The sequence below is a fragment of the Melopsittacus undulatus genome, chromosome Z, assembly GCF_012275295.1.
Source record: "Melopsittacus undulatus isolate bMelUnd1 chromosome Z, bMelUnd1.mat.Z, whole genome shotgun sequence".
In the NCBI taxonomy this organism is placed as follows: domain Eukaryota; kingdom Metazoa; phylum Chordata; class Aves; order Psittaciformes; family Psittaculidae; genus Melopsittacus; species Melopsittacus undulatus.
In genome coordinates, this window is record NC_047557.1 from 51295939 (window position 1) to 51440117 (window position 144179).

The 144179-nt window shown below is 40.5% G+C and overlaps 1 protein-coding gene across 3 annotated transcripts; it reads right to left on the reverse strand.

Moving 5' to 3' along the window:
- Positions 1 to 14768: 14768 nt before the first annotated feature.
- SLC44A1 (solute carrier family 44 member 1) lies at positions 14769 to 85797 on the reverse strand. Of its 3 annotated transcripts, XR_004081345.2 has the most exons (17): positions 85552 to 85796; positions 66935 to 67024; positions 64365 to 64507; positions 55873 to 56009; positions 43765 to 43858; positions 39280 to 39449; positions 37323 to 37412; positions 35168 to 35295; positions 34094 to 34280; positions 31457 to 31622; positions 28286 to 28442; positions 27748 to 27831; positions 26581 to 26718; positions 25306 to 25542; positions 23614 to 23694; positions 22795 to 22988; positions 21366 to 21424 (listed from the first exon to the last, which is right to left on the reverse strand). XR_004081345.2 is itself a non-coding variant. In XM_031054130.2 (16 exons), the coding sequence occupies exons 1-16, from the start codon at positions 85576 to 85578 to the stop codon at positions 21401 to 21403; spliced, it is 1953 nt and encodes a 650-aa protein (XP_030909990.1). In that variant the 5' UTR covers positions 85579 to 85795; the 3' UTR covers positions 14769 to 21400. The 3 variants fall into 3 exon arrangements, 2 of the variants coding, with proteins under 2 accessions (XP_030909990.1, XP_030909988.1); XM_031054130.2 differs by lacking the exon at positions 22795 to 22988 and having other exon boundaries at positions 14769 to 21424; positions 85552 to 85795; XM_031054128.2 differs by lacking the exons at positions 21366 to 21424; positions 22795 to 22988 and having other exon boundaries at positions 23043 to 23694; positions 85552 to 85797.
- Between the last annotated feature and the right edge of the window lie 58382 nt (positions 85798 to 144179).

Consider the following 144179-nt stretch of genomic DNA (forward strand, 5'->3'; position numbering starts at 1 on the left):
GAGAACTTGCTATCTTGAACCTCATGAGAATTACAATATAAATATTGTTTTATTCCAGATCTAAGTATAAGATTATGCCATTTTTGTATTTTCTTCAGACAATAGTTGGGTGGCAGTACTTAGGTTTATTTGCAGTGCCAAATACATATATGTATTGTGTGAGGAGGAGGCAGCAGGTTGTTGCATTTCTGTATGGAAGAAGCCTTGGAAAGAGTTAAAACTGATACTAAAACTGCCTGAGAAACCAAGCTAGCAAAATAACAAAGAAGGAAGATGGCCGTCAATGGCCTTTATAACATAGGACATCTGCTTTGTTCTGGCTTTGAGAAGGGCCATAGCCTGTGGTGACTGCTATAAACATCAGAGTCAGAAACCACCAGCACAACCAGTAAGAGGAAGATTGGTGCAGCAGAAGAGAAGCCTGGATGCACCGGTGTATGAGATGCGGTCTGCCCAAACAATCTAAGGACAATAAAGACTTCATGGGTTTTTTTCAGCAAATTACCTGTAAATACCAGGGCTGGATAGCAGGGTTTTCATGGGCCATGCTTAGAGCTTCCTGGGAGTCACTGTGGATGGGCTGAGAGATCATGACAGTGCTGCTCATTCAGTACTTGATTATCGTTTCATTACCTGTATGAATGCCAAAGCCTCAGAAGTCAGTCCGGTGATGGCTCCTTGGACTAAATGTAATTACTGCAGGGTTTCCATCATGACTCAAGGAAATAAGATTTGTGCAATTTCCTTCTCCCCACTAACAACTTCTGAACTTTCAGTTAAAGCACTGAACTGAGAAATTTGGATTAAAACACCCCCTGGTATTCCAAATTGGTAGGGGTGTGCCTCTCTCAGAGTGTGCTGCTTCACATCAAGAACAGAGGACAGCCAGCAGCGGAACACAGGCTTTCCCACTGTTCTCTGAATCACTGCACTGAAGAAAACACAGTGAGGTTTTATTTATATGCATGCAGAGAAAACTGTGACTATCAAATCTGCTTTATTGTTTCAACAGGCACTGCATCCATAGGGTTAAACTGTACACACAAACATTGCTTAGAGATAAGACCTGTGTGTTTCAGATACAGTACTGTAAAGACAGATTTTTTTTTTATTATTAATTTTATTGGCAGTTTTCCAATTAGAGAAGGAGGAGAATAAAACATGTTCTAAGACTTGAATAACTGATTTTTCCTTACCTGGAATGAACATTAAAATCTACTGCATTGCTGGTTTTATGCACACTAAGCATTAAATAAAAACCCAACAAATCAAACAAAACCACCAAACACCACAAAATTCCCCCAGATACTAGAATAAAAACAAACAAAATCAATTGCTCCTAACTTAATAATAATTTCATGCCAGTGTAAATAAGGTGCCAAATGAGGTTTCTAAGTTTTAAAATATTATTTTCTTAATTCAAAGCACTATAAATCAGTGGTGAATCTGTCTTTCATGGTGCTGAATTGCAAGGAGGGAGTTTGGTGTGATTGGTAAAAAAAAAAAACACCATCAGCACTTGTATTCCATAAATCAGAATAAGCAGGATGAAGTCCTTCTCATCCCATATCCAACTTATCATCAGTGTTACAGAAAAAGCTTGGAGCACGAAGGACACATCCTGCACCAGGTAGCAGAGTTCCTGGTGCCTGGGCTGGCTCCCTCTCCTGTTCTCCATGCAGTCTTGGAAATCTCTGTGGGGGAGGGAAAATAACAAAAAGAAGAAGAAATGCAGCACAGAGCATCTCCTTGTTCAGCCACAGGACATGAACTCAGAGAATTTGCTGTTTTCCCGAGTAAAAACCTGACTTCTGTGAGCACAGTTAGCTGGGAAGGGGATGGACGGACAGCAGAGTCCCCAGTAGGGGGGGGTGCTGGGTTCTGAGTCCAGTAGCTCGCAATGGGAGAATTGCTGGCCTGCCACTGAACCACAACCTCTTCCAGAACACCTATACATCCTGCCCTGGGCACATTCATTCTGTGTTTTTGGCGTATCCTGGTTTCAGCTGGGGTACGGTTAATTTTCTTCCCAGTAGCAGGTGCAGTGCTGTGATTTGAATTTAGTGTGAGAACAGTGCTGGTAACACACCAATGTTTTTAGTTGTTGCTGAACAGTGCTTGCCTGATCAATGAATTTTCAGTCTCTTATTCTCTGCCAGTGAGGAGGGGCACAGGAAGCCAGGAGGAAGCAGAGACAGGGCACCTGACCCAAACTAGCCAAAGGGGTGTTCCATACCACAGCACATCATGCCCAGTGTATAAACCGAGGGCATGGATCACTGCTCAGTTTGGGCTGGGTATTGGTCGGTGGGTGCTGAGCAATGGCATTGTGCATCACTTGTGTTTATTGGGGTTTGTTTGTTTTATCTCTTTCTCTCTCTCTTTCTTATTTCCCTTTCCATTATTATTAGTAGTATTATATTATACCTTATTTTAATTATAAAAAAGTCCTTATCTGAACCCATGGATTTTACCTTTTTCTGATTCTATTCCCCACCCCACTGGGGGAAGATGGTTAACAGGTAGCTACATGGTACTCAGTTGCCATCTGGGGTTAAACAATGGCATAGTTTAACTTAGGGCTCACACATGCTCCTGGTGCTCCGCGTGTTCTTACAAAATTGATGTCCCAAAATTTGCTTAAAAAAATCTCTGAGGACACAAGAGAAAATGATACCTAAGCCAATCAGACACCTTGTGTTCTTCTCCAGAGTGTGTTTTACTGTTAAATTCCACATTTGTTTTCTCTCCCACTTCTTACTCCCGTATCTGTAACTTCCATACTCTTGATATTGCCACCGTGTGTGACCTTCCCATGTATGCCACAAACCACTGCATACCCATATTTTAAGTCAGCTCCTCTGCCCATCACTGTAAGAGTGTATTTCCCCTGGGACAGGCTGCTAAAGCCCCTAGCTCCCAGTCCATGCTGTGATGCCAGAAGTACCACAATGACACCTGCAGCTGTACCCTGGTTCACAGTCTTGTTCAAACCTGTATGGTGATAACAAACGCTGTACGTGGCTGCAGAGGACACTGAACAAAGGTGGGTTGTGCACATGTAGTACACTAAAGCCTACAGAAAATACCCCTTCAGTGCCACAGACTATCACAGACTTCATGATAACTAAGACTGAAAGAAAATAGCCATCCTCCATCTCAGGAAACCAGCCTTCCATTAAAAACATGACCTGTGGGAGTAACAAAAGGGAGCATCCAATCCTATTAAAACCAGTTCCGTTAATGTCAGGCCATTGTCTTGTTCTTGTACCAGCTGTCTGGTAGCACATCAGTGCTTCAGCAGGGCACAAAGCTTGTGCCACCTCTGGGACCCTGCCTTGCTGTGAACAGGAGATATATATATATACATATATATATAGGTAATATAGACCCATATGTACCGCTTAAATAAAGCACAGCCAAGGGAGAGCAGTTGGAAAGAAACAAAAGGCCCATTATGTGAAGGCAAAGTAAAGTACAATGCTCAGGGGTCACCCATCCATGAAGATGAAGGCTGAGTTCTTGAAATCACATCATTTTGTCAGTTTCTGAAGTTGCTCCTCTCATGCTGAAACACCTAGTGGAATAAGCTTTGACCCATGTTGAAAAGCAGTGAGTCAGTACATTTTCTTAGCCACTGCCTATGAAGACTTGGTCCCGAGTCACAAACACCAGCAATCACTTCATGTTTTAAAACCAAATTTTGAGAAGCCCTGCAGCCAGCCAGAAGCAGAAAGAAGATAAGCAGAGTGAGAAAAGAATCCAGGGACAAGCAGAGACAGCAGCAGGAGAAAGCACAGAGAAAAAGGGAGGTTTTCCACATGGCATTAAAGCACACACACCTTGGAAAAAAAAAGTTTGATGCTGCTTATTCTTCCGTAGAGTGTGAGAGAGCTGGAGGTAAGAGGAGAGGAGGAAATATGAGTTCTGATATCCAGGGAGAGATGTGCTGGCATAGCCAGTGTAGGGACCGCTTGCAGCTCGGGAGAGGGAGCATAATTCACAAGGTTTTCAAGGCTGGCTGCACTTCGCTGGGTTGCACAGTCGGCTGCACCGCCCTGGCCGCTAAAAGTTAAAAGATATCACTTCTCCAACTTGCCCCCTGATCCCTCGCTTTCCTTGTAAGAGGCTCCCAAAGCAAATGGCAGGCAAAGGTTTCTGTCTCCGTGGCAGACTGCTGCTAGGGCCAGGCTCCGCTCTGCTGCGGAGCCTTCAGACAGCGAGTCAGGGCTGGCGGAGGGGAGGGTCGCACCATGGAGGACATAAGGCTCCCTAAAGCTGCCTCACAGCGAGGATTAGCCGCTGTCCTCTTAATGGGCTCAAGACTCCTAATCCCGTCCCTGTGCTGCACACCGGTTTGCCGTCCTCACCAGGGCAGGCACAGGCTCTGGTGCAGTGCTGCCCGCTGAGGGAGGCAGGTGATGGGGTTGTCTGCAGCCTATCCCCGCGGCAGCAGAGCGGCCCGGCAGCGGCGGCAGGCCGGTGGCTGCAATTGCCCGGCTGATGGCACTGTGTGTTTGCCCGTCTGCCGGGCCGAGGGAGGGCGGTGGGATCCGTGTCTGATGCGCGTCTGGCCGGAACGGGGTAGCGCCAGCCCCGTCTCTTCTACCGCTGGTGCCCGCTGGTTTGCTGAGCCGGCTGGTGGGCTCTGAAGGCTCTGCAGAGGAGGAAGCTCCTGCGCACGCAGAGCCCGAAGCTTGGTCGCAGTGGAGCTGGAGGCTGTGGCATGGACAGCAACCCTTGGCCCTGCTCTTGGGGGCAACAGGTGGTCTGAAAGCTGGAGGAGCAGCACACGTTCCTCCTAGGGACACCCATCTCCACCCCAACACCACCAGAGAGAGATCCCTGCAGAGGAAGCAATGCACCCAGTTCCAATCTGTGGCCAAGCAGAGCTGTTTCTCTTCCCCAAGGTGCCTGCCTGCTCTCTGGGGCAGGATGAACTGTGGTGCAACCCAGCTGGAAGCACCCTGTGCCACCGTGGCCTGCTGGCTCCCTGTGCACTGTGGGATGGCCGCCCAGATCAGTGCAGCTCCAGGGTGAAGCTGCACAATGTGCTCCTTTAGAAGGGTTGCCAGAGATCTGCAGTGGAAAGCAGGCTGCTGTTGTGCTGGAGAAAACAGCCATGCATTGTACACAACTTTCTTCACAGAAACAGCTGCCTGATGCTAATGACATTTTGGTATGCATGGCTTGAAAAGCCTGCCATTTGCTGGGCAAATGGGCAGATTGGTGATCACTGACAGGCATTTGCAGTTAATAGTGATTTTTACTGGATTCTGGAGGCATGTTTCTTCTGAAGTGGCTGCAGTTCTGTGCAGGAAAATAGCTTACTGTACTGGTTGAGGACATCTGAAGAACTTCATAGAAGATTTGAAGAGCAAAGACAAGGAAGAGGGATGTGGGATAGGAATTTTCAAGCACTTCTGCTGACTTTGGAGTGGTCTGCGTTACCCAAGGCTTGTGCTGCATCCCCACAAGCACCCCAAGACCTGTGTATGGCAGCATCCATTGCTGCACTCCCTGTCCTATTCAGGCCCCCTCAGTTCTTGCTCCTGCAGCCACCTGCCAGCACACACCCAAGGGTGACAGAAGGCAGAAGAGGATACCATGAGACCGCTGCAGGTCTGCTGTCATTAGAAGAGTTTGAACGTGTGTTGGTCTGTGTGCCCAACCAGAGGGGTCTGCCAGCCACCACTGTGGTCTCTCAGAGGAGAGGTGGGCAGCAACACGTGGCACTGTGCTCTGCTAATGTTACTGACTGATGGAAGGTTGAACAAAAGATGCCAGATACCGAAAACACTAGTCACTTCAGGGCGCTCTTGGGTTGAAAAGTGCAGTGAAATGCTGTGAAAATCAGCGTGAGTCTCCCCGTGTCACCTGAACTGGAGCTGCACTGCAGTGCCTAACTTCCTCCTGTCTTCTCAAAGGTAGCACTTCAGATAAATCTTAGTGTTTAAATTATAACTGGACCTAAGGCAAAATACTTCCTAAAACAAAGCTTTAGGATTGTCTAGATCTGAGTCTAGGCTCTTCCTCTGAGTGAAATCTAAACAGGTTGCTGTTTGTATTTATGGTTGTGCTGCCATGCACAGAGTGCTGTGCTGATGAGGGACCCTGCATTTAGCATTTTCACTTAAATGCCATTTGAAGAATGAAGTTGCAGATCACCACACATAAAGCTTTTGGGGTCTTGCTCAAATAATTTTAGGGTGAGATGTTTAAAAGCATTTGAAAGTTCATTACTATTCACTCTGCTAGTAGTGCAGTTAAAGGGGGCAGAGCTAAGTGCAATTAAAATTCCATCAGTAACATTTTGTGTTGTGGGAACCCTGCTTACCAAGCACTACACAATATAACCACACTACATGGAGAGAGGAACCATAGCTTGGATGTTCAACGAGGCAGCAACACATCTGTGTTCTCTGTTGCCAGAATTTAGCAATGAAGCGAGCGCATTAAAGCTTAAAATAGCATCAGAACTGCGTCGTCATCAACTGATCCAGTGAAAGGCAAGGCAGAGATTTGAAGCTGTTGTCTATCTGCCTACCTCTTCTGGAGTCATCAGGGCAAGCCAAAGTTGCAGAATGGAAACAACTTCCATTTTCTTTCCCCAAGGGGTATTTAAACTCTGAGAGAGGCAAATTTGATTTCTAGCTTGATGAAGGGCAGAGAGAGCAAGGAAAAGATGAGCATCATTGTCCCAAATTGAAGGAGCAAGGGTCAGGGTGAGCAGTCATGGGTCTGAGCTGAAGACCAGGGAGGTGTCATGTAGGGAAGGTCTGCATGGGGATTGGTGGGGAGGGATCATACACGGTGTTCAAGGCTGGGGCCATAGGATTAATCTGGGAAATCAGAGAGGGCAGCAGGGAACCAAGAGGGAGGCACAACCAGGGCACTGCTTGGATGAGTGTGTGAGGAAAGAGGAGTATAAGGCAGACAGGGAGAGGGAAAACAGCTGAGCCTGTGGACAGTAGGAGCACAGACTGAGTTCTACCTGTGTCATTAAGGTCCCCTGCTTGTTCAAAGAAATGGAAAAACAGGACTAAAATGATTGAGATGAGGTAAAAAAGGTGATTCAGGGGATATGAGCCTCAATGACGTGAACTAAAAGGGTTGAAAGTTACGTTTCTGCACCTCTGTGAAGGCAGTGTTGCGTATGTTTGTGTGCCCCCCTAGGAGAGCAGCAGTGGATAATGGATCTAACCCCTTAACTTACCGTAGCTTGCAGGGAAGTCTGGCTGCACAGCACATGAAGATTGGCAGCAGGAGAAAAACCCAGTATTGCTGGCCATGATAAGCTGTAACTCTCCTTAAGCACAAGAAGCTGAGGAGCATTAAATGGGTGCTCTAACCCTGTCCTGCATTTACTGTAACTGAAACCCTAAGGGAGCAGATGACCTTTGCCCCCAAGGCCAGCTTTGTGCTGCCCCTTGGAGAGCAATTACCTCTGGTGCATCCATCGCCTGGGGTCACACACTGATAACCTAGCTGGAGGAGGCAAGGACAGGAGCCAGGGAGGTCAGGTGCCCTCAGTGCCAGGGCTTTGTGCACATCTCCTCACCCCCAGCTGGGCCAGTCCAGAGGGGAGCTCCTTATCTGGTCACGCTCCTCACGGCCCTCATAGGCTGGTGCATCCAGCGTGGAAATCACACCAGGTCCTTGGACCACAGCCTGTGGGGGCCAGACTCTGGCGGGAGGAGGAAGGAGGTACAAGGGACACCCATTAGCATCTGTCAGTCACTGAGATGGGCAATAGCCCTTTAGCTAAGAGGGCAGCAAAGCAATCCTGGCACAGCAAGGAGCCCACCCTGGGGGCAGGCTTGGGAGGTAACAGGTTGTTACAACAGGAAGGGTTGTTCGGAACCACGCAGCCCAGCTGCAGCACCGCAGCTCATCTCAGAGCAGGGCTGTCTGGAACTGGAGCTGGCCCAGGAGGTGCCATTGAAGACTGAGGGCTTTGTTGCACCAGGATTATCTCTGTGGTGAAATATGGTGCCACAGGCTCTCAGCAGACAAACTGCCCTTGGCTGGTTTGATAGAGGCCTAGAATGGATATTGAAGCAGTTTGACCTTATGGGAGAAACTAGGGAAAAAAACTATGATTTTCTTTCAGAGAGCTGAGCTCAGTCTCTGGTTGGGACAGTGGAAGCACCATTGCTGGGGAGCTTCCAAATGCTGGAAAGGGCATGCATCCATGCATACTGTGGGAAGCACTCCTATATTGCCAGGGTATTAAATCGGATTCCCTGATGAGCTTTGAGTTGCTAGTGAGCTCTGGCAACCCCAGCGATCTCCATTTTCTTGGAGCTTAATAAAACAGTCTGCAGTGCAACAGGCATGGCTAGTGTGGCTTCCTCATCTCCATGCACAGAGGAAAGGGCAAGCCTATTGTGCCCCAGAGGGATATATACGGCTCCAGGCACGTCCAGCTGAGCTGAATGGAGTTATTTATGGAGACGCTGTGTGCAGCTGGGTGGCCGCAGTGCCTCTCCCAGCTACAGTGCCTCTCCCAGCTGCAGTCCCTGAGGGAGAGATGTGGGCAGCCCAAACCTTCACAGCTGGAATGTGTAACCACATGCTCGTGGCTGTGCCTAGGGGAAGCAGATCTGCTCCTCATCCCAGGTCTGAGCACAGCACTCTGCAGAGATGTTCCTGCCATGGCGATTGCTTGATGGCTCCTTTGTGATGTATGTAAATTGAACACACAGCGAGGCTCAGGGAATATGCATTTCCTGTTGTGCTATTTTGGTGCCCAAATTACTCTATCAGCAGCACATTTTAAATGGGGTTATGATGAAGCAGCAGTCTTATTAGCTAATTGTGCTTGCTAGTCTGAGGTTGTGTATTTCATGACCAAATTACAATGGTTGGCTGATGGGCTCTGCAAACAGAATACTTTTTAATTCCCCCCGGATTTCATTACTGTGACTGCAAAGGGAGAAAGAGAATAGCAGATGAAGCTGTTGCTGTGATGCTCATGATGCTCATGATGCTGCTTTTGCCTTGCACTGAGATCTGCCCTTAGGCTGAGCAAGTTGGCAGGACTCATCTGCGACAGTGAAAATGCAAATTTTATATTTGTCGAGGGGTTTTTATATAAAAATTCACCCTTTGGCTCATGAGCAGACATTTTTTGGTTTTTTTTTTTGGTTTTTTTTTTTTTTTTTTAGGAAGGGTAGACAACCTCAATGTGAAGTGCTTGTCATTTGTAATAGTTTCCACTAGGTAAGCTGCGCAAGCCCACCATAGGCAGGTCTCTGTATGTACGACATGCTCAGTACCACTTGTCCACTTTGTTACTGCTATCACAGCAAGATGCTGTGTGTCCTGGTCTGCAGAGGTGCATCATTTCTTACTAGATATTCTTAACAGGCAGAAAGGACAGCTTTGCCCTCTTGTAAATGTAAGACTCTCAAGGGAGAGTCTTTCCTGAAGCTCTTTCTGCCACAAATCCAATGATCCTCAGGCTGCAGGGGCTCATCTGTCTTCACAAAGATTTCCCAGACACCTCCATGCTGTAAGTTAAAATGCTAAGTTGTAAATTAAAATCACTCTGTTAATTGTAAGCTAAGGTTGTAAACTGGAACCACTTTGTTGACAGCAAGATGGGCCAGTGTGGCCTTGGGTTATGTATAAAACAAGGGTAGCCTTTGAAGATAAGGAAGGAGTGACCAACACAGATAGGGTTCTTCAAGATAAGGAACAAATCAGAGCAAACTGACCTAAAACATGGACAGAGTTGTTAAGTAATTCACAAGAGTCTTTTGCACACATGCAACCATAGAGATCAATCAGTGGACACAGTGAGGAGTACTGGTGACCACCAGAGATCCCTCGAGACAGCCATGCAGCCCAGAAGCTCATGTGTGGTTAAAATGCAGATACTACAATTAGTTCCAGGAAATCTAGTGAATATGTAAAGCATTTCCTGGAAAGGCTGTAAATATGCATAAGTTTGTGGGATATATGGATGCTGCTCACCAGGAGTGCTCACCCTTACGCGTGTGCGCCCAGCACTGCAATAAGGAATGCCTGCTTTCTAAAACTCCAAATCGAGTCTTGGAGAGTTTCTTCAACCATTCGCTGCAGTAACAATGCAAATGCTTAATTCTAGCCAAAGAAGGCCTAATTCTGTTTAATTGCTAGCAGCAGCAGTGGTGCAGCTGTAATTGGCAGAGGCAAGCATCAACACCCACCCTGCAAAGAAACACACTGCTGCCCTACCTCCAGTGTGCGAGGAACAGCCTATGCTCCTGGATCCCCTCTGAGCTACCCTGCAGCCCACTTCCGCGGACAGTATCTGCATTCTGGCATCTCATTTCCTGCTTATTGCCTTTCCCATATTTAATGGCTTTACTATTGCCTTTTCCCTACTTACTGCTTTTCCAGCCTGATCTCTCCAGAAGGGCTAGCTGGAAAACACCTGCAAAAGCTCTGGGAGTGGGCACTGCTACAAGGTGCAAATTTAAGGCAGTCTGCAGCCTGGGCACTGAGTACGGCTTTGCCATTACTGGGACTTGCCCCAGTTGATGTTCTGGCTCTGGTTTGACAGGTCATTTCCTTCTTCCTCCCATTTTAGTCACTGCATCATGTCTGGGGCCCTGCTGGAGCCCAACCACAGTTTGTGGCCACATATCAAATGCTCAGCTTGCTTCAAACATCAGTCACTTCGCTGTCACAGCTTAAAACCATGATGGGCACTTGTGCTTGTTATGTGCTATTTTTAAAGTAAGACCAGAATGTGATTATGAAAATGTGCTGTTCTTAAACTGAGACCAGACTGTGGGGTCCCCTGCCCATGAACACATTTCTGTGAATATAAATGTCAGGTTTGTATAGAGTTCTCCCACATCCCTCACTCAAGATTTGCTTCCTTATTAATTCTTTCTGAAGTTTAATAGCTTTTCAAGCTGTGCATCTTCTGAGAAATCCAGACCTGAACACTCTTGAACTGGGTTTTTAAGGAAGCAAATTCTATTTTGATAAAGCTTTTAAGCTTCCTGTTCGTCCTAAGCAGCATGAACCTGAGTTGCTCTTCTCCTGGAAGGCCACTCTCCTGCTGTGATGCAGTACAGGTCTTTCTGAGGTTTCTTGCTCCTGTGCTGTCTCAGGATGAATGGATGCAACACTAGAGCTTTCAAAAGCAAGCTGCAGTGCTCCTTGCCTGAGGGCAGTAGGACTTCTGTGTCATAAGAAAGAGGCAGTCCTCCTACCAGGCCTTACGAAACAGGCAGCAAACTCATGCTTTGAAGTCCCTTTAATTTCACTAGCAGTGTTCCAATGTTAGGAATGAAAGTCAAGTTTTGCTGTTGTCATTAGGGGTAGAGCAATTCAGAGAGGTTTGGAAGGGTCCCAGCAGTGCCTTCCAAGTGAGTATTTCTGCTTGCAGAAAGCATGCTCCTGTTGGTGGTGTTCCTGGTCTGGGATTTGAAAGATCTTGCCCCAGAGTGACAGGACTGGACTGAATCCTGCCAGTGCATGGTTTGCTTCCAGTTTTGGAGTCTTAAACAACAAAATAAACCCCAGAGTTCTCTCCAGATACTTTCCTGAGCACTCCCTCCCTGCCTCCTTGGGATTCACATTGTTACTGTTCTTGCTGCTCCATCTTTCTGTTGATGGGAAGTCGGGACAATGAATCCCAGGACAAAAAAACATGGGATAAGCCAAGAAAGCTTTCACTGAAACCAGAAGCATCAGAAACAAATCAGTAGATTATATGGTGAAAGGAAGTCAGGATGACTTCATGTATGCATTGAGCTACTAAGGCCCACTAAGGGACTGGAGCAGGTTTGATAGCAGAGGATTGAGTTTTTAGATATTTAAGCATCAGAAGACAGATAGATGAGGCTCAGGTGTCCATGTCTATGCTATTTCCTTCTGCCCAGTTCATTGCCTCTTGCAGCTGCAGAGAGGCATTTTTATATCCTAAACTCCCAAGGAGCCTTACTAGTCCCTATTCCATTCATCTGTCCCTCCTCCTGCAGTACCTGAGTGCCTGCTGATCCTTAATGTTCTCACCTTCACAGCACCCGCAGTCAGGAGCGGTGCCCAGACATGGTCAATGAATGCTTTTCAGTCCCAAGGTTTGTGTTCCTCCAGGACTTAATAAGTTAAAACTATAATGCAGCCAAGAGCTGTCAGAAAGTAATTAAAATAAGCTTATCGCTACTGCTGGGACTGTGGCAGACTTTTTAATTTTCCTGTGGCAGGGCACGGGGTGGAGGCTTATGATTGTTTCTTCAGAGCACTGCAGTGTGAAATACCTGCTCACCTGTGTATTCGTCTCCCACTTGGTTAGTCAGCTGAGGCAGCTAGATAAAACAATACAGCAGCTTCTGTCACGGGCTTTATGTCTAGCTTTGACTGCTCTAGCAGGGGTCTCCAAAAATACACTCTAGCACTGAATTTTCTTTCACTTTATTTTTAGTGTATCTAAAGACTGAGCACTAGATAAAGATTATGGCAGTAGGTGTTAGAAAATCAGCTTTTTAAGGTGTTATGTGTGCGGGAGTGCAGGCTCCATCCATTTCACACATTCATAATTTAAATAGTAATTAGAAATTCTAAATAACCTCTCCCTGGGCAGTAGCTAATCCCCATTAAACATCTAAACACCAGCAACTAAAACTAGGTCAGCTCCTCAGTGGCCCACGGTGGGAGGAAGAAGACATGCCCAACCGCAGCAGTGTAGTATCTGGCTTCACTGGCTGTGAGAAGGAACTGGTTTGCTGCAAGCTGAGGGCTGCACACAGAGGGCCCCATGCTCCACACAGATAGGAATGCTCCTTCAGCAGCCACAGAGCTGTGCTGCCACACAAGCAAGAAAGAGATGCTTCCCTGTGAGGGTGGGGAGGCACTGGCACAGGTTGCCCAGAGAAGCTGTGTCTGCCCCATCCCTGGCAGCGCTCAAGGTCAGGTTGGATGTGGCTTGGCACAACCTGGTCTAGCAGAAGGTATCCCCCCTGCCCATGGCAGGGGCTGGAGCTGGGTGAGCTTTAAGGTCCCTTCCAACCCAAACCATTCAGTAATTCTGTGAGTCTATGATCCAGGTGTGTTAGAAGAGCAGGCCAACACAGGGTGCTGAGGAGGCATCTGCCCAGGCTGTTCTGCAACTGCTGATGCAGGGTGTGGGTCTCGAGGCTGGGATTCAGAGGTACATCTTACTGCAGGCAGTGTCTTGGCAGTGGGAACTGCTGTGTGGCTGAAGGACAAATCCTGCTTTTGCAGCTCCACTCCTCTGTCTCCAGGTCCCTGCTAATAGCTTCCTGGGTTTTCCTGCCCACTCCACCCCAGTGCCCTCAGGTTTTAAGTCCCATGTCCCATTTTGTTTTCCCTGCATGTGCTTCTCTCACTAACCCTCACCAGCCCAACTCTAGCCCCTTCTTCCCCCCCCCACTGAAAGCCATACAACTTCTGTTTCTGAGTTCAGGGAATCAGCACTGCTCTCCCCATCAGTGCTTCAGTCCCTTCACTGCTGGAGAGACTGAGGAAAGCCAAAGAGATCCTGTTATGCAGTTCTGACACAGGCAAAACCCGGTGGAAACCAGATGCGGGTTGTATGAAGAGCCAAGGGCATTTCAGAGGAACTGCAAAGTACCAAGATGTGCAGCAAAGCATTTGGATCTACAGCAAGGGACCCTGCCTGTGTGCAGAGGTCCTGCCTGGTGGGCTGGCTGCTCTTTTTCATCCTAAAAACTATTTAGTGTTGTGCCACAACAGCTTCAGCCTCAGGTTCAGAAGTGGCGGTGATTCCCAGATTAAAGTAAACCATCTTATGCAAATGCAGTGCTGAAATGGTTTGCAGTAAAGAGTATCACAAGCAAGAAAACATGCCTCATCTTGGCTGATTATTGTATTAAAAAACCTGGCTGTTAAAGGAAGCAGAAATTTGCTGTGCCTGTGGGAATGAGAGAAGGAACCTTTGTGACTACACATGCCTCCGTTAGTAGCATTATACAGGTGCTGCTACTGCTTCTACTCACCATCCATCTGCAGCTATCTAAGCTTGTTTGAGCAGCTCTGCAGAACACGATCCTGCTTTGGGAGCAGAGAGTGTGTATAGACCTTGCAGAACAATGAGATGGCTTCACAAGGGGTGCAGCGCTGGGATATGCAGTTTGCATAGCTCGTAACACGATTTCTTTCATCCCTCCCTACTCTGCCTTCCCCCTTAGCTGTGCCTCTAAGGCAAAGCATATGTTATTAGCCAGTCTGCTCCAGACAGATAGCATTAACAGACCGAAGAGCACTGCATCCCAGGTGAGAGCCACTAACTCTGTGCATGTGTGTGATGGCAACCTCCACTTCCACAGTGAAGCCTTCAGCAACCTCTTCAGTGTGGGACTGACCTTTCAGCACACCCTGCAGCCTATGCAACAGGGAGGCCAAAGAATCTGGTGATTGGTGAAACTGCTGGCATACAGTTAAAGGGGCAGTTTCCTATCCCCAGGAGAGAAGCTGAGGAACAGAAGGTTAGAGGGGAAAGTGACAACGAAAAAACCCACCTTTGCTCTCCAAAACCCGATTCAACCTTCCCACCTCAGCATAAGCATTAGCATCACAACACTTTCGGTGGCACCAGGACAATGAGAGAGCCAAGAAGGCACGCCCAGCAGCCACTGCAGCTACTCGGCTAAAGGGCAGGCACAGAGCAAAGCTAATATTGAGCAGATTTGGATGGGCTCTGCTTGCTTCCGGGGTCATGAGGTAGTATTCCTAAGAAAAGCACAACTTAGCACCCTGCAAGGAAGACAACAGATACGTCTCTCTTACTTAAAAAGAAAAGCTTTATTTTGATACATTAAAAAATCTATACATTTCTTAGACTAAAATACAGTTTTGCATCAGTATCCTGGCACAATGTCAGTTTACACAGAAAATCTAAGATTAGATCAGCACTGTTAATTTCCTTTCTCTTCCTGCATTCACAGCTTGCAGTATAAAACATTTCAAATTCTCAAGACAACAATAAACAGTGTCACATTTACTTTTCCCATTCCCAAAGGAGGTGGCATTCCACTGGAAAAAGGAGCACCTGTCAGTTGATCTTGATTCAATGTAAATCACTAAGCCAGTCCAGGGGTTTGATTGCCCTGTTCAAAGTATGAGTGGAAGAGGATGAAAAATTTATTTGCAGATGAAGCTTTGATAGACAATGCAAGTACTGTCAAGCCTTTAAAATCTGTTCAGAAGATTTTCCATTTTCTTTAGGTATCTGCTATAGTCAGCAACACCATCCACCAAATAGAAGTAACTCCTTTCTATAGGTATAGGATTCCACCTTCTTTCTTGCTCTGAAGAGCTCCAGAGCAAAATAAAAGCAGGGCACAGGGGATGTTGCTGTGAGATGTCTGTGAATCGAAATGTGATTTTTCTTAACTACTGTGAAGATCCTGTGGAACATTTTCTACCCGTGAAATCCTGCTCTCCATGGCCCCACCTAACCTCTGACAGCTGCTTTCTGGCCGACACTGAACACAAACCCACCTTTCTCTTTTCTTCTCCCTCACTCCCCGGTGAGACACTACAACACTGTCAGCAGTGTTCTTTCTCTCATGTGAGGGATTCTCCCTTTTCAGTCAGAGCAGGGCAGGACCCAACCAATGCTGAGACTGGAGCACACGTAGTATTCATTTGAGAATTAGAACTGTGCAGTGAGCGCCCAGCTTCTGCTGGGTTTCATGAGTGACAGCTTCCTGATCTCACAAAACCTGTCTGAAATACTCCCTAGCTGCTCCTATTTCACTCAAATAAGAGGGAAGTGGGTTCACTTGAGGAATGGTAGCCACCGATGCTGCCAGCGCCTTCCATCACATACACAGAGAAACCAGCTCTCTGTGTTACTGAAATTGGGTTAGTTCTTTTAAAGTCAGATGGTACTTTTGCTCTGAATTCTTGCAACTTTGGTTCTAAGGGGAGTCCCATATTTCCTCTATAGAAAAGTACCAAATGCTTAAAAGACTTAAGTCATCATACTCGTGTATGATGACTTGACCTCAGAGGAGTAGAATCTGATGGTGTTTACCAGTTTTCTGTTAGTTCTAACAGATTTCTGTCAAATGAATGCCAGATAGTTTAGCCTCCAAATGGGTATTTTTAGATGGATTCATGCTACCTATTGTCCCTAGAAATATTTTCATAATTCCAAAATCTCTGAAGAGCTTTGACTCGATTGCATTAGCTTGCAAACACTGCAAGACACATCACAGCGCCATCCCAGATCAGAAATTCTGCCTTTTATACACAACCCACATCACAAGAGACAAGTTTCATCTCATCCCTCATCTCTCCAAACACAAAAGAATAAAAATACCTTGAGAACAGTATTTGCTACAGAACACAAGAAATACAGTCTTACTAGTCTCCATTATATTTTGTTATGTGATGGAAGTAACAGCAGAGATGAAGTAGCTGAAAGAGCATTTGAAAATGAAATATTTAGAGTAAATTTCCATTATCCCAACAAGCAAGCTGAGTGCAAGAAATGCTTCAAATAAGCCTATTGGGTTTTGTTTTGGGAAACACATGGTGTTTTTTTTTCCATAATGAGGAAATAGGATTTCTGTGGTGATAATGTGTCACACAAGCTGTTCAAGAAACAATGGACTAGTGATGTTTAGATATAGTAAATAGTATCTGCACAGGCAAAGCCATGATTTAAAAACAGGAATGTTGTTAGGTATCTACTTTTAAATCTTGTTTCTAGGAATGACTGTGCCATGTTCAATACAGCATGTAAATATGCACTCAGAACCAAATGATCACTGGATGGTGATGATAAGTATATGTCTGCTACATGCATTTTATTCTGACTCTATAACATACATTCATAGAATACATCGTAACCACTCAGAGCAAACCACTAAAGTGCATGCCCCAAGGGCATATTAAATATGTTGTCTCGAACACTGGCTGCTTAATTGCCAGAACACTGATACAGAAAGGGCTCATTTTTGCTTTATATCCCCATTTTGTGCTGAAAGAGTAAGAGCTAGCATCCCCTGCTCCCTCAGTGAAAGGGAGCACTGTGGAGCAGGCCACTTGCCTGCGGCAAAAAAAGCCCTTTCAGAAAGAAGTAACCACCCTGAGAAGGTGCTATACGAAAATGCAGGGAGCAAGTCTTGGATTAACTCTTGGGTAAGTGGACCTGTGTACTGGGTTGGGCTGGGATGGAGTTAATTTTCTTCACAGCAATCTTCATGGTGCTGTGGTCTAGATTTTTGACCAAAACTGTGTTGACTAACACAACAGCATTTTACCTGTTGCTGAGCAGTGCTTGCACAGGGTCAAGGCCTTCTGTTTCTCACTCTGCCACCCCAGCAGAGCAGGCTGAGGTTGGGCAAGAGGGTGTGAGGGCACACAGCCAGGACAGCTGACCTGAACAGACTGAAGAAATATTCCATACCATATAATGTCATACTCAGCAATAAAACTGGTGTGTGTGGGTGTGTGTGTGGTTTCAAAGTAGCTGTTGCTTGGGCATTGGTCTGCTGGTGGGAGGTGGTGAGTGACTGCCTTTGCATCACTTGGGATTCTTTTCTTTGAACTATCTAGACACTTTTTATCCTTCCAATCCTCTCTCTCATCCTGCTGGGGTACTGAGCAAGCAACAGAGTAGAGGCTTATCTGCCAGCCAGGATCAACCCACTACAGTGTGTAACTGGGATTTTAAGTTCTCCCTTCTGTCTGGGACATGCTTTCCTAATGCAGAAAGTCCTTGGGTTACTATGCCAAGCTAAGGCCACATGTAAAAACCCATCCTGGTTTTGGCAGCTAGGAGTGTGAACATAAACTACAGAAAAGCTGAATAAGCAATTCTAAGGTGACCATACCATATGTTTAAATCTAGGGCAGCACTGAAACTGTAAAAGTGATGGGCTGCACTCCTAATGTCAGCAAGCACAGTGATGGAGTGATATCGTACAAAACAAAAACCCACCTCAGAACTTCAGGTCAGCACCTATTACCCCTCCCAATCAGTCCAGGAAATACCCTGAATCATTGCCTCAGGAAGGTGAGAAGACATGTGCGCTGAGATCAGTGGAACAAAGGGGAGCTGACACTCGGCCACTTGGCACTCCTTTGCTGGAAGAGCAGTACAGAAATGAGACCTAAAAGAACATAGTTCTCTAGGGCTGGAAGAGCAATAAATATGACACACTGTTGCTCAACTTCCAAATAAGAGAGTAAAATAATGTGAAAAAAATGTAAACACTTTAAAGAATGGTATGCTTTTTCCCTTTAAAACCTAGTTGATCAAATTCTACAAAGCAACCATTTGAGAAACCAAATTCTGGGAACCAGCAGTCCCATTGGCTTAATTTTTAAGCCCAAATAAGCCAAACTGAATCTCCAGTCCTCAATCACTAAGACTAAGTTCAGTGAACTTTCCAATGAGATTACTTCTCTGTCTCAGCTGTCTTACCTGCTTCTCCTGCAGTCTTATTCCTTGGGCAGAATCACTGTCTAGTCAGTCTAGACTGCTTCCCACAAAACAGGCCATATACTGGCTTTAATAACCAGCTGGCAAAAGCAGTAACCCCTCACAACTGGCAGACCCCAGCACCTCTACTGCCAACTAGTGATTTACATGTCAAGTGCTCTCCCAACTCCACTATCCCTATGAGGGAAGGAAAGCAGAGTCTAAACTTGTCCTGAAAAGTTGTCTCTTCAGATGTCAGTCTTCTGCATGCCTCCTTACACAAGACAGATCTGGAAGAGGGCCGTTTGTAGTCTGTTCGCAAATGAACCTCAAAGGATATTCAGAAAGCTTTAAAGGGCCACTGGAAAGCCTGCATGTGGATGTAATGCCTTTCTGGCATGACTGAAAAGCTCTGCATGCTGGATATACACTCAAGAATGGTGCACACGATTTTATTAAGAACTTGGTAATGATATAGATTTGCCACTTAAACATTACAACTACCCATAGAAAAGTGTTGCCTGTATCTTTTAAACACCATGTAAATAAAACAAATTTATTTTTAAAACAGGATAAACTGCTATAAAAATGGTGCACAGTCAAGTAATACAAAAATACAAAATTTGTTTCCAACTGCAGTTCTAGTTGCAATTACAGAGAAAAACCCCCACCCAGGACTTCCAGTGAGCAGAGAACATAAGCTTGTGGAACTGGTCATAGCAGAAATTTGTTGTCAAAAATGAACAAGATTCAAGGCTTCAATCAAAGCACCTTCAATAATTTCCAAACAAGATGGAAATTAATTTCTCTGGAAGCAACTGGTTATATGATAAATCTCCTGGCCTTGGAATTCAGTTTCTAAGGTTCATCTAAAGCCAGCTTTTAAATTTCTGTTGCTAACCCCCACTGATATACACAAATATCGGTGTTCAGTGCCACTGCTGTCTTATACATTGGTACAGCAAGAATGTCTCCTCTCCACAAACTTAAGGCTGCTGCAGTGCTTCTTCTAGATAGCCTGATCTCTAAGCTGAAGTGAAAGGCCAGTTTGAATTCCTAGGTTGAAGCTCTAGGCCAGTTAGCACTTACACGAATGAGTAACTTACAACTTTCTCCTGATGTCAGTGGAGCTACCAATTTGGTTTACTTAGAACTAAGTGTCTAAGAACTTGCAGGATTGGATAATTCTGTCTCCCTGCCTCCCCAGCAGCTATAATTTCTAAATGTATTTTTAATTTCATGTAGTTTGGGTTCTGTGATATGAAAAGAGTAAATCCTTTTAACTGGCTTACCGAAAGAAAACTAAACAAATTTACCAAATGGTTTATAGAAGCAGGAGTGAAATATTTCACTGTTGCCAAAAGGTAAGAGCACTGGTTAGCTACATGATACCGCATGTTTTTTAAACCTTTGGCAGCAATTTAAAAGTCTGATCCTCTGAAAGGAAGCACAGATACCTGCTTACTTATTAAACTTTTGTAAGATGAGTTGTGCATGTCTCTAACTAGACATACCACTCCACTCCATTGCAAACCTTCTGCAGAAGGGCTTTTCTCTTCCAAAAGATTTTCTTGAATGGAGTGATCAAACCATCGAGGCATTATTCATTTGTACAGAGCTCGTATTTAGTGCAATAAGTTTAAAAATTCCGCTCTGAAATATTAATTTTATATTAACAAAAATAGTTTTCTTAAAAAAATTGTAACAAAAGGAGTATATAGCATAGACAGAATCATGAATTCTTAGCAAATACACTTCTAAGCATTTACCATTACAGTATGCCGAACAATTTAACATCAGCATTTGTATCTGGTGAGCTTCCAGACTGAAAAGAAATATAAGTATCTAATAATAATAAAAAAGCATGTTCTTTTGTTATTATTTGATAACTTTAGATAACTATCCTGGCAGTTACACTTCCAAAGAAATGCTTCTCTGCCCTTTCCTGTTTTAGCCACCCGCTACAGTACATACAAATATGGATGAAATGACAGGTAAGGAACAGTTCCTTCCTCCTCCCAGAGCTCTCCAGCACTGAATGAAATGAAGCATACAGTACTTTTTTTGTACAGGTGTACAGTCCATTTCTCTTTCCATCCTCAGCATCTTTATCTCTAGTCATGAACTAATCATGAGTATGACTAAGACTGAGCTTTAACAATGTTATTTCAGTTGTTTCATGTGGAGAATTCATACCCTTCAAAGGAGCACTGCTGAAGTGTGAAGAAGGCTACTGAACTCAAGGGGAGGACAGAGGGCCATGGGTATGAGGGGTAAGTAGGATAAAACAGGAAGTTAATTGCATATAAAAATTATCTGTCCCCATTTTGTAGTTTCTATTTAATAGGAGATGCAAGGGCTCCCACACACCTGAATACCTGAGGAGTTGGTTATTGTGATATCTGATACTGATAAAAAAAAACTATGCTCAGCCAGGGCTGAAAAGTAAAGTGACTACTTGCAAACCTGTTCAAATAGAATGAACTCTCACTGAAACCACCTTCTGAAAAACTAAATTTGAGACTTTTCTTGATTTGAAGTTTTTCCTTACATATAACTGTCTTGACTTTAATGCAGATTTAAACAAACTAAGCACGTAAAACTCTCACTACATTAGCAGTGTCATGGGAAATCTGTTTCTACACCAGTCATCATTTCAGATTATCTTTACAATGATACCTCCTCCAGATTGTAAAATATCAGGCAGATAAGAATCAACATTTCCATGACCACAATGAATAATTAAAAAAATGGAACAATGATAAAGCTGCTTGTAAAAGCCACCCGTATGAAAAGAGTACATGTTTCACAAAAATAATTGTTAAAAAAAGTATTAAATCCCTGTTCCTTTTCTCTGCTTTTGGCTGTTTATTTTTATATATATATATATGTGTGTGTATATATATATATATATGCATGTATATATGTATATATATACTGTTTTGGAATGTCAATGGGTTCCAATATGGCTGGCTAGTTTCAAGATGAACTTGCTCCAGAGGCCTAGAAAACAAAGTCATACAGTACAGTCTTAGACAAATGCCAAAGGACAAGGAGAAATTGAGTCAAAGGGGTCACTGGAAATCACAAAGAAAGAAAAGTGAAAAGTTGGTTTTTTCTTGTGCCTTGATACAAGAAGAGAAGGTCCCAGCACTTAGGGCATTTCAGTTTTAGAACTAATTGTCATGTCTAAGAAATATTTGCATTTTAAGGAGACTGAAGCAAACCAGAAAAGATTATTTCTAAAAAAAGAAGGAAAAAAAAGGAAAAAAAAAAAAGAAAAATTAATCTAATTTTCAGATACCAAATTTGGGCACTATAGGCACTACTAGTACAGAATAGAATTATGAGTGACCCTATCCCGGATGTAACTGAGGCCTTTACTTGGGGAAATGTATAAGAAATTTTATGGAGGTAACTGCTGTGTCCTGTCCTTGTCAGAAAGTGAGATCCTAGTATTCCAGAAACTAAACAACTGGAGCTGAATGCCCGAAAACGGAAGACCATTTGAAAAAACATGGAGCAATCAGTTCCAAACAAGACAATCACATGAGCAGCAAAACTGGGAGTAATTCAGCAGGTGACACTCAGGGTTAGCCCCAAGGGCTCAGCATTTTTGCCAGCAGTCCTAGGAGGACTTTGGGACAGTGCTAGGCTTAAGCACCTAGAGTCATGTTCATAAAACAACAAGACCATCTTTGACTTGCAAGTACCTAGTTTGCCCTTTTACAAGCAGGGGCACAGTGAACAGGCTTTAACATCCAAGCTTTAGGCAGTCAAGTAAAAAAGGCTAAGTTGCAATCTGTGCTAGCACTGATGACAGCATAAGTGTAAAACCACTCAAGATAAATCAGTTGTTTGAATTTGAGCTTAATATAACAAAATTTTGGACTGAGATATCTTCTTTATGTGACAAGAGGGTTTGCACAACCAATTCTCAATAATTTTAATGGTGTCTTTATACCTACAGCATTTAGATCACTCTGAAACCCCAACATTAGTGTCTGTTTGAACAGCTAAAATTACTCCCAGAGTAAAATCATTAAATAAACATAGAATTAGTTTTTTAGATGTATAGACACAGCAGCAATAAGGCATAAGCAAATCTAGAAATTGGTATAATGAAATAGCAACACACGCAAAGCTACACTTTACACCAGGAACCCATTCCAACTTGGTCGAAAAGTGCTCATGCAACATGGCTTCATGTACATCATTGAAAAAAAAATCTACTGTTAGCATACACTTATTTAGATTCCCTTAGGTTAAAAAATTGTCCCATGTTAAGGAACCGAGTCAGGTCCCAAATACTCTGAGAAAGATGGAACAAAAGTTTATTTCATATAGTAACATTGCACGATGACAACTCATACCTTGCCCAGCCTGGCTCTCCATCATATGTTCTCACTTCTCCACCTTCCAAACTCATCCTCCTATCTGTTATCTGTACCATGATAGCTGTTCCTTAGTCCAGGCTACTCAGACATGCAATGCCTTCCTAACAGGCACACCATAAGTAAAACAGGCTGCAGAAGCATAAATGATGCATTGTTCACTGTCTGTGTATCTGACAGTGTGAGATGGAAAAAGCACACAAGAGACAAGCAACGTAAGTAGTTGGCAATAAAAACAAACAACTGGGAGAAATGTCATTTCAGCAGGTTGAAAGGAATCACTGTATCCAATTCCATGGCACTGTATAATACATAAAATAATTTGGTGAGAGCTTTAAATGCCTGGTCCTACTTTGCAACAATGGATGCATGCAGTAGTGTTTTTCAGGCTTTTATGGTGAACATAAGATGAACAAAAATTGTTCAGCTCATGGCTGAAAAGATGATTAAATTCAGAGTAGCCCAAGGAATTCCAGAGCCACCTTATTTTGAGAGTATTTAGCAATTGGGACTGTGTGTGCATGCCACGGAGCATGTACTACTAATCCTATTGAAATGATGCATTTGTTTCAGAAGACACAGTTCCTTTCATCTTACTTTTACAGGAGATGGTCTCAGCTGTGACAAAAACTCTGCCATCCAGGTGATAGGCAAGCTCACAAACAGAAAAAGCAGAACATCTTGAGTGATACAGAGAACAAAAACTTCTCCTGAAGAAGTGCAGTCAGTAAAGACAAAGAGGGAGAAGAAGTAAAAGTGAAACTCTTGGAGGATCGCCACCTCCTCATCTGCACCTACCATTGGTTTTAGCTCTCTGCCCTCAGCTCCACCTCCCCGACCAGCTTCTTTCATAGATTTTCTACTATTCTCCACAAACTCCTGAAAAACAGTAATGAAGTGAAAGAGCTTTCTTAGAGCAGACCCCAAACATCAAATATCAAGACAAAACTTTCAGATTTAACTGCTCAAAATGTCAACACAACTTGTTCCTCCCATTTCTCTTGTTCAGACATAGTCCACAAAATATCAAAAAAGCATGCCAAATAACCACAAAGGTCTCCCTCATTTAATTCTGGAAGCCAGAGAGTTATATGCCTTGTGTGCTGATAGAACTTTCACATTTACCACACAATGCTCTTCTTTGCGGGGCAGGAAGATAAGGGTGATTGTCGCAAAAAAAAAAAAATCCCTCCCCAAAAAAACAAAACCAAGAAAACCAAAACACCTCAAAAAGGAAAAAAATCCCACAGAAAAACCCAAAGATCACAGTTACTCCATCCCATCCTGTTAACTGTGTGTTAACATTAAAACGTCATTAACAGGGGCACTTGGAGACAATTACTTGCAAAATTTTGTTGATTTCCCCAACTTCCCTTAATTCAAACACTTAAATTTTTCACAGGATCAAAATCACCTATTCATGAAGATTAGCAAAGATTATAATTCAATTTTAAGTCTTTTTTTTTTTTTCTCTTAAAGGCAAGCATTCTGTAGCAAATTTCAGCAAACATTAGCCGCTGGTGCTCTGTGATATCAACTGCTCTCTAAAGAAACCCACAATGCTTTGATAAGTTACCTGTGTTATCTTCCAGGACAGCATGCTGCATTTTATTCTGTGCTAAAAAGCAACTCGTTAGCTACTATATACACTAGTATATATGTAGTGTTTTACCAAAAATTTAGTATTAAATTCTTGGCATGGTTTTCTAACAGGTAAATAGAAATTATATCTAGAATTCACGAGAATCTTCCTCTGGCCAACACATGAGTGTACATTTTACACTGACATATTCTACGGTTGACACAAAATACTGGTAGGAAAATTACCTACTCAACAACAAACTGAAAGGCTTAAGAGGCAGGATTTTTACATCTTGGTTTCTAGCTATAGTGAACAGAGAATAAGATGGAACAAGCAAATCAGAACTGAATTGTGCAAAAGGCCTGGATGTAGCAACTAGGCTACAGGACAGAACATAAACCCTGTTTTTATTGTGCATGATAGACAGTCAAATTCTGATTGCTGTCTACCTGAAGAAGAAAAACCCCAGTGTGGTCACTATCCATGTGTGGGGTAGAATTCTCCGATATTTTTTCTTTTTCATACCCCAAGACAGGTCCTTCTTAGGAAAGCATAAAACCCAAGCCTTTACACCTTGTTTTGCTTCTTTCCATTCTGCACTGTATTATTTAACAAGAAATGATACCCAAGAGTGAGATTCTGTAAGATGACTACTTATCTAGCAGTCAGCAAACAGAAGCCAATACCAGTGATGCCAAGGGAAGGAAGTATTATTACTTACTTACTATTATTTACTTATTATCATACTGCTTGCTGATCAAGCCATGAACAAGACAGCAACGCAACCAGATTAAAAAAAAACCCAACAAACAAAACATATTAAAGCCAGCTAGTGAGTTCACTTCCCTGTCAAAAGACCAATTTTATGGAACCATATCTGTAGATTTAGAGAACAAGGCAAAATTTACCATAAGTACTTTATCCATGTAGAATTCCCTCCCAGGGCTCCCATCATTGTATTTTGTATCGATGGCAAAACATAAGAAAAGGACATCAACAACCATTTCATAAATGGAAAGGAAGCAGTGAGCAACCAGGAACGCAAAGAGGCAGACAATGATGAGTGGCAGCACCCAGATGGTGTAATCTCGTTGGTAATTCAGCAACATGATCCCAGCCAAACCTGTACTGCAGACAATCAGGACCTGAAAAGGAAAACAGTAGACAAACTTAATGGTAGAAGGCTTTTGACATATTTAGTTTGGTCTAATACTGTTTGGGTTTTTCTTAACCTGTGTGCTTATTGTTTTGCAAAGGATTGATTTTGCTTGATTTTCTCTGTCTCATCTGCATACAGAGGAAAGCAAATCAGAACTCACATGAGGCACTTCATGTAACAGCCTCCACAGAACTATATTGTGTGTGAGACCCCAACAGCTACTTCACTGAGTACCAGCTTGGTCTTTGGGAATAATAAAAGGACTAATACAATTGTTGTAGTAACTCAACATTTTGTACATTTCAGAACCTAATATTATGAACTGTAGAACAGGTGAGCTTTCCTGTATTATGAAAATATCAAGTTGAACTGGTAGAGAAGGAAGATGATAGAGGAGGCAGGCTGTCAGCCTAGCACTGTTTTAACTGACACTAATTTTTATATGCTGAGCTGTTCATTTTAATATTCCTGTCACCTATGCATTTCTCTAATAATTTGAAAGACATCTTTTCAGGGAGATGTTTTCTAACACCTTTCAGACCTCTCAATAAAACCATGTTATGTAATTTCATTACCTCCCAAGCACCTACGCCTTCATTATGTGTTTATTACTTCTCACATCTTAATGGCTTAACTACTAGATTAAAAGATCGGACTATTGTACTCTGACTTAAAAAAAGTAGAGGAACGTAATAAGGAAGACAGCTGAGCCCAACCAGTGTCCAAATGCTTATGCATTTGAATGGATTGGTATTAATTTTTTTAGCAAATGACGACACAACATCATTCAAAGGATAGGAATAATTCATTGGATTAAGTTCCATGAAGTATACCTCCAACAGCTGGAGACTCAAAAATGTGACTGACCAGAACAATTATTCTAGTCTCCTTTTAATTCTCCAAGTAGAGTGCATACCAAGAAACAAGAATTTTAATGCATGTTGTATTTGAGGTGCAAGCCGTTGCTAAGGAAAACTTGCTAATATTTAGGTCTGTAACAACTGTATCCAGCAGACATACATACCTTTCCTAGAAACAGCATAAAATCCCCAACTGTGTTTATGGCAGCCACTCGCAAAGCATTTTCCACTAGAATAACAAAGGCATCCTTCGCTGAGGTGCAGAAGTTGGTACTGTTGATAGCTGTGGCTGTATATGCATTCTGGGGAAAAGAGATTGAAGATTTACTCATTAAGTGATCAGATATTTCAGATGAGAGGGTGGAGGGGGAAGATATGGCTTCTGAGTAAGTCACATAAGTTGTAAGAGGTTAACGAACAAAGATTCCCTTCAGAGATGTTGAACCAAACAGTATGTACCAGCTGACAGAAGACTATACAAGGTAGAGGATTACTATTCTTCTCCTCCCTTGCTCATCATTTATGCATTAACAAGTTTATTAAAAAAAATAATTAAATAGAATTTGCAATTTCTCTGCAGGAGGGTGAGCAGTGGCTTAACTACAGCAAGTAGTTAGAAAAATATTCTGGAAATACAAGAGTTTGGGAGTCATGCAAGTCCACCAAGATAATTTCTAGATACTTCACTCAACTGTATTCAAGGTTAGCCAGGACAATTTTCAAGGATTACACTGGGTTTAAATACTTTCTTCTGATTTTATTTTTTTATATTTCCACAAGCAAAAAAATGAACACTGGGAAAAGAGATATATTTTTAGATATACTTCAAAGAGGTGGAACCACAGGTCAGTAAAACCTCTTTTACAAAGGAGTCTGACCAGCCAGTGTGTTGCAGCTCGTGACTCTTTCCACTTTGTAAATTATAATGACAATTTGATGTTACATACAGGTTTTCAATTCTGTGAGCCGTAAATATTACACCTAGAAAAGCTTCCCTCCTTTTCACAGCAAACGTATTTTTTGAAACTCTTATGTAGTTTGACAGGGCTGACATGAGGGGGAGCATCTCCAAACACTAAACAAATTGTTACAAGGTTGAGATACTGTATTCACAAAGATGAATACTGCCTATTTTTCACCTTTGCAATGTAAACAAAGACTAATGGAGTGATTTGAAGTGTAATTTCAGTAATGGAGACAAGACTGAGCTACCATAAATCAAGTTCAGTTCCATTATATGGTACATTATGTTTTAGCCTCAAGACAGCATTCTGGGAATATATCTCTGTATTAGCAGCCCTTAGATAAACTTTTAATATTAAAAAGCTTACCTGATTTAAGTAGGTCAGGCACTTTTCTAGACACCAAAGGCAGCAGATGCAGGCTTTAAGCATACAGCGAGCACAAGCATTTTCCTAGGAAGCACAGAATGTGGGAAAACAAAGATAAAGAAGAAAACCAACAAATCTTAAGCAAACAATAATCTTTTGTGTTTCAGCAACTGACAGGTTGACAATTTGAACAGTCCCTCTCAGTTCCACAGTCCTTTAAAGAGCAGATATTCATGGAATCATACAATGGTTTGGGTTGGAAGGAACCGTAAAAGCTCATCTAGTTCTAACCCATTTGCCATGGGCCAGGTTGCTCCAAGCCCAGTCCTACCTGGCCTTGAACACTACCAGGGATGGGGCAGCCAAAACCTCTCTGGGCAGCCTGTTCCACTGCCTCACCACACTCATAGTGAAAAATTTCTTACTTGTTTTTAATCTACACCAAAGAGGGCTTCCATCCTCCCACACAGATTAAATAAATGTGCAAAAAACATCAGGTCTTGAGTTTCCGTAAGAAAATGTAATCTATTTCTCTTACTTTTCCTTTGAGTTGTGTATGAATATACATAAGGATCATTCGTGGTATCTTCACTAGTGTGATAATAAAAGACCCCTTTGCTACTGTTCCTAGGTGGTAACAAACAAGGCGATTAACAGATGCCAGAATAGGAGTAAATGGCAGATTCCTTTTCTCCCTGTTGAGAAAATGAATAAAGTAGGATGATCAGTATGTATGCAACATCATCTAGAAGTGCTACAAATTCTCAATAAATAACATGCAAAACGAATGTGTTATCTTTATATTAAGTTTCAGCATATATTGTTCACTCCACACTGTCAGTCTGTGTTAAGTCACAGTTTTGGCTTTAATGCAGTAACAGGAATAGGAAGGAATCAGTATGTCTTAAGGGCATGCTTTCTAGCAGCTGGCTGCACTACTGCTATCGCCAACTAGCAGCTGCTATAAAACTACATTTGATGGTGTGTAATTCAAAACCTTCCAAAACCAGTGAGAAACAACGCTAACATTTTTTCAGTGGGACTACTGATAAACTTGTCTTCCCCTTCTGTTCTGCTGGAGATCTCTGTGGGGACTTTGGAGAGGATATTACTATTTTTATTTATTAGGTAATTCCTTCTCTCTGATGTTCTGCATTTCTGATTTAGCTATTATATCCTTAAGGACCCACGTAATAAGCCTTAAAACAAGCTATTTTACTGCAATGTGGCTAGAATATTTTTAAGCTGTCAGATGAATACTCACATTCACAGGTTTCACTCCCTTTTAGAATTATTTATATTTTCTACCAAAGAAGCCACTTCCATCTCTTTCAAAGAACAGCTCTATTCAACATTTAAAGAATGGCTCTTCTTTATTAAAAATAGAAACATGATTACAAGCATATTAAAGGAACAAGTGCTAACATTTCTGTGTTTTCTTCCAGTTAACTTTCAAAGCTTAGGTGGGAGAAGCCAAATTCTACTTCCCGTTGGGCAAAATCACATAAATGATCTGAGTCTTACACCCAGGCACCCAACTACTACACCCAACTACTTCCTCCTTTTGAGGCAAATATAACTGAGGGAAGAGTCTGTAATGCAGAACATCCTGATGTTTGTTACCGTATGAGTCGAGAGGAATCATCTAGCTAAAGTGAACGAAGAGATGACATGTGTGAATTTTATATCACATTTTGTGAATTAACATCACATTTTATATGTCAATGACACACATAAAACATTTCTCCATGGATAACTTCATCTCATTTGCTGTGGAAAGGTGCTAATATGTAAAATAATGGGGAGGTCCCAATTAATGCCCTTTCTTTTCTTACTAAGTCACTTTTCAGATCAGAATTATGTCTTTAAAAGCACCAAAGGATAACAGTAGGGAGAAATGGGTATTTACTAACTTAAAATAAAATTCCTGTTATGGAATGACAAGATACAGTTAAAAAGAATTCACACTCAGGTGACAGAAAATACATAAACTTACCAAAGGAGTGTATACACCGCTAAGCAATCTATTTCAGAATGAAATTATCCTCTTTTTTCTCTATTTTCCTAGTTCTTTACTCAATCTAGTTTAATTATTCATGAAATTACATCACTGTAACATCTTGTAATAACTTTATAGATGTATTTCACTGGTATACTGGAGGACTTCATTATTAATAAAATAACAGAATTTCTGTCAGCACAAAAAATTAATTCTTTGCCTTTGATGTTGTGAAGACTAGGGCAGATAAGGAGTCAAATGTAATTCATGTAACAGCCACAATTAAAAAGACAAACCAATTAAACATTTGTGATAAGACTCATGCATTTGAAAAATATCTGTATGCATTATTTAAAACCCCATTATTTTAAATACCAGACACTTAAAAGCAAATGGCATGAATAAGAGGGTGGTTGCTGCATACCATTAGAAATTTTTGCATACAATATTTTTCATATGAAAAGCTAAAAACATACATGAAAAACCACTAGCTAAACTACATGTGTATTTGGGCTACTAATGCATTCTTCCTGGGGGTAACATCTTAGTTTTCCTTAAGTAAACCACCATTGCTAAATATTTTGTCAACATACTCTACTCATGCTGCTCTTTATCCAGAGGATTTGTATTTATACTGTTTGGAAAAGGCTTTAATAATATATATAAAAAAATACCTTATCTAGTTCCTGAACACTAAAAGGGCGGGTGAGGGTGGGGGGGAGTGGGCTTGTTTGTTGGGTTTTTTTTTTAAAGAAATGTAGTATGCACTATAAATATCTAGGCTGATATGTGGAGAAGCTTCACTGAACCATACTTTTATAAAACAGGTATTAATGTAATTGTTTCTTTTTTGCCAAAGTATTTCCACAATATTTCATATCACTGACGTACCATTTATTCTCACAAAATACTAACACAGCATCAGATATCACCTTTTTTTCCTGAAAAATTTCAGTCCTAGATGACTCAAATAAGATCTTTTAATTTCTTTTCTAGGGACTAAAACCCCAAGCTAAATTTGCTATTCTAAAAACAGTTTTTTACCTCTGTGAAGAAAAATTCTTGTGCATGAAATTTGGTAAAACCATCACTTAATAATTAGTATCGCCTTCTGAAACAGCTAGCAGATACATGCAGAGCAGATAGCATAAAGTATCTCTTGCTACACAGTTTAGTATCCAATAACAGCAGTAAAATATAGAATTTTAATGCACATTATTTTGTATCACTTTTTATTTGTACATGATCTTGTCAGAATCTACATGTAAATGATGACTATAATAAGACCTTAAGTAACCTTCTGTACGAAAGATTAATGAGGTACTGTAAATTTAAAAGGGCACTGGTTTGCAATTCAAATAATAATCAGTTGCTTTCAATGTTTTTTTAATCTTTACTGAGCTTATCAGCAATAATTATTAGCATCACAGATGACCTTCCAGGTGCATCCTGCTTTGTAAGCAACATCCATGCCCATATAATGTGCACACGTTACAAGGCAAACAAGACTTCAAGTCCTAAATATCAAGAATACCATCTATAACCAACAAACCAATTATGCAACTTGATATGATTTTAAAAAGTCAACAAAATTCAACTGCTCCCCACCTTTCGCAATGGAAACAAGTATTCTCCCCAAAAGCTTTATCCCTCATTCTTCCTGCTAAATCAATTTCTAGGCTACTCACAGTAGACTTAAGTTGTCCTTACCTTGTAAAGTAGTATGTTACAACAGCCCCTGCTACCGTCATCTGCTGACATGCTAGGATAAACTCGCTGATCCAGATGAGTCCCACTAAATGGTACCACCACATGTATTTCAAAGGACCTACCATTCTAAATTCAACAAATCCTTCTTCATTTGGGACAGGACTACCTAGAAATAAATGAGGGTAAAAAACAAAATGGTGCTTACATCAACAAAGAGGGCAGCATATGGCATTAGCAGTTCATAACTGGCTACAGCAGAACCCATTTAGCTCCTACTATTAGGTCTAAATGTCATGTTTAGGAGGACTGTTCATTAGAAAGATACAGCTTTTGAGACAATCAATATAATGGCATTTGAAAAAAGCACTACAAAAAATATTCTGAGCATACTCAAAATCCCACACTTTAATTTTTAGCCACATGGTAAAAATTTCCAAAACTAACCACCATTACGTAGCAAAAATTTTCTATAAACATAGTAATAGACTGCTTCAGTCATTCCTAATTTCAGTCTACTCCTCTGTTGGTATTATTCATACAGTAAGAATCAAAATTAAACTTCACAGCTCCCTACATCTAGATGTCAAAATTAACAACCACTTTTTGTTTCCCCTATGATCTTTGTTCATGTATTTCAACAATATTTGTAGCTTTAAAGGTATTCACAGACATGAGGAGCAGCTTTAGAGAGTCTAAACATACAATTTCATACATTGACTGAGAGCAGCCCTGAGGAGAAAGACAAAGGATGCTGGCTGGTTAGAAGTTCAACATGACCTCGTAGTGTGTGCGTGCAAGCCCATCGAACCGTATCTCAGGCTGCACCAAAAGAAGTGTGACCAGCAGGCCAAAGGAGGTGATTCTCTCCCTCTATTCCACTCTCATGAGATCCCCCTCTGCAGTACTGCATTAGTTCTGGGGACTCTGATTTAAGAAGGATGTGCACCTGTTGCAGTGAGTCCAGAGAAGGCCATGAAGATGCTTAGACAAGCACGTCTCCTATAGAGACAGGCTGAGAGAGTTGGGGTTATTCAGTCTGGACTCTTTGTTTAATCTAAATAGCAGTATGACGCACTAGACTGATAGCACGTATTAGAACCCTCCTAGGATAAGCTCTAGTTTAGTATGCTAACCCACATTGAGATGTTTCATACAACAGTTATGTGAACAGCTGATGTGGTTGAGAAAAATACTGTAAGTAACATCATGTTACATCAAGTGTAAAACACTTACCTTGAACACCATTGTTTTGACTTAACATTGATAGCACCTTCTCCACCTTCTTAGCTATGCTTTTGCATTTACATAAAATAATTAGCATTTTCTTGTGAATACACTGAACTATTGAAATAATTTTGGTTTTAATGAACAAGTTCTTCTTAAGTGTAGGTTTCTTTTTATGTTTTCCTGGTTTGGATTAAAAAGATCTGTACCTACTTGCACAAAGATTTTGTTCAACTGGTATCAGTGAAGATACTGAGTGCACATAAAGCTAAAGGCATACATTAGTCTTTGCAGAATCAAGGCGAATTAAAGAGTTCTGTCAGTAAAATATAATATCAGCCTAAATTCTGCTACAAATTTAGTCCCTGTGCAGTGGTCTTTAACTCACAGAGTGAAGCATGGAACTGAGACTTAACTCACTTTCAGAGACAAACATTTTCTGCACGTAGCACAGCATGTAATGAAAATTTAAAAAAATCAACAATAATGAGAATGAGAACAAGAACACATGAATCCTATTACCTCCATCCCTTGCTAAGTGGCTATGAAATAAAAAAATACTTACCTTGCATTACCCTGAAATAGCTCTGTGACTTGAAACACTGCTACTATCGGAATGGCAATAAACAATAAATTCAAAAATTTTTGGTTTTTAGTAATGAATGATAGTATCTGCTGCCTACAACTTATTGCAAAATAACACAGTCATCTTCCATTTTAAAAAGCAGTTGCTAGGTTTCTGTGCTGGAGTAACTAAGATTAGAACCTACAGAATCAAATAATTTTAGAACTTCTTGTCAGTCCCTAAACACAAAGCTCTCATGTTCTATGCTCTACGCAGCAGGCAGAAATGGAGAGTAGAGTGGCTGCTCTCAGAATACAAACAGCAGAAAACCTCCCTAATAATCCTGGAAAATACAGGAATAATACTGGACACATAAGTTACGAACAACTGAAAAGTACTTCTGGTATATTTACATTTTGGGAGACTAGGTGCAACAGCCCTTTCATTACTACGTCTTCATCTGTATGAGTAGTGACTACAGTACAATAGCTGATGAAATCAACTGCAAGACTAGGCTGGTTTTAACCTGCTTATGTAAAATTAGTGGGAATTATTTTAAAAAAAAATTGTAATACCCTTCTTATTAATGGAGTTTTCCGGTTTGCAACATGCCAACTTGCGTCAAATCAAAAAGCCATCCTAAGGCACAAAGTGGGAATGAAAACTTAAACACACAACTTTCTCAAAACAAGTGTTTTGAAGTCATCGAAGCAGACAAGAACAGGAGCACAGTATGTGTTTTGGGTTTTTTTTAACAAGAGGTTCACACATGCTTTTTAACCAATTCTGCCTGAAACCATACAAAAATGGAGCAGAATTTATTTAAAATAAGCCTGGTAGCTGCTTACCTGTAGTACCAAGGAAAAGCAGGACTGTGATCCAGTATGCCCAGAAGAGGATAAGCACAAAGAATGTCCAAAACGGCTGGAAGACTAGCAGCGGCAGGTGAATGAAGACCTTGCCAGCCACATGGAACAAGGCAATGGTGAGAGCTACTCGTTTACGCATAACTAGCATTATCAAGAACAAGATAACCTAGAGGGAGAAGTTTCAAAATCACATTTTAGAGAACTGAAAAATAAGTAAGCTATCATTTTGCACAGCTAGGATATTCAAATGCAAAAAATTAACACATGCTCTATCTATAGAATCACAAGATCAAAAGGCAAAATCTGTATCAGCTTCTTCTGGTGAGAAATTATTTTCCAACTTACACTTCTGCAGAACACCGATCTCATAATTATGTATTTGGAATCATCATCAGGCTCAGGCTGATTAGATTAGACCAGAGTCTATCCTCAGTTGTTTTATAAACCAGTGAACTCAGCAAGATGTAATGAAAAATACCATTTAACATTTATATTTGAGCATGGTGTGGTGGTCTCGTCATATTAAGTTAGTTAAATATTGTCAAATTTTAGTAGTAAAGTCAGTGACTCTGAAACAAAAAGCAAGGCCTAAAGAAGATAAATTGGTTCTATAACCAGTGTTAGTATTTCAGCTCACAATGATGTTTTTGTTAATGAAAAAAGTTTGGGAACAACCAATTTCAGAAGTAGGAATGGTTAAAGGACTTTAAAATAAACTGAAATGACTAAGTACCCCTGAATGGGGAACCTAAGAAAAATCTTGTAAGTGAAATTGGATTGGGGGTCCAATATCGTAGCTATTCTTGGAAGTCCCTGTGGACATTTTGTGGTAGAGGAAAGTAGCTGCAGGGTTAGGAAATCTCTCCTGACTCAAAATTAGGTATTAAAGAACAATGCCTAGAAGTAAAAAGCAAACAAACAAACAAACCCACTGCAACAGAGCTTGAAGTAGAAATAAGCTCTTAAAAAATGTGTACAACATAAACCTTTCACCTGAATAAAAAAATAAGAGACCACCAGAACAATAAAATAATAGTCAATAGCAAAGCATACCGTGAAGACTGTAGCTGCAATGGCATAGATCAGGAGAGCCTGAAGATTGTCTTTGGCTATTTGAGTCTCAACAGCACTGGCAGATATTCGTTCCCTAGCATACAGCCACCACAGGACTCCTGTACCACCTATGTTTTAGCGAAAAAAAATGACAGGGTAAATGAAAGATGCTCCTTCTGTGTGACACTGCCAAACTACCTAGCAGCAAAGGAACTAAACAGTTTCTTTTGAAGTCTAGTTTGGTAAAGAATACACAGGGGCACTGATGCTTAACCCAATAGGAACTTTGAAGGAAGAACTGCTTAGTCCTCTTCTGTTGCCTTCTTCTCAAGAGGATATACTCCTTTCCCAGTCTCATCCCACTATGACCACTTAAGAGACTTGCAGCTCTTTGCATTTCAGGGTGAAGTGCATGAAAGAACTACTTCATGGGGAGCCCTAAGAATGAAGATCACACCTTCCATCACACATGCAATAGAGAAACAAAAATAAAAACAGTTACATGGTAGGATATATGTTTATATGTGTATAATAAGATAGGGAAACAGAGAGGGACCTTTGGATTAGGGTGCAAAATAACAAAATGAACAAAAGGAGTCTACAACTCCTGAGAAGACTAATAAAGAAAAGAAGGAACAGCCCTGATGCTGAAAATGGCACCCTGGACTACTGACACATAGCTACCTCTTCTTCGGGCAGTGTCTTTTGGGCACTGGAACAAACATCAGTGAAAGGCACAGGAAGCCAGTATAAATTTCTCCTAACCCTGTTACAGAATCCTAAATCTTGTGGCCAGAATATCATTCTCCTATTCTAGCTACCTGTCCAAGGTAGAACATTTCTTAAATAGAGGACTCCAGCCCCTCAGACAGATGAGACCTCCCCTCTGAGATACATATATACATATATATATATATATATATATCAGACTTCTCTAGACATCACAAGTCATTGCTGAAGGTACTCTGCTCAGGTCTGAAATGGAGTATGCTCTTTTGGCAACTCCTAAGCAGTGAATACAAAACAAGCAGTATGTCTCACAATTGTCATGTTTTTGTTCAGCTTGTGTAATGGGTGTAACTTTTTTAGAACAGAACAACAGATGGCAATAAGTTATTCAACTCTTTCACTCAAAGTTTCTAAAGAGAATGAAAAAAAATATTATTTTTTTTTAGCTTTTCTGTGGTCACAGAGCCTAAGACCAGTGACCAGAAAAAAAACAAATGATCCTAAAAAAAACATAGATGGTCTGATTTTTTTTTCCATTCCTTGCAGTTATAATTGCAAAAATTAAATTGCTAGTGCTCCCTAATATGATTATTCTATTTTCATTCCTTCCCTACAATTGTCTCCCCATATATTTGGCATAGCTACTGAGTATCAAGAATAGAAAGCTCTAGTTTTACAAATGCAAAAGTTAATGTGATAACCTAAGGCTATTTTCATGCAAGCTGTATAATTTTGTATGAGGCAGTGTGTAGCCATTCCAAAGAGAGCACAGCTGGCTGCATTTCATACATGATCTAGATCATGCAGAACTTTCCAAGTCAAACGGAAATACAAGATTTCTATTAGAAATGCTAGAAAAGCATCTTTGCTTCCTCTCCTGAGGAACAGCTCTTAGATACACCTACAGAGCTATCCAGATGACTGAAGGGACTGATCAGTATGACATGGTTATGTGGACACATCTACATTCCAAGATCCCCTGAAGTTACATAAATAGTAAGTTGCCCTTTGATTCATGCATGCTTAAGTATGCCCAGTGGGTGGGTATACCATCAGACACATCCAGACTAGCTGCATTGCTGACATGCTCAGAAGGCAGGTTAAGATGCAGGAAATGCTTAGGTCTGTGCTACAAGTGCTGTGAGGAATATCCCATATTGCTTACATAGGCTATAATGAGCTAGGCTGACAGGAAGCTTGCCAGCCAAGCAGCGTGCGCAGCAAGCCTCTAAGAAGCAGTGCGCTCTCTGGGACAGAACTGCAATTACAAAGGTGGCTTTTTTGCAAGACATATACAAGCGACTCAATGGAAAGCTGAAGGTAAATGAATGGTCTAAGATCTTTGCAGGATTGTAGCTGGCCTGAGGACACGGAGCACAAAGATTAGAACTGGGCACTCAGAAAATGAGAGACAAACAAGACTTACCAAGTGATCCCAGGATGACAAGAATTGTTAAAATCCAGACAAGTACTCTTGAAATGTACCTGATTATAACCATCAAAATCATGGACAACACTGCAAAAGAAGAAAAATAAAATAAGCAGAGAAATTATGTCAAGTAGAAATTCCTAATTCTCCCACTGCACTAAGATAACTGCTTTAGAAGGATTTTTAGACAGATTTCTGAGCCTTACAAACTCACTGCACAGACAGTTAAGTATTTTAGGCACCTCTACAACTTCTGCTTTTATACTGTTGACTAAAACAAAGAAATCATAAATACATTTACAGAGTACATTAAATACAAGACACAATGCATACATACAAACAGAGATGTATTTAGACAATGACAAAACAGACAGCAAGACATGATAGTACTCCAAGTCTGGTAATGTAAGCACACCCCCTGAGGACCAGAGCAGAATTTGCACTCAGGTACACTTGTTAAACAAGTGCAGATAATGTGATGCTGTGTATTTCAAAATGTCATGCCAGTAAAATGTAAAAAAAATTATAACTTTATTTTCAATATTCAAAATGAGCTCATTAACAAGCTTTGTTCATATAGTCCCACTGCCATTCAGGAACTGCATGTTAAAAAGCCCTCTACAATCTCAGCCAACTAAGATTTAGTGAGTGGTGAATGTAAATGCACACATGTATTCCTGCATATACATGTTTGTGTACAGCAGTTACACTGGAACCTGGCTTTGTGAATCACACAATCTTACCCACTGTTTAAAAATAAATAAATTCTGTAACTGTGAAGGTATGAAAAATATTTTGTAAATTAACTGTATGTAAAAGTCTGTACTAGCTTCTGACTCTACCTGAACAGTAGCATTGCTAATCAGCCGCTAGCTTTCAGATGCAGAACAGTCTTTCTACCGTTACTATCAATTACTGCTGCTGTCAGAATATAAGAATAAACAACTTTCCAATCATAGTTGACATGATACTGGTCTTTTGTGTTTCTGGGGTGTTTTTGTTCTGTTTTGGTTTTGGGTGGTTGGTTGTTGTTTTTAAATGGGATCTAGCATCTATTTTTGGTGGATTTTTTTCATTTGCCTTTTTGTTACCACAAAGGCAGACTGAAAACAAAGAACTTCTTTATCTGGTACAGCTTCAAAGTGTGTCTTTCTCAACCACACACAGCTCATATACATGGCTAGTATCTGAAACTTCACATTTTAGGATTCAAATTTTATACTTATTAGGAGTATACAGTCATTAATAATTTATGTGGGTGAATAGCATTCCACCTTAATTCACAAGACTTAAAACAGCACTTTGGTGTAGTACAATGTGTCATTGTATAGGCCAGAGGCATCTTGTAGCTGTAGAAACAAGTTAGCGCCTCTGTACTGCTGAGATTTTCAAATGCCTGAAGCTTTTAATTTTGCAAGATGGGGAAGAAGGAGGTAACATACAATAAAACAAATGAGCACTTAAGTTTTTTGTTTATCCAAAAAAAGTTCTAATGTCCTTGCATAAGTATGTTAAATGAAACAAACTAAAACCCCTACATTCTAGAAAATAGTGCTATTGTGCATTTCTCACCCTGTCCTTTTTATTTGAGAACAGTTTATTTGGAGTTGGGTTGGGGGAAAATGAGTATTAGAAATGGGAAAGGGGAATACTATAATAAAAATAAGGATAATGGGAATGCTCTGTTAACTGTACCAAAACTAATGCTGGCTAACCAATAGTCACACATTGTCTATCTCATAATCAGTGCAAGCCGAGAAAAACCAGGAATGCATACACAGATTACTTCTGAGTAAGTTACACAGCTGTCAAAGTTTTTAAAAAGCATTCTGAACAATTTTTTAAAAGGGCTTAATGCTATAATTAATGTTGCTGTCTTGTATTGTGGGTAGAGGGTGTTAACAATCTCCTAATGCAGTACTAAGAAATAGCTAGTAATGAGAAAAACAATTACCTAGTGATAACAAGCAAAGTCCCATTATAATCTCTTTGCTGGTCATAACTCCACTAATCAGCCTGTGTAAGACACTACTGTCACTGACAAAGGTGATCAGGGCCTCTGCAAACTTGGCATAGCAGGAAATGTTCACAGGAGCACAGCGATGGAAGAATGGAATAGGTGCACTGGTGACACAAGAAAAAAAATCAGAAAAAAAAATTACTCCTACTTAATATAAATGCCACATCAACACACAAATGAAAGGTGAATAGATGCAACCACTCCACCCTCATAACATCATAACCAGAAACCATGTGTTGAATGCACAAGTGCTGCTGGAATGAGGATGATCATAATGAGAAGTGATGCAGTTCTTACAAGTGACCGTGAGAGGCTGGCGTGCACAGTCCAATAGGAAATTATTACCCTCCCACCCTTAAACAGCAAGGCTCAGAAAATACATGCTCCTATTTCCACTTAAACATCTCTCAATCAAGTGTCAGGTGGTGAACCAGCAGCTGAAACAATGCCTTTCACTCATGTTAGAATAGAATACTAGCCCGTATTTGCAGCAAAAGAAATCCCAGAATGACAATACTCTTCTTGCAAGCATACATTCTATACTAAAATATATCAGCACTTTCACCTGCTGCCAAGCAAAACTTACCTATGTATTCTTAGTTTTTCCCATTCTGAACTTGCTCTTGTATTGAAAATTACAATCACAGGGTTTACTTTCATTAGCTTTGTAAAATTACGCACTAAATTCTTTGCAACACATGCAAAGATGCCTATATATTGTTTCATTATTCCTGAAGTGTTTTGGAAGCATCCTCCCCAAAAATATCGATACTATGCACTAAACTTTGAAGAATGCTCAGCAGAACCCGTTATCAACTCCATCAGAGGAAGATACAAGAGAGCAAAAACTTCCCTTGAAAAGTGGGTAATTTTGTTTTCCAAATGTTTCTCATTAAGTAACTGCCTTTCTTGCTCATAAACTATGTCAGATCTCAGAGTGGCCTATTACATCTTTTGATCAATCTTCCCGATTGCACTTCATACACAGTCCATGAACTACATGTTCCTTCCTGTAATCGGATCCCGTTAAAGAAATACCTTTTCCATTAAGTCAGACTTTTTTTCTAACCTCTGCATTTGTTTCACCTTACCCAGGCATCCTAACTTTAAAGATTTCAGTGAACTATAGCAGCAATGCACATAATCTTTTGCAGTTTCCCCATTCAGCAATGACCTATAAACCAGCAATTTTCTGTACTCAATAACTATTTGTTAAGCCCATGCCTTTCCAAAATTCTGTCATTCTAAGCACATACTAAGTAAACCACCTGCCTTAGATGCACCCTTTTTATGCATTGTTTTTTGTGGGGAAGTTAAAAAAAACCAACCAACAAACAAACAAACAAAAAAAGCATGCTGAAAAGCATTAGTGTGTAATGATCTAATTTGGGAGAACTTATGATGACCTGCCACAGCTAGGTAATTAGCAGATCCTACTTTTTGTTTGAAGTGACTGATGTTTGTACATGATATGGTTTTAAACTTACTGTGCTGAGTAGGTCAGTGCATTTGGAGATGCTCATATTGACAGTACACTTTTGGGTAGTAATGAGAACAGCTGTTAAGCACAGCAAAGTAACTGCGAATTAGTCACAGTTGTTAAAAACCAAATTAAATCCATAATGATGGCTTCCCTATTTAAAAGGTGGTCCGGGTATCCTCTCAGCCTCTTACAACATAGCCTGTTTTGGAATATGCAGCATACTGCAGTTGATTATATGCCATTATACTGGAAAAGACTGAAATTTGAGAGGTTAATTTGTTAACTGCTCCAACTTTGCACAAACCCTAGACTATTTAGAAGTTGTAAACACCAGTAACAGATTTTAAGCTGGGGGTAGGCAAAGGACTGTCATTCCTACATTCAGATATGAAAATATTCATTTTAGAAAGGATGAGTAACTAATGGGTTTAAAATACTGTTTCAAAATACACTCCGAAAGAGGAAACCATGCTTTTTGCACAGTTTGTATTACTCATTTAACATCCCTTAAGTTACAGCAATTTCAGTGTACATTTTAAATTACCTATTTCCATGTGCAGTAACTAATTTCTAACAATGCTACAATTAGTTAAAAAAAATAGGTTAGTCATTCCTACAAGCTTTCCTGTATAAATGGGATTGCTGAGAATCCACCTTTTGAGATCTGCTGCTATTCCAGTGGTTCTGACTGCACAGGTGAGGTAACGTGTCTTGTCTAATAAAAAATATAATAATAGACCTGAGCTATTTTATATGGCCTTTTGATTATAACTTGGTATATTACATACTAAAATGGAATGACAAGTTTCTGAGAATAACAACATGATGCTTGATTGTGGACAAGAGTTAGTAAAGTTCAAGCCAGGAGATAATGCTGTTAAAAAATGTATTTTATGATGGTGTTACAAATTGTATTTTTAAAGCAATATTCAAGTGATGTTAAGAGACCCATCTGATTGTTTAAGTAACAGATTACAGAGCAGAGCTCTTTCCTCTCACTACTACACCTGGGCATCTACAGCAACCTGTGTGTGGGGATTGTGTTAGAATGCCACTGCTAGCTACTCTTTGTAATTAAAATAACCCTTGGCACAGTTCAGCATAGCTGGCTGACAGAAAAATGTTGCAGGTAAAAGCTGGACACATTTTCTTTTAGGGTCTTCTAAAGAGTCATGCTCTACTGAGGCTGAGATGTAGTAGGCACAGTTCCTGTAACAAACGTGTGGCTGGCTGCTTTGCTAGACTGTGCTGCTGTGTTGAAGTTGGACATGATGCTTGAAGCTGGAGGATCAGAGTCCACTGAAAGGTGGAGCCCCAAATGAAGGGTGTGAAGAAGCCTGGTCATGAAATAGAAATCATCAAGGAACAGTCCTCACGAAATACCAGACCTCCATCCCATGGCCCGAATGGGAATCAGATGGTTCGTACCTCTGACAGGTCAAATCTGAGGAGTGTTAGGCAAGTTCTTCCTGAATGCCTCAGCCTACAAAGCATTGGGTTTGTGTTTGACTCCACAAGACTCAATTTCCCTTCCAAATTACACTAATTTAGTCAAATAATTTAACTATAAAAATCTGAAAAACAGAGCGGTTTACAGATACGATGATGGCCTTTTTTGTCTGAAGGCATTAAGCTTAGAATTTTCAATCTCAAAAATATTAAAACATACTGTACATTTTATTCATACTAGATAAAAAAGGGGAAATACTCCACCTACACAGTGACTTTTAAAAAATAACTCCTGAGGTAGCTTTTATAAGGAATTTCCATAGTGTCATTAGAGCTCCAACACACTGTTCTATCCTGTTTTTTTATTAAGCTATATTCATTCAGATTGAATAACATGGGAACACACAGTAAGAAAAGTCACTATAATTCTGGAAAAAATTAAGACTGACAAGCCTTTTCAGTATGCAAGCTGGCACTGAAGTTTTCATTTGGTTTTGTATTACAGATCTAACAGCTGGTTAGCTGCATGGAATATTAATCTGCTGTGGAGAAAAGTAAAAAAAAAAAAAAGTAATATTCCAGCTGCTACTTATTGTCACTACAATATAAAAACGTTATTCACTACAGAGGATAGAATGAATACAAGAGAGACTTAAAATCACAGGTTTTAGAACTGACACAATTATAACATTTATTAAAAACATAACAGAAAACTGCATAGGAAAAGACTCTGCAGTTACAACCCACTACTGAATGTGTCTGAGAAGCTAAACTCTGAGAAAATACAATATGGTTGCTCTTGAGTGAGTGGAATTACTGTCAGAAGGATAGGCACAACAGCAAACAGATCACTCCCTTTCTCATCAATGGTCATCTCCACAGTTCAGGCAGCACAGCTAGCAGAGTTTCTGGGCCTACAAACTTTTCTATCCTACTTCACAAACACCTAATATAATATTTTAAACAATAAAATTCAAATCAATCTGTTTATAAAATACAATCCTCCTTTTTTGCACTTGGCAATCCTTGTACTAGTCATCTGGGGACTGAAGAATTAAAAATTAAGAAATTTCCTAAATTTGATTGATAAGAAATTATCACTACAGAGCGTTGCATGTCAACACATCCCTTTTCCTCCCAAAGATCCAAAGTGCACCATAATTGTCTCTGATCTGCATTGCTGACATTGCTTGCTATAGGGTGAAAGGCAGTAAAACAGCTAATACTTAGCACAGTAACTCTGTTTCATGAGATAAAAGAAAACTTGAAGATACCAGCTGAATATTCTCAGTAACAAATGAATGGCTCCTTTGGGTTCTCCTTTAAGAGCTGCCTTCATAACCTTTTAAAAACATATGGAAATAATACACTAAAATATCCATTTGCCAGACTGATTAAAACTGTGCTGCATATTTTCTGAAGAACTATCACAAACAAAACAAATCTCTGTTCCCCCCACCCCCAATCAGACAAGATGTTATTATTACCTCTCTGGAACAGGGTATTTGGGACATAATTTGGCAGCCGCTGGGTCTGTAGTGTATTCTGATGGCTGTAGTTCATAACTACACAGAGTGGATCCTGTTCAGAGGAAAAAAAAAAACCATAATAAATACACAAATATATATATATGGGGGGAAAAAAATCACATATTCCTATTTTTTGCAAATCGTATTAAAACTGATACAAATCCTGATTCTGCAGCTCCTCATGTTATTGCCACAAAGTTATGCTACAGTTCCTCCTGTAATGGAACAGTGAATCAAACCCAACACAGGCTTCACTGTAACAGGATGACACTCTCCATCTAGCTTTGGTCTTCCAACACTTGTGTTTGAGTAGAAAAGGCTAATTAACAAAGTAGTGTAAAAGAGAAGGACATAAAGCACTTAAAGGTCACTCTCCTCTGCTACTCCATCACACTTTTTTTTTTATAGTTTTTAGTGCATTAACATTGCATAAGACAATATTCATTATATAAAGAACATTCAAGGGGTTTGGGGTTTTTTGGGGGGACTGGCTTTTTTCTTTACATTTGTTTTCAAAAGACAACCGCTCTATAGATTTTGGGGAGAAGAACAAAGGAACTGAACTGCTGAAGTTAAAAAGTAGACTGAAAAATAACATAAGCTCTGCAGTAGATGTCCAGACCTTTTAATGAAGCTGAGTTTGTTCCATCAAACAAATTGGTACAGCACAATAAAGATCAAGTTGCCTACAACAAAATTCAAATATAATTTAAGGCTTCCTTAGTACCTTATACTTGCCTAATGGAAGTACATTATCTAGACAGATCTCTTTCCATTTGTCTATGATCAAGATACCGAATATCTGAGACAATGCTTCTAGCAATATAGCAACCATCGAACCAGACTGGAGCAGCAGCCTCTCAGATATTGAAGAAGGAAGAAAGCCTCCAATGGTAAAAGCTAACATACCGAAGAAAAGTGTCTTCCTAGCTTGTTTGATAACAGAGAGCTTACTCCCCAGTGCAAGGGGTCTGGATACACAGCCTTTAGTGTCCTTTTTTTTTGTTTTCCTATGCATTAAACTAAGGACATCTTGATAATCCCTATAAATATCTAATGATTTCCACTGTGAAAGTCTATTTTCTACAAATGCTTTGTAGCAGAGAATTCTACAAACTGGCTCTGGATAACACATACACACTTTTACCCAAATTAAACCAAGACTTTTGACACACAGCCTTATCGTGGCCTGTGTGTCACCAACAGAAGTACTATGTGTAGAAACTGTAGAATATTATTTGCAGAAATCTTGTTTACCATTGCCACACTGCTATCTCTATGAAGAGCTATCTCCTATTTACAGACTGAAAGAGAAGCCCCAGAGCAGCTGAGCAGGCTGTCCCATGCAAGCTATCCCATGCAGTTTCTGGATCATTACTTCAATACCACTTCTATGAGTTACTTTTCTGGGGGCAGGTCAAAACCACCAAATACTCCATTGAAGAAAATTAGATTTCCTGCAAAGAAGGTATCAGGTAAAATATGTTAACTCCAATTTCAATTATACTTTTTATAGAAGTCCTTATGCTTATGGAAAAACAGGGCATCAGAAAAACATCAGACAAAACTACCTTTCTTACAATGTAGTTGTAAATGTAGTATCTAAAAGTATTATTCTTTTTGGACTATAGGCGCTATACCGCTGCAAAAAAATTTAACCTATTTTTTTGATATGGAAACGTTCTGGATCAAGTGCATTTGCAAACAACTCCAAAACTGATGGAGGGGCAGCAGTAGAGAGAGAGTCACATGTGTATCTCTAAAACAGAAGGGAAAAGAATATTGCAGGTATTTAAATTTATTTTGCTTTGAATACAGGACAAAAGCTAAGTTACAAGGATTGTCAACAGTCAACTAACATAAGCCAGCTTGTGCCCAGGAGTGTAGTGACAGGACAAGGGGTCATGGGTTTAAACTTAAACAGAGGAAGTTCAGATTAGATAGAAGAAAGAAGTTCTTCACTGTGAAGGTGCTGAGGCACTGGAATGGGCTGCCCAAAGAACTGGTAAATGCTCCATCCCTGGCAGTATTCAAGGCCAGGTTGGACAGAACTTTGGGCGATGTGGTCTAGTGTGAGGTGTCCCGGCCCATGTTAGGAGGGCTGGAACTAGACGATCTTAAAAGGTCCTTTCCAACCCAAACTATTCCATGATTCTAAGAAAAAAAAAATAGAATTTGCTATCGCCACAGAAGAAGTTTCAGGCTCTTTGCAAGAATGTGTATCTTAAGACCTTCTGTTTGGATCTTAAATCTAATCCAAGAAAACCAAATGCCGGATCTTGATCTGTATACAGATCACAAGCTGTTCAAGTATGACTTACAAACAAGGGTAACCCAACAAGCCCCTGGCTGTGGATGAAACTAGAGACAATTTTCCAGGTTCCTCTGGAAAAAATTGCATGTTCCCTCCTGTCATGAAATGGAACATTGGATGACTCTGGCTGTTGCTATCATCTCTTGTCTGAGAACTGCTTTTGAGGCTCCTCTGGATCTTTTGCCTTCAGATGCCTATTTCACAGAGTGAGCTTCTTCAGATTCACAACCAAGCAGATAAATACTTTCATGGGGCTTGTCAGACAAGAAACATTATTTACTCTGCATCTATACAAACTATCAGCCCAGTAGCTGAAATAATGCCCATGAGATTCAATTGTCCTTCTGTTCTACATAATCAGGTAATTTTTTACTATGCTCATAAATATTTATTTCTTTATACTCTGAAAAACCTTCCAACATCTCTAATACTGTGTAGTAGAGTTTTATAAGCCAAATGAGTGCTTCAGTAATGTATCACTTTACATCACACTTAAAAGAGGCCCTGTGCATCAATAAATGTTTGAATTTTGTAAGGTGAGAGTGGGAAGAAGGGACTGCTTTGCTAAACCTTACAGCCCATACTACTTATTCTGGGTTAGTAGAGACTGTGTCAGCACAGACAGTCTTATTCTTGCTGTTTGAGTTTGCAAGGCCTCCAAAAGTTTAAAGAATTTGAATCATCTACCTTCCTTAGATAATTACTTTACCAAAGACATTACTATTATTTCCAAATTATTATAGCTCGTAAATGTTTCAAAAACATTATGGGTAGAATTCAGAGAATAAACTAAAAAATCATTGAAGTAATATATCCTTTGCTGCTTACATCAATGCACGTATTTCTTCTGGAGAAATCATTAGGCAAATGGAATCAAACTGTCATACAGGGATTAGATTTAACACCCCAACATATTGTAATCTTAAAGAAAATACTTCTAAAGTACACAAAGCAACAGTTGGCAGGCTAGTGGTGAGCACACAGAGTTTACAGTGTGTAAACAGTGCTGTATTTGGAGCTTTCACATCCAAAGCAATATCCTGGAGACATAACACAGCTTCTGTTCCATGGTCTCTTTTCTATTAATAGCGTCACTTTAGCCATTAGAATATATGACTAGAGCAAAATATCTCAAGAGATAAATTTTCCTTTCAACCTTAACTCAGTTGTAGGAAAATACGACAACCATTTTCTTTAAAAGCCTTCTTTCTGTTTTGACTAGGCTTGGATTAGTACAGAGCTGAACATACACTGTCTCTGGCATTCCTAAAATCAGTTACATATAGCACAAATCAGGTAAGATACTGTAGAAAGCCAAGACAAAGGGGGTCCAAACACTTAATTCACAGACTGTTTCCAACTGACATAGCAATTAAAATTCATGTGGGCTTAGAGGACTTTCCACAGTAGTAAATAGGAAGATACACACTGAGTTGGTTAGATAAAACTACTTTTAGAGACCACAGCTCCAGTACAGCTTTCCTTCCTATTTGCTGTGTTGTAAACAAACATACAAAACCCTTGCTACACAGCATCATTATCAATATCAAAGTTTACAGCTTGAAAAATGGTTAAGACTTCCTAAGTAATCCACTAAAAGGACCACTAAAAGGAAATCACTGACATTCATACTGTCTGAATGAATGCGGGTGGAAAGCACACCAGGGGCTTTGGATCCCATTCTGAGCTGCTCAGCAGTGCCTACCCATCTATTGGCACTCTTAGCAGAAACTAAACCAAGGACTTTCAGATCTAGAAACATGGTCTCATATTCAGAGTCAGGGATTTAAGCATGAAAATACAGAACTATGAAGAGAAACCTGGGATAGCTTCAGAACCAGCAGCATGTTCTGCTTAAATGAGGCATGGCTCCAAGCAGCTCCACATATACCTTTTCAGAGGCATGTGACAAAGGACAGCCTGAGAGACTAGAAACCACAGTTTGCTATGGAAATTGATATTATTTTCTATTTTTGGTCTCACCGTTCTGAGTCTCACTGACAAAATGTATGTACTGTACATGTATGTGACATAACTGACTTCTAGAAGAACATATGATGAAGCAGAGATTATGATTAAAAGGAAAAATAAATCAGCATTTCAATTTTAAGCATCCTCCTTCCTTCTCTATCAACACCCTATAAGTCCATCAGTAACATAAATACTGACATAGGAATCGAACTCTAGGTAATCACTGATACAGAAATGTGCAGAAATGCTAGCAGGAGTGAGCCTGTTTAAACCACAGCTACTGGCCTCTGTATTTTCACAGCCCAGTAGTGATTCGTTTTGGGTTCTAGGTGTTATAGAATTAAGTTTCACCAATTAAAACATAGCTAACATTGTGAATGCATGACTCATAGAATCATAGAATAGTTAGGGTTGGAAAGGACCTCAAGATCATCTAGTTCCAACCCCCCTGCCATGGGCAGGGGCATCTCACACTAAACCATATCACCCAAGGCTTCATCCAACCTAGTCTTGAACACTGCCAGGGATGGAGCATTCACAACCTCCCTGGGCAACCCATTCCAGTACCTCACCACCCTCACAGTAAAGAATTTCTTCCCTATATCCAGTCTAAACCTCTGCTGTTTAAGTTTCAACCCATTACCCCTTGTCCTGTCACTACAGTCCCTAATGAAGAGTCCCTCCCCAGCATCCCTGTAGGTCCCCTTCAGATACTGGAAGGCTGCTATGAGGTCTCCACGCAGCCTTCTCTTCTCCAGGATGAACAGCCCCAACTTCTCAGCCTGTCTTCATATGGGAGGTGCTCCAGTTCCCTGATCATCCTCGTGGCCCTCCTCTGGACTTGTTCCAACAGTTCCATGTCCTTTTTATGTTGAAGACACCAGAACTGCACACAATTCTCCAAGTGAGATGCTGGCAACAGAAAAAGGTACTACTACCAAATGTGCAAATGTGCAGTTGTTAGTGTTAGAGATATAATGAAGCCCGAAGGCTGACTGGATTACTGTGCTGTGCAGCAGAGAAATTAAGAGGTAATGCTTCAGGGATGAGTAGCCCTACTCCATAGCAGAGGTTTCTTCACATTTGCTAGTAACACTTAATTCTCCTAAAAGAGCAAGAATGTGTTGGTGTGGGGAACTTTAATTTCGTTTTAAAATCATAGAATAGTTAGGATTGGAAAGGACCTCAAGATCATCTAGTTCCAACCCCCCTGCCATGGGCAGGGACACCCCACACTAAACCATATAACCCAAGGCTTCATCCAACCTGGTCTTGAACACTGCCAGGGATGGAGCATTCACAACCTCCCTGGGCAACCCATTCCAGTACCTCACCACCCTAACAGTAAGAATTTCTTCCTTATATCCAGTCTAAACCTCTGCTGTTTGAGTTTCAACCCGTTACCCCTTGTCCTGTCACTACAGTCCCTAATGAAGAGTCCCTCCCCAGCATCCCTGCAGGCCCCCTTCAGATACTGGAAGGCTGCTATGAGGTCTCCATGCAGCCTTCTCTTCTCCATGCTGAACAGCTCCAACTTTCTCAAAGGTGACTGTATGCTTGACCAACCCACGCAATACAAGCCAGAGGTACTGACTGCTGAACATTGACAGAGGTGGCATTCAGGAAGCACAAGGCTCTCGGACTCTCACAAGGATGAAATTCTTTACATTTTTCTATGTTTCTCACTCCAGAGCTTGCCTCAAATCTACCTGTCAAACTTTACCAGCTCAAAAAGTTTCATACAATGAGGCAACTTGGTACGCTACTACTAATTGCATATTATATAAGCACATTATGGACTACCAAGGTGACATAGAAAGGTGGAAGCTTAACACACTGGTTCATGTATTTGCACAGAATTATGCTGCAAATTCCAAAGCCAAAACCACTGAACAGGTATGACACCAAGCACTACTTCCACAGAATGACTTTGCACCCAGGATTTCTCAGATTAATATGATAGATTTGTTGTCACTGAAGAAAATATGCTTTCTTTTCTAGATCTATCCACTGGTGCCTTCAAGAAACACGTGTATTTTAAAGGAAAGTAAGGATTGAATACATCTAAACTTAATAACTGTTGCAGAGAGACAGACCATCACTTCTTTTAAAGAGTGAGCATTATGGAGCAGGAGAAATTACAACTTACATTTATAAATAAAAATGAGACTGAAGTAAGTATTCTCCACAGCCTGAAAGAATGTTCCAAGAAAGATCCAGCACAAAACATCACTACTTAGACCTTTAATTGACTCCAGAATTGAAGACCACAAAGAGAACCACTGAGACAGCTAAGCATGCCTGCTGTTACAACTGACCATATGTAAAAAAGTCCTAGAGTCAGAATTCAGATATCTGCATTTTGAGTTGTTGACCAGACTATCCTCTCTCTACCCCCAATCTTACAAACAGTACAGAAAGCTGAAAACAAATACTAATTTACCCATAACTCCACTCATATCTCTTCCTGTGCTAAATAAAATCAGCTATTCTGGAGTCAAATTAAAACTCCATCTTGTCCAGTAGCAGATGTTTTCCCTGTTGTATCTTTACCTCCCCACCACTTATAGACAAAGGATATCCTTCAGTACTAATCTCCTACTAAACAGCCAAATACCACTATCAGTTTATCTTTTAGTATCTAAAATATCCTCACAGAAGTAAGTTTCATGAATTAAGGATAACTTGTGTGGAAAAGAAAAATCTAGCTTTTGATGCCTAGTAGTTTCATTTTTTAACTCTGGTTTCACATTACTCAGATTATGAGATCTAGGAATAGTATTTTTTAAACTTCTCTAGGCTGTTCCTGCTTTCAATGACCTTACTCTTCCTGAGAAGAAGAATCTTGTCTTGTGATCATTCTTATTTCCCTTCTCAGTGTGTGTACACATACTGGGAATATACAATGTGTGTGAATGTGTGTAAGTTTAAAAATTTTAAGAAAACACTTTGCCAAGAAAAGACAACAACACAGCCTTTGTGATGCCAACACAGCATAAGTTTACACAAAAATAAAGTCCCTATTTTTTATCTTCACAATTCATAAACATCATGCTTTCAGGCAATGCTGTGCTTCTACTCAATCCTCTCACTGTATCCTCAGTAGCGCCACAATCTGTTTCCCAAGCAGCAGTAAACACTTTAAAGTAAAATACTAAATGAGTAATAATTGTTTCCCACACCTTCATTCTAGGGGCATTCCCTGCCATTTGACATTTTACTCCACTGCAATTGATAACAGATTTTTTTCATGTAATTCTAAATATTTTAGAAGCTTGAGCAAGATTTATTACTTGACTGTTCCTCCCCTTTACAAATGGCTTATTAATGTAATCAATAATACAACACAATATTACTGGAGGACCCCACATGCAGCCAATTTAAATTGTAAAAACAACTTAATTCTGACTACAGGATCCATTTCCAACACAAGACCCTGACAGGCAATTCTGGTAACAAGGCAGCGGGTGACCCCGTATTTCCAAACCAGTTACAGTGTACTTCTACTCCAGCTATTCAAAAAATGACACTCAAAATTAACATACCCAGGTGCCCAAAGAACTAGCAGCACAAAATCTCAATAACCATAAGGAAAGTCACAAGCAAATATGTAAGTTTTAACCAGCTCACCTTCACTAAACACAAAGTACCTGGGGCGAATGAGAGCATAAGAAAAACAACAGAAGCTGGGAGCAACTGATGTAACTATTTCTAAGGCGAGTACCAACAGTAACTGCAAAGATGTACTCCGATTACTACACATGAAGAAGTCATTATCTTCAGGCAAAAGAAAAATCCTTTTTGTTTTCCCACCGTTCCTCCCCATAGGTCCCAGAAATGACCTGCTTTGACTTAACCAGACTGATTTCCTTTATTGATTTATTTCAGGTCAGACTCTGTAGCAGACTTAATGTAGCTTTACCTCTGGCTCTAAGTCCACCCAGACCTCAAATAGCCTGGCCCAGCTACAGAAATCTAACAACTGAGATGCCTGTCAACATGTTGTAAAATAGAAAATTCATTTTAGGTTCCCAAATCTGTATCCAGTCATTTACACAACAGATAGGAATATTAGTTCTCACAATGACCACTCGCTATAGTTATCACTGAATTAAACACAGCAGAAGTTATGGCCACATATTTAGTGTTTCTTTTTAATAATGACATTTCATTATTCATTTGGCACAGTCATATATAAATTATATCTTCAAGGATATTTCAAAATGCTTTTACAAGTCCTTGAAAACAGCAGCACAATATGTCATAGACACTAAATTCTGAACCATCAGTCTGATTTCTGGAAAAGCAGCTTTCAGTTCACATTACACAAATTACACATTTTTTTAAGTGCCAAGACCAACAAAAACATTGAATCCCAAGTAATTCCTGCTTTAGGTGTTCTACTGCATAAGAAAATCATGGGCAGCCCAGCCACAGCCAGTTCACAATATACAGCATTCTCAGTTGTGTCTAATCCATAGTTCTACAAACTTAAGTATCAGCATGGCTGTGTGAGAACAGCATTAGAACATCTCAGCCAACACTGCTCCTTCTGTTCCTTTCTCCAGAAGTTGCCAGACCATTTCTGTATTTTAGAACTTGCACTTTTGCACAGGCTGATGATATGAGTGGTCAACTTTTTCCTTCCCTTTTTCTTCCTTTTGTAGAAGGTTACAGCTTGGTTTCCAGCTTTCTGGGTGCCAATTATTCTGAATAGGTTAAAAGGGCACACTAAAATGCCTTCTTAAAACCAGCCAGGCTTTGTAAGGGATGGACTTCTCCTCCTCTTCAGGTAGAAAGGTACAACAAGTACAGGACCTGACTGTGGGAGCAAGAGGGGTAGGAGTGGGAGTGAAGTTACTGTCCTGAAATGTCAGCTGTGTTATTCACCAAATCAGCTCCTTTCCCCACTTTTCAGCAGAATAGCAAGTACATCAGCCAAAATGAAGCTTTGTCATGAAATGATCTTTGTGCCTCAAGCATTTTCTCTGCCCTAAATGCTTATTTATAATCTTGCTTACGGAAAAATAGAACTTTACTGCACAGTAAGTAAGAGCTCTGCCATAATTGCTCTGAACCTTAAGGGCTGGCAGTTCTGACATGTTGTGTAGAGGCAATCAAGTGCCCGTTCCACTTTGGAAAATAGACCATAAATATTAAGCTAGCTGGAAGATCGTATCAGCTATTGATAAAATCATTAATCAATATAAGGATATTGTAGTATATGTCATTATGTTACATCTTTTGATAAGTATGTTTAGATTTTAAAAAAACCAACAAAAAAGCCCAACAAAACCAAACCAACAAACACCAAAATAACATTTGAACTTACCATACCACCTCTTGACAGGATGAGGCACAGCAGATGACTTTTTTGGGATAGAAGGGTTCTTAAGGAGTTATTTAAGAAAGAATTCCAAGACGCATGGACAAGTAAGGTGATTATAGATATAACGTGAGCCAGGTGAAAATGGCTGGCTCTTCAAATGCACAAGCACAGAGCCCAGCTCCAGCATAAACGCTATTTTCAGACTGCAGGAAGGGTTAAAGCTTTCAGAAAGGCTCAGCAGAGCAAAATTAAGAGTTGACTGCATTCTCTACCCATGTATTTAAAATACTAAAGTGCCTTTCTTGTTGAGTGTTAGAAGCTGCAAGCCTGGGGAAATTCAGCATTATCACAAGAAAACAAATACGTATGTCTTGCCCTCCTCCTCCTTCAGAATTTGACAGCTGATCTCTGAATTCCAGCTAGATATCATCAAAAACATTGAAATTGCAATTAAACTCTGTGCAGTCATGTTCAAAGTCCTAAGATTTCCTCATTATCCTTTTCACAGTGGAGTGTATGGTCGCTTGAAACAGACTGCCAAACATAATCCTAGTATTAATTAATTTAAACCCATTATCATAGTTACAAAGTGGATCTCAGAAAAATGATGCTCTTTACTGAGTACTATAGATTTGGTGCTAAAGCACAGTTCTCGTTCTGTTTCAAGACAGAAACATGCTTAAACTTTTACTATACATATGCAGTATTTTAAATGATCAATACTTCAGCTGTTCATTTGCTGCAGACCATCACTTTTTTGGAACCTGCATAGCAGAAATATAGTCATGATGACAATATTTTTGTGTGATTTCAGTCTTACATACAGTTCATCTATAAAAGCAGAGTTCAATATAGTTTAGAACCTGTTTTTGATAAGCTGAACATCATATAATGAAAATTAGGAATCTAACTCATCAACAGTTGTGTTCTGCTGTAACATCTGGCTTTATACTTTTGACCAAGCTTCTGTAAACTGAAACAACTCTGATACTAATAAAAAAAAATATATATATATATATCCTTCATCTTAAAACAAAGGAAGATACAGATAGGACTGATAATCAGGGGGCATGTTTTAAGAAGCGTGGGTACGCTGTATTTTAAAAGATGGCTATAAGAAATATATTTCAGGCACAGGTAGAAAGAGACTTGACTTAAAAACACAGAAACAATGTTTGTGGCAAAACAAGGCATGACTGCATTTCATTATTTCCAGGGGTACTTAAGAAACTCCACTACAAACGACCTTGATTTCACACCAACAAATAACTGGTCTCATTAGTTAAGAAAAACACAGCATGCTCAGGTAAGGGGTAAAGAGACAAACTGTAGATACTGGCTAGTTTCACTGGGTGCTTGAATTTTACAACAGCACACAGACTACGTGAGGAAGCTCCCTTTCTCAGATCACTTGCTGCACTGTGCCAGCACAGCTGTTTGTGAAGCTCCACAATGATGTGAAGCTGTGATGCCACATGATAGTTCAGGATTCAAGCTGTCAGGCACCCAGGTGTGAGGGCACAATGCAGTGGAAGAACAAAGGGCACTAACAGTATCGTATGGCCACTTAACTCGCTCTGCTTTTAAATAAGAAGTACTCACATAACCTGTACCAGAACTGAAATAAAAATTTCTTTTCCTTCTGTGTAACCAGTTTCACTGCTTTGAACTTGGTCACCCAGACTGCCTCATCATTAGGTAAGTATCCTGCAATGAAATTTACTGCAGCATTTTAAAAGATTAAGGAGGAAAACTTAGGACAAAACACTCAAATAGCTGAAACCCCCTGAAATTTCCTCAAATTAAGTTATCTTTACTTTCATTTGGAATGTCCAAAAGTTGGTCAACTCTCATGCATTATATTCCATACAGTGTTAAAATTTAAATTGAGCTAGTAATATCAGTATTACCTGAGAGAAAAACGGTTTTAGGAAGATAAGATATAATATCTTAGTTAGTAATATTAATTTCCTTTATGCTTCTTTGAAAAAGTGTAAGAAAACAAAACAAACCCCAGAAACTGCACTGTAGCACTGAATGAAAACAGGAATATTTTCATATACACAGCCATACTCTGTGCAGCAAGTGCCATTCAATAGCAGCATTTCTCATTAACCCCATATACATGAAGGCATTTCAATAGCATTCCTGTTAAGCAACAATGTCAGAACACGTCAGTAGGTGTTGAAAACATACTGCATAGCCAGACATCTCATCAAATTCTTGTTACACATTGTACTGCTGTGTTAACAATGAGTTTTAAAAACTGTCCAAGGCTTGACAGAACAGAAGCATATTAAGACTTAAAGTTTTAGCTTAATAAAAATATCACATTATTTCCACTGATATTTCTTAATATATATTTCATTTTTAGTTCAGCTAATGCACAAGTCTTTTTTAACCCTATGATAGTATCTTGTACATAAACAAAAACAAATATGCTTTTGCATACCATTAGTTTCTGCAAATTTCTGAATATCAGCCAGAGTTTTTAGTTCTTTCCTTGGACAAGCGGACACACACAAAGCAAGAGACTTGATCTTCTGGTGTACTAGATCAATGTTGCATGGATCCAAGAAGAACACATACCTAGAAGAGAAAAAAGTAAATGACTTACATTTTAATTAACAATTACACTGAACAAAATCAATTTCATTTAAAGCTAAAGGCTTCAGCAAGACTAATCTTCAGTCTATCCAGAAACACAGGAAATTTGATGTTGTAATTGTGTGGGTCAAAAGAATTCACATACTCTGCATATGCACCTCAAATATATGAATATTTATATGCTTCTGGATCACAAAGAAGTGATGTTTAACTCTATCAGATTCAAGTCCAATCACACGGTGCTGCTCGTAAAACCAACAGCACTTCCCATAGCTCTTCACAGATACAAGTCCAAACACTCACAAACAAAGCTCCACTCCAATCTTGAACTTCAAGATTTCCAACTTTATCCAAAAAGACTCAACAAACTCCCTAAGCTTATACTCATACTGCAAAAAGAACAAAGTTCATGGCTATCTTAATGAATACACATTTCACCAGTAATTAAGAATACCTTTTTTGTTTGGATTGATTTTCCACACTACTGGACCATATGACTGAGCAAATTACTTTGACACTTTGAAAGAAAAATTGTTCAGATATTTTAAGTAAAACTATATAATGCTCATGTGCAGTATTTTAAAGAAATTCTATTTGCTAACTTTTCAGGATGTGGCACTGCCATTTAAAAACCCAGTGCATGAAATAGGTATGATAGCTTCCTAGCTAACATCTTCTTCTGGCTATACAAATTTTATCACAAATGCTAACCTTACTGTACTGTTCATTTATGGTATAAAACAGTTGCAGAATGTTCTTCTATTCTGAAATTGAACAAGTTTTTCAAATTCCTACAAACACCGTGATGTATTTATGCACTGAATTTATTTTTTTCATATTATCTAGCATCATTATAGGAAAAAACACTAAACCATCACATAAAATGCCATTTCTATTCTTGCAGTCCAGATGATGGGAATTCATTCAGTAATGAGTAAAAATCCCTTCTGTTCCCAGAATGCATTTAGGTCATGCCTGAACACTTTCAGTCTATACACTAATTGCTGTTTAACTTTCCCACACAGAAAGACTCTTCTATTACCCAGTTCCAGTATACAAGAATTATCAGTACATAGTACACTCTTACTTCTTGGAAGGCCATCAGACCCCATTTCATCTGTATCAAATACAATGTGGCAATAGACTATTTCCATTCCCAAAACATTTTTGTCCTTGTCCACACCTCTATAAAAACTATTCAGTGCTACTTCTGGGTTTTTTTACTTAATACACACTATAAACCTCAGGACTCCATAGATCATAAAAGTCTAAGAAAGCAAACGCAAACATGAAAATTTCTGTCCACAGACACGGCCAAAGTAACTGAATGTGAGCAACAAGACACTAATTCCATTTCACCTTTATATCAAGGAAAATACTCCTGAGCTAACACCAAGAAATACAATACTTAACATTAACTAGACACTCCTGTTACAGCTTCCTCTTCATGTGGGCAAGTTCCTGCAGTTGCTATTCCATACCATAAAGGTACATAGGAGAGTTATCTGCTCCTTTGAGGGTATGTGGTCAAAGGAGCTACAAATAAGAACCTACAGAATCAAACCTGACTGACATACAGTAAGGGAGGTTGTGATGGGAATAAAGTTGGTCAGTAGAACTAACTGGCAACGATATGTGGGGTGGGACAATTCTTATTTTTTGGTAAGATTATCTGGTTAAGAACCTTGCCAAACCATGCTGATAAAGAGGAGGGACACACCTCTTGAAAATATAAACTTTGACCATTTAGTGCTAATTAAAAATAGCGGGGGGTGGGGGGGAAACAAACTCAGTCCATCACAATAATTGATGGGCTATCTCCATCAAATATTTCCAAGAAACTCCAGGCAAGGACTTTGCAACTGATAAGGATGCAAACACAAGGATAAAGGAAACAAGAGGGGTCAGTGCAATTGCACCAGCTGCTGAGGGAATGTGACAACTGAACAACTGAAGTCAGACCAGCGGTTTAGGTGTTCCAGACCTGTGATGTCTGCTACCAAAGTGAATAGGGTCTCACTGCCAATGACTAGGGAAGGGAGCAGTCTTGGCCACCGCCACTGGGGAGATAGCAATGTGTATCATCAAAAAACAGCTACAGAGGAAAAGGGCTCAGCACAGGTGGCTGGAGCAGGACAACAGGTCACACCCTGTGTGGTGCTAGCTATTGGCAGGGGCTGAGCATCCACACCTTTTCCAAAGCAACGTGTTCATGTGTAACTCACCAGCCAAATTCCAGATGTACTAGCTGGTGAGCAGAAGGCTCTGGGTCCAGGCAGAGGGGCTGTACTAGTATATCAGGATGCCTGTGGGATGAGTGTGTGTGTTTACTAGTAACCACCAAGTTGGACCAGCTGCAAGTAGGCTGAACCCACTGGGGTGGGTAAGGGAGCCTGAGATTCAGGCAGGGGTGCAGAGTGAGCAGAGGAGTGGCACTGGTACTTAGGGGATCCACAGTAGGTGTGCTTGTGAACCTGGAGAGTGTCATGTGTGTGACCTTGTCTCTGCCAGCCCACAGGGAGGAGGGGACATGGCTGGCTGTGCTTGAAAGTATTGCAGGTGCTGCTGAAGGCAGTGCTTTCCCAATTGCTGTGGTTAGTAACCAGCCGTACCAGTGTCCTATATGTCTGTCCATCCACATTCCCCAAGCCCAGGGAGAAACTCTTGCTTCCAGAATGGATGAGGCTAGGCTCCAGTGGCCGTTCAGAAGGCTTCTCCAGACATCCCTTAACACATATTAACTTAAAAAAACAAGTCAGGAATGTCAGCATTAACAAGCTAGAATCCACTCCATCTCTACTACGATTCAAACTCAAGGGCCAAGGTATAACTTTATTGGCCAGAAGAACTTAAGAATATTTTGCAAAACAAACACTGCAGTTTTAAACCAAAGCTAGAAATTTAGGAATACAATGCAACTACAGTGCGATGCAGAGTTTTGTCAGAAGCATATTGTGTTGGCATACTCTTACACAAACACATGTAATTCAAACACTGAATTACATGGTTCAGAGACAGGTCTGGCAGCAGGAAGGCAGCTGCAAAGCAAATTCAAGCTACCAAATCTGCAGCTTCAATCCATGGCCTAGGAAGACAGAAGTATTTTTTTTTTAAATTTCTAGTAGATAAAACAAGAATCAAAATGCTAGGCACCAGTATTACATGGGAAACAGAACTTTGGTTTCAGTTTATAAAGCTTACTTGCTGAAAGGAAGTGATTTTACTGCAGAAAATTCTATACTGTGTCACCACCAAGCAGATTTTGTTTCTCACTAGAAGAATGCACTTCCATGCCTTGTGCTGCAATTTCAGTTATTTAGAATTAACAAGAGACAGATTTGTTGACAAGAAAGTAACCTGGATGAGCAATGCAAAGACTGAAATAAATAAAGTAATCATATTGTTAGACATGCTTCCACACTGCAAACAAAAAATTGTTTGCTATAGGAAATTCAGTATATCAGATTTACAAAATAGGAATCTTATTTATGCATGTTTATGATCCAAGGAAGATCCTTCTGCAGAGATCTTGGGGGTACTGGTGGAGGAAAAGCTGGACATTACCCAGCAGTGTGCTTTCACAGCCCATAAAGCCAACCATATGCCGGGCTGCATCACAAGAAGTGTGATCAGGAAGTTGAGGGAAGTGAATTCTCCCCCTCTACTCCGATCTAAGCCCTCAATCGATCTAAGCCCTAAATCAATCTAAACCCTCTACTCAATCTAAACCCTCCCATGGCACAACTAGAGGCCATTTCCTCTCACCCTATCATTTGTTACCTGGGAGAATAATCTGACACACACCTCACTACAACATCCTTTCAGGTAGTTGGAGCGGGAGAGATAAGGTCCCCCTGAGCCTTCTCTTCTCCAAACAAAACCATCTGAGTTCCCTTAGCTGCCTTTAACAGGACCAGTTCTCTAGGAATTTCCTGGTTTTGTTGCCTTTCTCTGGACCCACTCCCGCTACAATGTCTCTCTTGTAGTGAGGGGCTCAGAACTGAACACAGGATTCTAGGTGCAGCCTCACCAGTGCTGAGTACAGGAGGATGATCACTTTATAACAGGTACAAGGAATAGATTCTCTACTACGAGGGTGGTGAAACACTGGACCAGGCTGCCCAGGCAATCTGTGGCTGCTCAGGGAATCTGTGGATGCCCCATCCCTGGCAAGTTCAAAGCCAGGTGGGACAGGGCCTTAAGCAACATGATCTAGCTGAAGATGTTCCTGTCCATGGCAGGGTGGTTGGGCTAGATAATCATAGAATAGTTAGGATTGGAAAGGACCTCAAGATCATCTAGTTCCAACCCCCCTGCCATGGGCAGGGACACCTCACACTAAACCATACCACCCAAGGATTCATCCAACCTAGTCTTGAACACTGCCAGGGATGGAGCATTCACAACCTCCCTGGGCAACCCACTCCAGTGCCTCACCACCCTCACAGTAAAGAATTTCTTCTTTTTATCCAGTCTAAACCTCTGCTGTTTAAGTTTCAACCCGTTACCCCTTGTCCTGTCACTACAGTCCCTAATGAGGAGTCCCTCCCCAGCATCCCTGTAGGCCCCCTTCAGATACTGGAAGGCTGCTATGAGGTCTCCACGCAGCCTTCTCTTCTCCAGGCTGAACAGCCCCAACTTTCTCAGCCTGTCTTCATATGGGAGGTGCTGCAGTCCCCTGATCATCCTCATGGCCCTCCTCTGGACTTTTTCTAACAGTACCATGTCCTTTTTATGTTGAGGGCACCAGAACTGCACACAATACTCCAAGTGAGGTCTCACAAGAGCAGAGTAGAGGGGCAGGATCACCTCCTTTCACCTGCTGGTCATGCTTCTTTTGATGCAGCTCAGAATGCGGTTGGCTTTCTGGGCTGTAAGCACACACTGAAGCCAGCTCATGTTCATTTTCTCATCGACCAACACCCCCAAGTCCTTCTCTGCTGGGCTGCTCTGAATGTCTTCTCTGCCCAACCTGTAGCCGTACCTGGGATTGCTCTGACCCAGGTGTAGGACCTTGCACTTGGCATGGTTAAACTTCATGAGGTTGGCATCAGCCCACCTCACAAGTGTGTCAAGGTCCCTCTGGATGGCATTCCTTCCCTCCAGTGTATCAACTGAGCCACACAGCTTGGTGTCATTGGCAAACTTGCTGAGGGCACACTCAATCCCACTGTCCATGTCAGTGACAAAGATATTAAACAAGACCGGTCCCAACACTGATCCCTGAGGGACACCACTTGTTACTGGTCTCCAGCCAGACATTGAACCGTTGACCACAACTCTTTGCGTGCGACCATCCAGCCAGTTCTTTATCCACCAAGTGGTCCACCTATCAAATTGATAACACTCCAATTTAGAGACAAGGATGTCATGTGGGACATGAATTTGAAACATTCTACAGTTCTGTAACTCTTTGATAGTAAAAATTCACTTTTTTGAAAACCAGGGTTTGTTAAAAGAATCTCTGCAATAAAGGAACAGTAATTTTGAAATTAGCAAAGTCTGGGGGTTTTTTATAAATAAATAAATAAAATTAACAATTTTAGCTTCTGCCTGGTAGCTTACTAGACAAACATCCTATTACCTGTTCATGCTCATGAGAAATACAGCAGTCTCCTGCAAAAAACAGGAAGACAAAGCATTATAGTTTTGTACACTACCCCTTGAATGGCAAATCATGTGAACAAGCCTATCTCACCTTCAAGTACTTTGTGCACTTACATTTGCCAGTGTCACTGATTTTCTGTCAGCCTTTGAGGCACCTCTTTGTAGGCAAATGAGTATTTCACAGAATAAGCTTTGCTGTGATCTACAAGCATCTTATCACAATAACAGAGAAGTAAATTAAGTGATCACACCCACTCTAAACAAATTATAGGTAGGGCATATAGTTTCACTCAAATTCTTTGTATGCGTGCTGCAAACGCTTCCTGGATTTTGCCACTACCTAAACCCTACAAATCCTCCTGAGTCAAATGCATTTATTAAGACAGAATTCCACCTTAATGATTCCCTATAGCAGCACATACACATCTTCTCACACTTGAGTGAACAGCACAAACTGAATTCTGTCCAAGCAGAAATGTATTGGTAATCAAAAACTCAGTCTGAACTTGTGTTTCAGGGATTTATACGTGGCTGCTGCAGTCATCATCTATTTGCAAATAAAAGGTCATTTTTAACCCCTGTATTACTGCCAGAATTTGAAAAGCAAGAAGCTTATTTGAAGCAAACAGGCTTAATGAGAATTCACTGCCAGAGTTAGACTATAATCCTGCGTTTCACTCTAGAGCACAGCCTACTAAAGCTGTACTGTGTTTTCTTTGTAAAAATAAAAAGATGCCAGAGACCAGGCTGTAAAATCCTCCTTTGCAACATTTCTCCTCACTGGTTTCAATGTAACTGATGCACACAGATCAAATTAAATCCATGTGAGCGCTCTGCTCTTCACCCTTACCATCCAGATTTCCATATCCACACAGACCACATCCATTTCACTTCCTCATAATAGTGCCTATGGGTTGCTGTCGTTGACAAGGAAGAAAATGTTATTTTTACAGATGATTTAGCTTTTCTGCCGTGGAAATGAGGACAAAATTACCTTGCAAGCAGAATCAAATAAGAATAACTTCATGTTTCCAGAACATGTAGAGCTTGAAGCCCTTTCTTTCTCTACACAAACTGAAATGCAGAGGCAAGAAGAAGAGTTTGTTTTTACAGTCTGCCTCTAAAATTCTTTGACAGAATAGCATTAAATACTCCCATGAACTGGACCTCAGACACTGCAGGAACTCCATCTGCTAGACACAGATGCAAAGCAGATAGTTTTTGCTGAGAAAGCAAAAAAAACAAAACTATAGGGTGTGGGAGTGGGAAGGATCCCTTGCTTACATAAGAACTGGTCTCTTCCAAAGCGGGTATCCTGGACTGTACCAGGCACTTCGCTGTGAAGAGTTGCATAATAATCTGCCTTGGTAGAAAGTTTTCTCTCTCTCTACTAAATAGAGAGGATTAAATCCCATATGGGTGTATTTATTTATTTGCTTAGGTCATGCCTCCAGCCATGATACCTATATTAGAAAAACATAATCCTTTAGAACCTTATTAAGACTTTGATAAGCAACAGGCCCTATTAACTGTGTTTAAAATGGTCTCTATTTTTATTTGCTGTCTTTCGACCTTCTCTTTACAAGAAGAAATCACTTAGCAGTGGGAAATATTCCTCCTCATGATGGCCTGATTTCTGTCGCATGTAGGAGACACACTATAAACTGTTATATTTCAGTAAAGCACCTGAGTTTCTCCACCTTCACACCTCAGACACCGTTTCCTTCTAGGTTTAAAATTTTAGGTATTTTTATTTTCTTTCACAACACAGGAATGACAATTTTTTACTGAATCCACCTAATTTTAGGAATTGCTAAATTTTTTATATAAAAAGGTAGAAAAACTATCCTCTTGGAAGCTGAGATTAGATTAAGAACTTATTCTTTTGACAGAAGAAATCTCTAAAAATCTTCAGGTTATTTGATTGAAATCAAATTCTTCTGGTAACACATCAGTTACCTAGCCACATTATACCTTAAATCAGATATTCAGAAACCCTTATCATAGCAACTCAAAATAAGCAGATCTTAGGAAAGCATCCTTCCAAAACAACTCATGCAAATAACAGATTTTCTGTTCATTTGAAAGTGAAGTGTGAAGCAAAAGGCTATCAGCTTCAGAAATCAAAGTTATTTTAGCTCATAATCACTAATGAGATAAACATCTTGTACCTGTGCTGGTTCCAACCTGTAAGTATGTGTTTTAACATGACACTGCTTACTAAGAGCTCTGTGCTGCTTAAAGTTCTGTGCATTTTCTCCACAAGCCACTTACATATATTCTGCTTACATTAACATGAGAGTTTAAGCTGTGTCAGAGTTATCCCATCTCCCCCTAAACTTGAAGACAAAAAATGAGTACACAACATCAAAAGCAACCATTTCTACATAGGTATCAAAGGCCTGTTCCCAGATCTGAGAACACTTGTACCTTAAATAAGATTCTTCCTTGGCCTGATACAGTCTCCTATATAAAGTGGATGCCAAGAAAAGGAAATTCTCTCAATATCTTAGCTGTATTTATATCACACATCTGTCAACATATACTCTCAAAGTAGTACTGCTGGTTGTTACAAAAGACAGCTGTTCTCTAGCTGGCAAGAGTGGAGAAGGACAAGCAGTAATGAGTTAGCATATCCCTTTTCCCAGTTTGTTGAAAACCACTCTCAAAGGAAGACAGGTTTTGCCTTTCCTGGTTTACAGAATGAAGCAACTGGAATCCCATACTCACTTCTTGTGTGTGAGGTCCAGACCACTGTTGACTATTCCCTCCACCTTTACATTTTTCTGCCCACAGATATTTCCATAACTGTCATATCCCGAAAGCAGTCTTGCAGCTGCTCCTGTAGCTATTGAAAAGCCACAGATAAAACCCTGGAGGAGAAAAAAAACCCAACAACTTAGTTTAGTAATACTTGTGACATCTGGGAAAAGTCAGTTTAATCCATTTATTTCTAAGTGGAGGTTCTTTAAAAATTCTTTCAGACTGAAAAAGGAAAGACTAGGACAATCCAGAGAACTGTTGTGCAATTATAAAATTGAACGCAGCTCAAAAGAGGATTCAGACATCTAATGCTGCATATTATCAAAGCATAGTTAAGAATCCTGTAAGTGATTGAGAGTCATATTGTCAGCAAGAGGTGCATGAAGTAGAAGGGAGGAGGCCAAGGGCAGGCACTGGAGAGTTAGAAGCAGAGCTAGAGTTGTCAAGGATTAGTATGCATCTTGGAGGATTCCAGACAGCCCAGATTTTCCCGCTTTAAGTTTTTCCTATTCTTTTCCTTCAAATTATGTACTTTCAAAGACAACCTAGAATCTAGAAGTCTTTCTGACATAAGTTCCATTTAAGGAAATCCTCCAAAGCAAGTGACCAGATCAAGGACACTATGCTTCCAGCCACTATGCTAGGCTCAAATGCAGGAAAGAAACAGACCCAGAGCAGGGGAATGCAAAACAGCTCAGAGTAATGCTTCAGTATCAGGGAGGCATTGCTGTGAACTTTCAGATGTATTTCACTAGCAAAATGAAGATGAAAGCAGTGATTATGCAGAGGACTGTCCCGAAAGAATCGTTAGCTCTCCAGGAACGCTGCTGACAGGGAGAAGTAAACCATAAGTTCACTCTGCTACCATCAATGAAGTGTTTTTATAGATGAGGCAAACTAAGATTTCAGAAGGGGAAGCAGAAGAAACAGCTGAGACAAATGTGTGGAGCAACAGATGACAGCAACAGGATTAGATGACACAGTGACAACAGATAATGAAATTGGCATGGAACGGTTGAAGTATGGGTGGTTTTTAAAGGTCTGAAGATAATAGGAGAGTGGCCTTCTCTAACAGACATACTATCACTATAGAGAAATTCCAGAGAGCAAGTTGGTCATTATCTTTCTCCTGCTAATGCACTAATGCATTTAAAGACTTAATATTCAAGGTGTAAACAAGGGCAAAGTGAGAGAAAGGCTATCATAAGTAATTAAAGTTATCTCCAGCACTCACTTTCAATTTCTCAGATCCCTTCCTACTCTGTAAAGGACATATGAACATGCATTTTACATACATTAGGACTCAGGTTCTTGGCTGGTTAAAAAATTTCTTCCCTACACACAGGGCAAGGCAAATAATGCACCTACCTCCATCTAAGCTAATTTACAACAGTGCAGGGATGCCCGCCTCACCCATTATAGTACCTGACCTTTCAGATGAAGTCTCCTAGAACAGTAACTAACAGGATATTTGACCCAATAGGAAAATTGCTCTGTATTATATACATACTGCTTAGACAGGAAAATCTGGAACACTCACACACAACAGATTAACAAATAATTGGGGGAACAGGTACATACAGATTGAATAACCACAGAATATCAACAAAGGCAGGAAAAAAAACAACCACAAAAGAGCTGCTTGTTTCAGGAAGTACTGTGCTTTTTACAATCTCAAGATGTTCACACTACAGTAAGAATATAATTCATATGATTTAAATAAAACATTGTGTTTTTACATTTGAAGCACAGAAAATTGACAAACACTTTGGGAAAAGAAATTTTACAGTGGAATAATTCCAAAGACCAGAAACCAAGGCACAGCAGAAAAGAAAGCTGACAGCACAGAAGCTCCAGAATCCAAGGGCTACTGCTTGCAACACAGCAGTGTAAGTGACAAACATCTCCTCTTTAGAAAGGTCCATGAAACAAAAGAAGATTAAAAAAAATATGTATTTCTGATTTTCACTCCTCTGCAGCTTTTGAAGGTTGCTTTTTTTTAATATAAAGTTCACAGTGGTGTGAGGCTATGTTGAGAAATATAGCAGTTTCATCACACAGGATGAAACTGGGATAACTTGGAAAGAAAGATCTTGCCATTAGTAGTACAGTTATTCACAGTATAACAGCATCCAAGAAAAAACAAGTCGACATTTTAATATTCACAATTTCTGTTTCTCGGAAAAAAGTTTACTGTGATATACAGAACTGTTTACTAGACTCAGAGCTGGATACACACAGTCCCATAAGGAACATGAGTCAAGTGATACCTCACCACGTTGAAAATCACAAGTGAAACTGGAGTTTCAGGGGAAGGAAACCCAGAACAATAACTGACACAAATAATAAACTATGGATTCCTACCAAAGGCCTTTGATACATACATACTACCTGCTTCTGTTGTACATCTGATAGTTCACATGCCAGTATATCCTCAACTTACCCAGTGATTAAGTTACTGAAGGCTTTTAAAACTCGTAATAAATGCACAATCTTTAACTATATAACATTCTCAGCATCCTTTGAGTTTTACTCACCATTCCTACACAGAAGAGGATAAATAAGAGTAGCCATGGTACATCTGTGCAGCTGTGGTCCTCGAGAGGCTTCCACTCTCGCTTGGAGCTCTTGAGTGAAGAAGAGAGAGGTGAGGTTAACAACATTTTATAAATTGTCTTCTATTCATAACAGATAAATCCAGAAAACAATTATCCAGGGCATTAACATGTAGCAGGAGCTATCTTTAAACTCTGACACAGGTGAAGCAGCTTTGTCAAAAAACTTAAAAAGGCAGGCTCACAAAAGACACTTCAAAAGAAGCACCTCCATGGGAAGCTAGATCAACAAAGAATTACTTATACAGAAAACAGGTAATTTTCCCAGGAATTTACAGGTATTTATCCTCAAGCAAGGTTATTTTCCCTTATTTTTTTATTAACAAAAGCTAATGGCACGGAATCAACAATTTCTGCTCCTGCAGTCTTCCACAACTACCTTCCAATAATATGCTTTCCAAGAAGGGTAAAAGATTGAACCTCTGAAAAGCTCTTCAGTTTTAAAATACTATTTACAGGTTTAACAAGTTTTGCACCCAGTGAATGTAGAAATGAGGTAATAAATTGCTGTTAAAGGAACAGTTCTCTGCCTGCCAAGAGGCAGCTAAGCCTCTTCATTTCAGAAAAAAAATCCCTACTCAGTATAGCCCAGGTGCCAGAAAGGAAAGTTGTGTACTTTAAGGTTGAAATATTCAGTGATGGAGATTCTATTGCAGAGTTAATGAAGGCATTGTAAGCAATGCAAACAGTTTGCTGCTCCTGAGGTAAAATATCTCGCCTGTGTATACATTGCTAAGATAATTAAAGTCTGTTAAAAACAGTCATTTTGGCATCTAGGGGAAATGGATTTAAGAAAACAATGTTGTTGCTTGTTTGTTAGGTTTTGATTTTTTTTTAAAAATGAGCATTGACTGTAGTACACAACTAACCACCACGGGAGAATTTGTTTACTGTAAGAAGAATATTGATTATAGTTACTTTTAAAGATAGTTACCCATACAAGCTTTTTCTATTACTCTATTCACAGACTTCTACGAAGACCCAAAACCCACATACATTGTTTTCGCACTTGAGGAAGAACAAAAGGAGATTGATATGGGGAGAGTCCAAAATAGCTCTTTTCAGAGATGGAAGAAAAGAGGAAACCTATTCAAATTTTTTTGTTCTTTCTTCTCTTACAACTCTGAAGCACCTCCAAAACTTTGCTGACAAGGTAGCAAATGTCAGAACTGAATTAAAACAGAATGGTTAGGTAAAATGTCAACAGTTTTTATCTCCAGTATGTATTTTTTCAGATTTTTCTCTGAAAAAGCAATAGCATGTAACTCATGTGATATTAACAGGATGGGTTTTTTGTATTCATTACTTTAGGTTTTGCTAAATCACAGGCACAAAGCAACCTCTTTAAATGCTGCCATTAAAAAACTACAAACTGGGTATAATATAAACGAAATCCTGCATACACCATATTTCAAAACACAGTTTTCTAAGTAGTCTGGCTTTGCATTAGGGAATTCCATGTTACTTTTGCAATATTTTATTAAATAGCTTCCACCTGAAGATATTATGTTTGTATTTTTAACTCAAACTGTGCAAATTTACTCTAAGTTCTGAATAGCCAAACTTCTTTTGTTCAATAATCGTAGTGAGAGGTGCTAAAAGATCACACTATCAATTCTACTACATTCATTCAATAAAACTGTCTTCTGATCCTGGTAGTTCACACTTAAAACTAACACACTATTTAAACTTAACATTTACAAGAAGATTGTGACATTTATATTGTTATAATTAGCATAATCATAATTGCATAAAATACGTAAAGCTTGAGGCTTCTTATTCCTAAATCGACTCCAACTGTGGATTCTTTGGAGATTTACTTTCATGTACAAACAGCAAAGACCAATTTCAGCTACAGCTACACCTCATGAGCAAACTGCCCTTGGCAAACAGGGGAGCAGCAAGATGCACTGCACAGTGCGGTTTGTTTGTTTTGTAAGGTTTTCATCCTCTGTACCATCTGCAAATGAAATCTTTTAATAGGATTTTTAAAAGCCACTGGACACCCTCTGAAATAGCTCTTGCAAAGATTTAGGTTGTCTGACTAGTAACACCATAAGTAAATCATTTTATTTACCAAGTGGACTGCAATTTGTACATCAAAAAGAAACCTGAAATGCCACAGCGTAGGACATTATTAGAAGGTTACGCAGAAGAATTCTGCGTCCATAGCCTTTACTCTGTGCGTCCATAGCCTTTACTCTGCTCCAAAACACAATTTAAGGACGTGGGGGAAATTATTTTAAACAAAAAGCACTCTTGGAGGCAACTGATAGAGCACCCAGCATACTACCATGTTATGAAATTATTACCTCCTTAGAAAAAAAACCCTTCTCCAGTATCCTGTCCAATCTTTCTTCTCTCCAGACCTTGCTACAACCCAAGCTGGCTGCCATTATTTATCTACTGTTTTCTTCTCAGCTGCTTCCTTGTATTCTGGATTCCCATTGAATTTTCTTCCACAGCTTCATATCTTTCATTCTCATCTTTCATGCCAGTGTCTGTATCTCTCTAGTGATTATTTCCTGTCCACTTTATACCCTTAGATGTTTACTTAGACGATGATATTCATGCTTAGGCAAGACAAATCACTAATCTATGGTCAACATAAGGTCTAACAGATGTTGTTTGTTTTGCAGCCCAGAAACTATGTTTTGCCTCCATTGTAACTGAACTACCATAAAATTTTAGCAGGCATGCCTTGCCTGCAATCCTAAATCAGCACTTCTACTCATTTCAGCCTTTCCTCTAAAAGCATTCAGTATTTGCTGATGCAAGAAAGCTAAAGAACCTAGAGGAAAAGAATTTCTTTTAAATTCTTTTATTAATTTCAGGTTTTCTATTAAAACAGATTTCATAATTTATGCTATGCTCTCAATGGATATTTTTTGTCATTAATAAAGCACAGGACTATCTGTGCACTGTTAATGACAGCACAGATTAACTGAGCACTATCACTCAAGAGTGGAAGGCAGGCAAAAGAGCCCATCTCTCCACGTTTCCTGCCCATACTAGCTCTTCTGTGTTGATTTTAAGAATTATTTACTCAAGAATCCAAATTATTGTGTTCAGAAGCTTACACATGTCGATTTTACAGAAGACTCAGCAAACTCAATGCTTCTCAAAAACACATCAAAGCTGTTGGGTGTGGCATGATTTTACAGTTATGTCTTACCACCACACCTAAAAAGTTGGGTGTCTGAAGTTAGGCTTTCTCCTGCAGAAGAGAAGCGTGAAGAATGCCAGCACAGGGGCTTTTCTAGTTGAACTCACAGCTACATGGTCTTAGGACAGCAAGTGCTTGTATGGAAACACAAAATAAAAAGGGGCTATTTTCTTGGTAGTCATTGCATCCAACCACTTCAAAGCACAGAACCAGCCCCTTCCAGATTTCATTCTCCCTGCCACTTCAAAAAATATACCTCTGCAGCACCAAACAGCAGGTCTGAATTTCCATCTCTTCTGCATACTGTAGTATGCTTCTTTACAGGTATCAGCATAGCACAAAACCAATGGTTACCACTTTCACTGTTACTGATAAGATCTGTATTGCATGCTATCATATAAGCACTCACCAGCCCCACACAGAGTGCAACACACATATAAGAGCACAAAAAAGTGCAAAAATATGGTATATGAGCAGGAGACTACAGATGCAAAGCGATACAGCAAATTATTTTTTAAACACGAAATGTCTCATGCAATGTAAAATTTGGGAGTGATGTGACTGAAGAAGGAGCCAAGTAAAAAACATCTGCAGTACTATGTGTATGAATAATTGAGTTGTGGGTAAGTAACAAAGATGTGAATAAGGTCAGGCTAAGATGGAATTTGCCATCAGCAGAGGATGTTGCAACATCATGAGAAAGGCAGCATAAAGAAATCCTAAAATCTTGTGGTGATCATATGGCTTCGGAAGAAGAAAATGAAGCTGCTACTGAGACAGATGGGCTGAATTAAGGACAGCCCAGTGAACAACTGGTCTCAGTAACATCCACTGTATGAAAAGGAGAGGCAGGGAGAGGTTAGATGCTAGGCTTTACTTCATCTAGTGAGTTTAAGCCAGCAATTGGAGAGTATGTGACTATTACAATTTCCATATGAACACAGAGGTCATAAGAATACAGTCATAGCTTCATTCAGGTAGTTAAGGACAAAAAAAATAAAACCAAACCAGAACAGACAAATACAACCCTCACATTCTTTCAGCCCAAAACAAGTCTCAGAAGAGACCCAGGAAGAAGGATGTCCCATCAAAATCCTATAGGGAGTCAGAAGGAAGAGCAGTCCTGCAAACTGCTAATCTAACTCCAGGACTACCAGACATATTGTTAATAAAGCTTAGAGAAGACATTTTAAAAATGTTCACGGCCAGCAAAGCTAAACAGAGTTAAACTTCATGAGATACCAGTTACATGAGCTACACTGTTCTGGCTCAGGAGAAGGCTTCCGAGTGCAGGTGCTCCAAAATCCTTAAAGGTACACATACAGGACAAATTGTTCATTACCCCTACTTGTAAGTAACACTAGATAAAATCTTACATGCATATGAAAGAAACATAGTGACCCAATATTCTTCTACTTCAGCATTTCATTTAAATTCATGCCACTTCATAAAAAATAACAGAGTAAGGCAGGAAAGTTGAAATGCACACATTTTGACATTCCTTCTCGAAAAGCTTTTCTTTTGGTTTCGTTTTCTTTTTCTTTCAACCTGGTTCTAATGCAAGACAAAGATGATGCAAAACATCCAGTTTCCCATTTGCAGGCATTGAGAATAAGCTTTTGTACTTCCTGCCCTTAGAAATAGCCATTTTTTTGTTATTAAATACAAGACACGGCTTTGTTACTCACCCATCTAAACAATCGGGCCTAGATTTACAAAGTTTTCTCAGATCTTAGTATACTTGGGCACTTCAGCATTTGACCCATTCCCCCCTTAGCAGCTCATACCATGCTTTAAGGATGTGACTTTTCAGACCATTTACAAATTCTGAAGCTTCTGTTAGCTCAGCTGGTGTGTTACAGTACTGCCAGACACAGACCTAGTGCACAGAATCATCACCACGGCTTTTCACCATTTACATTCATTCATTATTTGACCTTTCCTTAAAGACTGGATAAATTCACAAAACAAATATAGTCAGTACTCTCCCCTCACCAAGGCACACCGAACTTTTAACCACTTCTAGCCCTCAGCCTCCCTGCTATATTACATCCACCTTCCAAGTTGATAATATCTCAAACACAACAGCAATTTGCCCTCTACAAAATCTCCCCCCTAAGATCATCTACAGAATGTTAGAGAATTGTAAACTGTATCTTCCTTTCACAGAATTATTGTGTTAGGCTGTCAGTTAAACACTGCTATGCACAAATATCTGAGCTCCCATTTATTCCTCAAAATGGTGTCTGTGACTAATGTTTTCCGTAGGATATAGGTGGTTTTTTTGTTTTTTAATCACAGAACTCAGCTAGAAAACAAATCAATATTTCTAAATGCCATGGAAATAGTTAAGATTGATTTCCTTTGGTCTTTCTGCACAGTACAATCAGATTCCTCTGATCTAACAAAGAGAAAGTTCTGATCATAGTTCTTTATGCAGCAGAAACAATTCCTGATTTTTAATTTTTTTTTTCATTTCTCATTTAGTTTTTCTGATATTTAAGAGTAACTCAGCTTTGTTACAGCCCCTTCCTCTGTGGCAACACAGTTTCGACCTCAATCTTTCATTAAGCTCACAGGAAGGCAATTGAATCTTTGAGTCAGCTGTCACTACTGAATTAGGTATCACTGCCAAGTTACCTAAGTTGGATCAATGATCTTTAAGAGTTATTGCAAGAGGGAAACAAGTAGTTTCCTGAAGGAGCAAAAAATAGACCTTTTTTTTTAATGTAAATTACCAGCAGTTTAAATTACTGCAAAAGGATTATGTAAGTTAACTTTTCAAATAGCTTTAATTAATTTAGGTGGGGTTTTTGTCTCCGCAGAGTCATGGTAGAAAAACTTGGAATATTCCTTCTTCTAATTTCTAACCAGTTTCAATAATTATAAGAAGATACCTAAAATCTGGGGTTGCAAGAATTTCAGGGTTTTATTCTTTTTAAGACAGTTTTTATTGTAGTTTTATAAATCCTCAAGGATATAATTATTGATGTGTCACTTTAAGATAATTTTTTTATAAAAAAAATCTGAAGAACCATATTCATCTAACTATATTGGCTTTCAATTTGTTTGCCTTTGTTTTATCACCTTCATGTAACATCTAGATTCAGAGTATATGTGACAGCAGCTCAATATTGCAGAGTAAACAGAAATTACTGCTGTTTGTATATGTAAATCAAGGAATTCAGAAATTACTGTGAAGCTACCTATCTACATAGGAGCTACAGTATGCACAAAGCATTAATAAACTGTCCTTAGAGACAAAAAAGGATACTCATCCTGACTGGATCTTTTGTGGGAAACTGTCACCGATTCTTGCAGAACCTAATTTTCCTAAAAGGAAGGCTGGTTCTAAAAAAGTGCCAGAGATTCAACTGACTGCATAAACAGCATTCAGTTTATTCTAATAGCATAGTGAGTACATAATGCAGTCATTTTACACCTACGACACAGGTTCAATGCCAAAAGAGAAAAAGGAAATTAATCTTGACCCCAAGCACTAATAGCTTAGGATATTTTTGGATCGCTCCAACCCAAAGCAAGACATAAAAACAAGACCTAAGTCCCCTATTCATAAGCAGCTGCAACTATACTGACATCAAATGAAGGTACTAGACATTCCTCTCCTTTCGCTATGGATGTCAGACATATGTAAGATCACTAATACATTGCATCCGAAATAAATTTTGACCAGAGTGGTTAAAACATAAGTGATACCCATTATAGGTATAGTTCAAGTGTGTCTCACTATGAACATGAATCAGTAACTTACTTCATGAAAACCAGAGCATTTATCTGCATACACTGCCAACTTAGTAGGTAATAACTGAACAGTACATAAAACATCAGAATCTACAATTAAAATCTAGGAAGTTGTTTTACATTTTCAAACAAAAGCAGTAGGGAACTTCTAACATGTTAAATGCACTGCAGAAAAGTATTCATACTGAGAGGGAGGGAAAATATATGGACATTTTATAATACCTTCCCAAATAAACAGTCTTAGAGTCCCTGACAGTGCCAATGTGAACATCTCTGTTATTACCTCTAGGGAGAATGAAGTCTGTAATTATTGTAGGATTTTCTATTACTCTGAAGATTGAATGACACTGTTGCTAAAAAAGTCCCCAAAACCTGAACATCCCTCAAAACCACACTCCCTTCCCCACAGAAGTATAGTTCTGAGAACAAAAGCTGCAATGCAAACTAGCTCTCCATATAAAATCTTCATGAGGTGAGTGCACTCTAAGGGCACAAAGCAAAGTCTTCAAGTGTTAAAACTACATTTAGTTAATTACTGCATCTGCTATATTGCAGTTCTTCATAGAAAACCCTTAGTCTGCACTGTGAAGTCTAAAAGCACTGTGCGAAGCTGCCCTAGTAAAAACGCTCATCATTACCTATAGATTTCCTGTGCATGACATACAGGTGTTCAGACACAGCACCAAGCAGTAGCTTTCTACAGTTTATCATGAATTCAGATGGTTCTCTCAGATTCACAATAAAACTGATTGTTATACAGCAAATTATTGGTAAGCCTTCATTAGTAGAGGAGAACACACACCAGCAAACTCAGATTCTTACTTCACTCACCTATTCCCCCTGAAAGGAGGAACTACACCATATCATTAAACTATCTCCACAAACACATAAAAATAATTCTTAGAGTAGACTTACTCTGGATCTACCCCTAGGGAAGAGCAATATTGCTCCTACCCCCTGCAGCTTGCCAATTATAGCATTTTCCTAGGAGGCAGAAGCGTGAATGCCCCCAGACTTACAGAACCAAAGCTCTGTCTCCCATACAATCATAGAATAGTAAGTGTTGGAAAGGACCTTAAGACCATCTAGTTCCAACCCCCCTGGCATGAGCAGGGACACCTCACACTAAACCATATAACCCAAGGCTTCATCCAGCCCGGCCTTGAACACTGCCAGGGATGGAGCATCCGCTACCTCCCTGGGCAACCCATTCCAGTGCCTCACCACCCGCACAGTAAAGAATTTCTTCCTTATATCCAATCTAAACCTCTGCTGTTTAAGTTTCAACCCATTACCCCTTGTCCTATCACTACAGTCGCTAATGAATAGTCCCTTCCCAGTATCTCTGCAGGCCCCCTTCAGATACTGGAAGGCTGCTATGCGGTCTCCACGCAGCCTTCTCTTCTCCAGGCTGAACAGCCCCAACTTTCTCAGCCTGTCTTCATATGGGAGGTGCTCCAGTCCCCTGCTCATCCTCATGGCCCTCCTCTCCACTTGTTCTAACAGCACCATGTCCTTTTTATGTTGAGGACACCAGAACTGCATGCAATACTCCAAGTGAGGTCTCATGAGAGCAGAGTAGAGGGGCAGGATCACCTCCTTCAACCTGCTGGTCACATTCCTTTTGATGCAGCCCAGGATACAGCAGGTTTCTGGGCTGTAAGCACACACTGAAGCCAGCTCATGTTCATTTTCTCATCAACCAACACCCCCAAGTCCTTCTCTGCAGGGCTGCTCTGAATCACTTATCTGCCCAACCTGTAGCTGTGCCTGGGATTGCTCCCACCCAGGTGTAGGACCTTGCACTTGTCATGGTTAAACTTCATGAGGTTGGCATCAGCCCACCTCACAAGCATGTCAAGGTCCCTCTGGATGGCATTCCTTCCCTCCAGCACATCAACCAAACCACACAGCTTGGTGTCATCGGCAAATTTACTGAGGGCGCACTCAATCCCACTGTCCATGTCACCAACAAAGATGTTGAACAAGATTGGTCCCAACACCGATCCCTGAGGGACACCAGATGAACTTGTCACTTTAATACTATTAGAGCTACAAGTGGCAGTCTCTCTAGAAAGGAAAACCACACAGTTCCCTGCAAGTACTCTCCATGATGATACTATCCTCTAGTTAACAAGCCCAAACAATGGGGCAATTCCGAGTACTACCCTACAGAACATGCAAATCACAGTGGTGTCTAACACCAATTTTTGTGGAATTTCTGCTTCAATCTCATTCAAAACCACTTTATTTCTCAATTTACTGCAAAGCAGACATTAGTCACGCTTTTGGATTTTACTGAAAGCCACATGCCAGCACTTTACATCTAGGCACCCACATGCTTATTTGCCTAATAACTCTACATCACCATTTCTCCAAACCCTTTTCCACTGAAAGGATGTAGCTATTCTTTGTAAGTATGAAATTCAGAGTTCCTGCTAAGAAAAAAGTTTTCTGATGGTGTAATGCTACTTTAAAGGTATCCACCAAAGGGTAATGGATTTGTATTTTGCTTCTCAGAGACTAAGCATACTACCAGGACATGTCCCCATCTGCAACTTCAGTAATGTCCTCATACTCCACACACCATACTTATGAGTTTTCAACATAATGTAAACAAAGTTGAAAGCACACATGACAGCACTTAAAACATTACTGATGGTGTAATATAAAGATGTTTACCCTGAAAACTCATACCTGGAGACTTCACTCATAAATATGACATATGTTGTGTTGTATATCATCTTCCACTCATGTTTTCAGTCAACTTAAATACTGCTTTTAAAACTCCTTTATTACATGCTTCCACCTCAGTCTATAACTTAAATATTTATCTTGAAACATAACACAGCTGATTAAATAATGAGCTGACATGATCAGCACACCTGCTGATGTTCTGAAGTTTAGAAATAAAGCCATCTGCACACAAAAGTCCAAGTTTTAATCCTCAAAGTATTTAGCTATTTTTTCTTTTCTCATTACCCTTTGTTAAGTACATATCTGAAAGCAGCAATAAATAAGGGCACTTCACAAATAGCACAGTAACATTATCTGGGGATTAAAATACCCATTTCAATGCATGTTTGGAACTTCCATGGTTCTTAATCATTAGTAAAAAGCAGTCATGGGGAGGGAAGGAGAAGGAAAAAAACCGGGGGGGGGGGGGGGGGGGGGGGGGGGGGGGAGAGAGAGGGACAGGGATGACAAAAACAAACTGACCAAAAAAACCCCAAACCACTTCCCTTCTAATATTTTGCACCTACCAAGTTACTTTATCAGATTGTATTTTCTAATTGTCTATCAACCTGTTTAACAGATTCTCAGATTTTATTCTTGCTAACAGACTAAGTCCCGCATTACAAAACATTTCAAAGCTCTGGACTGGTAAAATATTGTCCAACTACAATACACACTTTGCTTCCAAATGCATTAGCTTTTATCACAATATAACATTATCAGAAGAAAAAAAAATATAACCCATTGATGATCTCCCCTAAAGACATTGATGGTCCTCACAAAAAGATAAGGGACATTCCATAGGAAACACTGCCCCTGTTCTTTGTACTCTCTTCATGTGAGATGAGCAATTTTCTCCAAAAGAACTTTTCACCCTTTTAGTGTCTAAAGCCACAATGCAAGAACAAAAACATCACAGCTCTCTAAGAGCTTGTGGCCTGCACAGTACTGCTGTGAAAAATAACACTACAGATATTCATAGCACCTTGCTAAATATTCTTTCACAATGCATCCTACATTCAAATGGGTTTTTCAATTGAAAATCTTAAAATTATGTCTTTTTCTATTGCAGGTACAACCTTGCAAAAGAAGCTCCTACCTTTTAAAGGCAAAAGAAGGCTTACTTGGCGGAGGGTTCTGCAAGGTCTGAGGCTCACATTTGCACATGTCAACACAAACATGGTCTTTATGGCACTACACTGGACACTATGAACTAACTGTTGCATAGATTGGCTGTGTAAATTCTTCTGTATCACTGTGTACAAAAGCCAAAAAAGCTGGGACAGAAATTAAGAAGCCAATAGCCATATTCAGTAATGTTTAAAAGAATGTCAAGAACCCAACAAAAACTCCTCAGAACCCTTTCTCCCCAACATGCTCTAACAATGATGAGAAACCTCAGCATATATTCTGGGGGAAGGTTACATCACTTCTTACATATAAAATTCCAATTTACAGGTCAAAAATTCTGGCATAACACGAAAAGAAAACCACTCAGGATTACAAAAGGAGGGCTGTGCTTGAGGACCCTGAAAGCGTTTTAGATTAAGAGGAACTAAAGCTAAGAAGGCTTTGTCTGATTTATGAAAGAAAGGGTGGGAGGAGAATGGAAAGGGAAATTATGTGTCCAGCCCTTAGCTTATTACATAAGCATACTTTCTTACAAGTAGGCAATTGGACCTTAAGATTATCTAGCTCCACCCATGACAGGGGGGTTGGAACTAGACGATTTTAAGGTTCTTCCCAATCCTAACTGTTCTATGATTTTGTAGTTTTTCAAAGCAAGCTAGGGGGAATCTGACAAAGCATTCCCAAGAGATGCCTATCATGACCTTAAACATTATACGTTAATGGATTTCCTTTTTTGTTTCTACAGATCTGTACATGACATTCAGAGGTCTCTTCCTCAGTCAAATAATATATCTGGGGATACATTAGGCCAGTGTTTATTTCTGCTGTACACAGCTGCTTAATTACATTACATTTATTATTACACGACATTTAGGCAGAAGTCCCCATGTTCTGCTTGGCATAACCCTGCTCCATATTCTAGCATCACTGGTTCAAATAGCAACAGCTAGAAACTAGCCTGTAAAAATGCAGTATGGAATCTCAGCTTGCCTATATACTGCAATCATCCCCTATTCTTGCAGTGCATCACACACTGGATGTTGAAATCATATTAAAGCAGAACCCCAGTTTCTGTCAAGTTGGTTTGCAAATTTTGATTTTCACAAAAAAAAAAAACGCTGAAGTAAGTTCAAAGGAACAAAAATTATAGTCAGCCCAAAGGAGAAAAAGGCATACGCAACTAGCAAAAGCTTGTCTTTAGAGTAAACAGCATAAAGACAGTTGAAAACCTCACTGCATAACAACCATTGTAATTTCTTCAAAATAAAAAATAAAAGCAGTCAGTTGAATGATTCTGAATATACCCTCACAATTACTAACCTAAGAGTCTGATGGCTGACAGCATTCTTACTGCTAATAGTTACAGTACTATATAATAATATAGTAACAATAGCATAAGTTTCAGATTTAGTATTCACTATTAACAATGAAAGATAATCTTTTCCAAAACTGTCCACACTATCAAAACCAAGTCTTGTAAGGATGCAATGTCCCATGTTGGTTCTTAATCCAAACTATCACTTCTGGAAGTGCTTAAAAAAAAATTAAAAAAAAAAAAACAATCTTTGAGTTATCTGACAAAGTAAAGGAAATAACGTGCTACTTAAAACCTTTTAAGATGTGCCACAACTGAAAAACAGCCTGAACTTCAGAAGGAGCTAGTCATCAGTGGGAAAAGCTCAAAGTGCTTGAAAGAGTACTTACAAGCATCTACGTACTTGAAACATTTCTTTCTACGTTAAGATCAAAAGGAATTATTTGCACAGGTTGTGCAGTTGCTTGTGACAGCATTTGTAAAAGGACACCTCATGCTTCACAGGAAATGAATAGAGCTCACATACCAGAAATACAAAAAGTACTCAACAACTTCATGAGTTGCCTGAACCATTAGCACTGTTCTTGGATCCAGTTTATATTCTTCATCCTTCATACTCTGTCTGCTTGCCAGAGGCTAGAACGGAAGCTTCATCTACTGTCAGCGTGTTGAAAGGGAAATCAAGCTTCCTAGCTCCTGGAAGTAGAATTCACAACTCTGCCTATCAACACCATTACTCAGCTGGTCTTAATACATGATCACACCCACAATGAAACAGGCATATTTTGATACCCCCTATATTAATTTGGCTGCAGGAACCTCTGACAGCTCAAGATATGTGGCTGAAGTACAATTAATGGTCTTCATTGTCCATAGCAGTTCAGAAGCAACATTTAATCACAACCACAAATTTATTTTTAAGTTAGGAATTCTAGATTTATTTTGTGCTGCTTTGACAGCAGACACTCAAGGGAAAGTTAACGGATGATCTGTCTTCATCTCCTCTTAAAATGGGAAGTCCTTTTAGTTTTGTAAAAACCAAGGCCACCTGTACAACCACCAAGAACATGTGCTTTGTTCACCCCATTCATGCCTCCAATTTTCATCAAGATTTTAAGCTTCATCATATGTATCTTAGATTAAGCCACTAACATACAAAGCTGTAAAGATAAAACAAACCAGCACAGTATTTCCCTGTCTCAACACAAAGACGTCACAAAGTCTTGCTTCCTGTAACATCTTGATAAAGCATTGCTTTTTAACTAGAATCATCCACTTTAATTCAACTGGGTAAGAGCAGAAAGGAAGGATGGATTCTGTACAACAATTACTTCAGAAGAAAGCAATTTACAGTCCACTTCTCCCCACAGTTTGCTCCCCTTCATGAACTATGAAATTCTGTCCTCTTACATAAAGAAATGTGAAATTTATGGAGTGGTGCCATAATCAGTCAGTGGAACAAACTGAGTTACACTGAAAGGTAAGTTTGCTTGCTTAAAAAACAAACAAACAAACCAAAACCAACAAACTCCCCAAACCCTACATGAATTACTTCAATCCAACAGATTTATAGCACAGCCTGATACTTATGGTGACATGAGAGTGTTTAACTCCAACAGTTATCTCCTGCAAAACCAGTTTTATAATGGACTAACACTGTGATAGCAGAAGATATCACTGATGAGGGAGAAGAATGAAAAGAAATGGAAGAGAGTATTGCCACTCAGCTACAGATTCCATTTTTCTTCTTTAATGAAACTAAAGATTTGAAAGAAATTTGATTATTTTATCATTCTGGAGCTACACTCAAAAGATACCAACGCTTAGGAAGGGAATATCCTTTCCAAAACAGCACAACAAAAAAACCCACCTGTATCAAAACTGCATAGAAATTTCTTAAGCTTTCTTGCATAGCAGATCCATGATGAACAATTTGAACCTACACAGAAGCACCCATCTTGAGAAGCTCATGATAAAGACATGGCAAGGGAGGACAGCTGACTAAAACCACAAGAAGGTATTGATAACCAACAGCACTGCAAGACAGGAGATGCAGAGAGGTGTCTGGGGTTTGGTTTTTGGTTGGTTTTTTTTTCCTCCTGTCCTTTACAAGGTTTTAATCTCATCTAGGTCAGCACGCTTTGGTCTAACTACAGCTCAAAGAAGTTTTATGAGGATCTGGCCATGGTAATTAATGAAGAGCATATACACTGCTCTAAGATAACAACTGCAATATTAAGCCAACATTGCACACCATTTTCCCATCCAGCTCAAGATTCAAGATAGTGAGAGTGAAGAGGCACAAAAAGATATAGCCAAGTCCACCTAAGTAAGCAGAGAACAGCAAAAGCCCCTAAAGAAACAAAGAAGATGACACAGTTCTTAACATCAAAAAGTAACAACAGGTAAACAAGAATTCTAGTTGTGACAACAAAGAACAAGTGCAAATCCCAGAAGATACTACACCAGGAAAAGTGAAAGTACTTCACGTGAATATGGAATAAGCCTGAAACAGAAAAAAGAAATCTACTGAAAAGAAGTATTCCAGACTGAAACACCTCAATGAGTAAAAAAGCAGAATAACAGGATAGAATGTGCACATCTGGGAGAAGGTCTATTATGGTTTTATTAAGTTAACACCACTACTTAACCGTTCAAGATGAATAATCTGGTAATAAAAGGATTTAAGTTAACAGAAGTGGGGAAGAGTGGAAGTATAAGCACAGACAGCCGTAGAGGAAAAGAAATTATAATCTGAGAGTAGAAGGCAGTGAAAAACAAGAAGACAGTGTTACAGAAGTCCAGGAAGAATAAGACATCAAGTGGCCGACAATTACAGATAGTATTGAAAGCAGTACAGATCAAGGAGTGTAAGGAAGGAAGGGAATCTCTCTAACTTGGCCAGAAGGAGTCTGCACGGATCTTAATGAAGGCAATTTCAGCAGAACATGGAACCTGGACTGGAACAGTACAGTGAAAGAGGAGAGAATGTATGACCCCAAATGTAAATTCTGCTGTTTAGAAGTTTGGAAAAGAAGGGAAACAGACTATAGTTCACTGTCAGCTTTAAGGATGGAGGATAGTAACTCAGAATAAAATTATGAAGAGAGCAAGATGGCAGTCAAAACATAAAACCCAGAAATTTGGAATTAAAACAGAAAAATTGAATGAATGGGGCTTTGGGGTCAGACTGAACAGCTAAAGGAAATAAAAGCAGAGAGCAAACATGAGGATCCATCACTGTAAGTAGCAGGCAAGAGTGCTGAGCAAAGGTAAACATGCCAATTCTAATCGGGTTTTTCTCTGGAAACCTTTAGATTCTGCAGAGGAAGAAGAAATATAGGAAAAAGCTTAAGGGAGATTTCTAGGCAGCCTGCAAAGCAAAGGAACTGGGAAATGCATGCAGGGAGAAAGGAAAAAAAAATCAAAACTATAATTGAGTATGAAATACAAGTTAGGAAGAAGATGTCAAAGAAATCTGCCATGTTCAACAACCAGTCATAGTTACTGCATTATAATAAATGAGGAGGTGGCAGTCATGAGAAAAGGATTTGGAGATGCAGCAATCAGATAAGATGGCTGGCAAAATCAAAACAGAAGTAATAATTTCTCTCAGAAACAGAAATGGGTGTTAGCAGATGAAGCTCAGATAGAGAGCCAAAGAATAAACTTCATGAGAAATCAACATCAAAAACAGTCATAAGAAATGAGGGTGAGGTGTCCACAATAAGAGGAGACATTGTATGGCAAAGACTAAAATGAAGGTATGCGGGGAGAAGCAAGACGTGAGGCAGCATGAAGGAACATCTGATGGATCCCTGCTCAAGGAAAGCTTAAGAGGAAGTAACAGAAGGGGAGGTATAAAGACAATGGTAGATGAAGAACACAACATTTATTCTTAACGATAAAAGGAAGGATAAGACAGACATTAGACTCTAACATAATGCTATACGCTTGGTAGCAAGGTTTCTGCAATCAATATACCTGACAAAACTGTTGCTGATAAAATATTCAGCAACCAGCCTTTGATTTGAAATTCCTGAGAAGGCACACAATTGCTTATGGCTAGGGGATTAAATAAACAGCCATTCTTTATACTCCAGTTACATATACAGGATACAAAGCCCACGGTACCATATCTTGCCACACATAAGGAAAACAAATGAAAGAGGTTCACTAGCATACTATTAACATCACACACCCTGACAGGGGAACACAAAATTTCACTAAACAACAAAATCTATGAAGAAGACTAAACCTATGAACAAGCCAGATATTTAAACCATCCAATCCCCTATTTCTTCTGCTTTTGATCTAACGTTACCCACAAATGTGCCTGAATTTTCATTTAAGAAAAAGAATGTAACAGTGAACAGCAATTTAAATTCATAAAGGAGAGCTAGAAAGGACCTGCTAAACAGTTAAGAAAAGCAATGTGGATAGGAATCACAGAAAATAAGGTTGGAAAAGACTTCAAAACATCAACTTCACTCTCAGTGCTCCAAGTCTGTCTTAGCTTTCCTTAAGCCACTCCTGACAGATACCTATCTAACATTTATATATATATATTTAGCAAGCCTCAAGCAATACAGGCTCCACAATCTCCCCAAGAGTGTACTGCAGTGACCAAACAATTTTTAAATCTTCCCTTAGCATCCAGTATGTATGTCCTTCTCTAAAATTCAAACCATTTCTTCATGCACCATAAAGCTGACTGCTTTCCTCTTTGCAGCAGATTTGCTGTAAAGGATGTTCTCTATTGCAACTGGACAGCTCTGCAGTGTTTTGTATTGGAAGGACAGAGCCCTTATATAAAAAAAGAAAAAAAATAAAGATCTGCCTGAACGTATGAGGTACAAAAACTCATCTCTGTGATGAGTCATCTGGGATAGCAGAGACGGACTTTCCCACATAAGCAGTCTGCTGGAAGCTGGATACAGCCACCGCAAGTGACACAGCCAAAAGAAACTAAAATTTACAAGCAAGCAAAGCATAGCCACAGCGTTAGTCACGATCGTTCATCCTACAGCCTTCAGAAAGGAGTCAAAACAGAATAGCCCTGGTCGTGTCGTTCAAAGGGAAAGTTAAAATAGGAAGCAGAGTCGCAAACTGGAGCGCTGGGTGGAGCTCACAATTGTGCCTTGCTTGGCAGCACCGCTCTGGGGGAAAAAAGAGGAGTCAGTAAGGGCAAAGCAGTGCAGTGGGGGAGGGGGAAGACAGAAAACCCGAGCTCGGTAATAAGAGATGTGCACGGGGCAGGTCACACACAGGGAAAAGGTTGCAGGGAGGTATCCGAGCCCTTGGCCATGGAAAGAAGAAGGAGACTGGGATTAGAACTGTCTCCATTTCTAGAGACAACGTACTGGGAAGGCCCTGGATGTGCCAAGTTTCCTCCCATGAGATGGCCCCTCTCTTTAGGGGCCCCAAAGGAAAAGCTGCAAGGAACGGGGGAGGTGGGGGGAAGGGGGCGAGAGAGGATGGGGTGGGAAGAGGAGAGGAACTGCAGAGATATATAGGGGGTGCATAGAGGCCTTCGCTCCCCACTCCCTGCAGTAGGAAGGAGGGAGTAGGGAGCATAGGACAGGGTAGTAAGGCAGTATGGGGATAGCAGGGAAGAACTAGAGGTTTGTAGCTGCTGCAGCTAAGGCAGGGGGCTGGGGCAGTGTATGGCAAAGATTGCAAAGCCATAGCAGGGCTGAGGAAAGAAGGGGCAAAATGATGCAGATCCACAGGGGAAGCAGAGCACAGAGCAGTGTGCAGAGCAATGCAGAGGGTGGAAGTGCGTAGCATGGTGGGAGCAAGGCTATATGAGCTGAACCTGGGGGGTGCACAGCCATAAGAGGGAAGAGCAGAGCTTTAGAGGGGAGCAAAATGCTGCAGAGTTACATGCACTAAGGCTTGGGGGTGCAGTGTAAAGGGGCTCACATCCAACCATGAGAAGGAGACTACAGGAGAAGAGAGCAATGGGTCCACAGCCACGGGAGAGCAGAGCTGTCGCCGGGCCGTTATGGGGGAAGGGAAAGGAAAAGGATAAGAGTATGGTTACAGGAGATGCATATGAGTGCGCAGCTAAAGGAGAGCGGTGCTACAGGTGTAGTAAGGGGACGTACAGCTACAGGAGGGATACGGTAGGGGCTAAGGTAGTGGGAGAGAGCAAACTGGTGCACAGCCGTGGGAGAGCGGGGCAACGAGGGGTAAAGGGAATGCACGGCCACCAGAGAGCATGGCTATAGAGGCAGGAGCGGTTGCACAGCAATGGGACAGCAGGAGCGGCAGTTCTGGGGACAGGGGACGAGTGGATAGCCGTAGGGGACAGCAGGCCTGCGGGTGTAACAAGGCCCGGCAGCGGGGAACAGCAGAGCCAGGAGACGGAAGAGGAAAGGACAGGAGAGGGGCAGCTAGGTCCGGCGGCGGGCGCGGGCCGCTCACCTGCGCGGCGGAGCTGCAGCAGCCCATGGCGTCCGCGGGTCTCTGCCCTGGCGGTGGCCACTAGGCGCCAGGCAGCGGCGGCGGCAGGCAGGCGCTGGGCATCCACTTCAACCGACGGCCCGCCCCGGGGCGGCGGCGCGGACGGCCAAGGGGAACGGCCGGGAATGCTCAGGCGAGGAGCGCGGCTGCGGCACCAGCCCCGCCGAGGCGCCCCCTCATCCTCCCCCCGCGGCGGCGGCGGCCGCGGCTGAGGGGAAGGGGCGGGGCCGGAGGGGGGGCGGGGCCAAGATACTGCAGCACAGGGGGTACCTGCTCGGGCGGGCGGCCACGCCCCACACATCGCCCCGCCCCGGCCCTCGCGCCTTGAGGCGCTTCCGGGGGCGGAAGTACTTTTGCTTGATGGCCGGGCTTGTCATGTCCCGTCCCAACCTAGGTGTGGGGCCCTGGAAGCTCCCAGGCGTTCGTCCTTCTTGTTCCTGTGGACCCCCTGCAGGAAGAGCACTGCTAGTGTGCGGGGCAGCTGTGTTAAGGAAGCCGGCCTCCCGTATGGGTGGCTTCCAAGCGGTGACGCTTTCTGCGAGGGAGAAGAGCGCCACTTGCGTATCTGTATATACTACACCCTCTTGTAGTATCAGGTACAAAAGATGCCTCTACTTACTGGTGGGAGATGTTTGAGAAAGCCTCTGTCCGGCAGGCCTGTGTCTTATGGGTGCTCAGGCATTGGAACATGCTTCCCAAGGAGGTGATGGCATCTCTGTCCTTCAAACGTTCAAAAATCATGCAGGCGACACCCTTAGGGGTGGTCTTGGCAGTCCTGTGATTTGATATTCTTAAAGGTTAAATTCTGGTTGTATTTCATAGTCTTAAAGGTCTTTTCCAACCTAGTTGATTACATGATTCTGTTATACTGCCTTTATTGTGGTTTATCTTATTTTCTAGTCTAACTCTTACTGTTGATGCAACGTGCAGAGTATCCAGTCCTCTGAAGTGGTATTCTGGTGAAATGAACAATGAAGTTAAATCTGTCCCTTGGATTCAAGCTGATTGCCATATTTTTGCATCTGGTTTCAGCAAGCTTTGTAGAGACAAAAATGCAGGTGTCATTTTTTTGAGGTGTATGCCTCAATAACTGCTAAAACCTGGTTTCATGAACTACATCAGGATGATGCTTGCTTCATAGTTAACTGGTACAACTTCAGTCTCAGAACTGTAGGCTGGACCATGTTCCTAAGCCATACAGGTAGCAACAGATGCCTAGAGCTTCTGAACCAGTTAGGTCATTACATGGCTGCATCTTGTAGCCATTCATTGCAGCAAATGATTTTGCAACAGCTTTTCTCAGAATGAGAAAGTTCTCTTTGGAAACTGACAGTTCCTCTTAAGGTAAGTTTACTGGCCCAGCAGTTGTGTTTGAACGTGGCCTGAACATACTAGAAAATACTGTAAGTTAAAATACTGTTTTTGCTGAATCTTAACTCCGTAGGTTTAATTCTGTCAATATAGTAGAGTATCTATGATTAGATGTAACATTACAATGACTTAAGTTTAGAATGATCTTTTGAGAGGTAAAATGAGGCAAAGAGGCCTTGTGACTAGAGAAGGAGTCTTGTTAGTCTTCCAAAATAGAACAAAAACTAGCATGTGGGTGAACTGTGAATCATACCTTTTTTTTTAGCTCTTCTCAGTTTAAGGGCAAGTAACATCACTTCTCACAATTTTCATATTTTCTAACACCTCATCAAAATAACCTTTTACTGCTTACATGTACATTGCCATTATTTCTCATTGTTCCACTTTGTTCTATCCAAATATTTCTGTTATATTCAAAGGTGTGACCATCAAAGGACTGTTTTGCAGGAACACTCTCTAGGAGGCATGTTTCTTTTGTGATCGACACAAGAATAGATAACAAGAAATCCATAGTCAAGTCTTGTGTAACTTTCCACATGTCACTTTTTTCAATTTTTCTGTTTCTCAGTTTTGCTGTTTATAAAATTGACTTTTGACCCAGTGTTTGTCTTTTTCACTTGCTTGCATAACAAAAGATAATGACTGTGCCATAGGTGTGATTTGTCAGTCTGTTCAATAGACCAATTTTATTTTATTTTATTTTTAATAGTCCTTTCATTTAGGACTTTTAATAGTTTCATTTAGGACCTCAAAGTGTTGTCATGGCAATTAAATACTGCCTTCTATTTTTCACATGTAGACTAAGCACGTTCAGTATGATTATCAGAAGATAGTAATGGAATAAATGCAAGTCCTTCATTGGTTGGGAGAGCCTTTATAGAAAAGTTTGTAAAGACATACCAGCTGTAGCATAAGTAACTGGATATAAGTATGTGACAACTGTAGAAAGTATTTTGATGAATCTGAGTGTTAGAAATAATCACCAGAGTAATTACCCTTATCTCTGCTTCTGGCCTGAGGAAATTAGTCGAGTTTTTGACAGGGTTGCTGTAATAAAAGCAGAGGTAGATGTCTGGCTTTATTGGTTTAACTGTGCTTTGTTTGGTCAGTCACACAAAGGAGAGGAAAAGTTGAAAGGTTCTTGCTTATTCATGATTATACTTGCTTTTGTATTTATTCATATTAGTATTTCCTGAAGAAACTGAAAGGGATTGAAATGGTAAATGCTAAATCTTAATTCAGTAATAGAGAAGTGGAACATTAAGAGTATGCCTACGAGCATTTTTTTGAATTATGCTTTTCAGATCTCTTTCTGAAGCTGATCGTAATCTTCTCTAAGGCATGGGTACATCACAAGCTGCTCAAGTGCAAATCTGACTGCCCAGATTTAGTGTTGGGTAAGAATATAACTTTTTTTATGTGACAAATTTGAGTCTGCCCTTCTCTCATCAGCCAGGAAGGATGAGCTTTATATACATTTTCATTTCATTGCAAAGATCAGAAAGATGCGTTAGAGTTTTTGAAGTATTGTCTGAGCATAAGAAAGGGAGGTAGGAACATAAAGAAGGCCCTGAAATGACAAGAACACCTTGAGTGTTTGAGTCAACTAAATTGTAGATTGTACAGAGGCTGCTTCCAGTTAGCAAGTGTGGGGAGGGCATAAATAAATTAAAATATAAGGAAACATTCCATAAAGCGTACGTTCTGTGATAATGTCTACCTTTTCCCACTGGGTTTAGGATCCTGACACATATTTATGCATCCATATTTAAATAATGAAGGATTTTCCAACATACAAAACAATCTGTAGCTTTTGTTCAATATCTATGAGAGAAATACCTCTAAAATAGCAGTAGATAAATGCCCACCATTTGGATATGCTCTTATGTATAAGGTTTGGGATGGAATTTTCAAAGAGGCTCAGTACTGGACTAACTGTTCAATCAAGAGGCAGTCCAAACCTGGCCTTGATGTTAATGAAAGGGAAGAGTTGCATCATGCAGACTAAAAATTGAATATTGCACCAGCAAGGCATTTTCACAGTCCGTGTGTTTGCCTCCCTCTTCTAATAGACAAACTCAGCTCATTATCGTTCTGCTGACTTTTTCCACCTACCAATAAACCCACACCTATGAATGCTTGGCAGCCACTCTGCATTTTTAAAATCCTATCCTGTGTACTTAGACTCAATATTTCTTGTTTGGTTTGATTGTTTTGTTTTTGGTTGGTTTGTTTGTTTTAAATCTATTTAAATACAGAATCACACATATTCCCTCCATAATGTGCTCAATGAACAAACTGTTAGCTTTCATATGTGTGTATCAGTGCAGGATTGGGACTGATTCTGCTGATACCAGCAGAATACTGATGAAAATACAACACGAGAAGACATGCCAGAAAACGTGTCAACTAGTATGTCAGCCCATTTCTATTAGCAATGTGGGGGTAAAGCATACTGACCCACTGAGAGCACTGTGGCTCCATTATCTTGGGGGCCATATATATCTCACAAAACACTTGAAACTGATTGTCTTTCTGAGATTTTCAGCCATGCTATTGCACTTTTTTGCTGCTAGGGAACTACAGCATGGATGCTTGTATCAGGTCACAAAGGACACCAGTCACAAAGCAGAGAACTGACTCTGTATCTTACAAACTCCAGCTTGTACATCAAAGATCCTGTCAGTTATGAATTTTAGCCATGCATGACAAAAGCATCCCAGTGATCCTGCTTTGCAATTAGAATGGCAGGATTCTTGCAGACTTTCTCATCTCTGACTAAGAAAAGCTGCATATTGCTCAGTAAGTCTGAGCTCTTAGAACTTAAAGCTAAGATTTTCTTCTTGCTGCTTGTCCGACCCCACAGAACAGGTCAATTCAGTGAACTTACTAGGAAAGTCAGAAAACCTGCTGTGATTCTACCTTGTACTGCAGTCCCATAAATGGGTCACATTAGGTCTGTTTCAATTTAAGAACTGCAGACTTCAACGGAAGAGAAAGCAGCAGAGAGCTTTTTGAGTTGATCAGGAGGGTGAAATCTTCTTTGCACAATTCTGAATCAAAATTTTGGTCCATTGTACTCTTAGAGATGTAACTTTCTGATGAGGCGACATAGGTGTACAGCGGAGGGGCTGTCCATATGTCTCATAAATGTTCAAGACTTCTTGAAAGAATATGTCGTGGTTTAAACCCAACCACAGAGCTCATTCACTCACTTCCCCCCTTGCTCCCCCAACTCCTGGAGAGTTGGGGAGGAGAATCCAAAGAATGTAGCTCCCACGGGTTGAGATAAGCACAGTTTAATAACTAAGGTATAACACAAATCACTGCTGCTACTACCAATAATAATAATAATGATAAAGGAAATAACAAGTGAAGAGAATACAACACCTCACCAGCCACCGACCCATAACTCACCCCACCCTGCCTGACCAAGCACCAACCGGTACCTCCTCCAACCCTCAGAGCCCTTCCAGGTAACTCTCAGTTACATCCTGGGCATGACGTGCTGTGGTATGGAATACCTCTTTGGCTAGTTTGAGTCAGTTGTTCTGTCTCTACTTCCTCCCGGCCTCCCCTCCTCCCTGGCAGATCATGAGGCTCAGAAAGTCCTTGGCCAGAGTAAACATTTGAGCAGTAACTACAAACATAGGTGCTATCAGCACCGTTCCCTGGCCGAAAGTCAAAACACAGCACTGCACCAGCTACTGAGAAGGAGAAAACATGACTGCTACTGCTGAACCCAGGACAGAATAAGATTTTGTTGTTTTGGCAAAATGGCTTTCTAAGCCTATACTTTGTACCTATGGTAGTCTATTCATGCCATATTGAAAGTAAAACAGATATCTTTTTGTATCTTAATATGTTGCTTTGCACTATTTAATACCTGTTGGGCTTCATTCTAATATTGAGCACCTATGCATGAAGTGTAAAAATAGATCACTGTCACACATTTACACTGTTTTTAGCCTAAGTGAGAGAATCATGCCAGCAGTTTGCATCTGAAACATTCCATATCCAGTACACAAATCCCAAAAAACTCAACTCTTCAGAAAATGTTCTTTAAAATACCTGGGTCAATACCATTGTTTGTGGGAGGTGAGAGGTGTCTAACTAGTGTCACAGCAGCAACCACAAAAATGTAATTTGTTTCAGCTTTATAAGAAACTTCTGCATTGCCCCAAGGAGACATGCAAAGCCAAGTACAATCCTTCCAGTTTAATCATAATACATGATTAGCCATTATGATCCCCTGTCATTTTATTTCAGGAGAATTATGGTTCTTGCACTGAGGATATAAGACTACAGATGGAGGACTGCCTGCTACAAATCTCTTGTAAGGTTGCTGCAGTAAATCTCTTGGAGAAAAGTCATTGCCAAAAAAACACTATGCTAAAGGAACCTGACATTTGTTTTCTTAAGGAAGATGGGAGATGGGCTGTGGAGGGAGGTACTGTTCCATTCTACACTCCTTAATGTTATGCAAGGAAGCATTCATCAAGGAAGATTCAACTTTTTCTCAGAGTAGGATGAGACAATTGCAGTATTCAATATGTCGAGTTGCTCTGGCTTTCTGTAAAGGATTTTGAATGCAAGAGAGGAGGAGTAGAGACTTCACTCTCCAGAGGCTGATTTAGGCTGTTTTGTATTTCATAGCTTAGTTGCAATAATGGCCAACTAGAGATTGCTAGATTGACACAGGTCTGGGCAATTGGCTGTGGAGAACATCTACAGTGAGCTCAGAATTGGCATTCAACTCAGGTTCAGGCTTAAGACAAATAGTGCTTTATCATGAACACAACCCCTAATTCATATGCTCACTGTAGCTGAATAGTCACCAGTGGAACTCCAAATATTGATGGGTATCCTGTGCATGAGTTCTTAAAAGTACTCTTTTGAAACTTTGAGGGTGAGTTAAAATAGCAAGGTGGATAGAGAGATGTCACTGTCACCAGGCCCAGCATAACTCAGCTTCATACTGCAGCTGTCAGTACACGTACAACCAGTGCAGCCAGCAGTGAGGGCTAACAGGAGAAGATATGAGTGACTTCACATTCAATCTCACTGGATGTGGTGGGCTTCAATGTTTGTTTGTCCTTTGAGTCATTCATGTTCATCTTTAAAAGGAGGTGTTAAAAATTTGAAAAGCAATTTCATTCTATACAATGCCCACCGCTGCACTTACAAAAATAAGTGCACATATATATTTATAAACAGGCCTCAATATTTATTTGAAATTGAGGATCTCAATTTGCATGTTTCTCATATATACAGGCATGCTTAACTTTGAACTTGTAGTAAGTGCTTTGTTTAGTGAAAGCCTGTCAACGATCATAAGAATGTTTGAAAATCTGGTACTGTGATAATTTTTCTGGCTTGCAGAAATGATGGAGGCTTTCAGAAGTTCTGTGCATTCATCAGCTCCTGCTGGATGGTGCTGCAAGCAACGCATGTGGCCCAGTAGATATAGATTACATCTGCTCAGCAGTACTAGATTCCAGGATGCCTGTGACCCCTGAACCAGGCTTGTGCTGGCTAGCACTGACTTAGACTAACAGCTATGGGGTCTAAGGCCACAAAAAGCTTGGATGGAGAAAAAAGTAATCCTTGCACATCTGCAACATTCAGCATGGTATGAGCATCAAAGGAAAAACATTGGCTGACTACTCCTGAGAAGAGCAAGTCATACTGATTTCTTCAAGCATTTTTTCTTGTCGGCACTCTATCTTTGATTACCAGGTCTTTGACTACCTAGAGGCTATGGCTTACTTGCAGAATTTGCAGAGATAAAGTTGCTTCTGATTGTTCATCCAAACTCAGAAGTATTTACACTAACATGATCAGTCAGTGGGGTTTTTTTGAGTTTGTTTTGTTCTGGCTACATCTGTTTCATTTGGCAAATTACTCCTCTAAGTATTAGAATAATATTCACCTAGTGAGTTGTTTTATAATGTGTAGAAAGCCAGGATTTGTCTGTGGGAATTTTGTTTCTCTGCTTTTCCCATAACCATTAGTTTAACAGTACTGTAGAATGTTCTGGTTGCACTTTGCTCCTTCCTGTCACCATTCTAACTCCAGCCTCTAATCACTTGCATCAGTTTTTCCTCCTATTAATGCTTCTGTCAACAGTTGTTTTAAGTTCCCAGGTAGGAGAATACTTTCAAAATAAAAGCAGAAGCAGTTTGCCTGCAGATAATAGGCTGACATGCCAAGCATTTTGCTTCACTGGAAGATACCTCACTGTCAAGCAGGTGTCACTGAGGAAAAGCCCATTTGCTGTGACATCCTCACAGTTGTGGCAGACAAGCAGAAGTGTTTAACTTCTGTTGCAGGACTAATGAGTATACATGAATAATGAGCATGTGATTAATGACACAAAACTTAGATATTGGGATGAAGATATTCTGGCAGCAGACCAAGGCCAAGGGGGGAAGGTGGGATGACTAGTAATAACGGACTGAAGAGGTTTTCTTTATTCCACTGCTGTCCCTGTTACCTTGCTGATTAGATTCCAGAAATGTGACCAAGGCAGGTAGCTAGGCATTGGCCACAGATCCTCCAACAGATCCTAGGTACAAACAGTGCAGCTTTATTGTCTTCCATAGCACACTGGAAAAATGCCAGGGCAGGATGTATAGTCTGGTAGGGGTTCTCTTGTAGCAATTTCTGGTAGGAGGGATTGGGGAAGAGTGAAAAGTGTGTCACTTTGCAATTTAAATGTGTTGGTGAGACAGTTTTCAAGCTGAAAGATGGAAAAAATTTAAATAACGAAGAAGAGGTGGGAAGTTAACAGTGCTGTGGGAATGTTGTATACTTTTAAGAGGTGGAGTCTATCCACCAAGTCTGTCCAAGGTGGATGCTTGTGATAGCTCATTAACAGTAAGCCTCTTCCAAGTTTTATAAGTAGGTGAGGAAACTTCTCCCTTCTTGCTTCAGATCATTATGTAGGGCTCAGAGCACATCCACCTTCTAGGAGTCTGAGCTTCTTCACCAGTTAGAGCTGTTGTAGAGAAGAGGACCTGCCCTTTCCCTCCCTTGGGAGCTGATCTTATGTTGAGGTTTTCCTGCTGTGCCACATCAGAGCTGTGTAAGCAGATGTATCTTCACCTCAACCCAGACCCACTGATGGGGCTGCCTGGCTTGACATCAGACTGCTTTGCCTCTGGTCTGTCTGACACATATTGCTGTCTCTGTCCCTGATCCTGACCCACACTTGCCGTGCTGCATTTCAGCTCCTTGTCGCTGTGGTCGTGGCTCACAGAAGTCATAGCAGGACTCCCAGCTACAAGCTCACATCCCAGTGGAGCAGCTGCCCGCCTGCTTCCTGATGCACTGTGCATTTGAGATATTGAGAGTGTGGCAAGTCTGTGTTTGCAAAATAGGAGCAATTAATGAATGAAAGCAGTGAAAGACTGTGAGTAGATAGAGAAAACATAGGTTCTTTGACTCCTAGACAAATTACATTAGACATTGGACTTTACACAATAAAACCTCCTTATCGGTGGTAAACAGTGACCATCCCACAAAACCAGATTTCAGTAGGTGTTTGTTCCACAGTATGAAAAAAAGGATTCAACACCACATTTTTTCTTTTTTTTTTTAAAAAAGAAGCTGCTTTTTGAGTTGATGAGCTAATTGCACAGATACTGGAGATGCTGTTCTAAGTATTGTGCTCCTATTCTCTCTTTCTTTCAAATTAATGTCTCACTCCTTGAACAGTAGATTATGTTTGGGTTAATGACTAAGGGCAGACTCTTAGTGTAGATCCGACATTGTACTTCAGGTATAAAAATTGATTTCTGACAGATTTAGGGCAAGATTTATGCATTGCTACAGGATGTTTCAGTTTGAAAGAAATTGCAGTTTTCACTGATAAATGCTTAGTCAAAATATTTCTTAAAACAACAAGAGAACTAAATTTTAGTAAAAGTGATGGTAACATAAAAGTCTCAAAGATTCAAAGTTATGATCAAGAGACCTGCCCTCCATTTCCACTTTTATTTCATCATGTTTGCCAAACAAGTTAACCTCAGAGACTATCCTAGAATAAATGTCATTCTACTGCGAAACTTTTCTCTGATCAGAGCCACCAATTCTACATTATCTCCAAAGTATTCTGCTGCTTAGCGCTGGTGGCTGGGTATGGGAAGAAAGGACTTCTTCCACCCCTCTGAGTGGATCTACCTTTTTCAATGAGGGAAGCTACTCTATGAAGGAATTGGAAGAGCTGACTGCATTTGGTCCTTTAGATCAACTCTTCTGTGGTAATGGATTGCCCATGGAGTATTTTCCTGTTGAATTCCTACAACTCTTCAGGCTTGGAGAAATAAATAACCTCCACCTGAGCTACTGAGTTTGCAGGAGGGACCACATTTATTTTATAGTGCTGATTCATTCTGTTGTGAGGAGTGTTGGTTCTGTGAGTCATCATGGATGTCTCTAAGCTGTTGTCAAACTGCGCGTGTGGTAGGCAGTGAGCTACCTTAACTCTTAAGTAGTGAGGATTGTGACTTCTACTGTTCTTGTGGGCTTTTTTTTTTTACCTGGATCTCTCTGAAAGCCCCCTGCAGCAGTTGTTCCTTTCTCCAAGTTTCTAAGGGCATGAAGTCACTTGTTTGTTAGGGTGATACTTGTTTTATATTGTCATTGTTTCAGTGATATCACAGAATCCCGAGGGTTGGAAGGGACCTCAAAAGATCATCTAGTCCAACCTGCCTGCAAGAGCAGGGTAACCTAGAGTACATCACACAGGAACTTGTCCAAGCGGGCCTTGAATATCTCCAATGTAGGAGACTCCACAACCTCCCTGGGCAACCTGTTCCAGTGCTCTGTCAGTCTTACAGTAAAGAAGTTCTTCCTGATGTTAATGTGGAACCTCCTATGCTCCAGTTTACACCCATTGCCCCTTGTCCTATCACTGGATATCACTGAAAAAAGCCTAGCTCCATCATCCTGACACTCACCCTTTACATATTTGTAAACACTGATGAGGTCACCCCTCAGTCTCCTCCAAGCTAAAGAGACCCAGCTCCCTCAGCCTCTCCCCATAAGGGAGGTGTTCCACTCCTTTAATCATCTTTGTGGCTCTGCGCTGGACTCTTTCAAGCAATTCCCTGTCCTTCTTGAACTGAGGGGCCCAGAACTGGACGCAATATTCCAGATGCAGCCTCACCAAGGCAGAGTAGAGGGGGAGGAGAACCTCTCTTGCCCTACTAACCATACTAACCACACCCTTTCTAATGCACGCTAAGATGCCATTTGCCTTCTTGGCCACAAGGGCACATTGCTGGCTCATGGTCATTCTCCTGTCCACCAGGACCCCCAGGTCCCTTTCCCCTTCACTCCTTTCCAGCAGGTCAACCCCCAACCTGTACTGGTACATGGGGTTGTTCTTCCCCAGATGCAAGACTCTACACTTGCTCTTGTTGAATTTCATCAAGTTTCTCCCCGCCCAACTCTCCAGCCTGTCCAGGTCTCACTGAATGGCAACACAGCTTTCTGGTGTGTCAGCCACTCCTCCCAATTTAGTGTCATCAGCGAACTTGCTGAGGGTACACTCAGTTCCCTCATCCAGGTCGTTGACGAAAATATTAAACAGCACTGGTCCCAGCACTGACCCCTGAGGGACTCCACTAGTCACAGACCTCCAGCTAGATTCTGCCCCATTGACCACAACTCTCTGCCTTCTTCCTTTCAACCAGTTCTTGATCCACCTCACTACCTGATCATCAAGCCCACACTTTCTTAGCTTATCTATGAGAATGCTGTGGGAGACAGTATCAAATGCCTTACTGAAATCAAGGAAAACCACATCTACCACTCTACCATCATCCCTCCACCTAGTCACTTCCTCATAGAAGGCTGTAAGGTTGGTCAAACATGACTTCCCCCTGGTAAAACCATGTTGGCTGTTCTTAATAACCCCGTCATCCTTGATATGCCTAGAGATGGAGTCAAGAATAAGTTGTTCCATCACCTTTCCAGGGACAGAGGTAAGGCTGACCGGTCTATAATTACCTGGGTCCTCCTTCTTGCCTTTCTTATAGACTGGTGTGACATTTGCCATCTTCCAATCCTCAGGCACCTCTCCCGTTTCCCACGATTTACCAAAGATTATGGAGAGTGGCCTAGCAATGACCTCCGCCAGCTCCCTCAGCACCCGTGGGTGCATTCCATCTGAACCCATTGATTTATAGATGTCCAGATTGCATAGCTGATCCCTAACCCAATCCTCATCTACCAAAGCAAATTCCTCCTTTGTCCTGACTCCTTCTGGGGCTACAGGAATCTGGGACCCCTGGGGGGAGTCTGCAGGAGTAAAGACAGAGGCAAAGAAAGCATTCAGCACTTCTGCCTTCTTTGTATCCTCTGTCTCCAGAGCACCCACCTCATTCAACAGTGGGTCTTATTTCCTCTTGTGTTAGTTTTATTTGCTATGTATTTGAAGAAGCCCTTTCTATTGTCCTTAATCCGACTTGCAAGATTAAGTTCCAAGGAGGCCTTAGCTGTCCTAATTGCCTCCCTACATCCTCTAACAACTGTCCTATATTACTCCCAGGTGGCCAGCCCCTCTTTCCATAATCCATAGATTCTTCTTTTCCACTTGAGTTTGCCCAGCAGCTCCTTGTTTAACCACGCTGGTCTCCTAGATCCCTTACTTGATTTCCTACTCACTGGGATGCTCTGATCCTGAGCTTGGAAGAAGTGGTTCTTGAATGCTGACCAACTATCATGAGCCCCTTTACCACCTAGTACCCTTTCCCATGGGACTTCCCTTAGCAGTCGATTGAACAGGCCAAAGTTGGCTCTTCGGAAATCCAGAACTGTGGCCTTGCTAGGTATTCTATATGTAATGCAAAGCCCTATGACACTTGCAAAGGAGTATTTTGGCCCCTTTCTGTATGCCGGAAAACAAAGAGAATTCTGGGAGGAAATAATTTTTTTGCTCCATGTCTGTCAGTCTGTGCTAGCATGCCTCACTGCTATGGAGTAAGAAAGTTGTACCCAGTCCTGAGCTCTGGCCCAGTGATTCTTCTGACATGCGAAGAACTACAGAAGCTTTAACTGTGGTATTGATGCACTGTGAGTATCCAGCTGACCATCTGTGTACAAGACTTTTCACTGCATTCTTTCTAGAGGTGCCTGTGCTTTGGGTCATGTCTATTTAAAATGATCAATCACCACCACCACCACCATGCACACATGCAAGATCTAGTTTCAGCTCTGAAAATCAGATCTCTTAATGCACCTCAGGATGGAGAATCAAAATCATGAGTCATTTAGGGGTCAACTGCAGTATAGATGTAGAAATATTCATCCAGTCTAACTGTAGAATTTTTGATCCTTCAATTGGACATGTAGGGCAGTATGGTTGTAAAAACCAAAGCTGTGTACACATTCATATCAGGAAACAGTAGAGACTTAATAGTAGGACATCTTACCTGAGTTGAACCTTTTAAATAGACCACTTAAGAGATCTCTGTGTGCACCATTCAGTTCTTTAGAAGGTAAAGCAATTTCTGGATCTCCCTTGTATTCCAGTAATTTTCCACTTTTCCACCATTATTTTCTGAATCCAATTTGTTATTGAAACAAACACTGCCTTAATGATTCTGCTTTCAAATAGTAGCTAGAATTTCCTATTCCCTGAACAAAACAGAACAGGCAGAGAAACCAGATGGAGCTGGAGGGTAAAATACGTATACAGTGGAACAAGAATCTGGCATCCTACTCTCTCCTACCAGAATCTCACTGTATTTAGTTGTTCTAATGCATGGTTTAATCACAAAGAATGTAGCATTTTTATTTTGTCTAACAATATGGAGAAGGAAAAAAATGAAGTGGCTGTTGATTTACATATATATTTTACAGTATCACTGTGATAATCCCAGGTGCCTTTGATTCCATGTAGTAAATACACGCTGTACAAAAGGAAGGAAAGCCTTCCAAAGATTTTAGGAATAACTATATGACACAAAGTCTGTCACTCCTCAGAGAGTGTAAATACTTACTGTTTTACTTCTTTTTGCAGCTCACAGTTGGAAAAGCTCTGCTTAAATGCTGTAGCTTCAACCAGGAAACTAGCCAACACTAAATGTATAATGAGGTGCAATAGAAATGCCTTCCTGAATAGCTACCTTTATTTTCCTGGACAAGACTGGATAGCTGTATGAAATATGGGATTATGAAGATACTGGACTGGACTCTCACCTTCTTTAGTTCCATGGATTCTAATTAAATATTCTGAGTTACGAATGTGTAAGAAGGAACAAACCAGCAGATTGAAACCCAAGCCCTGTAGCTAGCTTTACTTCCAGTAGCCAGTTTTTATAGCAGCATTACTAAGGATATAAAACAGATGCACAACTACCTATGGACAAAGGATTTTCAAATCATCACAGCAAGGAAGCTGGAGATGGCAAGCTTGGATTCTATTTGCAGCTCTGGCCTTGCCAGGTTTTTAATCATTTATTGCAGACTTTATTAATTAGTAATACAGGCCTGTAAGCAGCTCATCTTTTTGCATCTTTAGGCTTTCAACTATTTTCTATGCCTTTGCCATCCCCTTTGCAAAAGCTTGAAGAATGTTTTGCTATAGGTAACCACTGAGAAATGCAGCAGGTAGCAGTAAGTTTAGACCTGTATAGCCTAGGAATGCTTCCAAGCAGATGTGTAGAAGGCAGTTGTTTTAACGCACATGATTTTGCTCTGAAAACACATTTCTGAACATCATGTTATTTGTTTCCCTCCAAAACAGCAGGCATAGCAGCCTTTTCACCTAAATGCTTTTTCTCCTCTTAGAACCTGTGCAAATGGCGCAAGAGAATGAAAACAAAGTCATAGGTTCTTGGGCAGAAAAGAACACATACATTTCCACTGAATGCAAGTGATGTCTTTTTCATGCATAGCTCAGGTTAGAGGGCTCCATCTGTCATTTAGGAAATAGCTTTGAATCACTCATTGAATCCTGGATATTTGGGGTTCAAATCAGGCTCACTGTCCAGTAAGCCTAAGGCCTGAGAAAGAACTTCAGTGTCTGCTGCCTTCCCCTCTACCAGAGTTGTGCTTCTGCACAGACAATAGCTGAACCTACTTACTAATGACAAGTTCTAGCGTTGTCAGCAGTTCCAGTGTGTGCTGATGAACTTGGAGATGGGAGTTCTGCACAATGGCTTGGTCATCCTTTTCATGCACTGCTAAGCAGCAGACACTTACTGCCTTTTACACTGTGAGCATGGAATCAGACTGCCTGGGTGAACTATGGGCACCCATAGTGTTACGGCAGCGCCCATCCGCTAGCTTGTGGCACAGTTACAGCTATCAGTGCCGATCCGCCCTTGCCCCGTTCATAAACTGTAGGTTAATTTTTCTTGGTCGCTAGGTGGCAGAATTGCCGTTATTAAACAGTGCAAGATTTTTTTTCTTCAGTGCTTGCAAACTACTTCAGCTCTGTCCCTGTAATTGAATTGCTAAATCCTAGTAGAGGGAGCTGTGTGAAAGAATAACCAGGACTCTGTCTCAAGGGTATGATCTGTCCTGCAGCTGATGGGCCTCTTCCATTGTGCTAGATTCAAGACATGGGCAAATATATCAGATTCTACTGTTAATACAACCTTTCAGGCTTTGATTTGATGGTCTGGTGTCAACAGAGGTTCAACCCTGATTCTGGGAGGACTTTTCTATTTGCTAAACAATATTTGCACTTCTCATCAAGAGGAATCTGTCTCTGAGACACATCCTGTAGTGCTTTTGGCTAACAGTAGTGGAAATCTAAGCTCACATTACACCACAAGGGATCCCAGGGGATATATTTTTTGTGCTAAGTTAAAGCACTTGGAAAATTCAGGTTTGGAAAGCTCTTTTATTTTAACCTCTTTCTGCCAAAGTGTTCTAGGTTGGTATGAATCTTTGGGCCACACAAAATTAAAAGGACATTTAAATAATGTTTTTAATTCCAAGCACCTTTCTTATAATTGGAGAATGTCGAGTAAACACGTATAATGGGAATGTGATTTTATAGAAAGATCTTAAACTTACAAAATCTAGATAATGCTGCAGAAAAATGTAAACATAATGATACATGAAAGAGCTCCAAATCAAATCAGTTTCTAGTTTGATAAATCTTGAAGTTTCTATATCTTCTGTGCTTGGCCATAACAAGTCTTTGTTCAAAAGCAGCAGCAAATGGGGAGAACAAGATCTTCCACTAGTAAGACTGTTGTTTCCTATCCTGGTAGATTTGGCAATACCTAGGTGGCTGAAGAATGGCATAGAGAATTGCTCTGTGCTGGGGCTATCATGCAGCATAAAGAAACACTCTTGCCATCTTCCTTAATCCTGTAATTAGCATATTTTGTTGTCCATACTTTGGAGAGAATGACTCTTCAATAACTCATCCAGAAAAATGGAGGAAGGAGTGCAACTTGCCCATTAAATTAAGTTTCTGGCTGTCCACAAGGAAGCATGATATTTCAGTGTATGAACTGATGAAGGAATATCTGTCTCTCCTTGCATTTCATTCCAAATATGCAGTTGTCAAACTAGTAGCAGCATTTGAGGAGAGCTTGCTAGTATGAAAAGTCCTTTCAAATGTTCACAACAGTTGAGTAAGATTTCAAGATTTTGAACCAAAATCTGTGGACCTTGGGGGAAATGCAATTGCAATAAAAAGTTATGGCCTTACCTAGCTCCAGTTTTACATTTCACAGGCTTCATAATCTTCTGAACTGTGTTCCCAGATCTCAGTGTCTTCAGACATGAAACCCGATTTCAACTCTATGCCTTGAGCCCACTGGGAATTATTCTGCATGCACAATTCAATACTCTTAATCTTCACCAGCAGTATTCCCCCTGGTTGGAAGTATTGAAGGCTCTGAAGGAAATTGTTTTGCTGTGGCGATTCAATTAATTATATGTTTTCTTTTTGCTTCCTTTGGGTTTTGATACTCAAATGTGTTGTTGCTGTTCTTCTCTAGTGAGTTTTTTTTTCTCATTTTTCTTAGGAAAAAGGAAAGGGATTAACTATACGTGAAAGTATAATACGTAGGTACTTAATGCCTTTGCTATCTCAGACATTAACAGGAAGACCAGTTGTTGTTAGGGTACCCAGCCTTCTGAGCTGAAAGACAGAAATGGGGAGCAGAATGAAGCCTCTGCAGTCCAAGGGGAAATGATCAATGACCTGCTATTCTACTTAGACATTCACGTGTCTATGGGCTGTATGGGATCCGCCCAAGGGTACTGAGGGAGCTGGTGGAATTGCCTACCAAGCCACTTCCCACCATTTATCAGCAGTCCTGGCTACCACGAAGGTCACGGTGACTGGAGGTTAGCAAATGTGACATCTGTCTGCAAGAAGGGCCATAAGGAGGATCAGAGGAACTGCAGGCCTGTCAGTGTGACCTCAGTGCTAAGGAAGGTTATGGAGCACATCATCTTGAGTGCATCACACAGCATGTACAGGACAACCAGGTGATCAGCCCAGTCAGCATGGATTTTTGAAACGCAAGTTCTGCTTGACCAACCTGATCTACTTCTATGACAGGGTGACTTGTTTAGTGGATGAACGAAAGGCTGTGGATATTATTTACCTAGTCTTTCGTAAAGCCTCTGACACCATTTCCTACAGCGTTCTCATGGCTTGAAAGGATGTACCATTCACTGGATAAAAACCAGCTCCATGGCCAGTCCCAAAGAGTGGCGGTGAATGGGGTTAAATCCAGTTGGCAGATGGGCAGAAGTGGTGTTACCCAGGACTCACTACTGGGGCCAGTTCTATTTGGTGTCTTTATCAGTGATCTGAACAAGATGATTGAGTGCACCCTTGGTCAGTCTGCAGACAACACCAAGCTGGGTGGGAGCACTGATCTGCTGGAGGGTAGGAAGGCCCTGCAGAGGGATCTGGACAGGCTGGATCCATGGGCTCAGGCCAGTGGCATGAGGTTCAACAAGGCAAAGTCCTGGGTCCTGCACTTGGGCCACAACAACCCCATGCAACACTCCAGGCTTGGCAAAGAGTGGCTGGAAAGCTGCTTGGTGAAAAAGGACATGGGGGTGCTGATGGACAGCTGAACATGAGCAGCTTGAGCCCAGACAGCCAAGAAGGCCAATGGCATCCTGTTCCCTATATATAGTGTGGCCATGAGGGCCAAGGCAGTGATCATCCCCCTGTATACAGCACTGGTGAGGCTGCACCTCAAATTCTGTGTTCAGTTTTGGGGTCTTTACTACAGAAAGGACACTGAGGTGCTCGAGAGGATCCAGAGAAGGGCAACAAAGCTGGTGAGGCTCTAGAGAACACATCTTGTGAGGAGCAGCTGATGGAACTGGGGTTGTTTAGCCTGGAGAAAAGAAGGTTTGGGGGACCTTATTAATCTCTACAACTGCCTGGAAGGAGGTTGTAGAGAGGCAGGTGCCAGTCTCTTCTCCCAGTTGTCAAGTGATAAGAAGAACTGGCTCTAAGTTGTGCCAGGGGAGGGTTTATATTGGATATCTGGAAAAATTTCTTCAGTGAAAGGATTGTCAAGCATTGGAACAGGCTGCCCAGAGCAGTGGTGGGGTCACCACCCCTGGAGATATTTAAGAGATGTGTTGGTGTGGCATTTAGACATGGTTTAGTGATTTACTTAGCAGCGTTACCTTTATGGTTGGACTTTATGATCTTCAGAGTCATTTCCAACCTAAACGATTCTATGATTCTACAAAAGTGGCATCTTTAGTGGCATCTTTAACGTATGTCACATTTGAAATGGGAGCAAAGTTTATTTTTGATTCTGACATATATGGAAGCTGCTAAAGACAAGATGTTTGGCTGAAACTGGAGGATCCAATTGTTCCATTTGTGTTGTCTATGGAAATAAGTGCATTTCATAAGTATTGTTGCTTTACACAATACAATATTCTAAGTCTCATTTCACTATTCAAATGTTACAATACTTTATTTGCAAGCAGATGGAAGGGTCCCTTACAATACTGTGGTCAAGGTTTGGAAGGCAGACGCAGGCAATGTGAGAATGAAGATGTTGGGCCCACTGTTGGAGAGGATTTGTTTCAAGACCATCTTAAGAACTTGAATATATACAAGTCCATGGGACCTGATGAAATCCATCCATGGATCCTGAAGGAGCTGGCAAATGAAGTTGCTAAAACAATGTCTATAACATTTGAAAAATCATGGTAGTCAGGTGAAGTTCCTGACAACTGAAAAAAGGGAAATATAACCCCCATTTTCAAGAAGAGGCAAATGGATGACCCAGGGAATTACAGACCACTAAGTCCCACCTCTGTGCCTGGCAAAATCTTGGAGCAGATTCTCCTGGAAGGCATGCTAGGGCACATGGAAAACAACAAGGTGCTTGGTGACAGCCAGCATGGCTTCACTAAGGGGAAATGCTGCCTGACCAATTTGGTGGCCTTCTATGATGGGGCTAAAGAACTGATGGACAGGGGTGGAGCTGTTAATGTCTTCTACCTGGACTTGTGCAAAGCGTTCGACACTGTCCCACACAACATCCTTGTCTCTAAATTGGAGAGACATCAATTTGATAGGTGAACCACTCAGTGGATAAAGAACTGGCTGGATGGTCGCACGCAAAGAGTTGTGGTCAACGGTTCAATGTCCGGCTGGAGATCAGTAACAAGTGGTGTCCCTCTGGGATCGGTGCTGGGACCAATCTTGTTCAACATCTTTGTCGCTGACATGGACAGTGGGATTGAGTGCACCCTCAACAAGTTTGCCAATGACACCAAGCTGTGTGGTTTGGTTGATATGCTGAAGGGAAGGAATGCCATCCAGAGGGACCTTGACACGCTTGTGAGGTGGGCTGATGCCAACCTCATGAAGTTTAATCATGCCAAGTGCAAGGTCCTACACCTGAGTTGGAGCAATCCCAGGCACAGCTACAGGTTGGGCAGAGAAGAGATTCAGAGCAGCCCTGCAGAGAAGGACTTGGGGGTGTTGGTTGATGAGAAAATGAACATGAGCTGGCTTCAGTGTGCACTTACAGCCCAGAAACCTGCTGTATCCTGGGCCACATCAAAAGGAGCATGACCAGCAGGTTGAAGGAGGTGATCCTGCCCCTCTGCTCTCGTGAGACCTCACCTGGAGTATTGTGTGCAGTTCTGGTGTCCTCAACATAAAAAAGACATGGAACTGTTGGAACAAGTCCAGAGGAGGGCCCCAAGGATGATCAGGGGACTGGAGCACCTTCCATATGAAGACAGGCTGAGAAAGTTGGGGCTGTTCAGCCTTCCAATATTTGAAGGGGGCCTATAAGGACACTGGGGATGGACTCTTCTTAGGGATTGTATTGACAGGACAAGGGGCAACGCGTTAAAACTTAAAACAGGGGAGGTTTAGATTGGATATAAGGAAGAAATTCTTTACTGTAAGGGTGGTGAGGCACTGGAATGGGTTGCCCAGGGAAGCTGTGAATGCTTCATCCCTGGCTGTGTTCCAGGCCAGGCTGGATGAAGTCTTGGGTGATGTGGTTTAGTGTGAGGTGTCCCTGCCCATGGCAGGGGGATTGGAACTAGATGATCTTAAGGTCCTTTCCAACCCTAACTACTCTATGATTCTAGGATTCTATAACGTATTTGTATTTTTAAAAATACTACATATCTTCATGCAAAATTCACAGTGAGATGGCCATCTTGCCATTTTATGTGTTCAAAGACCTGATTTTCCACATAGCTGCAGTAACTCCATATTTAATTGATAATAAAAGAGTAAACTCACAGCCCTAGGATTCTGCTTTTCAGTGTTTACCCTTAGAATTCATCCTGTTGAATGCTCAAGGAAGACAGCAGCTATTTCTTTATGCATACCAAATTTCTGCACTAAAATGAAGACTGAAAGTATTTTTAGCATCTATCTTTTTGATGTCAGCAAAAGTGTTGTTACCTACTGTATTAAAAATAGTTTTACAATGACAAAGTTTTCATATCCCAGTAATTTTCTCTTCTTTCAGGGGATGGAGTTTTCCAGTTTAGGATTTAGTAATACAAGACTTGGGTTTTTTTTCATTGCTGGGCTTCTGAAAAAATAGGATACTTCAGAACTTCTGATAACAACTTTCCAGGGATGATCACTGCCAAAAAATCAATGCCCACAGGCTTCTGTTGTGTTTTTTGGTTTGATTCTTCATTGTTTTGGGTTTTTATATGTGTTTTGTTTTTTTTTTTGTGTGTGTGTATGGTTTTTTGTTTGGTTTGGTTTGTTGTTTGTTCTTTTTCATTTTTTTCTTTCCACAGGTGGTGGAAAGACTTTAATATGGAATAAATAACTTCAGGAGAAAGGCTTCCCAATATACCTTCCTGCCAGCCTGCCTGGCATCTTAGTAGGAGAACTCAATGTCATATTGTGATGGATGCAAGGATCTGGTCTACCAAAGCACTTTACACAGTAGTTGATTTTAATCATATGCTTAAATGTTTGTCTGAATGATGTTGAACTTCAAGCATACGTGTAATGCTGTGTGCTTAGTATACAGCAATCAGGAAGGCTGACCTGGTGCTTCAAGGACTTCAGCTCTCAGCTCAGGCTTTTGGGCCCAATGTTATTCTTTTTGAGTTGGAGCAGCTTGTCAAATGGATAATCTCAGAATGCATGAGCAGACTTGGTATCACTCTGGAAAAATGGCATTAACCTTGTAATAACAGTTGAAAGAGACAACTCAAGTCTGCCTTCCTTGAGAAGGGAATTCGTGTTTATTTGTGCTTGGAAGGACCCTATGGCAGATGGCCACACTGAACTCTTTGTCAGGACTCCTGCTTCCTGCTGGTGGCCATTATTTTATCTGAAGATAATGCTGATTGATTAACATAACAGGAGCGGAAGATGGGCAGTTCAGTAAGAGCAGTTTTACTGCATTGTAAGGATCCAGTTGCCACAAGTGTTAGCTTTACACATGTAACTTGTCACAGACAGGACTGATGGCTTTCCTTCTCTGTCCAGTCAGCAAAATAATATTGTCTTTCCCCTCCTTCCTGCATTTTGCAATGCTTCTCATCTCAGCACACAGAAACCATTGCATGTGTTTGGTTAAGTGGAGCAGTGCTGGAAGGGCAAGGAGCTGGCATGCTGTTAGCAGTGAAGAGACTTTTCTTTCCAAAGCAGTCTCTTTATCTGCAGTGGTGGCATTGCTACTGACCAAGCCACATAAATAGATCATGGTATCCTAAAGGAAGCAGACATGTCTCCAAGGCATTATGAAAGAAGATACCCCTGTATGAATACACAACTATGTGCAAGTGGGCCCAAAATTGTGTATTATAAACCAGTGACTTGTCTGCCATTTCACAAAGATGGACCGCAGCACTTCTTCCTTCCTGCTTTACTATATAAGACTGTAAGAAGAGACATATTTTGTCAGAATCTAGGTTTATGTTTCCAACATAAACCAAAACATAGAGTTTAGGGAGAAGTTTTAGAATAGAGCAAGGATGCAGTAATATTTTTAAATACTCTCCAAATTCTACTGAGGACTCAGCAGAGAGAAGAAAAAGCACGAGTTTCAAGGAAACTTCTTGCTTTCCTGAAACCTGTGTTTCCAGGAAAGCAAGGAGGCTGCTGCTGTTGTGACTCAAAAAACCTCTCTGAATTGAGATGTGGTCCCCATAAGTGTTGAGAAAATTACTTTTTGGAGTGAATACCTTTGTTAAGAATTGTCATGGTTTGAGCGTGTTTTGAGGGTGTTTTTGTTCAAGGTTTTTTCCAGCCAGGTGGAGGAGGGGAGGCCGGGAGGAAGGAGAGACAGGACACCTGACCCAGGCTAGCCAATGAGGTATTCCATAACATAGCACGTGATGCCCAGGATGCATACTGGGAAGGAGAGAGCTGGAGGGGTGGAGCTCTGGAGAAAAATGGAGGAGGGAGCACACGGTGCTCGGCCGGGCAGGGTGGAGTGAGTTATGGGTCGGTGGCTGGTGGGGTGGTGTATTCTTTTCGCTTGTTATTGGCTGTATCATTATTACTGTGTTATGCCTTAGTTATTAAACCGTTCTTATCTCAATCCGTGAGGGCTACATTCTTTGGATTCTCCTTCCAAACTCAGGGAGTTGGGGGACTTGGTTTAAACCACGACAAGAATGTAAAAATACTTCTGACCTTAATGTGAGAAAAAGAAAATACCTACAAACTTAAAACCACAAAGGAGATGAATAAAACCAGCATTTTAGAAGTGTCATGATATTTGAGTCAAGTTCATTTTTGTGTATTTAGAATTGGAAATACTGAATATTTATGAAGTCTTGTATTATAAATACCATAAATACACCTATGCAGAGCATAATGGAGAAACAGTAACCTCCTTGCCTTTAAACTTGCAACCCACTTCCATTAGTAAGTTCTTTGTTTTCGTCTTGAAGTATAATTTGGCATGGAAATTGTTACATTTGAAAGCAAATGTGAATATGTTCAAAAAGTCTGAAGAATATTCAAGAAGTAAAAGCTGGGGAGATTTAAAAGAAAGGTCATATTTCAAAGGCAAATCAATCTTTCATGTTACGTTTGCTGAATTTTGCTGTTTTTACAGCCATACTTTTGAATTATTTTAGGATACCAGATTATATACTACCCATGAAAAATGGGCCAAATTACTGGCTATATACAACACACTGTGACAAAGCAGGTTGTCTGTGCACAACAGACTCTCATTGTCTTTGTTTTTGAAGTGGTTAGAGTCACTCTGGAAGTGACCTGGCCCTATTGATGTCAGTAGCTAATTGTGTGGAGAACTTGCAGACATTTTTTAGGCCCAATTCTCCTGTTTCACAGTAGATGTAGCATTTACATTGTCCAGAAATGGTGAGAGGTATTGAGTGCAGACTGTGTGAAAAAGAGAAACACCGAAGACACCTTGGCTTTCCATTATTTCCTTCTATGGGGGATGCTGTGGGCAGCATGTACTCTTCTGAAAGTGTCAGTGCTTCTCTGCGGAGCAGAAGTGTGGTCTTGTGGTGCTCCTGTAGGCTATGACCACAGTTCACTGAGACAGAAGCTGGGGGGGGGGAATTCCTCTCCTCACTCCTTTCACTTAGCCACCAGTTGATCAGATCTTTTCTAGTGTGTTCAGCTGATACAGCCCCTATGCCTGTGACAGTGCTTGTGATAACTCCTACCTCTGAATTATTATTGAAAGGATTCCAGAAGAGGGAAAAGGTTCCCCATCTCTTTGGTTAGCCACTGGCTGTGAGCCCGAGTGTTGCAACTTCTCAGAGAGCCACTTACAATCCATCAGTATGTGACTGGTCTTTCTCAGTACTGAGGAAATTAGCCAGCAAAACACTGCATTTAGATTCTGATCTGGGGAGTTTGTTTTGTGGATCAGGACACGGGGATCATTTGCTTAGAATGATCAAACTGAAATTGTCTAAGCTGAACCAATTATAACAGCTTTCATTGTGTTTTCACTCAGTTTATTAGATGCCATTATTTCTGGCAGGCTGTGTCAGAGATTATTTCATCAGAGAAAGCTGAGGACTGGGGATGTGATTCTTCTTTCAGGCAACACTGTGGCTTTTCTTGTAGTGTTATTTTGGACTGAAGATGATCTGTTAGCAGATTTTTCATCTTCTGATAAATCTGATTGTAATCACACAACAATCCACAAAGGAGACAGTACTGTCTAGTGGCTGTGAAAAAGATTGGGAGCTCAGAAATGTACTTCTCCTCTCTTCATTCCCAATCTTTTCCATGATTTTGACTGTTAACTCTACAGTAAAAGAAATGTTTCTACATAATGGTTGGCACTGAGGGGCTCAGACAGGGTCTCCAGAGGGAGTTGCAGCAGAAAGATATGTATTTCAGCAGCTCTGACTTTGAGATTTTTTGCACACTTTAATCTCTTGTTTCCACTGTTGACAGCTAAAGTTAAACTCAGTGGGTCAGGTTTGACTTTGTTATTGCTACACTGATTTCAAAAACTTGTAATTCAGTTTGACTCACTAAAGAAGTGACTCTGTGGAGCTAGGAGAGAGCTTCACACTTAGTTGTTTTCTTACCAGTAATGTGGTATTTCAGCTCATTATAGATGTTTTCTCTTTCTCTGAACAACTTTCCTTGAGAGCTTTGCTTAATATTTTATGCTGCTTGTTTCAGATGAATAAGCATTAATTATTATTAAATAATCCAGCTTTATTTCCCATGTTTTTGTAGCCCCTTCTTATTCTACTGTCCACATGCACCCAAAGTCATTTGTACAGTGAGGATAAAGATCTTATCAGCTTGCCTTCCTGTCACTGAAATGCTGCTTACATAATATTCACCTGAGATTAAATCTGTTATTCCATAAAGATTTGCTCAGTACCAACCAGTGGCTTTAGCTGTAAAATATATCTCTGATCAAATCAAAGACTTGCCTTACAGATTGCTCGATATACAGTCTTCATTGCTCACTGGTGAACTAAGAAGCCAACAAAATACTAAGAAGGAGACGCAATTTTGCAATAGATAGTGGAGAGCTCCAGTGAGAACAAAATAGCAATGTCTCAGATTGCCATACTTACTGTTCTGTGATTCACTCTTTTATTTTTTTTTTACAGTGGTATTTTTATAGCTAGGCTATTCTAACTAGCTGTCAGCATATTATTAAAACAATTGAAAAGTTATCTATCAGCCACAACAGTTGACTGATGAGGATTCAGTGGGCTCATTGAATATCTTGAAGTCTTATGAGAAAGCCTTTTAAATTGTGGATAACTTCTGCAACTCATTAACATGTTGTCAATACTTCTCCTGACCTTTTGCAAAGTGTTTTGCAGGCCCTGGGTGAACTAGATCCCAGAAGTGTCAATAGTACTTTCTTATTAGTGTGAGCATGAGAAAAAGTGAAGCAGAATCTTGAGTGCCAGATGACAGTGCCACTCAGGACCTCAACAGACCAGTATGTGAGCTTTGTCCCTGTTGGCAGGCCTCTGTAATCTGAACACCACAAGTAACTACTCCTCTTGCTCTGAAGCAGTATGAAACTTCAAAGAACATCAAAGCTCTAAGGATCCAGTGCCAAGCATCATAATATTTACTTTCCCGCATTTGAATGACTTAATGCATCAGTGCCATGAAAATGCTAGAAACATCCCCTCCCTGCTTAAGATTTAAGTTCTTGAAGAGAAGACTGCAACAAAGGATCTGAATGCAACAGCCTACTTTACTGTCTGTGGGTGTTTGGCTTATTGTTTATTTCCCTAGTTCACTTTGCTGGCACTTAGACCAAGACCAAATGTTCACTTTATTGAAAAGGAAGCATAACCTGCTGACTGCATACTTTCAAAAACAATGAGACAAGGCTGCCAGTAAAGTCTTTTACTGAAAAGTCTGACATGCAGACCTGAAGGAGGAAAAAAAAGGGAAGATATAAAGAGTTGGTCATAACACTGTGAAGAAAGAACTGCAAACCATTCCCAAAGAGACAGTAGAGAGGCATTTGCCTTGTCTTGGGATTGCTATGCTAAAACTATAATCAGCCTTGCTTTTGAGTGTATAGTTCCGGCTTTTTATCTGCAACAGGTAAGTAGCAAATTAATTACTTATGCACCCTGAAGTCAAGGAATGAGTTTGAGCAACAGCTAGGTTTGACTGGCCAATATCAAATGAACAGACTGAAGAAAATATGAATTGCTACAGAGCTGTTTTCAGCTCTGCAGGTTCAGACAGCAGAAAGAGAAATACCACAAAAAGGAAAAAAAAGGATATTTCCCTGCCCCTCCTTCAGTCATGCTTGGTTACTTTGCTCTCCTCAATCATAACTCTCTGCATAGGTAAGTGGCATAACACACCTAAAGGCTTTCTGCTTCATGCCCAGTGCCTTCATGATAGTGAATAAACAAGGCATACAAAAGTTTCCATTAGACATTGAGGTCTGGGAACAGAGTGCAGCCACTAACACCTGTATGGGAGATGGATTAGAGCATCCGTCTAGGGATTTAATTTTTGGAAGCATTCCCCTCCTCTGATGGAGGTTAGATAGATAGTGGGAGAGCAAGATTTTTGTCAGATGGCCAAAGGGGACACATCCATGCCTGTGATGGCTGTTTCCACGTTTCCTTTTTCTATCTACTTCTACTTATTTCTGCATGGTTCTTCTGTTGACGCAGGAGTCATGGACAACGCGGAGACGATCAATGTGATCAAGCGGTTGCCAAAGTTTATTCAGATACAGTGCTCCTTTTATACCCTTACACCCTTAGGTTTCTTATGTAACAGCCTTGGATACTGAGCTCTAATTGGTTAGTCTAGAGATTACTACCGTTTACAAAGCTAATGTTTATAACTTGTTATAATTGCAATTAAATACCTTACTCTAAAAATACAGTGGGAAACTACAACCTTGGCAGAGATCATTCTCTGCACGTTTTCAGTGGAAAATTACAGAGGCCTAACAAGACAATTGACCTTGCTTATGCCTGCCAGGAATCTTCTTACTTTACAGTAACAAGGCTCAGGGTATCGGGATCGCTCACTACGTGGCCTTGGCTCTTTAAGAATTCCCACAGTTCTTCCACAGTCTTTGTATTGTTGTTATGAATTTAGTAGTTGTATCTAGAAGGCATATCCTTAAAAACAGTGAATTTCATTCTACCTTACGAAGCTCAAACATCGGGATTTGAATGTAAGAGCACCTTGCTGTAACCTCTTCTATAACCTGAAAATGCCAGTTCTTACATATTTTCATTTGTTCCCAGTCTTGGCTGTAGACATAAAACACTACTTCAGAATTAACTTTGATGAGCACTTATGAGCTTCTGCTACTGCCAAATATGTCCATGTGCCCACTCAGTCAACAAGCTCTTGCAACACACAGCTTCTCTTTTGTAGTCTTCAGAGGAGCAATCCAGCCATTGAAGTGTTGGCTGCTCTGAATCCCAGTTTCTCTGTGCTGCTTGATGGTAGCATTGTTCAGAAAGAAAGCTTTGGATTTCCAACTGTAGACTCAAATGGAAAGCAAGCACAGCAGGTGGTCATTCTCAGGAGGTAGCCCTGTTCAAATGAACCTAACGACATGTTTTTTTAGCAGCACTTGACAGTTTATCATGCAAATATGTGTCTGCCTCACAATTTGTCCAGTATTGTTTGACAGTCCCAGTTCAGGCAGTATGAATGCTCACTTGACTTACGTATCTGCACTCCCATGTACATGTCCATGGGATTCTGTCAACCCAACTTGTCAGTAGTTAGTCAAATGTTACTGTATGTATAATATCTGTTAGGGTTTTTTTCGCATTCCATCACATTAGAGATGAATGTGAACTTGTATTCTTTATGTCCTAAACTTTGAGATTTCATTAAATTTTTGCATGAAGCAAGCAGTTCAGTACATGAAGTACTCTGACTTTTGGAAGAAAGAGTCACAGAATCACAGAATATTTAGGGTTGGAAAGGATGCTAATGTCCTCTAGTTCCAACACCCCTGCAATGGGCAGGGACATCTTGCACTAAACCATATCACCCAAGGCTCTGTCCAACACTGCCAGGGATGGAGCTTGCACACCTTCCCTGGGCAACTCATTCCAGTGCCTCACCACCCTCACAGTAAAGCACTTCCTCTTTATATCCAATTTAAACTTCCCCTGTTCAAGTTTGAACCCATTATCCCTTGTCCTGTCACTACAGTCCCTAATGAGGAGTCCCTCCCCAGCATCCTTATAGGCCCCCTTCAGATACTGGAAGGCTGCTATGAGGTCTCCACGCAGCCTTCTCTTCTCCAGGCTGAACAGCCCCAACTTTCTCAGCCTGTCTTCATACGGGAGGTGCTCCAGTCCCCTGATCATCCTTGGGGCCCTCCTCTGGACTTGTTCCAACAGTTCCATGTCTTTTTTATGTTGAGGACACCAGAACTGCACACAATACTCCAGGTGAGGTCTCACGAGAGCAGAGTAGAGGGGCAGGATCACCTCCTTCAACCTGCTGGTCACACTCCTTTTGGTGCAGCCCAGGATATGGTTGGCTTTCTGGGCTGTAAGCACACACTGAAGCCAGCTCATGTTCATTTTCTCATCGACCAACACCCCCAGGTCCTTCTCTGTAGGGCTGTTCTGAATCTCTTCTCTGCCCAACCTGTAGCTGTGCCTGGGATTGCTCCAACTCAGGTGTAGGACCTTGCACTTGGCATGGTTAAACTTCATGAGGCTGGCATTAGCTCACCTCACAAGCGTGTCAAGGTCCCTCTGGATGGTGTTCCTTCCCTCCAGCGTATTAACCAAACCACACAGCTTGGTGTCATCGGCAAACTTGCTGAGGTTGTCATGTCACTGACAAAGATGTTTAAGAGGATTGGTCCCAACACTGATCTCTGAGGGACACCACTCAACACCACCAGTCTTTTAGACACATCCTAACAGAGTACGAATTAGCTCTGTGTTCAGGACCAGCGCACTAATTTATAACAGAGCACAACAGCAGCAACAACTGTTACCTTTTGCTATAGCAAACATAGAGAAGGAAGAATGGGGACTGTCTCCTCTGTGAAGAACAGAATTGAAAGGCACCAGGGTGTTACATCTCACTGCTTTTGTTTAGGTCACTGATCTGAGGTATACCAGATGTTTTGTCTCAAGTTGAGACTCAGTTGATAGTCTTGTCCCTGCATTTCTCATATGAATATAGTATTTCCTAAGAGTACCATGTTAAGAGTCTCCACTTATTTCCCTAAAAAAATTCTATTCAAAACAATTTGCAGTAACTCAAGGAGACAGCAGAGGAAACCTTTTTGAGACCCTACTTATATATAAAAAAATCGTCTTAAACCTACTTTCATTTGTATCCTTAAGGAACAGCAAATTTGTGAATCTGCGTGGGAAGTCTCTATAAAATCAATTCTTAGACTACAGTGAGTTATACCATTGAAAACCAGCAGTTTTATCTGTACAGGGGCCTTTGTGCACTGAGCAACATTTACCTAACAAAATTGATACACATAACACTGGCTGGCAGGTGCAGCACCAACTTCACAGTTTTATCAGTTCTTGCCTTTGAGCAAGTATAAGCAGATGCAGTCAAAGGCCCAAACCAAAAGGACTTGCAGCTGGAGAACAGCTGGTTTTGGGGAGCTGCAAGCTATGGAGCAAACCACAATGAGTAGAAATGCCATGAATCCAGGTCACCCAGAGAATGATCAATATCCAGCAGCAGAGAGCTGCAACTAAACTAACAACTAGCAATCAACTTTTTGTTATGTTATTATCACACTGGGGAACTGTTAATCTCATTCATCCTTCTCCTTGCTCCCAGGACACCGTTATAATGACAATTTCATTAGATATTTTCACAGGAGAGAGTTTCACGGAACACACAGGTCTGTCAAGTTGAATCTAGATCTACAGTTGTGTATAGGCAACAACAAAATAAACAGTGTTACTTGAAAGTTAGGCTAAAATTAATATTTTATTTTATTATTTTATTTTTTAATTTTATTTTTTTTCACTGTGCTATTTCTTTTTCTAGTCTCTGTTGGATTTGTCTAGACACCCCCCTCAACTATATGGGGCAAATCCAGACTGGATCCATGGCAAAACAATAAGCACCTTTGTTCTTCAGTCTGTCTGTGTTTTGACTCTTAATTTTGCTGTCTTTTCCTGTTCCACGTTCCATCCATTTTTCTAAGAAAGTTTAGATGCAGAATAAGTTGACACTGATAAGAATGCTATGTGTGATAAGTGCAGAATGAGTAATAAGGTCTTTGTTGACCATTAGAGAGGGAGATTACTCAACTAGTCCATTACACTGTTCCTGAGTTGTGTGACCTTCTGCTCTGATCCTGTGAGTATGGCTTGAGAGTGGAGTGACTTAGGCCAGTTTCTCAGAAACAGCCGAGGAAGTGTGAGAAAGGATTATCCAAAGCATTAAAGTGCTGCAAGTGATTTTAAAGCTTCAGAATGCCTATGTACCAGGAAAATTCTGTTTCCACAACCCATGCTCACCTCCTAAGCAGTGGCATGGACACTTGCTGTGGTAACAAAAAGAAGGAGATGCCTTCTAGACTGCCTGATTGAAGATTTTTTTTCCAGCCTTTCTCAAGGAGCTTCTTGTCTTGGCTGAGATGGGAAGTGCCATTTCGTGCTTTTGCAGTTGGCTCCTCTAGCTCTACAAAAAGTTCATGGACAGAATGGAGTTCTCTTTGTGTATGCTCTGCAGAACCATTCCTACTCATTTCAGTCACATGCAGTGCTGCTTTGGCTTTGAATCCAGTCTGTTTGGTTTACTACAGCTGAGGTCAAAAGTTGACAGGTGTCTGTGGAAAATTCAAGTTCATTGAGAGTAAGCTGAGGGACACTTGAGAGACACTTGAGGGACACAGGATATGCAGAACATGGAGAGTGCTGAGAATAAACAATCTGTACCCCTGATTCACTAGAATGGAACAAGAAACATTCTCTTGAAGAGTACTGGCGAACTCTCAGTCTGCAGCCTCATGACTCTGCCTCAGGCTGAGGTTTAGGAAATCAGTGTCAGAGAATGAATTCCAAGTTTACTCTGTGGATAAGCATAAGATGAAGTAATTAATTTCTGGTAAGTTATGTTGCTTTACCCATTTGAATGAAATGACATTTGAACACACTAAACTTGTTATTATAGGAAATTGGGTTGTAAGTGAAAATGAGTAATAATCTCAGAGTTGCTAGCCATTTACAACAGAAACTGGGAGCATGGTTCTTTGCTCTTCCTGTTCCCTTAGAATTCCCATCCATGCAGTTTTATCCCAGTTCATCTAGAGCTCTGGGGAACTACTTACAACTAAGGCCTAAGTCAAACATCTTTTTTTTTCTTTTTTAGCACAACTCATTTTCTCCTGACTCTACTTGAATTTTTGGTCTTTATATTATTTCAGTAGGCTTCATACATTAATAGGAGGAATTTCAGTGAAATGTACACATTCAGATTTGTCTCTGATTATCTCACAGCAACAGTGAGGCTATTTCAAATGAGAACCTTTTTGGCACATATGTCACTGTTTTCTCTAGCTACTGAACAGCTATCTTGCATCTATCCATTTTCTATATCACTGTCCATTTCTGTCTTTTAGAAAGCTGGAAGTAAAATTCACATGTTGCTGGGTGCTTCAGGAACACTAAGCATTTGTATCAGTGGGAAATCTTTCACCAGTAGAAATTGTCTTGATTACTTTAATCTCTATTCAGCAAGGCAGTTATGCATGTGCTTCACTTTAGGCACGTAAGTAATCTGTTTTATTTCAGCTGGATTATGTGTATACTTGAAACTGGATGTCAAATTTGCTCAAACTCTCTAGTTTTCTGAATAGGAGCCTCAGAATATAAAACAGTGCAACACAGTCAGCTAAATACATTCCAGATGAGTTAGAGGAGAGGGATGGGACTTTAAAGCCGTAAGTTCTAGCTTTAGGCCTAGTCTGTACTCTCCTTCAAGCCGTATTTGTTTTATTATTTCCACAGCTTGCTTCTTTAAAAATATCTCTTTCTCCTCTTAGACCCTGCTGAGTGTTTCATAGTTTTGTAAAGTGTGGCCATGAAAAGACTTCTTTCTCTTTACATCCGAGGGTATGAGGATCCCCAGACACTCTGTTTCTGTATCTGTGCATGTGGTTAGAAGAATGATGTGCTGTGTGGACATCTTGATCTCCTCTGAGAGAACATTCCAGGTAGCTGGAGCAGCCCCCTGGAGAGCTCTGCAGCTGCTCTGCCTGTTCTCCATGCTGACCGTCACACTGTCCTATGTGTTGCAGAAACCTTCCTCAGTCAGAAAGAGGTCAAATCTCTGACAATACGAAGATCAAAACTGTCATCTTATTTTGACCTGGAGCCAGGGAAAAGAGCAAAGCCCAGAGCTGTTCTGTTCTTAGCCATCTGTGTTGCATGAGCAGATGGCCTGCTGTGTAGTAAACCAGCTGTGACTGTTTCAAGGGGCATCTGTTCTGTACTTAGGCATAACAGTTGATGCTATTTAGACTCGGCAGTCAAAATTGCCTGGTCAGTGTAGCTCATCCTGACTGACAGGATGGGTGGGGCCTCTTGGTAGTCATCAAGGAATGGCCGTTTGGGTAAGGAAATGAGAAAAACAGTACAACTGTCAGCCTTTCAGCAAAAGGGGAGAGCACCTCAGAGGAGCACTTTGCAATAGCTGGCAAGAGGAAGAATTCAACAAGTTAAGTACCTGCTTTACTGTGTGACTTTGGCAAATCACTTGTTTCTTGATATTTGGTAGATAAAGTGATACATTGAGCACAGTCTCAGGCCACTGCTTCACCGGAACAGGCAGACTGTGTGGATAAGACAGAGCATATAACCCCCTAGGAAGGAGATGGTGAATGGTGAGTTATTCAAAGTGCTTCCTTATGCAAGCTCCCTTAGTCTTCCCCAACATGAGCCATCTACTCTTTCAAGACAGCTGAATGTTCAGAGATATGAGTGGTACATTTATTTGCACGGGGTGCAGAATTGATGAAAGAAGGCTGTTGGCAGCATATTAACTGACCAACACTTTCATAATCTGCCACTGGAACTTCATGAACAGGATGAGTGCAGCTCAACAACCAGATCCTCCTTTTGGAACTGCCCCCACTACTAGTGAAATATCCATTGTGGTATTTTTGACTTCTTGTTTGTTGCCTTTTTGTTTTGTTTTTGTCTTTAAAGGCCTCAATATTTCTGTTAGTGAGAATTTGTTGAGTGAGTCATTTGCTTCTGAAAGAAAGACAGCTGCTTGAAGATGTAGATGGCTGTTAGTTAATCTTTGATGATATGATGGCTGCTGTGAGGGATTAAGTGAGGAATTTCCTCTAAGTCTCTACAGCCTGCTCTACATAGCCTGTCTCCACAATACAAGGCTGTGAAAGACTCACATCCCTACCTGGTCAGGAAGTTTCAAGAGGGAAATTTACTCCTTTAGCCCACCTGAGTAGCTGCTAAGTTGATTTACACAACTGTCCTCAGCAGAATTGATAGTCTGGTAAGTCAACAGTCCCAGTCTTGTCTGTATTAATTTCCAGTGTGTGTAAGTATGGTTCCAGGCAAAGAACTGTTAACAGTAAAGCATAGGATACACTATACACTCACTCCCTTGCATACCTCAGGTCTTTTGTTTATGCTTAATGTTTTTCAGAAATTAAAAGCCTCACTAGGAAATTTGGTGAAGCCACCTTCTGACTGTGCTCACAGCTTTGGATATATGCTTTCTGACCCCAGTGTGATCCATCCTTGTGTAGTAGAAACTACTTGAGATGAGCCACACACGAACAGTATTACTGGCTATTCCTGATTATTCCCAATGTTTGTCATACAGTCATTCCTGAAGATCTAGATAAGTGTTCTGTTGTGTTTGGCATTGTAGAGACTAATTATAAAAAATTATTGCCATCTCAAAGATCCTGCAGTGGACAGGCATGAAATATTAATTACCATTACAAAGGCATCGAGAGGTTTGGTGACTTCCCAAGATAACAGAGAAAACTGGTGTCAGAGTTTGGGACTGAAATATTTCAGTGTGTGGGAACATCCAAATCCTTGTCAGCACTGCTTCCAGTCTCTGAAACCTAGCTTCTGGTACAGCAAGTACCTTGCTGTACTTACCTGTAGTAAGTAGAGAAATTGGGATAGCATTTCTCTCTCCTGATCCTGTGCTGTGACCTGATGTTGTTGTGGGTCTCTTGGAGCCAGAGACATTAAAATTCATTGCCTCCAGCAAACAGAAGAGTGATAAAAATGAGGTTGCTTGATTTGTGTGTGTATTCATTACAGTCACCGTAGAAACAGATATTGCAAGATAAGGTAGAAGTATGTAGGCCATTCAAAATTGCTCTTCCCTGGTATGAAGGAAGTTGGGTTTCTTTTTTCCTGCAGCTAAAAGATAGGGTAAAGACTGACACTGAGAGAGAGTGGAAGTGACAAGTGATGAAAGAGAAAGAGAATTAAAGTGACTATTGTAACAAAGCTTTTGAATTAACAGCAGATGAAAAGAAATTTGAACTAATTCAAGGCTAAAATATGGAGATATTTGTCTGTGATAAGGCAAAAGATACAGCACTGAGCAATTAAAGCTGAACACCAATTCTGAAGGCTGGACTACTAATTTATTTTGGAAAACAGCATGATAATGAAAGGTGCACAGAAAGTATCCCAGATCAAGGTTTTTGCATAAGTAGTTTGACTTCTGTAGCATTACAAACTTCATCTATGACAAAATTAATTAACTTCTTTTCATGAGTCCAGTCCACAGTGCTGACAATGCTTCTTGTAGAACTAGGCCCATGTGTCCTTAGCTATGAAAGGCTAACAGGTATTAATACCAGCTAAGAGCTGAGAACTGCTTGGGATGTGCCTATTCTGTTTCTTACTTGCCACAAGAGACTGGTCAGATTCAGAGTAATGTGAATTCTACACCTGTCTTAAAAATGTGAGTACAACCTACCCAGATACAAGAAAAACACTGAACTTGTATTAAATGGATCTTGGAAACAGAGAGTCAAAAAACAATACATGAGCATGTTTCTAATTTGCTTTTTCTACCACTATGCCATTTCAAATTTCAGCAGACTGATAGCTGCTTCAGTGGACGCATGTTGCAAAAGTGTACTGCTTCCTGGCCCCTTCTAACAATAGGGTGTCCAGGCTTTCTCCCTTGTGCTGTCCTTCACACCTGGCTGAACAGGGCATAAAATGATTCCATTCTAGTTTCAGAGCATATAAAACCTATTTGTCACCTCTTTATGCATTTGAGAATGATTAGGAAAAGTAGAAGGCACAGCAGCATAAAAATTTCTTCAGAGAATTTTTAATGTCCATTTTGTCTCAGTTGAGCAAAGTCAGAAACATTTAACCAATGTTATCAGCAGAAAGATACAAAATTTTGGGGGAGGGGTGGTGGTGGATGATTTAAGACGCTTTCATTTAATATTTTGACATTTCAAACATTGTTTAACAGCAATGCTGCAATGTATATTATGTCAGATGCCAGAGATTAAACAGAGGATATCAACCTAGTCAGATATGGGTAATTCCAGAAAGGATTCTTTTCAGATTTTCTTTAAGAAAATAGTCTAGCAATCCTGTTGCTATTTGGGAAGAAAATTATTCTGAAATACCAGAATTTTCTATGCATGGCAATATATTTCTGCATTTTGATGGCTTTTTATGGTGTAGAGTTTGATATAATGCATCTTAGGCTAGTATAGCACAAACACTATGAGACTGGTGTCAGCAAAATACCTCATAAGCAGTTCAACTTCTGTGATACTGCAAGCTTCCTTCCCTTTCCCAGGCCCCAGTTCTGGTATTCTCCCTCCTCTCTCTGTTTTCTGTTTCCTGCCTGACCCTCTCTTGTGCTGGCATAAATGCTTAAATAGAGATCTGCGCTGGGTAAAAGTTAAGGAAAAAAAGGCATTAAAATCACATATACAGACACGTATTTCAAGAGGTCATTAACCTTTTGCATGCTGAATTAAAAACATATAAAAGAGAGTCTGGGTTATCTCTCTTAGTTTTCCAAATGAACTCAGATTTCCAGAGAGTATAAAACTCAATTGAGGCCATCTAAGCTACATCAACCATCTGGTGTACAGCAGAAGGAAAAGTAACATGAAGTAAAAGCTGATTAACTGTATCAATATAGCATTTTCTGGCTGAAATTTGATAGCTCTGCCAATAGTCCTTGCTCTGTAGGGCATAATGTGGGTCTTATAGCACAAAGAGAGTAGCAAAACTGTAATTTTTCATTTAATTTACTTTTGCACGTTTTGGCATTACATAGTGTTTTGTGAGAACCAACTATTACTACCGTTACTAGTTGCCTTAGCAGCTTAGGGGCCACATGTATGCCAGAGTACCACAGTGTATGGAGTCGCACGAATAGAGGACAAAGTGATCATCACTGCCCTAACACCTTTATGGGCATTTGCCAAAACATGATTATTCCTTTTATATAAAGTTGCACCAATACTCTGGAGTTGCTGACACCGTGCAGATTTACACCACTTGAGGGTTTACCTTCTATTTTTATAGATGCAGCAGGATGTTGTAGCCCCCCAAAGCAGCTGAAGACAGCCTGGTTCTCCTGCTAAGCTGCAGCTACTCTGTTTGTAGCTCCACCTATCATCTGGAAGCTTGGTGAGCATCTCTTTCACCGGGAGCTGCTGCTTCCCAATGTCCTGGTCTTTACACACTGAGGTGAAGCAGTAAGACAGCCATTTTCATTTCTGAAGACAGGAAAGTTTAACTCTTTGCTCTCATCACCCTGCAGATAAATCCAGGTAAAACCGGCATTGCACTGGTAAAACTTTTCAGCTGCTGCTCCTTAGGTTGTTGCTGTGCTCTCTATCAGGCAAGTGGCATTGCTTGGCTACTGAAGTTAAAATGGGGTATCCAAGTGTGTGCAAGTAGGAGGGTGGGAACTGCTTGGGATGTGCCGGTTCTGTTTCCTGCCTGCTAAGAGAGACAGTCTTCAGACAGACACATTTTCATTCAAGCTTTAATACCTGGACACTGCCACCTTTATGCTCTTGGAAGGTGAAGTCATCCATGTACGACAGTGAGTCCTGCAATGATGCTCAGCCTCCCCCACTGGATTTGTCATGTTTTAGGTTCTGTCCATACCGTGTCTGTGGGCTGAACTTCAGGTTTCCTTCAAGCTCAGATTTAGTTCATAATGCAAAGTTGTTAGCTTGACTCTAGGTGGCTGGGTAGCCCTTCTGCAGGCTTTGCTTAACACTATCTGAGGTTAACCCTGTCCCTTTGCCTCCTCCCCTCACCTGTTTGCTTATCAAGTTTGGAACTGCTCTGATCTGGAATCAAGAAAAGAAAGTCTCCCATGTGCTATCCCAGGTCTTCAGTGATGTTCCTCTTTTGTGTTCATCATCTAGAGCCAAGCTGCATAGAGGGGCTGGTATCTTGTGAGATTAAGAAACCCAACACAGAATGTTGCATGGTTAAAGTTAGGTGGGGAAGAAAGGGACTTTCAGGTCTTACAGCTTAGGCAGGGGAAAGGAAATCTGTGCCAAAGAGGTGATTCCAAAGGCTGACAACTTTTTTTTCTTGGTGCCATTTAGAACTAAAGTAAAGGACAGGTTCCACCCTGTCCTTTCACTGTGCAGGAAGAATAGCAGCCCTGAGTTAGGCCTGGGAACTTTTAAATTTTGCCTAATTGTGAAGGAAGATACAAGAGCAGATTATGGCTTTAGTCAGTGAGTATTATGACAAGCTTTGTTAGTACCCCAAAACTCAATTTTAAAGTGTCAAATATTTTAAAACTACCACAAACCTTGAATTAACAATGATGCAGAAAATGCCTCCCTAAAGAGCATTTTAATTATGTTTTTATCTACTTTCACAGAAAGTATTTTTAGCAGATGATCATGCTGGAGGATCATGTGCTTTTTAGTTTAGCTTTGCTAGCTTAGCAAGTTATTTAACAAAATCAGGTTAGAGAGAAGATAACTGGCGATGCCAGAAATGATTGCCAAATGCAAAGAGGACAGTACTGTGCTAGCCTGCAAGCTCCATACACCTGATTGTCTCATGGCATTGGGGTGAGTGGTCTCTGGAGCAGGTCAGATGGGGAATAGCTTGTATAAACACAAAACTAGGGAAGAAAAATAAAAGATTTAATAAAGAACAATGTTCTATTGTACTCCATCAGTATCATCTGAGGCAATAAAATCCTCTGCTTCTTTAGATACCACATGTCAGGAAAATAATCTGAGAGGCTTGAATTATTGGTAAATCTTGATAAACCAGTTGGCAACAGGAGGAGCAAGTTAAATATCTATTTACCCCTGAAACATTGTTATTTTCATATAAGTTGTGTGGAATTCTTGCTAGGCCTGTAAACAGTGAAGGGCACAACAGCATCACAAGCAAGAGATAGACTGGCTGAGCAGAGGAGGTATGTCAAGGCTGCATTGCTGCAGATACTGAGTTATCAGGTCCAGAAGGGTACATCTGCTCAAAGTTCTGTTCTCTGCAAATGCTCCTCTGCCATATCAGTTCCCTTCATGGAGCAATTATATGTGTACTAAATTTATATAGACTTTAATACTTTCTTAGAGAGTTCATGTACATAGAAAGCTGAACTCTGTTGCTTTGCATTCTTACCTATAGCTGTAGAAATAAACTGCTTCTGTCTCATCTGAATCTGCAAAGAAGACCGTGTGTTTATTAACAATTCCTACACCAGCAGTGGAAAGGAGGAGAAAACTGGGCTATTATTTTTCACCTTTGTTAGAGACAAGGGGCATGCCTTTTTTATTTGTGTTTACATATATTTATGTTTCCTAAAAATAACTATTCCATACAATTAGGCCTTCTATTTGGTGTTAAAACTATGGCGATTCTGTGTGCATGTGGGAAGAGGAACACCATGTAACAGCAGGCAGATTAAGCAGGAGGAATGTTAAAATGGTTTAACTTCTTTAAGGTGACTCAGGACTCTTTGCTGCCTCTCTGGGGCAACTCCTCTTTTGAATCGTCAGTGAAGAAAATGCATATAGAGGCCCCCACACACAAGAGTTAACAGGAGATTACCTCCTTCTCAGAGCCTAACTCCTGTTGGTTATAGTGTGTAATTTAAAGTATTTCTGACTCTGCCAGTTTGTCCAGGTATGGTCTTTCAGGAGATTTTCTTAAGCCCTCGTTTTTATGAATGTTTCATGAATGTAAGCACCAAGCATCAGCTATACTAAAAATGCATTTTTATCTTTTCCTGCTTTTGTGCTCCTTTACAGTCAGTGATGACTCCTGTTTACAACAATTGCAGTGTGGTTTACAACAAAAGGGCAGGGTGATTAAAGCCTATTGTCTGTATATCATGTAACTTTAGCATGAGGTTCACTTTTCCCTTTTTATTCATGATATAAACTGATATATTTTTTGTGTCATTCATCAGATAAGTTTCACATACATCCCAAGGCTCTATAACTGGTTTATACTTTTTTAGTGTTGGAGAGACAGTTCATAAAAGAACTATCAGGTTTGTCACTTACAGAGACATTCTAATATCTTTTCCTTAGCATTTTCTCTAAGCATTTTTATTTACTGGCTTCCTAAAAAAAAAAAAAATCACATCACAAATATGATCACAGTGGAATTGTAATACTTGAGATAAAGCCAGTAGTGTAAACATGGAATTAATTTATTACTTACTTTTATTGATTATACAGTAATTATGCATTCTTTTGATTAATTGTAAAATTACGAAAAAACAGTTGATAATGTTATATCAAATGGTTTATAATGCTGATGATGTGCTTTAATATTTACAGTGTTATAAATGGTTATGGCTGAAACCTAAAGTGAGTTGGAATTAAAGCTAATTGTTTCTGATCTAAAGATCTTAAAAAAAAATATGACTGCTTAATTTTTTTAAGAAAGCTGAGTTTTTCTGAACCTGGCTTCTGAAAGAGAACTATTTTAGGAAATTTGAGCAGAAACAGCTTGGTGCAATCAATAGGTTTTCTTCCTAGCTTTTATATTTATAAAAAAAGGTATGTTTTCTTCACTAGTAGGCTAAATCATCTCAAAAGAAGACGCTGGAAATCCAAAATCTGGAATGGGCAGAATCCATGAGACTCCATGGAAAAAAAAATACAGTGTGGTTTAGCCAGATCATACAGATGTAAATTGCATGTCTTGACTCTGTATTAGCTAAGACATCACTAGGTACTTGGATCCCATTTGTTGTCCATCAGATTGATCGGGATATTAAACTGATGAATGAGGAACGGCTACACCGGGAGCACTAGCACAACAGGAAATGTAGTTCATATTTGTCATTTGTTATGCAGAGAATTTGTGAATAGTCACTGAAGTATTGAAGATTGTATTGCAATTGCACCGCATTGGCATGAGGAGTCAGAAGTAAGAGTTGGTATACAGCCTTGGGATACTGGACCTCTGTGCTCCTCACTTTGCCATCCTAGTGTTCTGCTGTAAATCTGAGCAATTGCATATCAGCATTTTATTGTCTGTTTTGATGGTGTTATGCTGATATAAATCAATGAATGATCTATCTAACAGCCTCATTAAAAATCAATATGATGTGAATCACATTGTGTCGTGCTTTTATTTAACCCTTGTGCTTTATCTGCCCTGGGATGGGATATTGCACCTAAATTCCTTTTAATCTGTGTCAATCTTTAGTTGGTTTGACTTAGAAACTAATCAAGCTCTGCTATGATTAAGCAAGACACACAGTCAAACATCTGTCTTAATTCGGAAGCATGTCAGTGATCCTGTTGAAGTGAGAGTTTAGCATGTACTTAAGTACCTGCCTAGACAGGGGACACAATTAAATATCTAGACCAATATTATGGAATGATTTTTCATTCTGTGGCTGTTACCAGAATTGCATCAGATTGAAAATTCAGTTTGACTTACTTAGAATGTAATTACACACCACCATATCCCTGGGATCGGTCTTATTTTAAACCTGAATGTCATCCTTCCACTTTTTAACTTCCGTTCTGCAAACAAGAGCTGTTTAATGTAGCATTCAGTCTCACTATACAGTGGAACAAATAGACTGCAGGTACTTCTTCTAACATCCTACAAACTTTTTGTCAGAACAGTTTGTCTTTATAATAATTTTTCCGCCTTTGACTTGTGCTAAAGAAGGAAAAATGAATGATATTTTTCTTCATACATCAGGATTGTGGCAAAAGTTTCAACAATGCTATGAGGATGTTGTATTTGCCACTTGATCTAAATGAATGCTGAATGCAAAAAAATTTAATATTCAGAGTTCACCCTGTTTCAGAGCAACAGAGATACATCATTAAAAAAAAATTCTGATGTGTCAATGAGCAATGAATTACCATGCAGTGCAACACTGTAAAGACATAACAAGCAACTCTCTGCTGCTGTATAATGTGGCAGCACATGGAAGATGGTACACAGAATGAGACAAGGAATAACTCCTTAGGGAATAAGAGACTTCAGGCCTAATGCTGAGGTGGAGTGAGAGGCATGTATCTCCACTGAATGAACTGGAGGTCAGCTGATTTACAGCAGCCTGGGTGCCAGCTCTTTCTCATTAGTGAATAGAGATGATGTTCCCTCTATTATACCTTTTTTCTCTCCACCTGAATAAAATTACTGCATCTGCAATGTTAAGGTTTCTCCATTGCTAGACATCTGCTGCCAGATCTCATCTTTCCACTTAGACTGGTTCACTACCATTCTGCTGTGAATGTATCTTGACTGCTTTCCACCTGGTGGCCCTCAACAACTTGTCAGGAGACTGTAGAAAATCACTACCTGTTCAGAAGTCTTAAATTTACCATACAGAGATCTGTAATTTAAATGGAAAAAGAGTCTGCAAATTGATAATGGTTTAATGTCAGAATCCTAGTGGTTGATTATGGAGACAGTGTTCTCACAGGAGAATGGATGTTTGGTACATGAACTCTGAATAACTCTGAAAAATACAGCAAGGCTGTGAGAGGCCCAAGGAAGCTTAAGCAAGCAAGATAAGAAGAAGCTGGAATTCACTGAGTTATGAGAACTGTGGACTGTTGGCAAGCGTTCGAGGTCAAGTTCTCACACCTGTGCTTAACCAATTATATGTTAGTCACTAAGGGTCTTCAAGACAAGTATCCAATCATGATATGCCAAATTGCTGTAGGTGTGTGTAAACAATAGTATATAAGGAGTTAATGCTTTACAATAAATGGCTTTTTGTCTGATCATATTGATCTCTGACTGAGTCCGTTCCGCAGCAGTTGATTTTTGCAGTTTGAATGAGATGACAGCAGTACATGGCAGAAGGGCAGGAAACAAGCATAAGTGGAAAGGAAACAAGCATAAGTGGAAACAGGAGGAGTCTAGATTGATATAAGGAGAAACTATACCACCATGAGCACAGCCAAGTTAATGGAGCAAGCTACTCAGTGAGACTTTGCCATCTCCATCCTTGGGGGATTTCAGAATGTGACTGGACAAAGTACTGAGCACTCTCTCTGATCTCTGATGCTGACCCTTCTTTGAGCAGGAGGTTGGGCTGGTCACTTCCAACCTAGATTATGCCATGATCCTCTGAGTTACATGGGAATTCCTTTTAGGCTGTCTTTATCACATTTTGGTGATATTTCTGTGTTCAAAAGCACAGTTACATATGCAGAAATATACCTATACATATTCATACATATAATATCACACATTTTTAACAAAGGTCACACTAGTACAAGTCTTTCAGCTGCTTGGTGTATTGGCTGCTCTAACCTCAACAGCAGACCTGGCTGAACCATTTCTTGCTGTAATTGTGCTGAGTGAATTTTTTCTAACTGCTAGAAGCATTGGAGTTGAATCTGAGTTACACTGCTACTGCCTCTTGCCTCTTACTGTGCCCAATTTGCATACTTGACCAAAAAAAAAAAACCCAAAAAAAGATAGTATTTCATTTAGATAGTATTTGAGTAATGGCAATTAAAAAAAAATAACAATCAAACACAAACAGAAATCACTGATTTAACATGTCCCAACAACCCCTGCAAGTAATTGACTGCAAGCAAGCACTTTCAGTAGATGTTCTTTCTTTAACAGGACTCCCACATTGCCTGTGCTTGCTTAGCTGATGTGTTTACTACCAATGCACGTTTGCAAAATCATAATTAAATGCAAAACATATGCTATTGTTGTGTATGTGGCCTCTCTGGGAAGGCATTTATCAATGGGTGTTTTTGTCCTGGTCCTGGGGTTATTCTAGTGCAATGGAAGACACCCAGATCAACAACTGTTTGCAAAATTGTGCCTCTGAGCAGTGCCAGCCCACAAGGGTATTTTTGAACCTGCCTGTATGGTCTGTGAGAAGTGAGTAAAGGCAGGCAGAAGGGTTACTAGAGTTCAGCAAAGGCCTGCAGAAAGCACGGATTACTCAATTCTCACAGAGCTTTTGCTGCCAAATGAATAGGAGAACATTGTAGGATAAATAGCTGTTATCTGCATTTAGAGGATGCCTTCCAAGTGAGATGGAAGGTGTTCTGCGTTACAGGATTATCTGGCTGTTCATCCTGTCACGTGAAACAGACATCTTCTGGTTGTTATAAAACACAGGCTGTCAATATAGGGGACAGAGGATGGTTTTGTAAAGTCACAGGCACCATTTCTATAGAAGGAGGCAGAAGCCTTACCCAAAATTTTTACTTAGGTTCACATATCATTAGGTTCACTGATACAGGAGTTGTTTTGAGAGAAATTAAAGGCTTCTGAGTCCAACCAAGTCCAGTTAGCAAAGTTGTACACGATTTCTGTTGCACTCTGAGACTTTCTTTTCTAGTAATGGTAAGAATAATCACAGAGACTGAAATTCTGACATGGTTTCTCTCCTCTTCTTGAGCCTATTCTATGATGAGTGTTCCTGGTTATAAACAACACTAAATCCAACCTCATAGAAAGTAACAGTTTACCGAAGTTGACATCAAATATTTGACTTTTGGATCAGACATTCATTTGGTATATTCTTGGATAGCTTCTTTCATTGTTTCATTACTAATTCTTGTGGGGGTGGAATATGACAGATACGGCAGAAAAGATAATGATGAAACTGTGGCATCCACAAAAGTGCTAGGTTGACTCACCCGCCTGAGTTTATCTGTAGTTCTACTCGTTTGTTTCTCTAGAACAACTTGGCCTTTACTTTAATTGTCCATGTCACCCTGTCTTATACCAACCTTGCTAAATTTTTATAAATCTATCTTTGGGAAGAGATCAGGAGAAAAACAAGAATTTAGATGTTGTCTTGAATTTAACTTCTCAGTTGGATGAAAAATACATATCCCACAGGTGAGGTTTTGGGATAACTCATCACAGCATGACTTTCTTCAATGAATTTTTTTGACTGACTTAGTCTGAGGCAAGAATGGCACAAAATTTCTTTGCCCCTTTTCTGTAAGTTACTACCTTGGTAACCAAAACTCAGCAAATTTCACTGCTTCCCGTTTTATTGGGCCAACACATGCCCTTTCACAGGCCATACCATGCAAACCAGCAAACTCTCTTGCTTTCCATCAAGCTAAGGAGAATACTTCCTTATTCTTCCACTTCCCATTCCTAATGCCTTCTACGTGCAACTGCTGCTACAAGACTGGTACAACTCTTTCTACATACTTCTGTTACAGCTGAAGAAAGCCCTCTTCCTCATTATCAGATATCACTCCAGCTTAATGTATTGCTGTGTTGACTTTAAAAGGCAGATTAACCCAAGAGTGATTTGGGCCAGTTTCCCCATCTGTTGTCATATATTCTGGTTTGCATTCTTGGTTAAGCCTGTTCTGAATAGGAGGTTGGACTTAAGAGCTCCTAAGGACCCTTCCAAGGATGTCATCACACTTCAACAGATAATCTTCTTATTGTGCTCACTGTATAGTGGAATATAATCACTAATGTAAGTAAAAGAGTGAGATGGCAAGCTTGGAGTTCACTTTACATTGTGCTGAACAACAGTGTGCTAGGTTGTTTTGGTTGGTTTGTTTGTTTTTTAATGTGGGGTATTCTGTGTTTTCAATGGTATTATGTCTACTGAGGAAAAACATTTATTGGGGAAGTATTTAATGCTTCCTGACAGTTCTAATTCTGGTACCACTTGAGATTAGCAGGTTGACAGGCTCTTACTGCCTTTGAAGCTTTGCATCTACCTAGGAGCAATGTCTTTTTTCCCCCACCCTTTGCCAGTGGTGTAATCAGGGGGAGCTGAAGTGTGTATTATGTCATGACACATCTAGCTGTTATTCTTAGACATTAAATCATTTCTTTGGAGTTATATTCCCCTTTAATCATAAACATTAATGATACAGCTAGCATTTTTTATAAGACAAAGTAAGATCCTGAGATTATTCAAGGGTGCTGGTGAGGCTTTTATATGAAATCCCTGATGTCCTCTACAGGTGCCTATTGTGCCTTGACTCATACTGGTTACATTAAAAAAGGCCCAATTTTGTGCAAATCATTGATAAACAATTATAAAATCAAGAAAACATTTCTTCCAGGCTATACTCGTTTTGATAATACTTACTCAAGATTAAAGCTGTAGAACTACCAAATCAAACTCATGTCAGCAGGTTAACACCAGCACTGTCTTCAGATAAAAATTCTCTCCAGTGTTAAGCTATTCTGTGAACACAGCATCTCAATCTATAAAAATTCCAAGAAGGAATTCAAGGAAGAACCCAGTGACTCCCAGTTCCTGATTACAGTATATTACCAAAGCCAGTCTTACAATCATAAAATCATAGAATGGTTTGGGTTGGAAAGGATCTTCAGATCACCTGCTTCCAACCCTCTTGCCATGGGCAGGGACGGCACACACTAGAATTCAGTCAATTTAAACGGTCAATTTAGTAAATTTAAACAGTCAATTTAAAGGGTCAAGTAAGGAAACTGAGATAACTTTTGTGTCTGAACTGCAGCATTATAGTGAGTACAAAATCTCCTTGTGTCTTAGTTCCATACACAGGTTAATGTTTCCTCATTAATTCTCTCTGTTGTTCAGGCCATCACTGATGCTCTGACAAATGACGTTTGATAGCCCTTGGCTGGCAGATTTTACTTTTTCAGGTTGCTCAAACAGAGACTAGAGAACATGCTTTATTGAGTACTTTTATGGGGCTGATTAGGACTGTAGAGCTTCCTTCGTAAAGCTTCTTCACTTTGTGGATTTTTTTATACTACTTAGATGTGCACAGGACAAGTTATATTTTTATACCTCTTATGCCTCCATTGGGAAATTAAAAACCTGAAGAGGCCATGGACGAGATCATGCTCAAGAACTTTCATGACAGTGTCAGCATCACTGCACAGAATAAAGCCTCCACTCCCTGCTCAGGCTGAATCTAAAAAGTGCAAGTCAGCTTTTTGTAAAAGTTCTCTCCCTCTCCTCCAGCTTCCTCATGACCACATCCTGCCTGACATGTGGAAAGCTCACCCACAAACTGGTAAAAGACTGGAAAGTTTCAGCTGCTTGGCACTCAACTTTTGAAATGCAAAAGCATTGTAGACATGTTATAGTCAGATAACACAACTCTCTTACAGAAGAGGAGCTAGCTCTGCACTTGAGGGAGTCAGAAGTATTGCTCAATGTGACTTCTTGTTTGCACCTCCCTTTTGGCTTGCTTCAGGTGTAACAAGAGGTAGGCAAATGTATTTGCTGATGCTGCAGTTTCCTGTGTCTGAGGTTGTAAGTCTGAAGGTCCAGAAATGACAGTCACTCAAGCCCTCACCCTTGATCTTCACTGCCTCTGCCTTGCATACTTGTTCCATAACCCTCAGTGATGCTCCAGATCTCTAGTGGAGCTTGCTGGCCCATCACAAGCTATATTCAACTCGGTAGAGTTAGCATGTGCATGACAAATGAATACACACACTCCTCTCCTTCCTCACTGCAGATGTGTGAGTGTTAAATAAGTGTGCTCTTTGAGAAAACAGCGTGAACATTTTATGGGCGGACTGCAGTATTCTTCTTGCCACTTAGGCCATCCTCTGCACTTTATACTTAGGGTCTTACTTAAACCACAAGTCTACCAGCTCATCTTTAGAGTTTCATTGGAGTAGAAATAAGCAGATGGATAGCCAGCGATTTAGTATTAGCTAGATTTTCTTAGGAACTCAAACTTAAAATATGGAAAGCTTATTTAATTATCCTGCATATTTTTTTCTCTCACATCATACTGCAGAGCTGTTGGATGGCAAAAGCATCACAGATATAGATGGATTAAAACGTCAAACATGTACTGACTCACAAATTCCGACTACTTTTTCTCATTAATTGTCTCATTATAATCAGAAGAAATAATCTTTTGAAAAGCTCATCAGAGACTCTGGAGTCACATTACGGTGTTTGGATAACATTTTATTTTAGGCCTTTGATTTCCAAGGCTCCATGCAAGGAACACAACACAAGCCTTTTTATGTTCGTGTAAGTCTCAAACACTTTTAAAAATGTCTTTAGGTGTACTCAGGAAACCAAAGATTGAAAAGTGATGAAATTCAGGGCATTCCAGTAACTTTTGTTCCTAAGATGCTTAGGTCTTTTTAAAGCTTTTATTCTTAAGAATATAAAGATTATCAAGGGTGGGTTAACTGCTGGTGCTTGTATACATTGAATTACGGTGGTTTTCTGAATAGGTATAACAATGTGAACATTTGATGCTGCCCCCTTTAGATTTTGTTTCTTGAATCAAAATAAATTAGTTCCAGAAGCATCAGAATTCATAAATCCTGGTTCTTTGGATGTGCATCTTATAGTTGCTTGATTTATATTTTTTTTACAGTTAGACTAAAGCTGATTTGCCAACTCACTCCCTATTAAATACCACTAAACAGACTGCAGAGTCAGTTTTTCTGGTCTGTTAAGTATAGCTCTGACTAGAGCTTTCCAGTGGTTGGGGGACCAGTAGTATCTGTGTCCCATGTGTGTCCTGTGCTGTTAATCAATGTTTAGTGCAGCCTTTCCCTTAGTGAGTGTGCTGATAAAAGTTACTCTGCCACCCATTCACCTGTTTTCCTAAAATGTGAAGGAATTCTATACCTTTGTAATTTCTTTCTTTGTCAAATTTGACTGTAATTGGACTGTGCATTCAGAAGTTATTAAAGAAAACACACACTTCTGCAGCATGTGACTTCTTGTTTTCCCATAGGACACCACAAGGATACATAGACCAACAGATGGGCTAACAGGCTTTTCTACTGTAAAGTAACATGCTTTGCATTTGGGCACTCACCCAGCTTCAGTCCAGGATTTTGCTGTCTTTCCAAGGCCCCAGATCCATGCCTTTGATCTGTCTTGGTAAATTCAGTGGTGTGCTCTTGACATGGGTGCTTTTAAAACTCACCCACCCTTTCCCCACCACTTTGCACACCTGCCTCTCTTTGGTCACAACTCTGCTGCTGCTTCTAGAAGGAAAACTCTTGGGAGTGCCTTATATCTGCAGGTATGTATCTCCAAGCAGAACAGGCACACCAGAATCAGTCCACAGGCAACCTCCTTATAAAGTTATCATTATTCCCATGTGGCAGGTATGCTGTCACATATATCGGGCAAGAACATAGGGAAAGGGAAGGGCATCTTGAATGCATTTGGTTGCAATGAGATTCCAGATAATCTGTAGGTGGAAGGTCTCTCTTTAGTGCACATGTGAATGAATATTTACCCCCTCAAAATGTGATTACATCCTTCATTCATTTCACAGTTCAGGTGGAATAGGTGATGCAGCTGGGAGAAAGCATAAGTTGAGAGAAGATCTAATGGCCTCTTTTACAGGTAGATGCCAGAAACTTCTCATTTGTGTTTATACAACTCACCATTCCTGTCTCCTGCTCCTCATAAACATGGATAATAATAGGTATAGCACATATCTCATTGGGATTCCTACAGAGAGCAATTAAAAATTTGAAGATATAAATGTTTAACATTGTTTATAGTCCAGCTGGAAACAGGAAATTCCAGAAATTACATAAGCTCTCTAGGTATGAATAGGCTCTGTGTAAGCATCTGCTTCTCTTGGTTAATTGTTTGGCAGTAGCTTGCATAATAAGCCTTTGATTCTGAGTGGGAATACATGGGGGCTGCCTGATCATAAATTACATCAGATGATAACCTGAACTGTTGGCATTTGTTATATACCCATAGCCAGGGCTGTAGTTCTCTCTCTCCCTGGCACTGTCCTCACAGGATGGAAACAGAGAGATGGACTCTTTCTCTGGAGATTATGTTTGTTGTTTCCTTATTCTGTCCTCTAAGGAAAAATAAATATAATCCAAAGTACACATTTTCAGTCAAAGGAAGAACATCAAAAGGCAGTGGCAAAATGAGCATATTGCTGTGGCCTTCACAACAAGGGAAAAGATATGCTGATGTATGCTGATGGACCATTGTCATACGGAAAGGCATTAAGAACAAATGTGGTACAAAACCTGTAGGAATTGGTGAGTGTTTGCCAGGACTGGATGAGGTTTGGCTGGGAGTTCCTAAGGAACCAAGAAATAAAATAACCATGCTGGGGACAAAAAAAATTATGTTCTTTATCATTCAGAACAGCTGCTTGTCTAGAGAGTTGCCCATGTTGTAGTACTCTGCTAGGAAAAACTGTTAGAAGAAAATATTGTGGGGCAAATCATTGGAGGTGGAATAACACAGCATTGTGATGTAAACAGTATCATAGGGGGTGAAATGGTCCTGCCTTTACAAATCATGCTTCTGAAGTAAACTTCTTAGCAAGACTAGTGAAGCAGATTCTTGGCTGCTAGGCTCCCAGCTGATATAAAACAGCAGAGTCTGACTTTAGTGGTGTAAGGCTGAGCAGCATAGGCTAAGGAGGGATGAAATAAACCATTCAGGATAAAGAAGTGAAATTTTCTAAGCAGTGTTTTTTTAACTGACTCATTAGAAGCTATTAAGAAAGGGCTGAAATCCACAGGCTGGGAAAGCATTGAGAAGGTTACTAGTTAGAAAATAAAATTCTCTTTCTCATTAAAGCAACAAAACTGTCTGGGTTAAACAGAATTATTTAAGGTAGCCAAGACTAGGGGAGAGTAGAAAGTTCTAGAAAAGCTAGGTAATAATACAGTACAGTATTACTTCTCTTTCCCATATTTCCTCTTCCTACTGCTGACTGCACACTCCTGCAGTTTCCCCTTGTGCCAGCACTGGCAGCCATGCAGCTTTTAGAAACCAACCTGGCTCATTAGAAAAAGAGAAAACTACTCCAGCAGCAAAACCCAATTACAAATGGAGTGGACAAGCTCTGACTAAGGCTAGAAGGAAAGTGACCACAAACAGCAGTAAAAGCAACCTATACATTACCTCTGTCTGCAAGGAGAAATTGGATGCTTTTCAGAAGAAACATCCTGTGAGGACATTGTCTGTTGGTGCTAGGCAAGAGCAGAGTGATGTGGAGAATCTTCTTCAAGAGGCATGTCTGCCGATAAAAATTACTCTACAGGTACCTGGCTGAGATGTGCCAAATTGTAATACATAGATTAAGCTGTACTTGAATACCAGAGGTTCCAAAGGGCCTCCTTTCCTCTCTTTTGCTTTTAAAAAAGTCAGGATTTCCCTCTTGGTTTATTGTTCAAACTGCTTCAGAACTGCAGTTTATTCGTTGCTTATGGCTTGTAGTATTAGCAATGATCAGAATATGGCCACGGCAACCTCCTTATAAAGTTGCCATTATTCCCATGTGGCAGGTATGCTGTCACAAATATTGGGCAAGAACATAGGGAAAGGGAAGGGTATCTTGAATCTTGAGGCCATTAGATCTTCTCTCAACTTATGCTTTCTCCCAGCTGCATCACCTATTCCACCTGAACTGTGAAATGAATGAAGGATGTAATCACATTTTGAGGGGGTAAATATTCATTCACATGTGCACTAAAGAGAGACCTTCCACCTACAGATTATCTGGAATCTCATTGCAACCCTGGCCAGATGGTAGCCCTTTTTAACCATGATAAACAGGACCCATCACAGATACACAGCTCTCACTGCACAACTCCCAGATCTCATGCACAACAGGAGAAAGATAAGCCTTTTATAACATACATCTCCTGCAAGTTTACACAGAGACCATGACCTTGATTTTTGAATACATATTATTGAATGGCAAATGGATGTTTATGTCCAAAGTTAGGCTCACCCAGACCTGCTTGTTAACCAGCTGGTGGCGAAGAAACAAATATTGCTGCTGGTCGTTTTGTTTGTGGGATGGAATTTTTGCAGGGACTGGAATAGTAATTGACAGTGGTAAGTCATTCTCTAAAGACAGCATCAATACAAAAGCAAGTGGCACAGGATAAAAGCTCCATCTTTTTCTAGACACTGAAAGATTAACTCAGTAGCCAATAAGGAAGTAGAACATCTTCCTCTGTATTGTCAGTTTTTATTGTGGCTCATGCCTTGAGTCATCCTGTTTTGAACAAATAATTGTCAGACAAAAGAGACGCCTTTTCTCTGGTGTCATTCCATCCCTTCAGGATGTCAGTCCCTTTCATCATAATGAATATGTTCAAAATCTCAGCTTTCTTACTTTAATTAAGCACTTCTTGACAGTAAGAGGCAAATTCATTTGGGTACCTTTCAATTAACACAGATTTTTTGTGCTTTTGTTGAAATTTAAGAGTTGATGTTACTAAAGCTGAACAAAAAAAATAAAAAAAGATTTACTGATTGACTAGAAATTATTTGAGTTTAAAAAACAGAACCAAACCCACAGTGATAGCTTAGCTTAGCTTTTTGGTTTATTTTCTCAGCTTTACTATTCTGTGTTCCTCATACATACAGAACAATGAGCAAAACGCAAGTGTGCAGGACCTGAAGCTGAAGCAATTAATAAAAGTAGTCTGATTTCCAGATGCTGAGTATGTGCATTTCTTGAGGAGGTTCATGACAGCTACATGTGATCATCAGCTCTGGAAACCTGTCCTACGAGTGTAGTTTTAAAAAAGATTTTCTATTTACACTATATTCATGTCCTTAAGCACACAAACCAGGTATGTTCATGCAACCTTCAATGACTTTGAATACTGTATTTGGGTCCACAGCATCTAAACTTCACATTGCATCCAGCTGAAATCCTTCCCTCTTCCTGCTCCTCAGCTCAAATAAAATATCCAAAGTTGTGGAGTTAGGAAGATGTGCAATTTGTGTGAAAATGTTTGCTGTTTGAAATCTCTTACGCTTAAAAATCGTAACAATAACAAAAAAAGAAGCAGGCACCTAAAGCCCTTTAAAGTGTTTGAAAACTTAGTCAGTTATCTCATGTAATAGTTTATGTACAAGAAAGAGAAAGCACACACAGCAGCTGGGTTTGCTCACCCTTTGCTTCCAGCATTATGTAAATGCAATGTGAATGGTATCAGCCACATCCTGGATTAAAAAAGAGCCTTGTGTACAGGAGATTGGACTAATCTTTTCTTCAACATTTGCATAGCCCAAGGACAGGTGGGTGTCCCTGCAATTGTAGACAGTGTTTCCCATTGAAAGATAGATGTTGACTGCATGGAAGTGAATTACTGAGATTTGTTCCTTGCTTTAATTGTGGGTTTTTTTTTTATTTTTCCTTTTGTAGAAGTTTCATTGTAAAGGCATGGATTCAACACCAGAGATGATTAAGGCAGCACCCACATCAAAGGGTAGTGATAATTCAGTCTTCCCAGTTTAACTGAGGAGATGACAGCCATCTTCTGCTGGGACAGGGTGGGGCAGGAGGGACAGGAACTATTCCAAGCAAAAGGCTGTAGGCCAGACCATAGCTTTCAACACCCCTTATGACAATATTCCTTCAATACTATTCATGTGTTACTCAAAACATAGGTCACAAAGGCAAATCACTCTGTTGGTGAGTTGTTTTGAAAACAAGAGCAACCAGCCAAAGCCCAGCTTTGGAACATTATCAGCAAAATGGGTGATGCCTTTATTTGTGAAGGTGTGTCTAGCACCACGTCTAGATTTACGCTGGGTTATAGTAGCATTAGCCCTTCCTCATATGAATGTGTACCAGTGCAGTGTATCTTGCACACGATGGTCTAGCTGTATCACCTCTAAGTACTGATGGCAATTAGTTTAAATTTCATCATATGAATTAATGGAAGTCCATCATGGGATAATGAACACAAAGGTGAGGATACAGCTTTTGCCTAAACCTCAGACTACTGAAAGATGACAGTATATCAGCAAAAATACTTCTACATGATCTTCCTATTCTTTTTTTCTTTTTCCTAAAACCTTGTCTTTGAATAAAAAGTTCACCATTTGTTTCCTCTGACATAGCTCAGCTCCTACCTTTGACAGTACTTTTCGGTGTGACCCTGAACACCTCCTTCCATACATAGGGAATCCTCCTTTTATAAAATGACGGCAATGTTATAAATGCTTTGAGATACATGGATGAAGAACATTGCAGGAGAGCTAGATTACATGTTGCCATCAAAGGCAGAATAGGATTCATGTGACTGGCAGTCAGAGTTTTCACTCTTTTTTCTGAAGGTATTTCCAACTCTTCTAACGTTAGGCATTAGAGCCTATGAACTAAATATAATTGAAAATCTCAGAAAACAAAAGCACTGATGTACATTTTTGTACATCAATGTACAGTACAATGTACCGTACAATGATGTACTCTCTTTCTTGTACAAAAAAGCACATCAATAGCTACAGTCTGCCTGGGTGCATCTCTGCTTCTGCAGTTAATCGCTACTTTGCTAATAATCCTTTAAAAAACTAAAAGTAATCACAAACTGCAATTTCATTTTTTTTTCCTGGTCTTTGATGCAAACTGGTTTTGATCCAAGAGAATAATGTTCTTCTCTTCCCAGGGAACCACATTTTCTAACTGAAGTTTCCACAGGTTTGAAAGTATCATTGATTTCGAGAATGACTGAAGTTCAAAAGAAGCTCTGAAGGTCTCTGGTCTCATTGCTCATTAAAACAATTACATCAGTTTGCTCAGGGTCTTACCTGTTGAGTTTTCAAGAGTAAAGATCCCCAGCAGGCCTCTCCAGGCGCCTGTTCCAGGACTGACCACCTTCACAGTGAGAAGCTTTTTCGAATACCGTATTAGAGTTTCTCAGGTTGCAGCTTGTACCTGTTACATCTCATCCTGTCACCTGCTCCTCAGAGCAGGGTCCAGTTCTCCATACTGTCACTGTCATACAGATGTACTTCACACCCTTTACTGTAGACCAATGCACGAGCCAGAGTCGTGGAAGGCAGCCATACATAAGCTATCCTCCCACTTTGCAAGTAAGTCATGAGAGAGCTGATAAAAAAACTTTTATACAGCCCAGGCTTTCAGTTCAAACCAGACCTGACATACTCTTTCACCTTCAGGTACACAGGCTTTTTAAACACTTCTTATAAACACTAAACTCCATTCCAGGGTCACCTTATTCTCAAATGCTACAGCTGCAATTCATAAATCCTACAGAAGAAGATCCAGTTTCTCCTGCAGGAGCCAAAGTAGATGATTGGTAGGAGTTATTACTGCAGTGTATGCTGTAAGTATCATGGTTCTGGGCAGGTTTCAAACTCAGTCATCATGCCAGTGAGGGGTTTTAGAGCATTCATTTGAAACTTTTCCTTTTCCTTTTTGTTTTCCTTTTTCATTTTCTTTGTTTTCCCTTGTTCCCCCCCCCTATTTTTTTCCCTCTTTTTAACTTAAAGAGACCCTGACACCCTTGAATTTTAAGTCACTGGAGACAAGAGGTTATACCTCTATATAGAGAAATCCCACTATGTTCTTGCCCTCTTTTTATATTTATCCTTATGTGCCTGCTACTGCCCTCTGGACACAGAGGGAGACGGAGCTGTGACATGCCTGATGTAACCACCCTTATGTTCCGTTAACACACAGACTTGGAGGCATTCGGAGTTCTCATCTGAAGATTATGGTACAATGGCAAATCACCGGTTACATTTTTCTTACATGTCAATGGAATACACAATCTTCTGAGCAGACCAATACACTGGGTGATTTCACACTGAGCTAAAGCTAACAGGACTCAGAGAACATTTATATAAAAACCTTGACAGCAACTGTGGTCTGCATCTCAGTACTGACCACCTTGATAAGTGTAGAAATACCATACCAAGAGAAAAGTTATTAAGAAAAGCCTTTTGTAACCTTACTGCTTTCACTTTGCTGCAGCAAACAAGCCTCAGCATGAAACTGGAGAGTAAGTTCCCTTTCTTTTTCCCTGCATAGGATTGTGGCAAGACCTTATATTGTCTTATCCAGGATACAGTTCAAGTGTTCTGAGACTTTCACTTCCTCTTCAAGCAGATGCTACAGCACAATACATACCCCAGTTTTACATTGACTTTACTGAAAAAGCATTTGAAGTTACTGTTTGAGTTTGGTACTAAGATAAGCTTGATGAAGTGTCAAGTTAGCTGATAATGGAAAGAGTTCTTGGCTGTATATTCTGGCCAGCTGCTTCCAGCTCCTACCTTTCAGCTCAAATGATGCAGAGGTATGTGCACCGTTGCTTGGACCCAGCCATCCCCAGCTGTGCAATATATCATGATCTGTGGTGCAAGAACTCTGCATAGAATGTGCAATCTCTTCAAGGGCTTAGGTTGGTCATCCCTTGCTTAAAGCCCTTGTGGGTAGGAGGGAGCCAGGTTTTATCCTTCTTACCAGGTAACCAAATTTATGATCAAAATTATACCTCCTGGCAAAGGAATGTGGATGCTTATGAATTTCTCTACCCCTTTCCCTCAAACAAAGTGGAAACCACTACCACCAGGACCCAGAGCAGCAGTAGAGAATGAATATAACACTAGGAAAAAAGACTGGAAACTAAGAACTGTGTGTTTAACCTTTTTTGTCTTTTTGCAATACTTAGATCTGACTGATAGTAATTATTTTATTAGACTATTAAGATTCTATTTATAGTATTCATAAATCCTTACCTTTACATATAAGGTGTATTTACTTCTTTCACATAAGACTTTGAGCACAGCATGACTTCAGTGTGGCTGCTTAACAGAATTTATTACATTCTGCCTGGAGTTACCCGTCGGTGACTTGAACTACATGGCAAGGAGAAGCCATGTAGAGACTCCCTGTGCATGGAGCTCCAAAATAAACTTCCTTCTAACATACAAGGGCAAGACTCATAGTCTGTGGCTGACAAGTGCAACTTTGAATTGCTTGTTGTGACAAGAGAGGAGATAATTTTACACTGGTCCAAAATTATAGCAAGGTAACCTCTCATGTGACTGTGCCAGATTTTTCCTACAGCTTTTTTCCTATAAAGTCTTATGCAGGAGGGCTTCCTGTGACAGATGAAGTACAAATCAGAATGTAAATGTATACATGTATGTTTCTCTGCGGCACTGACTCTACCTCTGTGAGTTTCCACAGTTCTTCATTTAGTTGACAGTGAATTCCAAATTCTGTTTCCCAGGTACTACATGTTTGTGCATGAGTTTTTGAAGCATCACATAGGGATTTAGTGCTTTGACTGCCATTAAAATGAATGTTGGTTGTGTGGCTAAAACACTGCATAAGAAATGTGAAAATGCCTCTCACCCTAAACATTCAATTTTTATTTTTATGATATGTTTTTATACACAGCTAAAAAGAGACTGAGTATCACTGTTTCTTTTATGGGTTACTAGTAATATGGAGAGGCTTCTAATACTTGTGCTCTTATCTTAATGGCATCTGTTTCTTTGGGACATCTAGACAAAGTTTATCTTTACTGTATTTCCAGTCTGATGCTGATGAAAACTGGTAACAAAACAATTTTTACAGAACCTGGGAAATCACTGTCCGTACAATTATATATATTCCTGTTGGACTTAGAGGCCCATAAAATCAAGCCCTCACAGTGCTACCTGGTGTATAGAATATTAAGATAGCCCTGGTTCTGCTAGGAGCAGATGAGTTGGATAGCAAATCTATGTGTGATGAAAGATAAGGCACTGAAGTGATACCCATGGAGCTTTTCAGTTCTCAAAAGATGTGCAGTTCTGTGCTCTATGTACTGACCTACCTTAGAGACCCCACACTCCTAAATCTCTCCTCCTGAAATACCAGAGCTGAATAAATAGTCAGGGCAAAAGAGAACTCCAGGAACTCTTAGACTTCAAAGTCTAAGAAAAACCAATTTCCAACATGTTCACAGCCATTTTTTCATCACTTCCCAGAAACTTTCTCATAGTCAGATTTTTCAGAGCATGAGTACATGCAAAATGAATGATTCACTTATTTCTCACAACAGAAAACTAAGAGTTTGGCCATGAACGTAGTCCAGACTGCTCTCATAGAACATTAGTGGACCTGCTTACTTCTGATAGATATGGACAAACTTCTTCGATGCTCCGTATGTGTATAAATTCAGGAATCTGCTATAATATTATACATGTGAATCTGTGCTAGCCAAAATCATGTTTTAGACTCAGATGTAACACCTGAGACTCACGTTCTTGTTGCTTAGTTACAGCACTTGACTCCAACGAACGTGAAAACACAGATTGTTTGTTGAATTAATTCTTGGCCATGCACCCCACGTATTCATTAGATGGAGAATAAAACTTTGAAATATGAAAATGACTTCTGAGGGTTAATGACAGAAACGTGCAGAAGCTGAGCTCCCGATCCTCTTATTTGTTACAGAAGCAGCACTGTTACACTGCAAAAAAGCATCATGAGCTGTTCTACAGTGCTTCCCCTGGCTGATACCAGGAACTGGCTTCAGGAGAAACACGGCTGTGCGTGGGTGAACGACTGAAACTTGGACGAAATGAAAGGCAAAATGTGAAATATAATACAATTTCCTGAAAAGCTATGGTGTTACTTTCCCTTGGAAATAAGGGGTCCAATAAACCCTTGGAAATGGGTGGCATTCAAACCCATTGAAGCAGAACCCATTCCAAGACCAAACTTGGCCGCACCTGCATATAACCTTCATGTATGATTAATGAGCCATGACAGACATACATCAGGTCAGTGATGCTGACACTGACAGAGAGAGATTTTTCTAGCAGAACTCTTTGAATAATGGTATGCCTGTGCTAAGTGCTGGATAAAGGATTATCTTTAGCTAAATGCAACTGGACATGATGGGTGATAGGAATTTGCTTTAGGGGGATTGACTCATTCAGGAGAAGGAAATTATTATAATCTATTTTTTCATTCAATATCCATAGACATTCCAACACTTACCTGTGTGTAGGACAGACCTATTTATATGCTTGAGATTTGTGGAATAAGACAAGACATGATGAGGTAGAAAAGAAGAACACAAATTCACGGGAACTTGTTGTTTACATGAACTCCAGAGTTTCTGGTTAAGTGACTGTTTTTCTGCCCATCTTGATACACAGCCAGAGGTCCTGGCCCTGTTTTGGCATGCTCCTGTGCTGGCAGCTGTGAAGGGTTATACTGGAGAAAAGGAGGTTACAATACATACAGGTAATCCCACAATGCACATATATGAAACAGGAAGGTATTAAGGGGCTGCAGAAAGAGCAAAATCTTCCCCATTATCTTTGCTAGCAGGTTTTTTGAGTTTTTGTTTGGAATAAAAAAGAGGCTAATTACTCATCTCAGCATAAGGGCAACAGAAGTGTTTGCACCATCAACCTATTCCAGCCTTCCAATTCCCCAACACTGATTCAATTGCTCATTTAATTAAAAAAAAAAACCAGCCACAATGGCCAGATGTATAACTGCAACTGTAGTTACAAGCCAAAGGGCACAGGAGAGTCCTTCATAGCCACATTTCCGCCAACACACCATCACTACACACCCTTTGTGTACATGCAA

What these genes read in the sequence shown, in the direction of transcription:
- SLC44A1 (XM_031054128.2), bottom strand. Translation starts at nt 85,578, where the DNA reads ATGGGCTGCTGCAGCTCCGCCGCGCAG. An exon ending in TGTCATCCTGGGATCACTTG is followed by an intron (nt 35,296 to 37,322) that starts GTAAGTCTTGTT and finishes GCTAAAACATAG; the next exon opens with GTGGTACAGGAGTCCTGTGG. An exon ending in GTAACATACTACTTTACAAG is followed by an intron (nt 28,443 to 31,456) that starts GTAAGGACAACT and finishes TTTTCTCAACAG; the next exon opens with GGAGAAAAGGAATCTGCCAT.